The following is a 121896-nucleotide window of genomic DNA, read 5'->3' as shown; positions in this document are numbered from 1 at the left end:
AGCAGATCAAGGATCAAATGTTGCATAGTTTTATCAACCATGCCACCTTGGACAGATAATTTTTCAGGGTAGCTAAAATGAGCAATGGTAAAGCTCTACAAATGTAACTAAACCACCTGTTATACTAGAGCTGGTACAGCTGACCCCTTGAACAACGCGGGGGTTGGGTGCTGAACCCATGAGCAGTCCACATATAACTTTGGTCGGCTCTCCACATTCACAGATTCCTAATCTCAAATAGAAAATACTGTTTTGATCTAAGGTTGGTTGAATGCATGGATGCACAACCCGGGAATACAAAGAACCAACTGTATATTTATTGAAAAAAAAAATCTGCATGTAAGTGGATCCAGCCAGTTCTAACCCACGTTGTTCAAGGATTAACTGTATTTTTATTTGTAGAGTTTACAAATCAAAATGTAACAAATAATTATAAGCCAGTATTGGCAGGAATACCAAATATTATTTCACAACTGCCACTACGTGCTTCTTCTTCTCTGACACAATCGGCACAGATCCAGGCTTGCTATGCTTGAGACGATTCACTTCCCTGAAAATAAGACAAAATATATAAGCAAGTTTATGAGAAACTTAAGCAAATAGAACTTTCTCAGAAAAATCACAAAACATTTTCTTTCACTGGAAAATCACTTATTGAAAAAGAAAAGTTTTCACCATGGATTAGGTAAAAAAATAGCTAAAAAAATAAACTTTTGTTATCCTAATTACTTGCTAGTTCTCTTATTACAAATCAGTGTCCTTTATAAGTTAAAAAAATGTGCAGAATTGTTAAAATACTTAAACTTAATCCCAGTATTTACCCAAAAACAGAAAAATAATTTTTTGTTTAGTACAATTAAAAAAAAAAAAAAAAGCTCCATTTTAGAGTTTCTATAATACTTTGCATGAATTCAAGAACTGCAAAGAGAAGAATATTCCACGGGAAATAGTGATGAGTTCTGCGTTAGGGTAAAAAAGTTAGATTCCAGATGTTATGACAAGCATATTAGAAAAATTTTTATTTATGAAATGTGCACTATGAGTTCTTGGCATTCTTTATCTTTGAAAATACACAATATCTCTTAATTCTAGCTTCATTACAAATCATTCTTAAAGACATTGTCTCTTTATAACTGTCCTCTAGTATGAGCAGAATTTTCTTATTTTGATAAAAGTAATTTTCATTGTCTGCCCTTTAAACATATTCTCAAAAATAGGTATTAGAAATTCTCACAATCTTATATGATTGTTGCTCCCCCTTTTATTAGAAAAAAAAAATCAAAAATATTTCTAATGCACATGAACTAGTCCCTTGAAAGGCAGGTTTCTGTTTGTTTTTCACGATATTGGGGGTGGGGGGTGAATTAGAAAAAGTCAAATGCCCCAGAACATACTTCCGTCGGCGAGCTTCTTTCATGATGCGCTGTTCTTGAATCTGGCTGTAGATCGGTTTGGGTAGATGGCGGTGACGAGCGATACGTTTTATATGAGGATGATACCGAAATTTCTCCTTCAACTTCTGGTTATAATCTTTGGCTGCCTTTTCTCGTGATGTAAGCTGAAAAAAATGCATTTTGATATTTTAATAAATGGTGTGTTCTTTGTTTTGCTTCAGTATAACAAAGCTGGGGGGGGGGGGGAGAGTCATCTAAAAATTTCCCCCAAAACTACACTTTTATGATATGCAACCAAAACTGCCATTGTAAGGTTATGTTATAGTACCAGCTCCGCGAGCACTGAATTTCCTTTTAGGCTGCATGCCTACAATGTGGACAAATGCCACCAAATGAAAAACAGCAGTGCTGAGGGGTCAGGGTTATGTGGACCACTGAGCTAGACATACGAAGAACCACCTACATTAATCACGCGGGTGTTTTTTTCCTGTAGAAACAACTACTGAACAGAAAGGAGTAAGTGTTTGATTCTGTGATAACTAGTCTTTGTTTAACAATATTAAGGATGATAAGATTTAGAGGAACATTTAGTAATGAATTGAAACCTAGAGTGTAATACTTAGCAATCATTAAACCTAAAATAGAATTGTCTTTAATTATGGCTTATCATCTTGTGATTTTCCTACTAGGGCCAGGCAGAAAATAACTCACCCTTAACCTTTCCTTCTTAAACTTAATATGTTTCTGATATAAATACTCTGTATGTTTCTTAGATAAAACATGAGACATTTAGAAAAACATCAAAAACAAAACAAAAATAGCCATAACTCCATAAGCCAGAGGTAGCTAGCCAATGATATTTGTTGTATTTTCACTGAATCTTTTTTAAAGTCTAAAGCTTTCTGTATTTTTTTAAAGTTATGTGTTTCACTGTGTCTTTAATGTTAAAAGACCTCAAAGGGACCTGCAGCCTTTAACCTGCCAGGTATCTATCAGAAGAAATAGGTGTTCTAAGTTGTGAACTTCCAGTCCCTAAATCTTCTCTCCCTACCTCAAGGGAAGCACAAAGAATCAAGAAGGCTCAAACATTATCAAACACCTGAATTGACAAAGGCCTCAGAAGATGCTTTTAACATGAAAAAAAGTAAATCTCTATACAGCCTTGCCCGTTTTAGTGACAGCATTTCTTTTTATTACGATTATGCCAATTTGATCAAAATACCTACAGCATTTCAAATAAATTCTCTTTACAATATGGTATCCAATAAAATTAGAAATTAGCTTTACTTGACAATGAAAGAGAATGGGGTCTCTTACCACACCCAATTTTTCAGAAGCATTAGCTTTCCACAGACGAATGTTCATTTCATCAGATCCACACATAATGTACTTGCTGTCAGAAGTCCATTTTACACAGATAACATGTTGCATTCTCTTTGTGTGATATACTTCCCTACAGAAGAGGAATTAAGTTAAAACCCCTAGGAGTTTGGTACAGATTTTCTTGAACCACTGCCTAGTAAGTATCAGAATACCATATTTGAGTCCTAAGATAATACAAGAGAAATTCAAATTCATTTGAACCAAACAAGATTCTATGCTAAGTGCTGGGGAATTGAAAATTTTTCCTGTCTTCAAGAAGTTACAGTGCAATAAGAAAAATATAAACGAACTAAGTAAAACTAGATGCCCAGAAAAGTTCACAAAATAATGGAAGGCATATAACACAAATAAAATACGTTGAAGCTGAAAATTGTTTTAACAATAAGAAATGAATTGTTGTTTAAAAAGCCTCCACCCACCCTCCAAATAAATTCTGGTCAATCATCATACTTTTCTTTTTTTATTTTTCAGGAAAACAAAATAAATGCAATGGATTCAAAGAACACATCCTGCTATGTTGATCCTAATATCTGATTTATGTTTTGGTCAAATTGTTTAAAAAGCTTAATTAATTGAAGTGAGAGTTGGTTTGACATGTGTGAAAAGGGAGGGCTATAGAAGTGTCTGATGAGTTGAGGTAAGAATAATTCAATAAACTAAGCTGTCAAATATCATACCTATTTGGAAAGTCTGTGAAACATGCTAAGTGAATTCACAGAAGATACTATATTGGGAAGTGTGAAGAAGAGCATTAAAAAGCAAAAGACAAAGTCAGAAAAAATAAAAAGATGAGACTTCTGGAGAAATAAATTTTCCACATCTGGATTAAAAATTATTCAAAATGCAGACTACTTGAGTGGAAAGAAATAAGCTCAGCAAACTGCCCAGTAAGAGAAAACATATACATGATGACCAAATCAGAGTTCACATCTATAATGGTATCCCTGAAGTACACTCACAAAACTAGTCTTTTACACTGTTTTTAACAGATAGGTTTTGAGCTCTTGAATGAACATGTACATAAACCATAATAAATTTACTTCTAAAAATGGGGAAATGGTTAGAAAGAACATCCTATTAAAATGAAAATAGATTAGATTGCTTTTTCTTCTCCTCTCAATGCTCTGCTTTTACAAGATTCAATTCTTACAGCCTCTATATTTAAAGAAACAAGTTTTTATTGATCTTAGAGAGAGGAAGGAAGAGGGGGGAGAGAGAGAGAGAGAGAAACATCGATCAGCTGCCTACTGCACGCCCCTTACTGGAGATCGAGCCCGCAACATAGGAATGTGCCCTGACCTGAATCAAACCAGCAACCTTTGAGTGCATAGGTCAGCACTCAATCAACTGAGCCACATCAGCTAGGGATAATCTCTACATATTTAAGAGGCCGTTTCCCCACACGCTGCTCCCCACCCAGCCACATAATGAATGTAAATATTAGGAAATTCAATCACACTTTGGTAAACATTAAAAACAACCTGTCCACCCAACCAGCATAGCTCAGTGGTTGACCATCGACCTATGAACCAGGAGGTCATGGTTCAATTCCCAGTCAGGGCACATGCCCAACTGGCAGGCTCGATCCCCAGTGTGGGGGGCATGCAGGAGGCAGCTGATCAATGATTCTCTCTCATCATTGATGTTACTGTCTCTCCCTCTCTCTTCCTCTCTTTTAATTCAATAAAAACATCTTTAAAACATCCACAAAAACCTTAAAATGGCATCTAAGTTCTTATCTATCAAATATCTAAGTTCTTATCTAAAACTCAGAAGTTCTTTACTATTAAATTTTAAAAAATTTAGTTTAATATTTTGATATAATGATGGAGATATATCATTTTATACATTTGTTCAAACCCATACAATGTACAACACCAAGAGTAAACCCGAAGGTTAACTATAGATTTGAGGTGACTATGATGTGTCAAAGTAGGTTCACCTTGGTAACAAATGTAACATTCTGGTGAGTGATGTTGATAATGGGGGAGACCATGCATATATGGGGTAAGGGGTATATGGAATATCTCTGTACCACCCTCTCAATTTTGTTATAAACCTAAAATTGCTCTAAAAATAGTTTTTATTTGTAAAAGTTTACTATAAAACATTTAAAAATAATTCTAAAATTTTATATCAACAAATTATATAAGTAAATATCCTGTTTAATGAAAGAAACTGCCAGCAGGCTGTTTCGCCCATAGAGGATGCAGTGAAAGTTGGTACTTCAAGTGACAATACCAGGGTGTGAGCCCCATCATATAACACAACCAACCTTTCAACAAAGATAAACAATGACCAAGACAAGGAAAAAGAAAATAAAAATAGGTGGCTTATTGGTGGCAACATACCTGCTCTTACTTTTGTCCACAGGAAAGATTCGAATAGATTTATCAAAACTAGCGGACACAAACTCCTTCCCAGTGGGAGAATAATCCACGTCCAGCACCGCAGACACGTGATCCATGTGCACCATCACAGGAGTGTCCAGTGCACGCATATCAAAAGTATATAAGCTGTCAAAGGATTTTAATTATTTGGTACAAATTTCTATAAAGCAGCAGATGCAGTACTAAGAGACACTAGCGAAAGTAAGACTTCTAGCTAAATAATGCACATCTAAATAAACAGCTCAATTCTTCACACAGCAGGTAAGGCACAGGAAAAAATACCAGTTTTTATTATTCCTTAAGATTACACTTACATACTTTTATCCTTATAAACATAAATCTTGTAGAAAATGTGGAAATTTCAAAGAAGTACAGAGTACAAAACTCACCTTTAATTCTACCACCCGAGAAAGTCAGCACAGTATATTTCTAATCTTTTCACCATGCAAATTAATGTATACTTTTAATACAATTGAGATAATAATAATAAAGCTCTGTATTCTGATATTTCATGTAGCATTTATGAGCATTTATCCATTAAGCAATCTTTGAAAATATTTTAATGGTTGAAAATATTTGAATTTAAAATTAAAATAATTTATAATTTGTTTAAATTCATTTATTAATAATTCTTAAATGAAATTCTAATATTTGAATTTTGAGACTTAATCTTTGATTGAATAAGATTATTGCAATTAAATCTGGACTGATTCCTGCAAGTAGGATTATTAAGTCCAAAGGCATGAGCATTTTTAAGGCTTTTGAGATGACATATTTCTAACAAAGTTGCACCAATTTATTCTCCAATCAGTGATATATATGAGTGAGCACAGCTTTTCAAAGAGTGTACTAAAATTAGAAAACTATACTTTGTGCAAAACTGGTAAAAATAATAACTCCATGACTGTCAAAGTTTAAAAATTCTTAATGACTAGCTAAAAGAATAATGAGTACTTCAAATGAGCCAATATGTACAATGGACAATAGTCACACAGTATCACTGTGACCAAGTTCCTAGTATCAAAACACTTTAAGATGCTAAGATTGGTGAGCAAAAGTTTGAGGAGAAATAGGATATCTACATAATTATGTCTCCAAAGTTATCTCTCCAAAGATATATATTAATTACAAAATGAAAAAAGAATAACTTTATAGTGGAGAAATCTGGCAGATACCACTTTAAGTAAGTGATCAAGAATAACATCACCAGTACTAAGAAATACTGACATCATGTAACACTGATTCAATGCCCTAAGAATACCACAGTTTTGTATTCTGTACTCATCTTGCCAAAATAGCCAATTAGAACACACTTTAGAAACCTTAATAAAGTTGGGTCCACAGGGCATGCTTTCATTGCCTTTAACTAAAACCAGGCCATTTAATTTCAAAATGTCAATAAAGGCCAAAAGGGCTTCACTTAATTTGGTTTGGTATTGCTAGTTAATGAGAGTCCGAGTGAGCTTCTTTTTAGTACAGAAAGTCAAAATACATGTTTTTAGTTGGTACTAGTGAAACATCATGTAGTAATTCCTACTTCTGAGCTTTCACAACTAGTGGAAAGAACAAAGAATTTAAATGCAGAAGATCTAAAGTTCAGCCCAATGACGAGCTTGCACATTCACACACAAACACACACACACACACACACACACACACACACACACACGTATGAAGAATCTACCATATGCATAGCACTACATACATGTCCTACCCACTTTACAGAGATACTCCAAAGATATAATAAGAGAGCCAATGTGAAATGCTTCAAGTTTTAAAGCAATATACAAGGAATTATAAAATCCATCTAGATCAACCTTTACATGGAGTCACAGAATAATATATCTGCAAATACTAAGGTAAAGACTAAAACTGTATTTTTCCTTTTGTCTTACTGAAGCAACAGTGACAGCTGATAACATGACTATATGAGGACCAGCTATCTGAAGAACTACAAATTTTGTAGGCAGATAACTTTAGTTTCTATTAAGACATGTATGGTTCAGTCATTCAGAGATCAGCCAATTTTTTCTGTAAAGTGACAGATAAACATTTTCGGCTTTGTGGGCCACACAGTCTCTGTTGCAACTACTTGACTTAGGCATGATAGCACAAAAGCAGCCATATTCAGTACATAAAGGAGTGTGGCTATTTACATATATAAAAGCCTAAGCAACCATGAGGACCGAATGACTGGTCGCTATGATGACGCACTGACCACCAGGGGGCAGACGCTCAACGCAGGAGCTGCCCCCTGCTGGTCAGTGCGTTCCCACAGCCAACCTCCTGTAGTCTCTCCCTGCCTCCCGCCACCCCTCCCCCAGCTGGCTGGCCCTGATCGGCCCCATTGGCCCCATCACTGGCCAGGCCGAGGGACCCCACTCATGCACGAATTTGTGCACCGGGCCACTAGTATTCCTATAAAACTTTATACAAATAGGAAGCAGATAAAATTTGGTCCACAGGTCTTAGTTTACTATCCTTTTCTGCATCATTTTGAAAACTGAGAATACTTTCTATGAAGCTCTTCTCCGATTTGGGAAATATATAAATATAAATAAATAAATATATATATTAGCAAAACAAATGACAGTTTTCTAACATATATAGAGGAATACTATGTAGAAAACATATCTTATTAGTAAGACATACAAATGAGCCACTTCTGATAGAAATAAGTAAGTTTTTAAAAAAGGAAAACTTACTTGTAATCTTCATTTGCTGCAGTAAAAATGAAAGCTTCCATAGGGTTCCAACAAATTGTATTTGTTCTCATATCTAAGATGACCTGAGAAAGGAAGTATAACCTAACCTATTACTATGAAATCAATTCCCTCCAAAATGAAGACTAGTACATGTCCCAATTTCATCTCCTTCCCCTTTTTTCATTAATTTAAGCAAATATTTACATTAATTAGTAAATACCTATTATGTAGGTACTCAACTTGGTGCAACAGGAAAAGAAATCAACCAATAATTGCTTCCTGAACACACAGGCAGAGTTGTAAATATTGAAAAATATACAAACGTTTAATTAATAGTCTCTTGACCTCAAATAACTTACATTTTAATCACGAAAATGAGAAATGATTAAAGCTAACCTGTGAAGAAGAGTATATTATAGAGCTTGTCAACAGGAACATTTTGGGTAGGAAAGTCTTTTGCTGTGTATGACTGCCCACTGTAGGATGTTTACCCTCTCAGGCACCTGCCCACTAAATGCCACTAGCAGTCTCTAAAATGCCCCTCCCACATTTCCAAAAATACACCTGGGGGGGAGTACCATCTGATTGAAAACTATACATTTAGGAGAGAAAAGATGAAAGAAATACTGGGAGTCTAGTAGATAGAACAAAGAAACAATAGAAAATAGCATCTCTGCATCCATCAAGGTGACATGCATGTGACAAACCCTACTTATATGTCCTTACACTAACTGAAACGAATACATAAATGGAATACATACTGGGACCAGATTTTGGACAGTTTTGAAAGCTAGGCTACAGCTCTTGTCTTAAAGCTAAAAGTAATGGAACGCCATCCAAGCATTGAGCATACAAGGGCAGAAGGGGCAGAAACTACTACCTATTTAACTAGTACTTCAAGTTAGCCTTCTGCTAACTGCTTAAAGTATCGTGTTTTATTCTCACCAATGTGCTGTGTTGTTATCAGTATCACCATATTACAGAAGAAACACAGATGAAGTTACTGTTTAAAGTCTAAAACCCAAGTTCATGTAGGATCTTCCCACTACATGACACGAATAAGTGAAATGATTCAAGTGGTACTATGGAAAGGTTACCACACTTATCAAGTTCAAACGTCAATGAATATACTCTACTTTTTATATTTTGACATTTACTACATGTTATAAAAATGACTGAGGAACAAAAATATCAAAAGCATTTCTTCTACCTGTGGACTATGACAATGTACTCATGGTACATCAATGATGTCTATCCCTTCCTATATGCTCACAATTCTTATATTGGCACTCTTCTCTTTACTGACAGTATTTCTCTCCCTTTCGAGTTAGCCTGAGGTTCTATTAGCTTTCGTATCTAACTCCTGGAATGACTACTAGTACTTAGCACCGTTGGGAAATCTGTCACCTTGAACAGGATAATGTTTGCCTAAATAAAATGCCAAACTAGTACCTGTCAGCCTGCAACTAAACAAATAAAGCTGATTATGTAAATTCGTTATAAAACTTTCTGGAATAAAACACTGTATGTGTCATATGGTAATCATGGGGCCTGAAATAAAGAGATGCAATACTTTCAGTTAAAGAACTTTCAATTTAATAAGTATAACTAGATGCCTAAAGTTTATTGGTATTATGAGAGACACAAAGACAACTAGGTTTCAGTCCCTAGAGGAAATAAGGGTCTCTAAAAAGTAATAGGGAGCTGAGAGAATGACACTTTGGGTTCTAATAACATCTCAATGAAAAATAATTTTTTTAACACTGAAGAAACATTTGCCCCTTATTTTGTCACTCAATTTACCAAGGAACGCATTAACAAATGTGTAAAGCCGAAGACAAGCTGAAACTTACCTTTTTCAGAGGAGTAGCTTGCCTCATATCATATAGTACTATATTCCTGTCAGAAGCACAACTTCCCAAGAGAAATGTCTAAAAATAAGTACAACAATCACCAGTTAAAAGCCAGGCTTGGCAGCAAACCATGTCCATTCAGTGAACAAATCATTTAATTACACTTAATGTTTATGTTTGGGATACAAAGTTAAAACATTAAAGTCCATTTTAAGAGGATATGATGAATCACTCATAATCTCAGCAACCTAAATATTTTCATTGTAAAAATCCATGTATATATTTTAGATACTAGTGATAAATACAGATAATTCTGTATTCTGTTTTATAACAGAACATATTTTACTTATCCATGATTCAACTTAGACCTGTTTCTATTTTTCAGTATTATGACACTTCGCTAAACGCTTTCACACACTTAGCTTTTCTAAGGATAAAATTTCACTAGAGGTATTACTGAATCAAAAAGCATTAAAAAATTTATGGCTAATCGCTTTTCAGAGAGTTGTACCAATACACACTGCAATGTGGAAATATGTCAATGTTACTGTAACTGCAGCATTAGGCAGTGTCATTTAAGAGTTAATAGCTGCATGACACTATTTTCTAATTATATAAATTATTACTTTATTAGTAGTTAAACATGTCCTCAGGTATATTAGCTCTCTGTATAAATTAGGCCTATCCTTTGATTAATTGTTTCACGATGTTTCAAATATTCACTTGTAAGTCAGTTATAAATGTGCAAGGTACTTACACAACCCTTGGCATTTGGTGAAAATAAGCCCTTTAGCTACCGATGGAGCCGCGACCCCACCCTTTGTAGCACCATTCCTCCTCACTCAGGGTTCCTGACACTAAGAACTCTTGGCTTCTGCCTACTAATTGCTTCATAGAGCAAGTGTTAAGAAGAATAGGACTTATTTACTAAATGTCTGCCAGGCCAGCTCCTACTGCATGTGTGTACAAAGTTCAAATAAAACACATCATGACCTCCAAAACACTCCTTTTAAATCACTTCCTCTCTGAGACTTTCTCCTAGTTAGTGACTCCTCTCAACCTTTCTTCGTGTCTCATTATGTCATCTCAAGGTCTGACCAGGTTCCACTGGTAAATATAAAGACTTTGATCTGAGCAAAGCAGAAATTCTACCTGGACTGAAAACTGACTTTCACACTGTAAAATGGGGTAATGCTTAGTATAAACTTTTGGCTTTAGTAGAATTCTAGGCTTCAATATTTTAACTGAGAATTTATTAATAACTGGAGGAGACAAATACACTTCATTTGTTCACAGCAACATGCCCTTTCCATTAAGTTTAATACAGGATAAGAGGCATGCACATCATTTGCTTTTACCACTAGGTCAGTTCATGAGGTTAAAAAAAAACCTCCCACACACAGCTGAACAGACTGTTATAGAGACAAATTTGAAAAACATGGCTGTGGTCATAGGTCATGTCTAATAATTATAATTTTAGAAGTGCCCATCAGTTCTTCTGACACAGATGTTCACCAAAACACAGAAGCAAAAGATCTTCCCTCAGAGAATCAATACCTGTCTGTTCCTTTAAAAAAAAAAGTAGTAACATCACCATCTGAAACTTGGATAGCACCTCTTAAAAATATTCACATACATTATCACATTTTACATTGACAACAAATCTGTGAAGTACGCTGGAAGATATATAATTAATCTTATTTTAAAAATACACAATGTAGAGAAAAACTCTGGATGGTACAAGGTCAAAGGCAAGTGTAACGGCATGTTGGCAGTAGGTACGTCCTGGGGCAGGAAGAGGGTTTCTGGCTGACTTCTCAGCAGCACCACAAGGCCAAGCTCACATCACAGGGCAGCATCTCAAACAATTTCTATGCCTTGCTATTCTGACTTGGCCTTTCTACCCTCCTTTTGTCAACTGTGGGTCTCTGAGAGTGTAAAACTTGCATATCAGGATTTTCTCTTACACTATCTACTATGATACTCTCTTAATAACTTCAAAAATCAGCTTACAAAGAAAGCAATGTCCTTTTCCTTCTATAGGAAAAAGCATCTCTACCGATGCACCTATTGTTATATATTCAGAAAAGGCTCCGTGAAAGCTCTGGAGTCCAAGGGCTAGTTTAGCCTTCAGGGTAGTCTCCTTTCCTAAATTTGGACCTGACAGTAAGTGACAGCCAATCTCCAACCCTTCCCTTAGAACCTGGAAGGAATCAGGAATCACAATTCATATTTTTAGAAAAGAAAAATATAACTAATTATCATGCAGCACAATATCTAACATATTATTATGAAGCATTGGTGCTTAATTATTTAATTACAAATAATTAAAGAAAATAATGCTTAATTCTCCTCCTAACCGCTAAGAGAACTAATAAAAATTATCATCAACAAATCAACAAACGACAAGTGCTGGAGAGGATGCGGAGAAAAAGGAACCCTCGTGCACTGCTGGTGGGAATGCAGACTGGTGCAGCCACTGTGGAGAACAGTATGGAGTTTCCTCAAAAAATTAAAAATGGAACTCCCATTTGACCTAGTAATCCCACTTCTAGGAATATATCCCAAGAAATCAGAAACACCAATCAGAAAGGAGATATGCACCCCTATGTTCATAGCAGCACAATTTACAATAGCTAAGATTTGGAAACAGCCTAACTGCCCATCAGCAGACAAATGGATTAAAAAACTGTGGTACAGCTACACAATAGAATACTACGCTGCTGTAAAAAAAGAAGGAACTCTCACCATTTGCAACAGCATAGATGGACCTAGAGAGCATTATGTTAAGTGAAATAAGCCAGTCGGAGAAAGATAAATATCACATGATCTCACTCATTTGTGGAATACAGTGAACAACATAAACCGATGAACAAAAATAGATCCAGAGACAGAGAAGCATCGAACTGACTGTCAAACCTCAGAGGGAAGGCAGGGAGGGTGGGTGGGGAAAGACATCAACCAAAGGACTTGTATGCATGCACATAAGCATAACCAATGGACACAGACACTAGGAGGGGTGAGGGCATGTGCTGGGGGGGTGGGGTGGGAGTGGTTGGGGAGAGGTCAATGGAGGAAAAAAATATTTTGTAATAGCTATGTACGGGCTGGGGGGTACTTGAAATATCAGGGGGACCACTCTGTAAAATATATGATTGTCTAACCACAAAAAAATAATAAAAAATAAAATAAAATAATGAACATTTTCCTAAAGATACAATGATGTAATCTGTGGTAGATGAGTGTTGCAGGTCTAAGAAAACTGAATTGTCACAGTACAGCACTTGCTTGAATTCGAGCCCCATGGACACACACCCTCCTCTAACGGTGCTAAATACTGTTATCTGGGACTAAACTGCAGGCAAATATGTTGAGATCTGATCAAAGGTGTCAGAACTCAGATATAATCTGAAAAGTTGACCAAATGCCAAAAACACAATCAAAACTCAGAAAAATATTATAGCACATGTTTAAAAGTTTCCTACACAGAGCTGAAATTGTTAATAAGGAAACAATAAGCAAAAAATATTTCAAAAAAGAAACATTACCTCAATTGGGTTAAATTTAACACTACTTATACTGTCAAATCCCCAGGTCATTGAACATATAGGACTGGTTTTCTGTTCATCCCAAATGTCTACTTGCTGTCCACATGTGGCAAAAATTCCTTCTTTCCAGTGATGATCAATTCCTGTATACACTGTCTTTAAAAGCAAAGAGATTGTTACAGATAGGTCGTGTCTACAGAATAATTTTAAAAATATATTTATCGACCCTCTCATTTTTTTTTTTTTTTTTTGAGAAAAAATCCTGTTCACAAAGAAACTTCTTTGAAGCCCTTACTTAAAGGAGAAAACAGTACCATAAGGAGTGATGTGTCTTTATCACACATTCTGGGAATAAAGAAAAAAGTTAACATGAGATGCATTTAGTTAAGTCTGAATATATCACTGAGGCAATTTTAAAATCATCATTGGGTATTGAAGGATCTAATGAAATACAAAGGTAATTTCTAAAAATCTTCATTCCACATAAAGTACTGACCCATAGGACAGAAACACAGATACCAACAATCAGATTAAAATTTAGAGAGAAAAATGAAATCAGTGAGGGTGGGTACTAATATTATTAAAAGCAATACAATCTCATAAATTTGATATTATCCACTTAAAATATGTGATTAATCTACTCAGGTCCAGATTAAAGTGTGCCTTTGTACTTCATGGCAAAAAATGTTTGAAAGCAAATTAGAGGGAAATATTTAGCCAATACTTTAAGCTTTTAAGAACTCTTAGCAGCATCTGCAGATTTCTAATTATTTTCTATTCATGAAAGCAAGGCCTACAAACTTTCCCACAATTTTAGAATTAATTGCCCATACCACAGAGGTAGGAGTAAGACTAAATACTTAAAAAAATCTTTTGGAATTTGTAGAGGAAAAGCCTCTATTAAACCAATTTTGTTTCAGGCGTTATTAACAACTAGAGGCCCAGTGCAGTCCGGGACCCTTGGGGGATGTCCACCTGCCAGCTTAGGCCCACTCCCCTCTCAGTGTACTACAATGAACACTGAAGAACTGTTCATATTCTTTAACTGCAAAAGACCATCATTGCATTAGCTACTGCTTCAAATACGTTCCTTATTACAGCCTAAAGTCTTTGATTTCTTATTTACATCTTTTTTGTAAATTAAAAGTTATAAAATAATTTGAAAAAGGAAGAATTTTAATAGACAAAGTATGGGTCAACTTATTTTTGTACCTTTCCTAATATTGTATGCAATGGCTCTTCCTCTTCTCCAAAGCCTGGTCCATCCATTTTCCACTGCTTCACAGTTTTGTCATCACCAACCTAAAAATATTTATTATGGTGATGATAACGAACATTTATAACTTTTAAACTTGCCAACATATACATCAAACTATAAACATCTCCAGTTTTAAAAAGAACACATACGATATTCGGCCACTATTGTAATTACTGATGCATTTATATCTCACCTTGTTATACTAAATAAAGATTTGTAACAAACACAAATAGCACATAAAATAAAAATAAAATAGCATGAGTAGAACAAAATAAAATGAGTAGGAACAAAATTAGGTCAAATATAATTGCAAGAATGCACAATATTGCAATAGGATGGCATTGCCAATTAGAGAGAAAAATAGATTCTAATAAAATGAAATTAGATATCAGGGTGACCATTTAAAAATTTGAACTAATCTGATGCCTGATATACAAAGAAAATTCCACATCCTTTATTTATTACGTTTTTACTTTAAATTCTGTTTTTATTTATTTTTAGAGAGGGAAGAAGGGAGAGAGATAGAAACATCGATGAGAGAGAAACATGGATCGGCTGCCTCCAGCCCACAACCTGGGCCTGTGCCCTGACCAGGAATTGATCCGGTGACTTCCTGGTTCATGGGTCGACGCTCAACCGCTGAGCCACATTGCTGGGCAAATTCCACATACTTTTAAATGTGAAAAATGAAAACACATAAAAATCTTGAGAGAAGACATTTTTGTAATCTTGGCATGAATAAAGTCCTTCTATGCCTGACACAAAACTCCAGAAACTATTGTGTTGGTGGTTTTCAAACTGGACTACAGACCTCTGAAGGACCCTGCGAATTTTTCAGAGATCCATGAGGTCAAAACTATTTTCATAATGTTAGTTAAGTCATCATTTGCTTTATCACTGTGCTCATAGATGTACAGATGGTAAAGAAGTATTGATGGGTAGAAATGTTGGCACCTTAGCCTAAACCAAGACAAGAAACTATGGTAACTTAGACTTGGGTGTGTGGCAGGTAATGTTCAAGATATTAGGTGAAACAAGTTATAAAACTAAATGCATAATATGACCTGGTTTGGGTGAAAAAATTCTGGAAATGGATAGTGGTGATTATTGCACAGTGATGTGAGATACTTAAGTCTACTGAAATGTACACTTAAAATGGTTACAATGGTAAACTTTATGTTATGTATATCTTACCTCTCCTCATACACAATGATTTATTTCTTCAATGATTTTCGACTGACACAATACAACTTACTCATCCCTAGCACTGAAAATCCTCCAGAATAAAATAAACTACCTTTCTAGCCTCACCTTGCATTAATCCTACTTCTCAGTGTCCTATAGGATATTAGTTCACTATTATATGAAGTAATTTATTAAAAAATCAAAAAGCATTGGGAAGGTTGGATTACATAAAGAAACTAGTACTTTTCAAGGTTTTTAGTAAGTTATTTTGCATTGTGAAACTCCAAGAGACTTGGAAGAAATACATGAACTTAGAAAATACTCAATTAGATCAGTCTTATACATGTTGAAAAGAGTTAATAACGTAATTGTATTATACTTACAGTAAAAAAAGAACTCCCACAAAAACGAGTACATATTCCTCGTACAAAACCTTCATGTGCCTGTATTGTACGGATACAGTTTCGTTTGGTCAAGTTCCAAATTCTGACCTATGATAAAGTACACCAGGAAATTTCAATAAACTGTAATTTCAATAAAATGTTCAGGCACAGGACAATTTTCCAAGAAAAAAATAAATTAAATTCAACACTGAAAAAAGCTATGAATCACTCTACTAGATAGCTAAAAGCAAAATCCTCTGGATTATAATAATGCAGTAATTAATAATAAGTACATGGACAGGCTGAACATTCCATCTGTTAAATATTCTGTTGATTCTAGTTTAAAGTGTTTCAAAGCTTTCTTTACCAGAGTGGAAAATAAGTGTTGAGTCATTAATAACATCCTGCTATTAATAAAACTCACACTGAAATATCTTTACCATAAACATGTTTCATTATTTACTATGAAATTAAGCCTTAACCTACTATATTTTTAATTTCTTGGGTTTAGATAAAAAATGACTGAAATTACTAATTCATTCCTGAGAATTAAAAGAAAACAAAATATATAAAAATGAAATGAAAACCCACGGTAACTCAAAACTAAAGGAAGAAATTTATAACATTAATTATTTTTAGCTTAAAATATCAACGTGTAGAGTGACACTTGCCTCTCCATCACATGCCCCAGAAACGACAGTAGCCAGACTCTTTGGATACTTTGCCAAACAATTGACTCCATCTCGGTGACCATCCAGAGAAGCGAGGAATGGTTTTGCAAATACCCGTTCCAGTTTGGTAGCATTTAAAGCTCTTACGTATTCTCGTGGGACCTCAAAAGGATGTAAGGTAGGATCATAGTTTCTTGGAACTGAAATAAGAATGACTCCTCTTAATAAAACAAATCACATTTATTATTTCCGCGGTCCTCCGCAGCTAATCATTCCATTTGTTATGCAATAAGCCATTGTGAGGGACACTGTTCTATGCCTGGCACTGTGAAGAGTACAAAAGTGGAAGACCTTTTGTCCAGAAACCTTTCCAAAATTGCCAAAAAATCATGGAATGCATATATTTTGTAAAATAATCACACCCTATATATACGCATAGTTTTCCCTTTTATATGTCCTACTACACCTTCAGCCGGTTGTAAGCTTTCAGGGGCAGGGCTTCCACTACATCCTTCACTTGTACTCTTCACTTAGATGCACAAAACAAGTGCATGATAAATGTTTGCCCGACTGAACGCTAAGCAACTTGTGGGGCAGGGAACATTATTAACCTCCAGGGGTAATCACTGTAGTGTCAGGCATACACTGTTGTGATTACGATTATAGCGATTTATTGAGCACTTTCCATGTCTGTTTACCATGTGTCAGGCACTGTTGCAAATACCTTATATTAACTCATTTAATCTCCACAACACCCTATGGCTCAGGTTCTACTGCTATTTCCCACTTTATAGATAGATGGAGAAACTGAGGCGCAGAAAGATCAGCTGCCTATGAAGTGATGGAGTCAGGATTCAAACCAAGGAAGTCTGGCTCCAGAATCAATGTTCTTAACTATTATGCTATGCTGCCAAACAGGCTGTTTCAGTTAATAATTATGCTTAGGAAGTCATTTGAAGCCCACATGTCTAAAAAACCCTCAGTGTCTAAAAGTGAATGATTCTTTGGGAGGGGGGAGGGAGTGAGGGAGAGGGGGAGGGGATGAGGGAAAGGAGGAGAGGGAGACAGAGAGAAAGAGAGAGAGATGTGAGAAACATCAATCAGTTGCCTCCCACAGGCAGCCACACCAGGGATCAAACCTGCAATTTGATTATGTGCCCTGACCAGGAATTGAACCTTTTGGTGCTTGGGACAACGTTCCAACCTACTGCGCCACACTGGCCAAGGCTGCTGTCACTTCTTTTTGACTCCCTGATAATAATGGTCTGTGGATAAAAAAAAAAAATTCTACACAAGATAAACTCACAGGGTGACCTAGTCATAAATTCCCAAATGGACAGGTCATGGTGTGTAGACACACCCCACACATGACTTCTTTAGTAAAAGGTTCATCTTTGCCTTAAGCAAGCCCAGTCCATTGTTTCTGTGCATCTAGGTTAACAAACCTTTGAAATGGGCATAAACTACCATCAAGAGAGCACAAAATCTTGTTCAAACTCATAAAAGAAACTGCAAAACTGTCATTCTCCGGAGCATTTGAAATTTTGCTTCCTGGCAATTGTCAGTTTGGCTCAAATAAATTCTTATAAAAATTCTCTACAGGTGTGGAAGTTTCTTACATCACCAGTACTGTACCCAACATGCAATCAAGCTTAAAGATCAGTCATTCTTACGTATTCCACCTTCCACATTCGAAGATGAAGAGTGCCAAAACTTAAAGTGCTACTCAAACTCTCTCGGAAATACTTCTTATTCCATCTTCCCTCTCCTCTCCTACCTCTACTAACTTAGTTTTGGCCCTTATTACTTTATACTTGAACTACTGTAATTGTTGAACTACTGTAACCACTCTATTTGGGGGCAGTTTACACTATCGCCAGATTAATCATTTTAAAACACGGCCTTTTACATGTCGCTCCCATGCTCAAAACTTTCAAAGCTCCCTACAGAGGTAGTCTTCAAACTCATTAGTAACAGAGTTTTTAAGCAGATCTCTCCCCTTCAACCATATATGTGTATATGGTATTTACTTAGTGAGAGCATGTGATTAAAGATGTTGTTTTTTTAAAATCTTAATCGAATATTATTCAAAGGTTTTCATTACAATGTCTGGTTTTAATTGCTACCACAGTTGAGAGAGATACAGGCAGAACTTGCTAATCGATGGTACTGTGTTACTGGGACCACAGACATACCAGAACCAATTCCTCATTTTGCAGTTTTCTGGTTAACAGATGTGACTTGTGACACGTCACTGTGAGCAGGGCAAAGAGTGGGACTGGTAGAGTTAACATGGTACTGTGCAAAGTGAGGGTACCTGCACTTCACAAAGCAGTTCCAAAGAGAAGGCATCCATAGTTGGCTATATTTATTTAGTATATTTAATTATAGTCCCATTCACCAGTTTTATAAAGGTTATTTTTAAAATATGTCTAGAAAATTTCCACTTACTCTGATGTCTATAGCTGTTCCTACAACTATTTGGCATTTTAATAATTTTAAGTTAAAAAAAAAACTGAACAAGGTAGATCATGGTTTACCAATATTTACGTGTAGTAAAAAATGAATGTTTATAGAAGACACTTCAGCATTTTCAGGACCAATTTTTTTTAAATGATGGAAATAGTTCTAAATATTTTCAAAATGATCTTCCATAGCACAAGATGTTTTTGAAAAGTAATCACAACCACAAACAGAGACATGTGTAACAGTGTCAACAATAAAAATAAATTTAAAAAGAAAAAAAAAGGAATTCCTTACTCATCACTCATCATTAAAATGGATGTTGAAGTAGCAGGTTATGTGTGTGTGTGTTTTCAAGTAAAAACTCCTACCTAGTATTCATAGCTACAGAAAAGTTCAGGAAATTTAAAAATACTTAATTCATTGTTATGTTCCCCAACTCTCCTAAGAAGTTTGCCATATATTACCAAGGAACCTCTCCAGGAAAACAAGAGTTTCCTGCCTCCGCCCCCCCATCACTTTACAGATTATAAAGATTCCGTTATATAAAATAATGTCACCCCCAATAAATGTAAAGTGTAGTAATATGCTGCACTATTCCAAAGGTAGAAGCAAGCACGCTTTTGCCAACCCCCCCAGTCTTTTCTAGGGCTCCCTGAAGCACCACACACAACTTGTGGCTATTTAACACATAGCTGAAATGAGGATGTCAGTGTCAATGCAAATATTATCTAAATAAAGATTAATTTATTTTGTAAGATAAGAAATATGAATCGAAGTATTTTTTTTCCTACTCCACAATGGATAGCACGGTACATTCATTTTACAGACCTCTGACCAATGGAACTGAGTCCACACTCCTTTCTGGTCTTCCACAATGAGGTCCCAACCTACTTCTCCAGCTTCAAGTACTTTCTGAAACTCAGCTCCAGCCAAACGGGTTATTCACTGTCATCTAAAACTGCCTTGAACTTTCCCATTCTTGAGTACTTGTAGAAATCATTTCTACCCACCAAGAATGTACTCCAACTTACATCCTAACTATCTAAACCATATGTATCCTTTAAAAATATTCAGCTTAAATCTCATGTCTTCTATAAAATGTTTCAAACACTACAATCATTCCCACCTCTAAATTCATACATTCAGTCAACAATAAATAGTCAATAAATATATATGGAACATCTGTCCTATATTGTAAGCACCGAGGATATCATAACTAACAAACACATGACATATATTAACCTTTTGCACTCAGATGTCGAGTGTGACTCGACACGGTTGGCATTAGAATAAAGGAATCGAGAAAAAAGCAAGTGAGTGCAAAGGGTTAAGTTTTTCTCAGACATCTGTATTTTAACCAACTGTATCAGAATAACCATCGGAGTTTTAAAAATACTAAAATATCTGATGCCCACTCCAGGTCAATGAATAAAAATACTCAAATAAGGATATGGATACTGCACAAAATTTGCAAGGAAATAACAGTTAAACAAGAATGAAAGGATAAAGAGAGGTAACAAATGTCTTCCTTATGTTTTACAGAGCTCCAATACATTTATTTTTCCATTCTGCTGTTAACACTTCCATCATAAAGTATAAAAAAATTGGAAGATATAGTCTATATAATAAAAGCCCAATATGCTAAGTGTCCAGTCATCTGTTCAACCAATCAAAGCGTAATATGCTAATGATATGCTAAGGACACTCAACCACTAGCTATGTCAACCAGTCAACCAGTCGCTATGACGTGCACGGACCACCAGGGGGCAGATGCTCCGACCGCTAGGTTAGCTTGCTGCTGGGGTCTGGTCGATCGGGACTGAGTGAGATGGGCCGGACACACCCTGGAGCCCTCCTACAGTCCCTCCCTGACTGGCCAACCTCCTGTGTCCCTCCCCGGCCCTGATCGTGCAACAGTGGGGTCCCTCGGCCTGGCTGAGGGACCCCCCTCCCCCGCCCCTGAGTGCACGAATTTCATGCACCAGGCCTCTAGTAGAAAATAAGTAAGAACTTGAACAACAAGATCAGATAACTAATCACCTCCTAACACTGAGATTCCATGACCAGCCAGTCATTCATTCATTCCTGCATTAAGATGCCTAAAATGCACTCAGACTGGCAAGAGTAAATACTAGCATAAGCCACTTGTGAGAAAGGCAAAACTAGAGAGGAAGATGAAACCGGGTTCAAGAAACAGAGACAATGTCAAATCCAAGTGACATAACCTAATGCATACCAGAAACATCCCTGTCTTGTTCCTTAACCTGTAAGCATCTTGTGAACAGATATTTCCTTCTTAGCAATGCTCATATGTATACTGATAGCCTCTATTTCATTATTCAATCAAAATAATGAACTATTGTTCCAGTCTCACTTTCCATCCCTTCTCCCTTACTCAAACTCTGATGACATGACCCCCAAGTTCATTTCTGCCTTAAGGCCTTTGAACTTATTGTCTTCACTTATAACAGTCTGTTGACATTTGGTTGGTCCCTTGTCACTTAGCTATCATGAGCAATAATATAATTCATAAGCTGTCAGCATGTTAATGGGGTAAGAGCCCAGGACGGATAAACAAAACTCATTCATTTCATTAACCATTTCCAATTCCAGGAGTTGTTCCTGAGAGAAAACTGATGGCTTCGTTTTCACCTGTATCGCTTCCTACATCCAGACGCAGGTAATTTTAAGTAACAAAGTGGCCAGAAGTTAGAGCAGCAGTCAGGTTTGAAGAAGCCGGTTTAACTGTTAAATCCTTCCATCCACGACTGTGGCTCATTCCAAGTTGCACTTTTCAACCACTGGAACCTGAGAACAATCTTAGATGCAGCACCGGTGGGGAGGGGGGCGGGGGAGGGGAGGAGAGGAGCGGAAGCACTCTTCAGGTAGCTAACTTTCGCACAACCACAGACCAAGTTCTTTTATTTATTTTTTATTTTTTTAAATATATTTTATTGATTTTCTACAGAGAGGAAGGGAGAGAGATGGAGAGCTAGAAACATCGATGAGAGAGAAACATCGACCAGCTGCCTCCCGCACATCCCTCACTGGGGATGTGCCCGCAACCCAGGCACATGCCCCCCCGACCAGAATCGAACCTGGGACCTTTCAAGTCCACAGGCCGACGCTCTATCCACTGAGCCAAACCGGTCCTGGCAGACCAAGTTCTTTTAAGAAGGACTTCAAGAGAGTTATCTGCTACCCAGTCCCACCGCCCGATCTGTAAAAAGTTCACCTTGGCGAAAGCGGGGCGGGGGGGGGGCGGGGGGAGAAAGAGACCACCACAGCGCCGGGGTTCCCGCCCTCCCCCCCAGCCCTCCTCCGTGGAAGCGAGGCCAGACCCAGGCCGCGGGCTCCCCGCTAAGCGGCCTCACCTCTCTGTAAGTCCAGCTTGGTCTCGCGGACATAGTTGTCCGGGTTCCGGCTCAGCATCTTCACCTTCATCTTGGCGGCCAGGGCTCGCCCACTCCACGAGCCTTTTCCCTCCGGGTTCCGGGTACCGCCCCCTCCCCTAGCACATGCTACTTCCGCTTCTTCCAGACGACTTCCTGTCACGTGACTCTCGCGGCTCGGACAACGCTTCCTGGGCTGGGCCCTGCGGCGCTCCGTAGCTGCCAGCAGAGGTTGGGCAGGGGCGGGTCTGTGCGCTTCGCCCCGCGTCCTTCAGCCCCGACTGGCAGCAGCTGTGGGCGAGGCTGGGCGGGGACTCGCCCGAGGCGACGCCCCACCTCCCGCGCGCTCTCCCCCCCGGCGCGACTCGCGGCTGCGCCCCTGTCATGCCCCTTTTGCTGCCAGGTCCTCGGGCTTCGTGCGTCCGAGTCCGCGCGCCGGTCCCGGAAGTGGGCTAGCACCCCGCTGTTCCCGCTTCTGGGGCGGGGGTGTGGGCCCGTCGCCACGGTGGCGGCCACTGCATCTCGTCCCACCTCGGCGGCCCTCGGCGCCGTGGTACCTGCAGGCCCCGAGCCGATGACGGGCCAGGACCCGTCGGCGCCCGGGTCGTCGGTGTGGAGCACGGTGTTCCGCCACGTCCGGTACGAGAACCTGGTGGCGGGTGTGAGCGGCGGGGTCCTGTCCAACCTCGCGCTGCACCCGCTGGACCTGGTGAAGATACGCTTCGCCGGTAAGAACCCGCGCCGACTCCGGGCTCCTGAGCCTTGTCGTCACCGCCAACGGGATGAAGAAGGTGCAGGAAGGAGGCCTTGGTCTCCCCTGCTCCTTCCAGCCGTTGAAGTTGCTCTCAGTCCGGGCTCAACTGGGACTGGATGGGAAGAAGGGGGGCCTGGTAAAGAGAGCTGGCCGCCGTCGCCGGGGTTCCCCAAGAGGAAGGGATGGGGAGCATCGGTAGGAAAGTCAAGAGAAAAGTCCCCACTGGTGTACAGTGTGGGACTCAAAGCCTGATTTGTAAAATAAAGGGGTTGTCACATTACGGGCATAGCCCTCAACACGGGGCAAAACCTTCACGGTGGAAGGTACTTTGAAAGCACGGGGTAGCCACGTGTTTGGCGGCCCCGCGGAGAGGAAAATGCAAGTGCTTAGTGTGTAAGGTAATCTCCAGCAGGCGTGGTGCAAGGTCCACACTATTATAGGTAAGGAATAGGTAGGCAGAATCCAAGTGCTTTTTTCTTAATCCTCAGGGGAGGATGTGTTTCTTGATTTTGGATAGAGAGGAAGGGAGAGAAGGAGACATCAGTGTGAGAGAGGAACGGGGGGGGGGGGGGGGGTTTCTCCCACCTAACTGGGAGGAAAAGGGGAGGCCTCGTGGGAGTGCTGGAAGAGGTCATAGCCTTAATCCAGGAGTCATTAGATACAGGATAGTAGTGTTGTACTTTGAGGGGGTTTCTGGTTAGGATGGCATGCCCAGCATCCAGTCAGCCTTTCCCCCTACCACTGTGGTCCTGGAGGTGTTCACTGGGGAATCACCATCCCTTCTCCTGCCATGCAAGGAATTGACAGGAGGGGAGATGCTAATAGGAGGGGTTCAGAGCGAGTTTTCATCTTAAAAGAGGAGGTCTCTAGGTATAACTGGATTTCCTGGTATGTGCAATCCTGGACATCTCCTTGAAGACATTTGTCCCAAGCTAGGGTGCAGATGAGAGAGAGCTTGTTGTTTGGTTAAATTTTTGAGTGATTCTGGAGGGCAGGTTTGAAGGTCCTGTAACATAAGAGTCGTAAAACTCTCCTGCCCTGGTTTCCATAAGGCTTCAGGAGATTAGTTAGAAGGTAGTTCAGGGTCCCAGCAGGGGCAGAAAAGGGATCCCTGGGAATTATTTTAGGACTAGAGGCCCGATGCACGAAAATCATGCAAGGTTAGGCCTTCCTTCCCCAGCACCTGGCACCCTGGCTTCCCTTTGGCTGCTGGCCCCGCCCCCTGCCCGCACCTGCTTTGGCCTGGCGCTGCCCAAGTCGGAGGCCAGTGGCCTGAGCCTCCCTCTGTGGGGTGATCATGGGGCGATGGCAGGGCCCCCTCACCAATTGCATCCCACCCACCTTGGCTGGCCTGGCGCCAGTGCGTGTCATAGCGTGGTCGGTAGGTCGTTCTGCTGTTTGGCCATTCAGTCGATTTGCATATTACAATTTTATTATTATAGAAGATAGAATAAGAACTACTAGGAAGGTGAAGCGAATGATTTAAGCAGAGATACCAGAACGTATTAAGTACCCTCAGAGCCCTGAAACACTGTAGAACGACAGATGAGCTCCTCTGGTGAATTTTATCTGTTTTGTTGGCCGCCCTTGTTTCATCCGAGAGATGCTGATCATTGTCTCTCCTGTTCTTATGTGGGAGTATTCTTCGGTGGGGTCTGCTTTCTGGTTCGGGAGGGTGTGCTCTTTCAGGGTCGTGGTGGCCACTGGGGCTCAGTGGATAGAGTGTCGGCCTGTGGACTGAAGGGTCGGTCCCGGTTTGATTCCCATCAAGGGCACATGCCTGGATTGTAGGCTTGGTCCCCAGTAGGGGGCGTGCAGAAGGCAGCTGATCAGTGATTCTTTCTCATCATTGATGTTTCTCTCTCTCCCCCTTCCTCTCTGAAATTAATAAAAATATACTTTTAAAGATACAGAGATTGCTGATAGCCATATGTATCTGTATCTGCAAAGGTCCCGTTAGATCTTAAGGTTCCTCCAGAAGGACTAATATTTTGAGAGTTGGGCAGGAAGTAAGGAGCCATTCTATGAAGGAAAAATCAGTGAAAATTATGGAGTATTATCCTTTGGAGAAAACCCACAGAGGCATATAATTCCCACGGAGTATATGAGGCATGCACAAATAAATTATGACATAACATTCATTGAGCAATTTACTAGGAGCAAGACAGTGAACTGTGCCTTATCTCACTGACTGCTCTGAACAGCCCTGTGAATTTATTTTCCACATTATACAGACGAGGATAATAGAAGTTGACCAACTTGCCCAAGCCACAAGTTTGTAAAGATGGAGCTGGGATTTGAACCCAGGCAGTGTAATCTAAAACCCTGTGGCACTTAACCACTCACCATACTACTACATCTAGGAATCCCTGGTAGACAGTGGCTTGTACAGGAAGAAAATAATTTTGGATTTGGCTAAGGGCGCTGGCCTATCTGACTTGGTGTTTACTGCAAATTTGTTGTCTAGGAACAGAAGAGATGTCAGTGGAGATAATGATTGAGGAACAGTGTGGTTCGCCTAGTGAGTTTAAGAGTGTGTGATAAGCATTCCATGCCTGAGGAAAGGGAATTCTTGGTACCTGAGAAGATTGGTAATCTTGATGAAACGGGGAGAGTAATAGGAGACCAGTAGTGCTGGGGTGACAGATAAGGCCATTGAAATTGGGTGGAAGGACAAAATCAAAGATCTAGGAGACATAGCAGGGCTTTGTAATAATAAAGCCCACAGTATGGCTGTGAAATGGTGACAGAACAGAGGAAATTTTGGCAAAATGGATAAGTGAAATCAAAATAGTTGGTTGGCCATCAACATCAATACTGTAGTTTTTATGCTTTTGTAAAATTAAACCCTTATAATAAAATTATAGTATCTAGTGACCAGGGGTGTTAGTCTTGAATGTACCATTAAATCAAATCTGGACTATTTCCGTGAGTCAAATGCGAGTTAAAACTCAAAGATGTCCAGAGTAGTAGAAAAATTAGAAATTATTTCACATAAGAAATGACTAGAGGAACTAGTCTAGCTTGGTGGGAGGATGGGGGAGTGGGGGAGAGCCTGATGTATTTAGAAAACTGTCATGTGGGAAAGGGAGCTGCCTTATTATATGTTGATCTAAAGGGCAGATCAGAAGTTGGATAGAAATTACAGGGAAGCAGATTTTAGCCTGGCAAATTGGTGGTGCTCAGAAATGAAAGTGGTTCAGGGACTGGATGATAGAGGTTAGAAGATATTTTTGTATTGGGTGGGAGGCTGGGTAAGGTGATTGTTGAGACCTCTTCTAGCTTTATGATATACATTCGTCCCTCAGTATCTGCAGGGGATTAGCAGGGGATTGGTTCCAGAATCTCTCCCTCCCCCTCCCCCTCCCCCTACCTCATGAATACCAAAATCTCCAGATGCTCAAGTCCCTTATATAAAATGATGTAGTATTTGCATATAACTTAGGCACAGCCTCCCTAAGTCATCTCTAGGTTACTGATAATACTAGTTGTTAATACTGTATTGTTTAAGGAATAATGACAAGTTAAAAGTCTGTGCATCTTCAGTACAGATGCAACGCAACCATCATAGGCTTAATCACATAGGACATGTCAGCAACAACATAACTTTTTTTTCTTAAGTATTTTTTATCCTGGTCGGTTGAATCTATGGGTACAGAAGTTGGGATATAATTTTAAATCATCAGGAATGATGAGAGAGTCCCAACAAAGAAGAATGTAAATGAGGTATAAAAATAGTAATTTTCTAAAATATCCTGAAAACCTAATCAAGGAACCGAAGTGCAGAGTTCAATAACAGGAATAGTATACGGTTGAGTTTTGATATAGTATTACAAGAGCCAGTAGCATAAATAAACTAATACTTATTGAATGACTGCTATGTGCCAGGCAGGATTTTAAGGGCTTTATATGTAATCCTGTAATTTTTAGAGTTAGGTTCTATTATTTTTCTCATTTTATAGATGAGAAAATGCAGTTACAGAGTTATCAAGTAACTTAAGGTCACACAGTAAGTGTTAGAATTGGGATTCAAACCCAGTAAGCCTGATTCCATAGCATATGCTATTACTTAGAAACCATAAGTATGGTAATTTGGTATAGCTAAAGGGTAAAATGCTAAAGGTGGAAATGAAAATGATTTTGGAAAGTTAGGAAGCTGCCAGATTGACACATCTTTTATGCCATGAAAAATGGAAGCCAGGTCTGGGGTTAGGAATAGATCAGGACTAGAGATGTAGAAACTAGCACAGGGACAGCATTTGAAGATACTTAGTAGTTGAGAGACTATCCCTGTTGAGTGGAAAGGCTGCTGATAGAAATCAGCATTTGAAAGATGGGCAGAAGACAAGGAGGCAAAGGAAATTTAGTGGCCAAAAAAGAAATAAAGGAAATAAGAGGAAAAACAGGAGAGTGTAGTGTGAAACTAGACTAAAGAAGTATTGTAGGAGGTAAAACAATGACATGTGCGGCTGAATGGGTTAGTAAGTTTATTTTTTGAGTAATATTTTTGATCATTTGAATCCTTAATCTTGGATATCTGTACAAAGCTTGTGTTGAAACCTATTTACTTAAGACACTTCTTGATTATTTAAGAGCTGCTACTCCAACACTTCCTACAGTATTATTTGAATGCTCAATAAAAACATGAATAAATTCATGAATGTATTTTTTAAAATATTAAATAATCCTGGAAAATAATTTCCTCTACCTAAATACGTTTTTCTTCTGAATTTATCTCCTTTATATGAATGTGTGACATCTATGTTTATATGTGATTCAGAACTTGAACTTTGCTCTCACCTGACTTTGTGTATCTTTTATTGCAGTGAGTGATGGATTGGAACTGAGACCGAAATATAAAGGAATTGTGCATTGCTTGACTACCATTTGGAAAATTGATGGATTACGGGGACTTTACCAAGGAGTCACCCCAAATGTGTGGGGTGCAGGTTTATCCTGGGGACTCTACTTTTTCTTGTGAGTAGATCTCTATCAGTTAATAAAGCAAGATGAGTCATTTAATCAATTTTTCTGAATTAGAAGGGTCAGAAAGAACAGAATGGCTTGTTTGATTCTCTGTTAGCTCTAGCTAAGGAGGCATTTGGTCTGGAAGAAAGTTCTTAATAGGAAGAAGGCAAAGAGATGAAATGGAGAAACACTCTTACAGAAGCCATTTCTGTGAGAAGAATTCAGGAAAATGGCTTACCAAAATACATATGGTTCATAATGAAGTTGGAAGAGCAGAAGAGAACAGATCTTGGGACTCCTGTTAGAACATGTACCACAGGAAAATCCCTGCTGAAAACAGAAAGCAAAAGCCAGTGCTTAGCTGGAAGAGTTTGAGGCATGTTCCTTCTTACCTCTTATTTGACCTACTTCATCATCTTCCCAGCTCATTCATTTCCTTTATCCCTAACCTGTAAGATATCGTCACATTTGAAAGAACCGCTATTGCATGCTTCCTGAAGACGCCACAGGAAGCACCTGTGGCAGGCACAGCCAGCCTGTCGAGTGTACGAAAGCGTGGGCACAAGGCATCATCTCCCTGCAGTGGAGGAGCACGTGCTGCTTTGCTGAAAGCAAAATAAAATTCGGCGTTAGTGTTGTTGAATTTTTTTTTTTTTTTTTTTCAGTTCTAAGACATACTTCGAAGAGTGAAACTACATGTATAAAATTCATGCTATTAGGAATTTCGGAGTTGTATAGGTTCTCCAAAGAGAGTTTCTAAGAACAAGCCATATAAGGTTTATCTGTTGACACAGTATACTTGTTTCATGTTAGAATGGCATTGTTAACCCTTGGAGAGATTTATTTTGCTGAAATCTTTTTTTCAAGAGAAAGGGGAAATCGGAGTTAGAGAAAATAGGCTGACTTGACTCCCCTGCTCAGGAACACGTTAGTGGTTTATATTTTCTGCCAAATAAAGCCCAAATGTCAGCCTGCCACTCACGTGTGGCTCAGTTTTCCCTGTCTCCCCAGTCACCCTTATTATGACTTTTGCTCATGCTCATCTGTTTCCCTGTTGTGACTATAGCTGTCTCCATACTCAGCCAATGCCACTTTCTACACAAAGCTTTCTGTGATCTCAGTAATAGTTTCTCAATCTCTTAGGATACTGCCTGTGTTATCTTTTATTATGATTATTTATGTGCTGCCGCCTATGGTCCTTGTTAGTCTGGAAGGATCCATTAAGAGTTTATCTTTTTATCTACTAGACTTGACAACCTTAGTACCTGAACATGGATGTTTAGCACGTATTTGTTAGGTGCCTTTTGGCTTGTCTACCCAATCACTGTACCACCTCTGCACCTTCCCCCCTCATAGTTTTCCCTGTCATTTTTATTAATTGAAAAGTGTATCATTAAAATATTTTATATATATATTGCTACTCATATATATTTGGGGAAAGGAGAGGCATAGTCTTAACAGTAAACCATTCCAGTAAATTTATTCTTGAAAAAGGTCTCAATTTGTGGCTGCATTATACATTGACTTAGTTTTGAGGCGTTATTGTTAAGTTACATGCCATTTTATTTTATTATTTATTATTATGATTTTGTTTTTTGTTAATCCTCACCCGAGGATATTTTTTCTATTGATTTCTAGCAGAGTAGAAGGGAGGAGGAGAGACAGAAAGAGAGAAACATCAATATGAGAGAGACACATCAATTGGTTGCCTCTCACCAGTCCCCAGGATGGAGCCTGCAACTGAGGTACATACTTTTGACTGGAATTGAACCCAGGACCCTTCAGTTCATGGGCCAATGCTCCAACCACTGAGCAAACTGACTAGGGCCACAAAGCTTTAAAACAGACTTGACTGCTTTATGACACCTACTGAAATATTTATTAATGTTTTATGTTTTATTCTTTTAGTTACAATGCCATCAAATCATACAAGACAGAAGGAAGAGCTGAAAGGTTAGAGGCAACAGAATACCTTGTCTCAGCTGCCCAAGCTGGTAAGACAGTATGAAATTTAAAATGTCATATTTTCACTATTATTTTATTTGCCTTTTTACCTTGGAACACCAGAGTTTAAATGTGCTTGTCTAACTATACTAATCAGTGATCACATGAAATTTCTTAAAAAGCAGGTATTCTTACTGATTACTCTGGATAGATTTCAAAGGTTTTACCGGTTAGTAAAATTTAGAAAAAGTATAAATTTCTAGTAGTTTAAAATGATTCGGTATAGTGTTCCTTCAATTAAAGTATAATTTCAGTTTTCAAATTATATAATTTAGTAGCCTTGTTTAATTGCCTCATGTGTGTATAATACCTGTATGCTGAGTAATCATATTCTAATTTGCTTTTAGGAGCCATGACTCTCTGCATTACAAACCCATTATGGGTAGCAAAGACTCGCCTTATGTTACAGTATGAAAGTGTTGCTAATGCCCAACAGCGGCAATATCAAGGAATGTTCGATACACTTCTGAAAATATATAAGTATGAAGGTGTGCGTGGCTTGTATAAGGTAATGAGTTATTATCAATACATTGGTAATAATTGACCATTGCAATTTCCCTTGCCTCTGTTGTCCCCGTTCTGAATGAGCTGTAGTCAGTTCTAAAAAGAAGCCAAACTTAGGCACGAAACAATTTAATGGGAAGTGAAATATAGTTTACAGTATTGGAATTGTACTTTAAGCTGTGTGTCCCCATAAGATGTATTATCATAACATGGGTGGGTGTGAGAATGAGAACTGTCTAAAACTTTGTCGAGTAACCATTTCACATAAGTCACACATTGAGGTCACCATTCCTTACTGCCTTCCCTGGAAGCTGTGGTGTTATGGGAATTTGCTTAGTTTAGCTTTTTTTGATTGTTTTGTGGTGTGTTTTTTTTTTCATTTTAGGGGTTTGTTCCTGGGCTGTTTGGAACATCACATGGTGCCCTTCAGTTTATGGCATATGAATTGTTGAAGGTGAAATACAATCAGCATATCAATAGATTACCAGAAGCTCAGTTGGTAAGATGATTCCTGGAAAAATGTATTATTTACTTTTATGGGCATATAATAGATGGAAATGCTGTCATGTTTACTTTGGAAGTATTGTTGTGATGATGAGTACTGACTCTGCCACTAATTTAACTTTTAGTTAAATATTTTATAGGCTAATGACACACAAATGTTAAATATAGAAACCCTTAGCCCTAGCCGGTTTGGCTTAGTGGATAGAGTGTTAGCCGAGGACTGAAGGGTCCCAGGTTTGATTCAGGTCAAGGACACATGCCCAGTTGCGGGCTCGATTCCTAGTAGGGGACATGCAGGATGCAGTTGATCAATGATTCTCTTATCATTGATGTTTCTCTCTCTCTCTCTCCCTCTCCCTTCCTCTCTGAAACCAATAAAAAACAATATTTAAAAATAATAGAAACCCTTAATTGCTCAAAACTTGTGTTAAGAAGGGAAATAGTATTTTTCACTTCAGATCTATTTAAATGTTTGTTTTCCTATATAATTTGTATGTTTATATTTTTAAAGAAATCCTGTCTAAAGAAAGACATGTTTTGTGTTGTCACTTTAGAGCACAGTAGAATATATATCTGTTGCAGCACTATCCAAAATATTCGCTGTAGCAGCAACGTACCCATATCAAGTTGTGAGAGCTCGTCTTCAGGATCAGCACATGTCTTACAATGGTGTGTTGGATGTTATCACAAAGACGTGGAGGTGAGAGCATGTGGTATATCAAAATGGCTCTTAGGAGGTACCTTGCAAATCAGGCTGTCCAGTTGACATTAGTTTTATAGCAAAGGCCAGTGTGCTGTGGTGAGCACATGACTGGTGGCCCCTGCTTCCCCACTTCCCATTTACTGCATATGGGAGCATGAATTTAATCTCTCTAAGGCTTGATTTGTAAAATTAGAACATCTAGACTGACAAGGTGATTATAAAAATCAGACGAGATCTGTGAAAGTGCTTTGACAAATTAATAAAACAAAATTTAGATGTTATAAAATATTTGAATGGCCTATATCCAAGGAAGTCTTTAAAAACTTGGTTTAATACAATTAAGAAGGCCCCATACCTGCTATAGGCACCATAACTTTTGCAAATATAACAGGTCCTCGAATAACCTTGTTTCATTATAATATTGATGAGATGCCATAGGACCTTAATTCCTGTTTATATCAATTAGCCTATGGTAAAATTGGTTTTGTGATATGTCATTTCACTTAAAGTTGCAGAACCTATTGACTACATTAAATGAGGGCTTATTGCACTAGTCTCCATGTATGGAAGAAATGCTTGTTCTTTGGCATGGGAATAGTTAGACTGTTATAGATAGACATCCTCATATTCACCTTTACTTCTAAAAGGCCAGAGCAGAATATTTAACATGTTTAAGTTCAGTTTGGTAAATATTTATCAAGAATCTAAGTGACAAGATCCAAGGCTATATTCCTATTTTAGGCAATAAGGACATAAAGTTTTATTTTGTTATATGCTTTCTTTACTGTTGTCTTGCATTTATATAATATATGAGGTTTTTAATGCCTACATTAGATCAGTTAATACTCCTGCATGTTATACCTTTAAAGACATTTGAAAGATGGTTATCGTTAAAGCACTTTTCAGTTAAGTTTTGAGGTATCCCTGTCCTCTCTTCCTCAGTCAGCCCATAAAAGGAATGTAAGCCCCTACAAATGGCTCATAAACTACATTACTTCAGGGTGTTGAAAACATGGACTTATATCGCAGTGAGGTTTGATTGCTGGCTCCATGCCCCATGTCAGTTAAACTTTTGTGTCTGCAGCCTAGCTATATTAGAAATTAAGCATGTATCTATTTTTCCCTCTAAAGGAAAGAAGGCATCGGTGGATTTTACAAAGGAATTGCTCCCAATTTGATTAGAGTGACTCCAGCCTGCTGTATTACCTTTGTGGTGTATGAAAATGTGTCACATTTTTTATTTGACCTTAGAGAAGAGAAGAAGTGAGCAAAAAGAAGATAAGTCCAGGACATCTGCCCAGGGCAGCAACATGCTCCTTTGTGTTTGAAATGTAAAGCTCATAAACAAAATGGGTCTGTAATCATCAGAAGTCAAAAAAAAACACTAAATCTTCACAATGTTTTTCTGCTTTTGCCTTCCCCATGTATGTGGGACTTGGCTACCTCTGCCTGAACTGTCTGCCATTATCACAGCAATACAGCTGACATCAAGTGGAGGGTTTCACAGATTTCTCCACTGTTCAAGTAGAAGCTGTTTTTCAGCATTTGCTAAATGGATTAGATGAATGTCCTTTTTCTGAACTCATTTGCCTGGATTAGCTTTAAAATTGACCTCTGTGATAGGAAGAAAATGGCTTCTTATAAGAATGTCCATCACTGTTTCATGGGTAGATTAACCTTTAAGGATTTGATGGGAAAGATACTGCCCAAATCCAGACCATTTCAGAATTGGGAAATTTTGCTGAGAAAAACAAAATTGCTGTACATGTGCTTTAGTTTTAATTCAATTGGAATATATGAACTAGAGAAATTTGAGAAGTTACGCACTTCTCCCAATTTGAGAAATATCTGAATCTGTTGTCATTCCACCATTGATTTTATTTCCAGAGGTTCTTCTATAATTTAAAATGTAATCCTGGATCCACTATTTTTTGGCATGGGTACCTACTATATTTTAAATTTTATAAATCAACTGGAATCCAGATGTGTCAGCCCTTATTTAGCAAATAAATCACTTACTGGAGTTGCAAATAGATCAACTTATACAGATACTGGAATCACTGGGATGTGTTTGTTGACACATGGCATATAGCTGAGAAACTTTAATTTCCTACTTCAGTTTTTGTATAAATGGGTCCAGATCCCAAATAAATGACTAATCTACATTGGTTATTTAAATTCAGGTTCAAGTACAAATTACATTAATGGTCATTATTGGTTTTACTTTATGTGTCATTGTAAATATCTATAAATATAAAGTTCTGCCCCAAAATGATGCCAGAATAATGCTAATATTTTTATTTATCATAAACACCCATGATGGCTATTGCACTACCATCTATTTGTTGTAAATAAAACATTGTAGTTTTGAAAGCCATATTTAAATAGTTCTTTGAAAATAAGTCTATTTTTTTATATTTTGAAAATGGCATTGTTTTAAAAATAAAGGTAAAATGATAAGTACCTAGTTATATTTACTATAATTTCTTGTAACATGCCCAGGAATACTTTATAAATTAAATGTGATGTATTTTTTCATACTATGATTATATTATAATTCATATGAAATCCTGACATTAGTCACTATATGGAAAGACAAGCTGCAGTTGATATTTGGAGTTTTAGAGGTAGTGTCATTATTTGAATGCCTTCTATGTACCCCAAATTAATAAAACATAGTTTCTGTCCTTTAAGATCATATATGCTTGCAGAATAAATAAATAAACAGTAAATAACTATGTTCTTAGTTAAGAACATGCAAGAAGATTTTTACAAAGCCCTATAAGAGTCTGAGACAAGAATTCATTTCCCTTCAACAAATAGTTACTGCACTCCTGCTCTGTACCAGGTATGTTACCACGCATTGAGGATATAGCAATAAATAAGCCAGACAACTTTCCTGCCCTCAGGGAACTTGCATTTTATTGTTAGTGCTGAAAACACACAAATATAAGCATAATAAAATTTCAGGTATTAAATGCTATAATAAAACTAAAGCAGGGTTATAAATAGTGTTCCTTTGTTAGGTAAGATGGTTGAGGCCAGGAAAATTCTCTTTGAGGATATAATTGAAACATCCTATATAATAAAAGCGTAATATGCAAATCGACCAAACAGCAGAATGACCAGTCAGCAGAGCCAGCGAGCAGGCGGTGCCAGGCCAGCCAAGGTGCATGCCAGCAGGCAGAGGGAGAGGACGGCAATGGGGGAGGGGGGAGGGGGTACAGGGCCCTGCTGATCAGCCGCCCAGTCACCTTCTAAAAAGGGAGGCCAGCCGCCTCCCGCTCAGGGAGGCCAGCAGCAGCGGGGTGATGGGGGCAGCGCCATCCCCTAATTGGCCCACCTGGTCGTCTCCTGCAGAGGGAGGCCAAACTGCAGTAGGACATCCCCTGAGGGTTCCTGGACTGTGAGAAGGCGCAGACCGGGCTGAGGGACCGCTCCCCTCACCCAAGAGTTCACAAATTTTTGTGCATTGGGCCTCTATATATATAAAAAGCTAATATGCAAAGTGTCCCCTTGGGAGGGAGACCGGGAGTTCAATCGTTTGCTATGACGTGCACTGGCCACCATGAGGTGGCACAGAAGGAAGGAAGGCCCTGGCCAGCAGCCCGGGAAGGGAGGCTCCAGCCAGCAGCCAGAAGGCCCCGATCAGCCCTGATCACTCTCCAGGCCTAGGGACCGTACCCAAGCATGAATTTCATGCACTGGCCTCAAGTTTTACATAAGTAAGGAAGTAAGCCACAATGAGAGGAAACACACTAAGAGGAAATAGGAAGTTCAAAGGCTCTGAGGCAGGAATTAACTTGGGTAGAGGGAATGAGTGGCCAGAAGACAGTGGACAGGTGGCCATTACAGTGTGGTGAAAAAGTGCAGGTTCAGGAGCCAGGCTGGCTTCCAATTTCAGCTTTCCCTTAGGCCTGTGGTCAGCAAACTCATTCGTCAACAGAGCCAAATATCAGCAGTACAACGATTGAAATTTCTTTTGAGAGCCAAATTTTTGAAACTTAAACTTCTTCTAATGCCACTTCTTCAAAATAGACTCGCCCAGGCCGTGGTATTTTGTGGAAGAGCCACACTCAAGGGGCCAAAGAGCTGCATGTGGCTTGCGAGCCGCGGTTTGCCGACCACTGCCTTAGGCAAATAATTTTACTTCCGTTCGTCTCAAGTTTTCTCATCTGTAAAATGTGTCTTAGATCAGTTCCTTCATAGCAACACCTGAGCTAGGGATTCTTGGGCAGGTGACTTACTTATTGAGGGACTGCTCTTAGGGGAAATCTGTAGTGGAATAAAGAAAACGGGATCCGGTAGGGGAAGAAGAGGTTTCCGAATTCCAGCCACAGCCTGACCCCATAGTGTATTCTGCAGTATGGATTGGATCCCATAGGTTGTCCTGCCCAGAGCTGAGAGGCTGAGCTGTTATGTTCCCACATCAGGTAGTCATTACTACCTGCAGTGGGGAAGGAAGAGTGGGAGGGGTAGCTAGGTGCCTCTGCTCGGCTAAGGGCGATCCTCCAAATAAGGTGGAGGGAGGAGCTGTTAGCCAACACCTGCTGCCGCTGGGCTGTGGGTGCACCAGCCCCGTAAAAGGGGTCTGGGTGGGCCATCAACAGAATCTACTACAAATGAGGATATTAAAAATACATAGGCATAATTATGCTCAACTAATATTTGACAAAGGAGGCAAGAGCATACAATGGAGTAAAGACAGTCTCTTCAATAAATGGTGCTGGGAAAATTGGACAGATAAATGTAAAAAAAAAAAAGAAAGAAACTAGACCACCAACTTACACCATACACAAGAATAAACTCAAAATGGATCAACGACTTAAATGTAAGTCGTGAAACCATAAGAATCTTAGAGAAATCATAGGCACCAAAATCTCAGACATCTCTTCGTAGCAATGTTTACCAATACATCTTCTAGGCCTAGGAGGGCAAAGGAAATTAAGGAGAAAATAAATAAATGGGACTATATCAAAATTAAAAGTTTCTGCACAGCAAAAGAAACCCTTAACAAAATGAAAAGAGAGCCCATTGCATGGGAGGACATATTTCCAATGATATATCTGATAAGGGGTGAATTTCCAGAATATATAAGGAACTCATACAACTTAACAAAAGGAAGACAATCCAATTTAAAAATGGGCAAAGGACGTAAATAGACACCAAAGTGGATATACAGATGGCCAAGAGACATGAAAAAATGCTCAAAGTCACTAATCATCAGAGGGATGCAAATTAAAATGACAAGGAGGTATCACCTCACACCTGTCAGAATGGCTATCATCAACAAATAAACAAGTATTGGCAAGAATGTGGAGCAAAGGGAACCCTTGTGCACTGCTGGTGGGAATGCAGACTGGTGCAGCCACTGTGGAAAAGAGTATGGAGTTTCCTCAAAAAATTACAAATGGAACTGTCATTTGACCCAGTGATCCCACTTCTAGGAATATATCCTAAGAAACCCAAAACACCAATCAGCAATTTACAATAACTAAGATTTGGAAATAGCCCAAGTGCCCAACAGTAGATGACTGGATAAAAAGGCTGTGGTACATTTACCCAATGGAATACTCGAGGCAGAAAAAAAAAAGAGAAGGATCTCTTACCATTTGCAACAGCAGGGAGGAGAGTATTATGCTAAGTGAGATAAGCCAGTCAGAGAAAGACAAATATCACATGATCTCACTCATATGTGGAATCTAATGAACAAAATAAACTGTTGAACAAAATAGATTCGGAGACATAGAAGCACGGAACAGAAGCGTGACGAATTTCAAAAGGAAGGCGGGGTGGGTGGGGAGAGGTAACCAGGGAATTTATATGAATATGTACATAGCCCATGGACTCAGACAATAGCGTGTTGTTAAGGCCTCGGAGGGGCGGGTGCGGGGTAGAGAGGGTCAATGGAGGGAAAAACAATACTTTCAACAATAAAGATTAAAAAAACCGGGAAAAGTACCTGGGCTTAAGATTGCTGACAGGATTAAATGGATTTAATCCAGGTAAAGTGCTGGGATGGTAAACACTAGCAAGGGCCAGACCTTAAGGCCACGGTAAAGGGTTTAGGTTGCATGAGAGATCACTCTGGTGTCTGAGTGGAGAAACAATTAGGAGACTGGCAAGAAGCAGGATGCTAGTTAGGCTAGCTAGGAATCTGGTGGTAGTGTGGATCTGGTTGATGGTGTTAGAGGTAGTTTATAGCCTGGACCCCTGGAGGGACAAGAATAGGGTTTATGGAGGAGAAAATATTTAAGCTGGGCCTTGAGATATTTCAAAGGGAACCTTGGAACCATGGGGAAGAAGCACAGGTGACATGTCCTGAGCAGTTGAGTTGACACCGAGGTAACGAAATGAAAGACAAAGCTGAACGATTGGGACCCAAACATGAGAACTCTCAGGGCTTTATTAAACCTGCTTGGGTTTTTTTGATGGGTAAAGAAAAGCGAGAAAAATTAATGGAACAGAGAGATACGGCTACATCTTAGGGGTGACAAAGGAAGACCAATCAGGAGGAGCACACTCAGAAAGAAGGGGTTATCAACCATGTACATGTTTCGGTAAGATGAAGATTAATGCCACTGATAACCAAGTAGATTCAAATTATAGAGGCTGAAGACACTGATTGCAGGCAGCCTCACAGGTGCGGCAGGGAAGGAAGGGAAGGGGAGGGAAAGAAAAGAAAAACTCGGTCCTAAGTCACATTATATGAGATTCTGGGTCGGTTCTCACACCTAGCACATGTACCTCTGTAGTTTCAATTGGGCGAACCATTAAATTTCCCTTTACTTTGTAAACCAGACTCAGTTGGGTTTCCCATTACTTAACACAACTGAAAGCTTCCCATGTGACAGAGAATCTGGGCAGAGACCCTACAGTCGGCCACTTCCCCATCCATCCTGATGCCGGGGAGCTCTTGATTCTGTGGAAATTGATGTCACCTTCATTAAAAGTGAGCACTTTGGAATCCTTACATATGTTGTGTAGATTCCTTGGAATGTTTTTAGTTTTATAGGAAAACATTATGTTACATAATATTTATGAAAATTAAAAATTATTCAACTCACCACAAAAAGCATAAAAGAAGATTGACCAGTAGACTTAGAAAAATAACTGAAATCTGCTTATGGTAAAAAGGCCCAGCTGTACAAAAGTCAGGTGATTGGGAAGTTCTCCCTAGGTATTGTCTGAGATTGATATTACAGGACTGTACGTTTATATTAAATTTTAATGTATGTTCATTATGAGATGAGGCTTGTTCTACTAAAGGCTAGGAAATGATTAAACCCATTCACATTCAACAAGCTGCTCACATTAACCTCTTCCCCACCCAGGGTCTAAACTAATTCAGAAATAGACAAGAAGTAAGTGGAGCATGAAACATGATCTTTATTAGCGATAAAGCTGAAATCAGAGAAGGAGGCTTATGTCTGTATAAGAGGGGGTTTCCTTATACCAAGCCCCAGAATCACACCGACACACCCGTCCAGCCACAATCAATGGAGCACGATGATTTTATAGCCTGTCCTTGTAAAACAGGGCAAGGAGCGGGGTGGGGGGGGGGGGGGGGGATGCATGCTCTCTGTGAGCACCTTATTCCCAAGGAGAGAAGAAAAAGTGCTACTCACGCTCACTTCCTTGTCCCAAACTCACCAAGTAATCACAGCTCTAGGAATCTAGGTACAACCAGGAGCCAGAACACAGTAAGCTTAACAGGACAAGCTGAAACAACTGTTAAATTAGGATAGATAATAGGAATATGTTCAGAGAACTCTAACTGGTACCCCAGGGCTGAGGGAGAGGACCCAAGGGAGGGCAAGCATGGAAGAGGCCCCCCCCCTGGCATTCAGATGCCATTGAAGAAGGTGTGGTTGCAGGCCACTGGGTGGTGAGAACCTTTGCTGGTTTGCCTGGCCAGAGCCGGTTCAGAATCACCTGAGAAGCAGGAAACGAGCCTCTGGGACACAAGCAAGGCAAGGCTGGTGAGCAGGCTGCAGAGGAAGTCAGGACTTGCTGCAGGTGCAAAGCCAGGAGCAGACCTCCTCCACATTGGAAAGGCCTCGGAACAAGCCTGTGGGAGGCTGACAAGCTAAGGCGGGTGGAGGGGCATGCCGGGGAGTTTGAGGCACTGCTAACAGCAGGAGGCCCGCCTGCAGCAAGGTGATCACCAGGCCTCCCGGGCCGGGCTGTGAGGTAGTCGAGGGCCTGTGCCTTCTGGGTATGCAAACAGAGCAAAGCCATCAGATGTCCACACGCTGACACACACACACACACACACACACACACACACACACACACCACCGACAGTGTATGCAGCCAGAGCGAGAAGAAAATCATTTCAGGACACTGGAACCGGGAGGAGAAGCTTTTTCCTCCGGCAACACCCCTCCCGTATCCTCTACTGGATGTGCTCATTCCAAAGGAGAAACGCCGGAGAGCCAGGCCATTACCCCAGAGCACGATGAGTTTGAAGCTGATCGGAGGCTCAATCGACTCCTTTGACTACTCAGCTTCCACATGCACCCTTCTACAAGGTGTGAATTCCTGTACAACAACAAAGCAATGAACTATATTTTAGCCTCGCCAGATGCAACTATCCTTCTGACAGGTGAGGTTCTTGCCCTTCTCCCAAATAAGAAGACACAAGGCCCCAACAGCCATTGAATCCATTTTGCCGGCTACGTTGATTACCACTCAAATGCAGTCGTGAAGGTTCTGTTAACTAAACACTATGGTACTTTGTAAAGTTGACGTCCACCAACTTTAACACATAAACTACAAATGGGAAGGAGGGGAAAGAAGAAAAGAGTGAGCATATATAAATAAACATGTCATGTAACGAGAAAATAGGCAAAGCTACCACAGGCCTGGTCTTTTTAATTGGCCACAATGGAAGCTGATGTCTATCACCTTCACCGTCAACTCCCCCTTCCATATTTTCCTGGCCCGGAGCCAGAAACTCACAGCTCTTGGTGCTTTACCTGGTGGAGTGATCCAAAGCTTTCTTCTCCAGGGGTCTGAATCCTCAGTCATTCTGCCCTTTTCTGGTTCCTGCGAAACCACTAACCTTTGCTGTTGGCATGAAGTTTTAGGAGAAACCTTATAAAATTTCCAGAATTTAGAACCATTTGCTGGGGCAGGCAAACCAGCAAACTCCCCTGTCACCACTCAGTGGCCGGCAACTGCACCTTCCCAAACAGCATTTTCTAACATGGTCCTCGTTGCGTCCGCCATAGCAGCAACCAATTTCCCTTGGCAATTTGGATCAATCATTCCAACCAGTAGATTAACCTGCTTTTCACCTGTTGGTTCAGTGGTATAAGGAGTGCAAATGGCCAGGCGGCAGTCTGTGGTAGGCAGAAGTCTAAGATGGACCCCAGGATTCCTGCCCCCTGGTGTACACACCCTGTATAATTTCTCCTTGTGCATTGTTGGGGCCTGCAAAAATAATTGGATATCAGCTCCATGGTTATGTTATATGGCAAAAGGGATTTTGCAGGTGTAATTAAGGTCCCTAACCAGTTAAATAAAATCCAAGTGGAGATTATCCTGGGCGAGTCTGACTTACCTAGTCAGGCAAGTCTTGCAAGAGTTCGTTCCCTTGCCAGTTTAGAAGAAACGCAGCCCGGTTGTGAGAGGAGGGTCTACATGGCAAGGACCCGAGAGCAACCTCTAGGCGCTGAGAGTGAGAAAATAGGAACCTGAATCGCACGGCTGAAAGGAATCTAATTCTGCTAACAACCACATGAGCTGGGAAGAAGATCTGGGGCCTCAGATGAGATCACAGCCCCAGCCAACACTTTGATGTCAGCCTGGTGACACCCTGAGCAGAGGACTCAGCTAACCTTTACTCCTAGCCCCTCGACCCACAGAAATCATCAGATAAATAAGTTTGGGTTGTTTTCAGCTGCTACATCTGTGGTAATTTGTGATGCAGCCAATAGAAAACGAATATGCAGTCTCACCTTCCAATTTGGTGGAACCAATGTTGGTCCCTTGGTGGAAGCATTCTCCTTTTAAATACTAAGATCTCCAAACCATCAGAACTCAAAGCTGCCGGGTCGGGAAGCAAAAAGCCCGCAAATGGGTTATTAGGTGTACTAGTGAGAGAAGCCAGTCCCACTTCTACCACTTGTGTTCTGACTGTGGGAGAGAGAATACCATATATGGCTTTCCGATCCAAAGCCTGTTGCACCCTGTAAGGCAGATCCCCAGTTCAGGATGCTGTCTACCCCCTGGTACCATATGAGTCCTCAATAAGCCATTTCACCTTTCGTAGGCCAGCCACTTCCAGGTGATGGGGCATGTGGTAAGCCAGCTAATTCCACGGGTGAGCCCCATTGCCGCACTTCTTTGCCATGAACTGATGTTTCTTGATCAGCAGCAATGCTGTGCAGAATGCCGTGACAGTGGATTAGGCGTTCTGTGAGTCTGTGGATGGTAGTGCTGGTGGAAGCATTAGAGTCAGAAAAGGCAGATCTGCATCCAGAATATATGTCCATTTCCACGAGAATGAATCTCTGCCCCTCCATTCCAATGTCATCGCCTTCCACGAGATGGTTGGCTTGTCCCCCCACCCCCATCCCAGGGAATGGTGCCATATTGAGGATTCAAGTTGGTCTCTACTCAACAGTAGCACTAGTGAGGCTAACCTTAGTAATGGATGTTCCATGTTATTGAGTCCATACGTAGCCTCCATCCTTGACACCATGGCCTCTGTTCATGGGTCCATTGAACTAGCACTGGAGTGGCTTGGGAAGGAAGCCGACTGACATCCAGAGTATTATTTCTCCACCTCATTTGTAAGAGCCTCCTCTGCAATGGATGCTCTTTGGTAGGCATTCCCATGGGACACAAATAGTTTCACAGTCTACAACTACTCAAAGAGGACTTACCTAATATTCTTGTCCCCACCACAAATGTCCTTAATCCCAGTCTCTATTTGTCAAAAAATGGACCCATCTTGGTTAACTTCCACCTGTCTTCAACATTTTTTTTTTATCTAGATCCCCTCTCACCCATTTTTCATTTCCAGAATATTTTGAAGCAAATTCCAGACATCATATCACTTTATCTTAAATATTTTAGTATCTCTAAAAGATAAGCAGTATTTAAAAATAACCACAATACCATTATCACACCTAAAATCCATAATTATCTAATATTAAATATCTCATGTTTAAATATCATCAACTATCTTAAGTATCCAGATAAAATGCAAACATTGAAACGGGTTGATATATTAAATCTTTTACTCCATATATTTTTTCTCTTTCTCTTTTTTTGCAATTTGTTGAAGAAACCAAGTTGTCTTTCAAGTTTCCTAGTCTGGGTTTACTGATTATAACCCTGTCATGTCACTTAACATTTTCTCCTATGCCCTTATTTCCTAAAATTTAATGGTTATATCTGTAGGCTAAATCAGAACCAGGTTTGATTGTTTCTTGGCAAAACAACTTCTTTGGGTAGTACTTTCATTAGGAGGCATATAGTCTGGGCTTTCTTTTTGGAATGTTATCAGTCATTGATGATCACTGCTAGATACCTTAATTCATGAGGAGTTGCACGCTCATGTGCACACACCCAACCTACCCTCCCCCCCCCGCCACACACACACACACACACACACACACACACACACACTTCTATAAGGAAAAATTTCCTTTCACCAACAATTTGGTTACCCAGAAATACAGTTCATATAGAAAAAGCAGAATAAATGCTTGGTGTGTGTGTGTGTGTGTGTGTGTGTGTGTTTTAATGTATCTATTTTCAAAAATAACAATTTATTTTGTTGGTGCTCTCTAAGTTAATCAATGGATTTTATGTTAAGGACATTATATAAAATGAACTCATGCATCTAAACATATTTGATGTGTTTTCAAACCATTGTTATTATCTTTATTAATGCTTCAATCATGTGATCTTTGCCAATGGGAACCAACTCAAGTTGGCTCTTAGATCCTTGTGAGTTGTCTTTGTTTTCCAGTATGCCAAGCTGTTCCAGGCTCATATTGTACATTTCCTGCCCCAGAACTGAAATCCCCCCAAAGTCATGGAGCCTTAGTTCCTTTTAGTAGGAAATGGTATGTGGACATCACAATCTGGGCATTACTTAATTGGTCATTATTTCTAGGCTTTTTAGTAAACAAAGCGAGAGCTTGTTATGTTTGATAACTTTATTAAGATGAAGTACTTTATGAATTCATATTGATACTTAGAACAGGATTTACTTAACTTTATCACTCTTGTCACTGGGCTTCCTTCATCATAATTCTTTCTGAACACAACTGGAATTGGTAGATCTTCCTTTGAATTATACTGCCCCCTTCAACAACTTTTATGGCAATCAACATATAATCTTTCATTTATTGTTATTTTTTTTATATGTATCTTATCCTCCATACCAAATGGTAAGCAATTTGAGGCCAGAAGACATGTCTTTTTACTTTGTTCAATGAAGATAAAATTCCTAAAGTGCTAGTGTATTTCCTGACACATAAATTCCTTCTTCTTTACATCTCTCAAAATATGGAACAGTGCTATACATAACTTTGTTATGTTTTTATGGTGTGTTCCATTTTATTTTTTATATATTTGTTTGTTTATTTATTTTAATTTATATTTATTGTTGAAAATATTACAGATGTGCCCCATTGACCCCCTCCACTCCACTCCTGCCCCCTTAAAATGAATACATACAAAATTAGGTTTATACTCAACTTTTCAGATCTAAAGTACTAGACACTCTAATTTTAGTAGGAATTAGGTTAAAGACATTATAATTATTTGAAATAAGTTTTATTTCACAGATACAAAACAATTTTGAACATTTACAACTTGTACAAAGACTGGTAGCTTTTATATTTTAAAAAGTGCTATACTAAGAGAATAGGGAAAATTAAAGACCACAATGACATTCTAAATTATAGGTTCCAGGAATGGGGATATGAAGAAAGTACATATTCTATCCAACTACAAAATCCTCAAACCATCTGAGTGAAGGAAAATGAATAATACTGGACTTGTGTGAAATCACACTTTGGTCTGTAAACACATTTAGCTTTGTTTTCCATTCAGATGTCTACCTAAAAATCATATAAGATGTCACTAAAATTAGCCAGTCAAAGGTATACTAAAAAGAGGTAGGGAATGAAGATGAAAGAATTTATTTTGGTAGTTCTTCAATAATGATGCGAGACACTGAATTCCACCCAGTAGAGGCATCTCCTTTGGGGTAATCTGAACAAGTACCAACCCAGATAGCAATGTCCACTAACCCGGCACCGATTCCTTCACAGAGTCCTTCCACTGCAAAACAAAGGGGAGAGGAACATCTTGAGAGGACAAAACCTTTAGTGACATTTTCCTACGTTAGCAAGCTAGGTAATAAATCGAGTTAATGTACAGTGAACTAAAAATTCTAATACTTAATAAGTGTTTTCGTAAAAATAAATTCTGTTTTTCTTAGCACATAAATACTTTCAAAATACAAATATATATCCATTCTATGATATAAGATTAACAGGCATTTTTCTTACAGGCTTTAACCATAAAGCCAGAATTTGCTTAGTTTAGTTACAGAGATGACTTAAAACAAAAAAAGCAACTCATTTGATTAAACAAAGGAAGCCTATACTTTTAAAAGTCAATACTTTGGTTTGATTTACAAGTATTTTTTATTTTTAAAAAAATTTTATTGAATTTATTGTGGTGACATTGGTTAATAAAGTTATATAGGTTTCAAGTGTACAAATCTATAATACATCGTCTATATATTATACTGTGTGTTCACCATCCAAAGTCCAGTTTCTTTCCATCACCATTTATCCCCCTTTTACCCTCTTCTACCTCCCCCATCCTCCTTCCCCTCTTGTAATCACCATTCTGTTGTCCGTGTCTATGAGTTGTTGGGGTTTTTTTGCTTAATCCCTTCACCAACCAACCTTCCCTCTGACAGCTGTCAGTCTGTACTCTTATCTATGAGCCTGTTTCTATTTTGTTTGTTAGCCTATTTTGTCCATTAGATTCCACATGTAAGTGATATCAGACGGTACTTGCTTTCTCTGACTGGCTTATTTCACTTAGTATAATGCTCTCCAGGTCCATCCATGCTGTCTCAAAGGGGAAGATTTCCTTCTTTTTACAGCCGAGTAGTATTCCATTGTGTAAATGTACCACAGCTTTTTTATCCACCCATCTACTGATGGACTATTGGCTATTGTAAATAACACTGCAATGAACATAGGGGTGCGTGTATTCTTTCGCATCCGTGTTTCAGGTTTCTTTGGGTATATTCCCAGAAGTGGAATCACTGGATCTTAACAAGGCAGTTCCACTTTTAATTTTTTGAGGAAACTCCATGCTGTTTTCCACAGTGGCTGCACCAGCCCACATTCCCACCGCCAGGTCACCTTCAATTCATCTTAATGCAGAAACTTAGGAATAACAAATCCCTTCTGACATCCCACCCAACTGATCACAACTGATGAGGCTTCACACCAAGGTTGGGAAATGCATCATGGGCTAACAATGTGCTGTCCTAGTTGCCCGACATGACCGCGGACTCAAAACTAATCTCTGTCCCTAAAGACCTGAGACGCACTCTGTAGTGTCACTAGTCTACATACCAGAAGAGGTGCGATGGATGTTAATTGTTGAATTCAGTTCAGGGCTTCCTTGGTCCAAATAAATGATGGCTTCAATGGGAAGAGGCCCTGAACACTCAGCTCCGTTGAACGTGAAATACCAACGCTGACAGCACGCGCTTCTGCACTTTAACCGGAGCGAGCCGCTGAACAGAACTCGGAGAGCGCTGTTGGAGCGCATCTTAGTGAATGTGCACTCCTGCCACACACACAGACATGGGGCTCCGTTAGCATTCCCAAGTTCATTCAAAACGATGCTTTCAAACTGGACTGTGACTCTCAACTACCCTTTACCCCAAGCTCCATTTAAAAAGTTTAACCTTTACAGAGGGAAAAAGATTTTCTGCAAGACAGGGAAGAGACCCTGATATGAAGAACCCTTTACAAAATGAAGTTATGGCAGCCTTAGAATTATTCACCCCACTGAAGGTCTTTCAGTTTTACCAAAAACAGCTAGTCTTCAGAATTTAGACCAAAACAACCTCTATCTTTACTCTTTTTTTTTTCGTTCCAAAAATATTTCCTGAGCCCTATGTGCTGGATACTACAGATACAGCAGAACACAAAATAATTCTCTGCCCTCATGGAACTCACATTCTAGACTAGTACTGTGCATATATACTGAGTGGCCAGATTATTATGATCTCTGAATGCATAATAATCTGGCCACTCAGTGTATATCTTATAAAATAAAAGGCTAATATACAAGTTGTCCCCTTGACCAGGAGTTCGACCAGCAGGCAGGCCGGCCAACTGCCCATGTCCCCTCCCCCTGGCCAGGCTGGCCGGACCCCACCCATGCACAAATTCATGCACCGGGCCTCTAATATATATATATGGGGAGAGAGAGAGAGAGAGAGAGAGAGAGAGAGAGAGAGAGAGAGAGAGAGAAACCAGATTATTATGCATTCAGAGATCATAATAATCTGGCCACTCCGTGTATATTTATTCTTGACCTATTTCTATTTGATCAGCAGCATACAGTATCACGGGTTCAAGGCTAGGTGGGGTTTTTAGCCTTTAACTATGTGACACAATTATAAGGCTCACATTTTCCCCCCCTCTAACTGGTCTTTGCAAAATTCATCAGTCAATTGGTTCATGGCCCTATCTTTTACTTGCAGAAGGCTCCCAAACCATTCTGAGCACTGATAAATGGAACTTGAAAACACATTAATAATTCAGAGACCATAGGGATAGCTTTTGGAGAGAACTTAGCAACTTTCAATGAACTACAACTTAAGAACCGGTCTATCAATGTCAGGTGTTTAAAGAAGTAAGCAATATTTAAACAAAATGTTTTCTAAGAAATCACAAATGAAACTAAAAATGGTCACGGTCACCAAAACCATGGAAGAACTTTTATGGAAATTCTATCACATGAAAATCAAATCAAGACAGTGGCAAAGTTTTTTATAGACAATACTAGAGGCCTGGTGCACGAATTCGTGCACCAGTGGGGTCCCTTGGCCTGACCTGCGGGATCGGGCCAAAACTGGCTCTCCAACATCCCCCGAGGTCCCAGATTGCAAGGGGGCACAGGCCAGGCCGAGGGACCCCACCGGTGCACTATCAGGCTCGGGGAGAGACATGGGAGGTTGGCCAGCTGGAGAGGGACCGCGGGAGGGCTCCAGGGCGTGTCTGGCCTGTCTCACCCAGTCCTGATCAGCCGCACCCCAGCAGCAAGCTAACCTACCAGTTAGAGCGTCTGCCCCCTGGTGGTCAGTCAGTGCACATCATAGCGAGCAGTTGAGGGGCCTTAGCATATCATTAGCATATTACGCTTTGATTGGTTGAACGGCTGAACGGTTGCCCGGATGACCAGACACTTAGCATATTAGACTTTTATTATGTAGGATAGCAGACATTTAACAGCTGATATAAGGATCAGGGCTAAAACGTAAAGATTTAAACTTTAGAATTTTATGAAAATAAAGTATCTTCTATTAGCCTAGTGATAGCCGTGGTTAATATCATGAAGTAATATATTGTAGATATGGAACCGTGTACCGAGTTGGTGAACAAAGGGAGAAAGGCTTAGAAATAGCACCAACTTCTTCAACTCTATGAATCTCAGTGGACTTGCCAGTTACTTTGGAAGCAAACACTGATCAAAGTGACTAAGTCATCAATCAAAATGCATCGCCAGCCAGGCTCTTTTGAGTGACTTGGCCCCTAAGTGTTGCAGAATAATGTACAATGGTCACGGTAGTACCTCTCTGGTCCATTCCACTTCTCCCAGGCTGAGCAATTTAAGCTAGGCCAGCTACCCTGAATCAGGACAAATACCAAGGCCTTGCCACTTCCAGATAATTCCCATCGTGTGTAAACTTCTGAGAAATTCTTCCCACCTTGTGTCTGGAGCCACAGCAGAAATGTTCAGACTAACTTAAGTTGACTTCAGGATAGACTGGAAAGTTGCTTACTGTCCAATCTTGTGGACATAGACACGCATGCTCTCCCTTTCTGTTTGCATTTTTAAAAACAGAGTAATTTATTTGAAGTATTAGGGTTAAATGTCTTAGAAATATCTTTATAAAATTAACTCTGAGATGTTACCAATTTTTTCTCATTAATTTTAACTTAAAGTTACATGGTACCTCCTTAATTTAAAAAAAAAATATTTTGGTAAAAATAAATAACACAAAATCTCACCTAAAATTAACACTCAACTATGAAAACCCTTAATTTTTGTGTGTGTATGTGTTGTTGTTTTGTTAATCCTCATCTGAGGATATTTTTTTCCATTGAGTTTTTAAAATATATTTTTTATTGATTTCAGAGAGGAAAGGAGAGGGAGAGAGAGATAGAAACATCAACGATGAGAGGGAATCATTGATTGGCTGCCTCCTGCACACCCCCTCCTAGGGATCGAGTCCACAACCCGGGCATGTGCCCTAGGCTGGAATCGAACCCGGGAGCCTTCAGACCACAGGCTGACACTCTATCCACTGAGCTAAACCAGCTAGGGCTCATTGATATTTAGAGAGAATAGAATGGAGGGAGGTTAGAGGAGGAAGGGGGAGGGAGGGAAAGAGAGAGAGAGAGAAACACTGATGTGAGAGAGACACATCTATTGGTTGCTTCCTGCAGGCGCCTGGACTGTGGCTGGGGATCAACCCTTCAACCCAGGCACGTGCCCCGGACTGTGAATCGAACCTGCAACTCTTCGGCTGAAAACCTTTACATTTTGCTTCAACGTTAGAATAATTCTGATTTTACTTACCGCAATTTTTCCAAGATCTATGCCATAATTCAGCGAATTCCATGAGCACTGCTTGTAGTTAGGTGTCCAGGACTCCTCGAAGGTTTCCCTCAGGCATTCCCCCTTTTCTCCTTTGAATCCATCCCGACCTGGGATCCCAGGGGTACCAGGAATGCCATTGGCCCCAGGGCTCCCATCTCGACCAGGTACACCCGCAGGCCCTTGTAAGCACATTCCATTATACTAGATCGGTGGGAAAAAGAAAGGAAGAAAAACTCTCACTACTTAAGATTCAAAGACTCGATCTGATTAGAATTGCATTTGTTTTGAGTCCTTGGAGGCGAGAATCCTTTCATACCCCCTTGCTCATGTTCTAGATGAGTTATTAAAGAGAACTGACTTTAAAATTATTTCTAAAATACTGTGATTTCTTTACATTGCACAGACTTGACCCTTTTTTACGTGGAGGACGTGTCACGGGGTAACCCTTCTGAGTGCCCCTCCCCCCACTTCTCCTCCCTGACAGGGAGCAAGTGACCTTATTGAAGGTGACTACTAGCCTCCTACAGGGTGGCAGTGACCTCTCAAACATCTTAAGGATTCTCTGTTCTCCTTGGTGGGGAGGGCAGCGGCGTGTCATGCAGAAGTTAAGTGCATGGATTCTAGAGCCTGGTTCTCTGGATTTTAATCCTGACTCCACCACTACGACTAGCTCTGTGAGGTAGAGCAAGCTGCTCGATGTGCCGGTGCCTGCTTCCTTATCTGTAAAACTAGAGGCCCGGTGCACGAAAGTCATGCACTGGGGGCGGGTGTGTGTGTGTGTCCCTCAGCCCAGCCTGCACCCTCTGCAATCTGCGACCCCTTGGGATCGGGCCTAAACCTGCAGTCAGACATCCCTCTCACAATCTGGGACTGCTGGCTCCTAACCACTCGCCTGTCTGCCTGCCTGATTGCCCCCTAACCGCTTCTGCCTGCCAGCCTGATCACCCCCTAACCGCTCCCCTGCCGGCCTGATCACCCCTAACTGCCCTCCCCTGCAAGCCTGGTTCCCCCCAACTGCCCTCCCCTGTAGGCCTGGTTGCCCCCAACTGCCCTCCCCTGCAGGCCTGGTCGCGCCCAACTGCCCTTCCCTGCCAGCCATCTTGTGATGACATAGGGGTGGCCATCTTGTGACATGAGAGCGTGAGGGTCAACTTGCATGTTACCTCTTTATTATATAGGATGGGGGAAGTAACAAAGGTTCTTACCTTGTAGGGTTTGTATGAGATGTGAAATGATATACAAAGTGCTTAGAAGTGCCTGGTACCCAGTAAACACTGCATATGTCAGCCATGGTTACTCTCATTATTCCCCCAAGAGCATGTGAGGCAGTGACCTGGGCAAGTGTGACCACTCCCTTGGGTGGACCTTACCAGGGTCTAGATCTGGAGAGGAGAGCGTTAGCAAACCCTCCAGTTAACACCCAAAAGCCACACACACTAATGTAGCTACCTCAGTGGGAAAGGTGGTGTTTTGATCCCCATCTAATTCCTGAATGGGTCCACTTATTAGACCCTCCAAATCTAGACCCAATCCGCTTACATTTAACAGTTTCCCATTTGTGTAGATTGTCACAATCTACAATTCTATACAAATACACTATCATTCTATATAAACACATTGTCCAATCAGAACAAAACACCAGGTTCCTTATATATTAAAATAACTTCAAAGCTTATCTTTTACGGTCCCCCTCTGGGAATAGACACGGTCGTATTCTGAAATCCAATAAGGACACCTTATGCCTCTAATGTTTGCCAATCGATTTGCTTTTCACACCACCAATTTGATTTTTGTTTTGACAGATGACTTTTGTGACTATATTCTAAAACAGTGTAGTTAATTGTAGACAATTTTCATTCCGGAAATTTCATTCACTTACGCTACCAGACACATGTAATGTTTGGACACAGATTTCTAGTGAAAGAGGAGAAGCAATAAGACTCCTGGTATTCTTTGATTTCTTGCTTGCCACAACTTGGAAGGAGAGATTTCTCTTAGCATCTACAAGGAGTAGAGGCTAGGGATGATGCTAAAAAATGCTACAATGCCCAGGGCAGTCCCCACAACAAAGAATCATCTACCCCAAAATGTCTACACTGCCATGGTTGAGAATTTTTATTCACCTTTTAATCTAAAAATTGCATTTCCGAGACCCCATAATTTTATTGAATTTGGTTTCACAGATATCACATCAGTCTTCTTTCCCTTTAAAATGCTGACTCAGCCCACCTTTAGCACCTACCAGGGCAGGGTAAAAACATCTGAGGAATGAGCCCCTGTTTCTTACACGCGACTGGCCACCAGGGGGCAGAACTTGCTGGAAGCTTGAAAGCAATGCTTTGAAAGATCCTGTACAAAGAAGTTGCTTTCCAGAGTCTGTTGAAACTTTCTATGTGGACCTTTCTCCCCTCCCTGCCCCCTCTCCGGCCCCAGCGCCTTCCCCCCTCCCCCTCCCCGCCCCAACCAAGCAAAGCCAAATCCAAGCTACAGGATGCACCTGAGCCTGGCTGCGTAGTAAGCTTTTCCAAGTCGGGCTAGAGTTGTGGGAAACCGCAGGCACTGTAAATCTTTGGAGGGAAAGAAAAAAAATTGCTAGCTTGATGGGGAAAAAGGGCTATGTTGTATATCATAACTACAAATTCACAAAATGCAAACTTCACAGGAACCACATTCAGTTGGTACAGTTTAAAGCAATTTTAGGCATTTAAAATTGAACGGCAGCGCTGAACACAATTCTGCTTTGTGGAACAAAATTACACGGCACATCCCCAGAAAGTGCTGTGTGAAATGGCAGGGATTTTTTTTTCTTTTTCCCCCAGAGCTTTTGAATCTGGTTTACAGCTCCCTGCCACCAGGGAGCTTGGTTTATTAACTGAATTTACAAGGGCAGCTTAACATATACAAAACAGGTTGGTTTGGTTTTAAATAATAATTTTTAAAAAATGTCCCCTCTCGTGTCTTGCAATGCCTGTGCACCGTACTTGTTTGCAATTAAGGTTGATTTAAGGACTGAAGGTAAGAGGTGCCCAGGAATAGGGTAGCTGTGAAAGGATCACTCTTGCCCGCCCCCGGGTTTGTTGACTTTTAGAGGGAAAAAGCCTTAAGCAAACAAACTTTCCCACCGGTTGGCCCTTCAGAAGGCACGTGGGCTATTGGCTCTCTGGAAGCTGTCTTCTCCCTCCGCTCAACTGCGATGCTGGTACCGGGTGCCCACAGGGGAAGGCCCGGGGCGTCCGGAAGGGCTGGCCGCCCATCTGTCCAAACAGAACGAGGAAGCGGGTCCCTGGAGGGTTAGTGCTGGGCCCTTCGATTCCCCTTCCGGCCATGAACCCTCCGAACCGCCCCGGGCCGGGCTGTGGTCTCCAACCAAGTAAATTGCAGCCCATGCGCCCGGGGAGGGTGACCCAACATGACTCACGGTCTTCAAGTTTCAAAGCGCTGGAGGGAGGCTTTGCAGGGGTTTTCACTCTCCCTCTCCGGCGGGCAACGTGGCCACCGGTCCCAACAAAGGCCACGTCGCAGGTCCCGGCCCGGCCCACCCAGGGGATCCGTGGGTCCAGGGTCTCCAAGCAGCTCCCGGGCCCACGTGTTCACCTCCCCAAGCTCCTCGCCCTCCTCTCGGGGCTGCTCTAAGCCTGTCCATCCTCACGATGGGGGATGGGGTGAAGGCGTCGGGGGGCTCAGAGGCCAGACATCATTGGGCAAATCCCTGTCCTTTGGGGCATCCCACCCGTTGGACGTCGCATCTCCGCTCAAACATGGGCACCCCCCCCCCCCCCCCGATTCTGGTCTCCCCTGAGCGCCCAGGACACCAGCCACTACACGTAGCCACACACACACACACACACACACACACACACACACACACACACACACACCCTTTGCACAGACCGTCCCCTCCACGGGCGCAGCGCCGGCCCAGCCCCCGCACTCACCAGGTCCACCACCTCCCGCTGCCGCAGCAGCGCCTTCTGCTTCACCTTGGGGGTCTCGTTGGCGCTCGACGGCGCCGGCAGCTGCAGCAGCTGCAGGAGCAGCAGGAGCAGCAGGAGGCCGAGGCGTCCGGGCCTGGGGGCGGCGGCGGGGCCCTGGGGGCGCATGGCGCGCGGCGGGCCCGGACGGACACGCGGAGCGGGAGCGGGAGCTGGGGGAGCCCGGGAGCTCGGACGTGATCCGAGTCTGGCCCCGCGGCGCTCGGAGGCGGGCGCAGGCTGCATCAATGCGCCTTTCACCCGCGCGCCTCCCCCGCTCCCTCCTCCCCTCCCTCCCCACCCCTGGACACCCAGAGTTTCCATCCGGTCACAGGCCAGAGCCCCCACCCCGAGCCCCACGTGGGGCGGGCCAAGAGCCGGCCCGCCTTCTCCGGCGCCCGCGGCTCAGCCCGCTGGGACCCCCGCGGGGCTGGACAGATCGCGTGGGGGAAGCCTCCTGCAAAGTGGGGGGGAGGTGGCCGTCGCCCCGGGAGCCACGAGTGGAGACTTCGAGGACGGGCTTGGAGATATTACCGCCTAAATGGTCATTGGAGAGGCACGTACCTTCACGTGGGTGCAGGGGCCGCCTTCAAGGGTTGTCAAAGCTGGCATCTCCTCAAGATCTTTCTTGGGGGGGTGACTTTTTTTGGTGGGGGGGAGTATCATCAGGTTCTCCCCGGCCCCATGAGCCAAATGATTAAGAACGAAGAACCGCTGTTTAATAATAAATGCTAACACTTGCTAAGCTCCAGGAACTATGCAGTCTTTCACTATTCATACTCCCTGTCCATTGAGTCAATGTGTGTGTGGGTGGGGGGGGGGGCGGGGGGTACCTTCTCTGCTTGCCCCGTTCACAGATGAGGAAAATGATGATGCTCAGGGAAGTTAAGCAGCGTTCAGTGGTAGAAGTTCACTTTTCAGAAATCACTATTGATTTCTGATTGATAAATTTTTCTAACCTTCTCTGACCCCCTTTCATCTGTCCCTTATCCATTCTGGAAGAAAGCATTCTGGGGAACCCAGGCCCCCCACCAGGTAGGGTCAGGAGCTTCTTGATACACCACCGGCTGACCTCAGGCAGGACAGAAATCTTCCACACCTGTAGCCACGTGGAAGTTCCTGTTGGCAATGCTGCTGAGGTCAAATTCAACTCAGCAGGGTTCTCCTTGGAGACCCAGCCAGGTTTCTGGAAGGTATAGTGGGCTCCACAGATGGGTATTCAAGAGGAGGAACAGTTTGGCAGGGGACGGTTCTAGAAAAGCACGCTCCTGGGCCAGTATGCAACCACAGGTAAATTGCACTCCTGTTTATTAGAAGAGGCAACTATCCAAATGGGTGCTAGAGCCAGAGCTGGCTACGTAATTTGCCCAGCCCAATGCAGAATGAAAATGCCTGGTCCTTTGTTAAGGAATTTTTAAGAATTTCAAGACTTTGTCAACAGAGCAATACAGCAAGCGTGGGACCCTTCTAACTGCAGCTGCACAGGTCGCTCACGCATGAGACCAGCCACGTTAAAGCTGAACAACGTCCCCGCCGATACCCTCCCGCAGCCAAACCACTCTGGGGACAGCAGGCTACAGGCTGGAGAGGAGAGGGGCACCACCAGAGAGTCTGTAGTTCCTGCTTCTGCTCCTGCTCCTGCTCCTGCTCCTGCTCCTGCTCCATCACCAGTGACTTCTGATGGGCCCTCTCTGTGTAAATTTGGGAAACAGATTGGGTTTTCAGCAAAGAGCTATTTCCTGTATTAACATTCATGCATTTTTAAACTACACATTCACATAATCAATTCCTCTGCAGGGTAAGTAAATAAGATATCATTATCTACATTTCAAAGATAATATATAACAATGTATATATGCACACATTTATAGCTATACAGAGGGCTTGCACATACTCTATCTCCCAGGCCCTAAACATTATACAGAAGTACTCCCCCTGTGGGTTGGATTAACTTCGCTGTCTGTGCTTACTTCTCTCCCTCTGTGGTTTGCCAAGCCATTTATCCTACCACCTCTGGAATTTACCATCTCAGTCCAGCTGAGTTTGCTCCGTCTAAAACGTAGGCCCATTTTAGCATTATAGATTTTCGTTCTAGTTAGTGATTATGGATTAGTTTAGGGTCCTGGATCTTATTTCCAGAGTGTGCCCTGGCTGCCACTCCGGGCAGGACTGAGCTGGACCACTGCTTAGTGACTTTCTAAGCACTTTTACCTGATATGTGTAAATGCTCTCTCTCTATATATATATATGTTAGCTATTATTATAAAATTAATAAAAGTAGGGGCTTCTATATAAAGTTAAAGGAAGCCATGATTTAGTAGATGACAATTAACCTCTACATCAGCTGTGTCATTCAAGATCTGATTAGGAGACAGAAACCACTCTGAGTATTCCCAACAGAAGGAATTTAATGTAGGATATTGACTCGGAAGGCTAGCTCAGTAGGGGACAATGAAGCAACCCAAGATTGTCCATAGCTATAAGCTGCTACCATCTTTAAGCCAGAGAGAGAGAAGGTGACCCATCAAAGCGGGAATCATGTTGAGCTTATCCAATGGAAGCTGGAGCCATGAAAAGAGAGGAAGCCTCTGCCAGAGAAGGAAGATGAGGAATACCCCGGCTTCTTCTCCCCTCTTCCCACCCTCGAATCTCCAAAGGCAGCTAGAGGCACCTGAAACAAGAGCCTGGGAACAGCCCGTTAGTCAGTCCCGTGTGATGCCGAGCACAGCAGCAGAAGCCCAAAGAATGGATCTGAGGGCAAATAGTACTGATGAGTCCTGCTACTGGGGGCTTGAATTTCTCCCTCTACTAGCTCCTGTTCACACACAGTCAGCTCTAGAATCCGACAGTGCAGTGGTTTCGTCGGCATTCCTCAATGCCTAAATCATCAGACTGTTCACAGCAGTACTAACTGGTTAATCTCTCCACATCCTGCACGAATAAACAGTCAGTATACAGCACACTTGCCATCTCATGAGTGAGTGGGATTTTTACAGCTCTAAGGAAAAGAAAAGTGGATGGAAAATTATAGAACCTAAATATCCTTCATGAAAGATGAGTGAAAGTCCCTCGATGTGATCACGGTAAGTGCATTTTACATGCATCCCTTTAGAGTTGTGCTTATTATACAACTAGAAGCTGACTCTTTGCAGGGCTTGAGGATACGCCCTGGTCTGTGTTAGACCTGGAAGCGTTACTAGAACACTTCCTTTCTTCTGAATCATTGCAGCTACATGCTTGTTACTTGGGTCGTCTTTCATTTCCCCTAGAATTTTCTTCCTTTTTCTTAGGTTACTCAATGCTGTGCCCTCTCTTTCCCCCTTCATTATGCCCAGTGTACAGAGGTTTTGCAATCAGCATCCTCTGAACAGACTCTGCATTGTAAGAAGTCCTCAGAAAATTGTTCACCATGGCTGTCTATTTTGAAAATGGTCAAGATTAAAGACATTTCTGGGCGGTTCAGATGGCTTTTTGCAGTCTGCATGTCTCTTCCAAGGCACAAAGAATGGCCTGTTTTATGATAAAAGAAAGCCAAAGTAAGCAGGATATTTGGATTACATCTTAAAACATTTAGGTTTACGAAATATATCCAGCTCTCCTGTCTCCCTAAACCAGGGTTTCTGGTTATGTTTCCCCTGGCAGCTCCTCCTCAGTTTTAGATGTGATTATTTTGTTGATATAAAGTCAGGCCATTGCAATAGAAGTTGAAACAGACCAATGATATTAGTCTCCTCCCTCACCTATCAGAGTTTTTATTAAGTGACAAAGCAAGCTGAATGCAATTCCACCGCTCCCCAAACTGTCCAATAGAGAATGCTCAACAGTGACAAAATGGGACTTGACTGGTGACAGGAGGGAGAAAAAGATCAAGACGGTTGGATACAAAACAAGAAATGGGTAACTGTCCAAGAGCTAATGGAATAATTCATTGTAATTAGCTAGAGCTAATGGAATAATTCATTGTAATTATGGCATAAAACTAAAATTAAGTCTAGGCAAACTCCCTTCCCATGTTCCTTACCATGATTAGAAAATATCCCTTTGAGAATATTATTAGATACGTTGGCAGTCTTATCAGAAACACCCTCTCACCACCTTTACCTTCTAGCTCAGTGATGGCGAACCTATGACACGCGTGTCAGCACTGACACGCGTAGCCATTTCTGATGACACGTGGCCGCTGAGGCGGCCGCATGCCGAGGATGAAACATTTGCTGCTCCTGAGGATAAAACATTTGCGAAATAATGTTTTTTCCTCGAAGTGACACACTACCCGAGTTATGCTCAGTTTTCTGGCGAAGTTTGACACACCAAGCACAAAAGGTTGCCCATCACTGTTCTAGCTCTTGGCTAGATTAATTATTCCTATTTTTATGGACACTGTTGACCCCCTCATTTATTTATGGAGTCTATAGAATGCATGCTTTGCAATTTATAGATGACCCAAAGCTCAGAGGTATAGCTCAAGCTGTTTGCACCAAAGCCAGATGGGGAAGATCTACTTGGCGGCAATTTCTGAGAAACAGATCAGGGTGGATAGGTCTTGGGTGTGTGTGAGTGGTGGTGGGGGAGGTGGAAGGGAGGGAGAACAGGGGGAATACTGAATTAGTCACTTGGTAAATGAAAACAAAAATAAATTGTTTTCAGGACGCACAGAGGAAAGACCACGTGACACAGCAAGAAGGTGGCCATCTGCAAGCCAAGGAGAGAGACCTCAGAGAAAAACAAACCTGCCGACACCTCAACCTCGGGCGTCTCTCCTTGAGTACTGTGGGAAAATAAATGTCTGCTGTGTGAGCCACCCAGCCTGTGGTGTTTTCTTATGGCAGCCCAAGCAGACTAAGACAGGCCCACAACCCAGAACTGACGCCGCGGCCTCTTGAGACAGACTTGCACTCAGAGGGCTCGGGATGGTCACGTGTTTCCGCTCACCTTGGAGAAACGATGAGGGATGGCTCTCAGGCTTCTGTGAGCATGAGCATCACCTGAAGGGCATCTCCAATCCTGATTGCTGGCCCCACCTGCAGAGCTTCTCAGTCAATAGGTCCGGGGAGGGGCCTGAGCATCAGCATTTCTCACACGCTCTAGGGCTGCTGGTCCAGGCACCACATCTTGGAAGCTGAAATTGAGACATTTAAAAACTATTTTTAATTAATTCATTTTTAAAACAGCAACAACTAACCTCATCCTAAGTTAGAATAAAGAACCTATTTTAATGAAAATAGCTATATTTTGTAAAACAAAAAAAGTTAAGGAGAGTGGCATTGTTTTGCCTTTTTGCAGGTCTTTTTACAGCTTGAATCTCATATTTGCTTCTGTCTTCCATCTGCTGGCATCTCACCCATCAGGCAGCCTCTGGGAGACGGCACTGTGCACCTGTGGGAGAGTGAGAGTGAAATAGGCAAATGGCATCATTATCATTATGAACATAGCATTAGCGTCACCTTTTCCCTGAAAGTGTCTCAGGCACCCCTTAGAGTCCCTCGTCCACACTCTGAGAACAGATCATGTATGGGGTGGGCAGAAGAAGAGAGCCCCAAAGAAAGAGGCAGAGAAGGAGGAGGAAATCCAGAAAAACCTTGGTCGGTGCTACTAGCATCAGGATCCACCAGCTGGTTCACACTCAGTTTCTCTCACCACACGCACGTGAGCATGCACGTGCCAGTGCAGTGGAGACGTTAAAACCACAGCCAGGAGAGAGCAAACATCCATCCTTAGGACGAGATGAGACGTCTCACCCTGCTCAAGCGCGCGTTGGCTTTCCAGATTCTTAGACTCTTCGCTCTGCTCCTCAGCCTCGGAGTCTGGCACTCCATCCTCCTGTGAATCTTTGGTGACCTCCTGGGCTTTGCAGTTGGTGATTTTCTTGGAACCGGGGGCCGTTGTTCTTCCTCTCTCCATGCCTTTAACTTTTGTCCACAGCATGCATGTCCTCCTCCTGACCTCCCCACCGAACGAGGCCGTCAGAACTGTTCAGCTAGAGACCCAGTCTTGACTCCTGGTCTGCTATTTCCCTTAGATCCTCACTCTATTTTTAAAGTGTCAGACTTTATTAGAATGTGCCTTTGAAACCTACCTTTATGTTAAATCCATTCCTTTCCTGTTCAAGAATAAGTAGACTGTGGATTTCAGGACACTGCTGGGCAGTAAATATTTATTAAAGGAATAAATAAAATAAAAACTACCACTCTTCCGGAGGCAGGCACTTGCAGTGGCCCTGTGGTGTGTCCCCTTTCAGGACCGAGAAAATTCTTCCCAGCGTTCTCCCTGCACGCTTCCCTCCTGTCCGATGGGGCAGGATTGGAGCACATGCCTGTTGCCTAAAACAAATCACCTGGCAAGAGACGTTAGCCCCCTGGGGCCAGAAAGAAACTGTGCCTCCCCTGAAGGACAGGGCTCCTGGGAGAACCGTGAACAATAGCTGAGTTCTGTGCATAAGGAAGGATGAGCGGCAGGCAGAGTTGGGTAATTATTGGGTAGACAACCGAGAGTGTCTGCCACAAAATAAATAAAAATAAAATAAGTAAATAAAATAAAACCCTCAGAGTGCCAATTATACCATTTCCCCCTTCCTGGAAAGCCCTTGGTTTGTTTATCCAACCTACCATCAGTTGTTTTAGCTCTGGGTGTCTTTGGGAAATCAGAGACCTCCAGGAGGTAAAGCATCAGGGGAAGTAAACCCTAGGTTCAAAGGATGTATCCCCAAGTCCCATTCCTAGATATTAACCCATAAGACCTACTCTCTTCCTGTAGCAGCAGTTTTTCTAAGTACACAAAGGCTAGGCAGAGAACCCAGTCTGTTTTCAGGGAAGTATCCCCAGTGTGGCTACAATGGGGTGTTCCCGAGAAGACCCATTTTCACGAGTGTTTTATGCATAGCTTACACAAATTTCTCTGTTTCATCAGTCTCTTGTCTGTAATGTTTGCTTCCTGTCTTCCCAGGGATACTAATCTCCATGGAATGTGCTCCCCCTCCCCTGTTGGGTGATCATTTGTGGGGTTCCCCTTACTGAGGAGTCTTGTGTAAATCTGGGAAGTGTCACTGAGAAGCTGGGTTTTCTGGCCATTTTTCCACAGGCATTTTATCTCTGGATAATTCCTCAGGCAAAACTTAGGCTCTTTCATAAGGCTTATGTTCTTTCCCAGACTCAGAGCAGTCTTCAGGGTCCTGAAGGACTGGTCTGTTGGCAGGAACTCAAGTATTAGGCGTTTGTTTCCAAATTGCTATTAATGATTGCTACCATATCTCTCTTATAATAATCATTATTACACTTTAGCTCTCTGGTTGGATGTTTCTACACTGGTTAATACTTCATGAAGGCGGTCTTTATTTCTACATCAAAGGAAAAAGTATGAGTTCTCGAGATCATTTTTCTCCACTAACAGAATTCTCTACCAATTTCTCTGTTCGAAAGAGGTATGTTTGTTCCATTCCTTCGTCTTTGCCTTCTGTAGTTCAGTGCATCAGTAAAAATGAAACTCACATGAAGGCAAGGCTAGCATTTCAGTTCAATGCAACACACATTATTTAACATTTATTATGAACTCAACACCAAAAGCGAACCCTAATGTGTAGGCTTTGGGTGCTAATGACATGTCAACGTAGGTTCATCAATTGTAACAATGTAGGTTCATCAAATGTACCACTCTGGTGAGTGATGGTGATGATGGGCCAGGGGGTATATGGGAAATCTCTGTACTTTCCATTCATTTTTGCTGTGAATTTAAAACTGCTTTAAAAAATAAAGTCTGTGTTTTAAAAGAATCAAGTATGATTGGGTGAAATAGAACAGTGTTGACTAAGGTCCCCATGAAGTAATGATTTGGGTCATCGTTTGAACAAAGGCTTCCTAGAATTACCACTTTCCCCATTGCAAAAATCACTTCGGCTGTGGCAATATGCAAAAAAAAAAAAAAAGAAGAAGAAGAAGAAGAAGAAGAGGAAGAAGGAGGAGGAGGAGGAGGAGGAGGAGGAGGAGGAGGAGGAGGAGGAGGAGGAGGAGGAGGAGTTGGAGGAGGAGTTGGAGGAGGAGGAGGAAATGGGGGGGGAGAGAGAGAGAGAGAGAGAGAGAGAGAGAGAGAGAGAGAGAGAGAGAGAGAGAGAAACCCATACGGAGTGGCATTTCTCTCAGTGTGAAAGAGTACAGGAATCAGGTCATAACCAAAAGCTTTAAACCTTCTGTTCTGGAGGCTCAATATCTGTTTCATTTGTCATCACCCGGCCTCTGATTGGGAAACGCTGTCAGCTTATCACTTATTGTCCTGCTGTGCCATCATTCCTCCACGTTGATAGCAGCGTTTTCAAGGATTCCATACTGTAGGTTGAAGCCCCTGTAGGCATAAATCACATCCCCCAGCCAGATGGTCACTGCTGCATTCCCTGCTGACTTTCGACATCAGTGATTCCCAGATGTACTCACTCCCCACGAATCCTACCATGTCCTTTGACTTTTGCTACTCATTTTGCAGCATAAACAAGCTCAAATTCAGGTTTACTTGGATGGAATGATGCAACTCTATTTGAGGTCATCAGAGGGTCAGGGATATACATTCTTATAATATTTCAACAAACACTTATTGCGTTTTTTTAAAAGTCAGCTCAATGTGGCTAGACAACAAGGAAATTTCTTTTTTCTCTTAGCATGAAGTTCAGAGAGAGGTAGTGACCCAACCACATCATCAAGGATTCAACGTTTTTCTATCTTTATGTTCTGCCACTCTTAGAGTTTTGTCATTGTCCTCATGTCATCATCCCCCCAAGAGAGACAGCCGGTCCAGGTGTCCCTGCTGGATGCAACAATGTCTAGAAAAGACGAGGACTCTCTTGTGGTATCTTCATGTTAAAAGGAAGAGAATCTTTCCCAGCAGCCCCCTCTCCCCCGCCATTTCATATCTCATTGGCCAAAAGTGGGTCACATACTCAAGCCTAAAATAATCCTTAACCAGGGGAAGGAGATGACCACAATAGATTTAAGCAAATCCATAAGAAACTCCAAGCAGAATAGAATTGCTACTTTAATAAAGTGGGGTTCTGGAATGCAAAAGAATTGGAGAGTGAATGCTGAGTCGGTAACCACTTCTGGTTGAGGACACAGTTATGTATAGCAGGATGTTAAAAATAACTGTTTCTTTCTCCCAGAACTTTGGATGAACCCAGACCATATCCACACATTCTACAGAGACACGCTAGACATGCCCACACAATCTTTTGACCCCTCCCAGGTCTAGCCACCACTCACTCACTTAGGGTATGTACCCTTTGTGTACTCACTGATTTCTGGTTTCCTTTGCTGAGCATGTTTTTGAGATCCATTTATTATTGCCATTAGTTTGTTTCCTTTGATCACTGAGCACATTCCATAGTTTGTCTTATATTTATCTGAGAAGATCACACCCTTATTAACATTAGCAGTTTAGGGTGAGGGAGTGTATCAGCTCTTTTCTAGAGAGCAGGGTTTGACCTCAGAGGCTGGAGCTTCGGGATGACCCCCAAAGCCAGGAATGTGCTGAGAGAAGGCGCCAGTGAGCCCCCCTGATGTGTCCCCGGGTGGAGGAGGCCCAGGTTCACACAGAGTTTTCCTGGGGGCTCCTCGGGGATTCCCTAGGAAGCCGAGGAAGTGCAGATTTCCCACCCTTTATGACTTACGACCAGACTGCTTTTGTTCTGCATTTCTTGGACTTTGCCTCAGAAGCAAGAATCCAAGCTACACCACGGGCTGCGGCAAAGATATTTTCCCCTTCTACCAGACAGAGTCCCGGACATCAGAAGGCGGAGGAGACAGGGAGGTTCCCCTTCTGTTGAGCCCCACAGGGTGCATTGTTAGCAAACTCTTGGCCTTGAAGTTAGGAGTCCAGTCCAGTGTATCTAATGCAATTCCAATTTTCTGTTGGAATTATAGTAATCCTAGACCTCAGCCCATCCAGAACTATGAGCTAAACATTGAATTCCCCAGTATATTTAACTCATGTGGTTATGAGTCATTTTTAATATGTTCAACAGATATGCTGGCTTCCAAGCTGCATGTCCAAAGTAAGGGTTTTAATTGTTTTGCTTAGTGATTTGCTCATGTCTGCATACCAGCCGTCAGGCTTGGCTGACCAGAGCCATCTTGAAATATTTAACTTAGAATTCGGTATAGGACTAACATGGCAAATATTTCTAAGATCTCTCTCCAGAGACACAGATCACTCATCAACGTTAAGTCCCAAGCCAAGTTACAGTAGGAGGTAAAACCAACTATGTATTTTATACATTCATGTTATATATGGAATGAATGAAATTTTACATTCATTCATGTAGGGCATTTTTATGCATGCAGGAACAAGTATAGTGTGTCTTTTGCAAAAGTGAAAAAAAAACAACAACCTTATCTGGTGGGTAATGATTTTTAAAATTCTAGGATAACATTGAAGATACTGAGATTCATAAAGCTGCTTATCTTCATATTGATGTATACCTTAAACTGTAATATGCCTTCATTTACTTGAAATGTCAAATTAAGCAAGTAATAGAAGTTTGCAAAACACGCTGTTCTTTCTCACCACTTTGAGCAGCCCCCCTTTTCCCCCCCCACCCCCACACATACACACAAAGTTTTGGAAGCGGTTGGGAAATAACATATGCTCATTTTGAAATGAAACAATATAGAAATTCATAAAGCAGAAAGTGCAAGATTTCCCTGTTATTAAACCTGACTGCGTCTCACGCCTCTAAAATAATTATTGTCCATAGTTTTGTACATACGTTGTTAGCCATTAAACACACAAATAGCAGTAGTTGAATATACATTAAACAGGATTATTGTATGCATATGTGATGTTGTGACTTATAAGAAATATATACTTGGTCTTTGTCCCCATTTCTGGCACAGAGCTCCTAAAACGCTTTGAATTTCAAAAGTGAGCACAGCAGTAAAGTTGTCTTAGATATTTCTAGGTCCTTTCCATGACCCAAGGGTGAATCGGGCGAGGTGGCTACGTCTGACCCTCTTCCTGCCTCGTACCCTGGCTTAGCCACTTAGAACTTCTTCCGACCTAAGATGTGCCCTTTTGGGGATTCTGTTTCTCTAAAACCTGGAAACCTTCAAAATTTGGAACCAGTTTGGGTCTCAGGAATTCCACCCCCTCCCCAGCTTCTTTCCTCTTTGCAGCTTCTCTGGCTGCCTGGGGGGGTGGGGAACCAGGACACAGTCGGGCACTCACATCCCTTGACCCCTTTGCCCTTAGTAGAATCCGATGGCTGATTTGCCGTCTGTCTATCTTCCGTGGTGAGGTGGCTGTTAAGGTCTTTGTCTCGTTTTTTTCACTCAGGTTGTTTTCTTAGGGTTGTCTCTTAAGAGTTCTTCGTATATTTTGCATAACAATCCTATACCAGATGTGTCTTTTCAAAATATTTTCTCCAAGACTGTGGCTTGTCTTCTCATTCTTTTGATGTTGTCTTTCATAGTGCAGGAGTGTTTAACGAAGTATAGCTTATCGATTATTTCTTTCATGATTCGCGCCTTTGGTGTTGTATCTAGAAACACACCACCGAACTCAAGGACATCTAGGTTTTCTCCCCTGTTATCTCCTAGGAGTGTAACAGTTTTGTATTCTACATTCAGGTGTCTGATCAACTTTGAGTTAATTTTTGTGAAGGGTGTAATGTCTGTGTCTGCATTCCTTTTTTTGCATGTGAATGCCCAGTTGTTCCAGCACCACTTGTTGAAGTCTGAGAGTTTTTTCCATCTTTACTTTTACCCAGTCAACTGTGATTAGTAACACAGGGTTGAGAACAAAGCACAAGCTGTCCTTTTTCATCTGATTTATCAATAAATTTACCAAAAATCGCGGTGGCTTGCCTGAGTAAATTCCTTGTTTCGTTTTACCTCCCCTAATGGTTGAGACTGTATGCTAATTTTGTGTGTGTGTGTTTGAGAGTCTCTACTATCTGATACCTGTGTCTAAAAGCAATTGAGAGGTTGACAGAAGAGTCAGGTAGATGAAGATAAAACCCCCACATTTGTTTATGTTGAACCTGGTGCTGGAGAATGTGGCTTTATGGTGAGGGCCACATAGGCTTGCTTGTGCTCTGTTTCTCTGAATCCTCCCAAATTTAGACCTTAGATTCTAAGGTTTAGAACAAGTCACCCAAGGGCAAACTTGGTTTTGCTGAACAAAGCCAGTTACCTGAGTGTGCACGATGGAGGCTTCATGTGGGATTTTCTTAGAAGTTCTAAGTGAGGAAAACAAAGAAGTTTTAAGTGGTTCCCAAAAGAGCTCGCTCTCTCTCTCTCTCTCTCTCTCTCTCTCTCTCTCTCTCTTTCTCTCTTAAATAAAAACAATGTAGGATGCCAAGTACACTCTTCAGTTTGCCTTAGTAAATAGGCCTTTATAACTAGAAAATGGCGCTGTTTCCAAACAGGTTTGTATCTTGTTCTTGGTCTCTTCAGGGTGTCCGGAGTAGCCAGGCTCTGCCCTGCCTCCACAGGGCCCCAGCAGCCTCCTCCTTGCTCTGGGGGGCTTGTCCACCCCTTTCCTGGTCTTCGATTTCATCAAGAAAATGTCTGGACCCCTCTGTGGTCTTTGGGGCAAGCCTGGAAAGCCCTGCCGGGAGTCCCGACAGAGAGGCCGTGATGCCTATCAGTGGGGAAAACAGCCCTCCTGTTTTGTTTTACTGCACTTTTTCTCTTCCCGCAGCCTGCCAACAGGTCAGCTCTGGGAACACAGCGGGCCATTCTTCTTCCCTTGGAGTCCGTGTGAATGGAGGTGGCAGTTAAGACGCTGACAGGGCCAGAGCCAGGGTCTGCCAGTGGTCGAGTTTGTTTACAGGCTGCGGAGGTTTTTTTAAATGAGCTTTCAGGGGGCCAGTGGACTGGCCATTTGGAAAGACTAACACCACCAGGGGCTCATACTTTGCTGGTGAATTTTTCCAGATAAGGTCTGGAGGATACATATTCAGATTTATATCTTTCTTGATAGTGAAATTAATTAGATGCCAGCATAGGCCCTTAAGGAACTAAACCCACAAACTAGACAGTTTGAAATTAGCACTCTGGGAAATAAGAGGGAGAAGATATAAAAATTAAGATATTTTGAGTTTAGGAAAATATTTTTCTTTTTAGATTTATTTGTTGATTTTAGAGAGAGGGGAAGGGAAAAAGAAACACTGATTTGTTGTTTCACCCATTTATGCATGCATTGGTTGCTTCTTGTATGTGCCCTGACTGGAGATCAAACCCAAAACTTGGCATATCAGGACGACAGTCTAACCAACTGAGCTACCCCGGCCAGGGTAGGAAAATCATTTTAAAAATCTATATTGACTTGTGCTTCTCTCCTCAATATATTCCAAGTGTAATTATATATTTATAAACAGGTTGAGCAGAGTCTTTGCACTTAGGTATGTTAAAACCAGTATAAGTAAAACCAAATAAGTAGAAAATAAAGGTATAAAGAAAGATGAATGATATCATGCATTTGGAAATGATTTATTTGGAAAACTTTCTCTAAGATGTTTATATTGAAACTTAAGCAGGTTCACCCTCTCTCATCCCCTCCTTTTGTGGTGGAAAATTCGAAAACCCATTCTTAGAAGTTTTTCCTTCTGAAGCTGGAAAATAAAAGCCACAGATTTGTCTGCTGTAATTTGTTCATTTCAGCAATCATTTTCTCATTTATTTTCATCCCAGTTAGGATTTACTACTTCAGCCCCTCCTTCTTTTCATTTTCTACTTTATTTCCCAACTCGCTTTTGTTTCTGCTCCTTCAGTAATGCCCACAGCAAACTTGACTGTCACTTCGCACTGCTGTTTAGCTCTGGGTCCCGATGTCTTTGGATAATTTTGGATTAGCCTTTTCATATTTTCTTCTCTTTCCTCTTTGTTGACACACTGCCATTGTGAGTTAATGGAATTTGATTCTTTTGCACATGATGGATCACAGTGGCTTCTGCTAAAACCTTCAGCATCTGTAATTTTAAGTCTTTCATCTATGCTCTGGGCAGGGAGGTATTAACAATTATGCTCTCCATGCAGAAAAGGAACGGCAGGCCTTCTTGTGGTTATTAAGAATTATGTCTTTCATTTCCTGAGAGTAGCAGTGCCTGCCTTGGCAATGTTAAAACTTTCCAGCAGTGGTAACTGGAAACACACACCAGGGGTCCATTTCTGAGATGATGAGAGTTAAGAAAGCACTAAAACGGTGATTTTGATGATGGGTGGCACTTATAAGGTGTTTTTGGTCTAGTTTTTTGAGGCAAGTCTAGGGAAGATTTCTTCAGTACCATGAAGAGCATAGCAGTAATGGATCCCAATGGGTGTACTGAGTCCTTTTGAAAGATGGCATTTCATATAATTCTATTGAGGGTTTGTGGCCGCCTTCCAAGCTGAAATGGTGCTGTGTCACATCTTTACTGCTGCTGAGTGTAGCTGCACAATGCTGATGCCAGCCTTGGTATTATAAATGTAAATATGTTGCCCTGGCCAGTGTGGCTCAGTGGTTGAAGTGTCAGCTCGCACACCAAAGGGTCTCAGTTCGATTCCTGGTCAAGGGCATGTACATGGGTTGCAGGTTCACTCCTGCCCTCAGTAGGGTGCGGGCAGGAGGCCACCAGTCGATGTGTCTCTCTCACACCAATGTTTTTCTCTCTCTCTCTCTCCCTCCTTTCCACTCTCTCTGAAAAGCAAAGGGGAAAATATCCTCAGATGAGGATTAACAAAAATAAAAAATAAATAAATAAATAAATAAATAAATAAATGTAAATATATTGTGTAATTTAGGTCAAATTTCTTGGTTAAAAAAATGCTGTAAAATCCATATAAAAATTAATGTCACCATCTCTGAAATAGCCGATTCTTTTTGCATCAAAGATTCTGGTCCCATGCAAAAGAAAAACTGTTCTTTTCTTTTTAATTAAATGGTATTTTTGAAGTTTGCTACTAAAATTAAACACTTTTAAATCCAAGCTTACTGATTACAAATATTATGCCTATGGTTGAGAAATCATTTAGAATATAGGTGGGTATAGATGCAAATTTTTATTCTAAATAGACAACAAATCAAATCAAGCAATGTATTAAATGATACATCATGATCAATTTGAGTTATTCAAAGAATTAAAGAATGGCATTAGATTAAAACATTTACTTTAGTAGATTAAAACATTGCTGGCCAATTGCTCACTAAGCCCATTTCTCTTCCCTCCCAGGCACCCAGTAGGTGGCGGCTGGACTTGGTATCTCTGGGATATTTGCTGAGTGGCCTCAGACCCAGCACTGGCACTGAGCTTGAATCTTTATCAATCAGGTGAACACGACTTACCCCTACCTGGTGTCTCACTGAGAACCTACCTAACACCCTGTTGACCTCAATGGGTAGGTCTTCCAGATAGAAAATCAACAAGAAAATGACAGTGTTAAATGACACACTAGAGCAGATGGATTTAATTGATATCTTCAGAGCATTTCACCCCAAAGTAGCAGAATATACATTCTTTTCAAGTGCACATGAAACATTTTCTAGGATAGACCACATGTTAGGACACAAAACAAATCTCAATATATTTAAAGAGATTGAAATCATATCAGTTATCTTCTCTGCCTTAACGTTATGATACTAGAAACCAATCGCAAGAAAAAAAAATGAAAAAACACAAACACCTGGAGGGTAAACAACATGTTACTAAATAATAAATTGGTTAACAATGAGATCAAGGAAGAAATCAAAAGGAATATACAAATAAATGGAAGCATATCGCGTGTTCATGGATAGGAAGAAATAACATCATTAAAGATGTTCATACTACCCAACGGAAGCTATAGATGCAACACAATTCCTATCAAGAGACCAATGGAATATTTTGCAAAACTAGAACAAATATTCCAAAAGTTTATATGGAACCTCAAAAAGACCCCAAATAGCCACAGCAATCTTGAGAAAGAAGAATCAAGTTGGAGGAATCATGCTACCTGATATCAAACTATACTACAAGGCCATAGTAATCAAAACAGCTTGGTACTGGCATAAAAACAGATATATGAATCAATGGAACAGAATAGAGAGTCCAAAAAGAAACCCACGCATGTATGGTCAATTAATATTTGACAAAGGAGGCAAGAACATACAATGGGATAAAGATAATGTATTTAATAAATGGTGTTGGGGAAATTGGATGGATACATGCAAAAAAATGAATCACCTTTTTACACCATACACAAGAATAAACTCAATATGGATTAAAGACCTACATGTAAGACTCAAAACCATAGAAATCCTAGAAAAAAACTTGGGCAGTAAAATCTTGGATATTTCTTGTAACAATATTTTTTCTTCTATATCACCTTGGGCATAGGAAATAAAAGCAAAAATAAACAAATTGGACTACATCAAACCAAACCTTTGTACAGCAAAGGAAACTAAGAAAAGGAAAAGACGACTCACTGAATGGGAGAATATAGTCACCAATGATACGTCTGATAAGGGGTTGATATCCAACATTTATAAAGAACTTGTATAACTCAACACTGAAAAACAAACAATCCAATTAAAAAATGGGCAAAGGATCTGAATAGACACTTTGTCAAAGAGGATATACAGATGTCAAATAGACATATGAAAAGGTACTCAATGGCACTAATTATCAGATAAATGCAAATTAAAACCACAGTGAGATATCACTTCACACTTGTCAGAACGGCTGTCATCAATAAATCAACAAACAGCAAATGTTGGCAAGGATGTGGAAAGTGAGCCCTCATGCACTGTTAGTGGGAATGCAGATTGGTGCAGCCATTGTGGAAAACAGTATGGAGTTTCCTCAAAAAATTAAAAATGGAACTGCCTTATGGTATTTCAGGAAAATGGAAACAAATAAAGCTGGGTTAACAATACTTTGAATAAATAACCAGAAGTAGAATTGCTGGGTCCTTCTTTGTTTCTTGTTATAGCCTTTGTTTTAAAGTCTATGCTGCCTGGTATAAGTATTGCTAACCCTGCTTTTTTGTTTGTTTCCATTTTCCTGAAATATAATTTTCCATCCCTTTGTGTGCCTTTTGATCTGAAGTGAGTCTCTTGCAGACAGCATATGTAAGGGTCTTGTTTTCTTATCCTTTCAGCCACCAAATAGCTTTTGATTGAAACTTTTAATCCACTTACATGTAATGTGATTATTGATAGATATATATCCAAAGAAACCCAAAACACTAATTTGAAAAGGCATATGCATTCATATGTTCATTGCATTGTTATTTACAATAGCCAACGTATGGAAGCAAACTAAGTGTCCATCAAAAGAAATAGTGTATATATACAATGGAATATGACTCAGTCATAAGAAAAAGGAAATTTTGCCATCTGCAACAACATAGAAGATATTGTGCTGACTGAAATAAGTCAGACAGAAAAAGACAAATGTCACATGATTCCACTTATATATGTAAGCTATAAAACAAAATAAATGAACAAAGAAAACAAAAACAAACTCACAGATAGAACAAATTGATGGTTGCTAAAGTGGAGGAGGGCTTGGAGGGTGGGTGGAAAAGGTTAAGGTATTAAGATAGTTACAAAATAGTCATGGGGATGTAAAGTATAGCAGAAGGAATATAGTAAATAATAATGTAATAACTATGTGTGGTGTCAGATGGGTACCAGATTTACTGGAGTGATCACTTCATAAGATATATAAATGTCTGATCACTACACCTGAAACTAATATAATATTGTATGTGAGCTGTAATTGAAAAATAAAAAATTATTTCAAAATAAAATAATAAAATAAAAAGAAAGTCCTGGCTTATTAGTCATTGAGCCACTGATCTGAAAGATTATGCCACTTCCTGGGCCAGGACCACACTACATGGAACACTCCACAATCTCTTATATAAAGAAAATTTTATTACTGAAAAGATCACATAAACAAAGTTTTTGTATACAAAGTTAACAAACGTGATGAAGTTAATATTTACAACATTTTCCATACAGTACATGATAATTTTCTTTGTATGCTTTAACAGCATGGTAATAGAGAAAAAACCAAAAGCATCAGAAAACCTGTTTGAGGAATAATACTTAATTAGAAACAAAATTAATAATATTCTTTAGTATTTTATAGTATATTATATGAAATTTATTTTATCAGAACTACATTTTTTCCATTTGATTGGCACTAATATTGCTAACACACTTTTTCATGTTCAGCAAAATCCTATTTACGTAGCTGCAGAAATGAATTCTACATAATATCTGGAAAAGATACTGCACAAATACAAACCATCTGTAGTATTCTAAATGTTAAAAGACAAAAGTTAAAACAAAAGTATAAGCAACTGTAGTGGTCATAATAACAATCCTGGGTGGGCAAGAAACATTAAAAAAAATAAAATCGATTGCACTTGGCTTAATTTATAGAAGAGTAACAGTCCATCTACTAATCCTGCAGGACATTTTATTTTTAAAATGCAGAAGGATCAGCAAGCAACATAATATAAACAACATTAGACACTCTTCCAAAGAGCACCTTATTTCAGTTGTGTAATAGAGCTGTGAAACTTCTAAAACAATGAGACTTATAAAATTCACATACTGAAGACGGTAAGGTACAGTAAGTGGATTTTTTAGTTGAATTCCCATTATGACACCTCTGGTGTGCCAACTCTTTTTGTACTACAGAAGAATACTATTTTTCAATTTTCTTAGCAATTCAGTGTAAAAGCTACCAACGTAGTATGAAAATAAGATATCAGGTAACATAATAAAATATTTGAGTAGATTTTCCAGGATATCTAAAAAAACTTCAAATACATATAAACTTATTTTCAAATATATAAAAAAGATGTAAGGATAAGTTTTAAATACTTCAGCAAAGAAAAATCTTGATTTTATATCATAAAAGTAAAATAGCATTGTACACCTTAAAATACTTTTAACAAGAGCAGAATCTTCATAAATAGAAAAAGGAAGATTCCTCTAACTCCCTCTTCCCACACAATTTAAAAAATATTATTAACCTGCACATTTCTGTTTTTCGGGTATATTGTTGTCATTAACCTCTTGTGAAATGAATCATATTATTCTCAGCATTTCTTGTTTCCAGTGTAACAGCAGGCAGTGCACCTTTAAGTACAAAAGAAGAATAGTGGTTCTTATAAGACGGTGATGTCCGCCTCCAGTGTAACACAATTACACTTCTAAGTAATGAGATAACCTGGTTTTCAAGTATCTGAGTGACTGCCAGCGCCCTGCTCTTTTCTAACTCCCGAAGCCGAGTGACTGAGCAGTGATGTGGAGCCTTTCAGGCTGCTTGGTTCTGAAGGACAGGGGACCTGCAAGTTGTTGCTCTGCACCAGGCCAGTTTCAGTAACATCCGTCTTTGGAGCCACCCTAGGTAAGGAACAGAAAGACATACATACATACCAAGCACAAATGTGATGCCAGATGTCCTTATAACTGCTACTCACTTTCATGAGTTTTACTTCCAGCCAGTGTCCACTTTCTCATAAGATAATTTACTAAAACTGTATGTCTACTCTAACACCTGAAAACACAAATGCTTTATTTTCAAATAATTTTTGCTAACTTTGGAAACTGTCAAGCACCACCCATGCATGGGCTGAGCATGGTGTCTCCTGGGGAATACTATTAATAAAGACAGGCTTCCTGCCCTCAGATTAGCAAACATTTTATTGATTTTCCACCATGGATCAGACTATGTAAGCAGTTGGGAATACAACAGTAAGACCTCAGCTCTGCCTTTAAGGAGTTTACAAATCTAGTGGAGGATGAAAGCATGTATCTAATTACAATCCAGGGATGCAAAAGCTGTTACAGCAACACAGAGAAGGTGCTTTGGCCTAGCTTGGAAGGGTGAGGTAAGACAACCTTGAGACCTTCAAGTAGTTGTCAGCATTCTGGCTAACTTCATGTATAGCTGTGTTTGGATCACCTATGACTATATGGAACATTTCATTAAAGATAATGTCAATATCCTTTCATGCTCAGAAAATAAAAACATCTTATAATCATCTTTGCCTACCAGGGATGGGGAACATCCGGCCCGAGAGCCATATAAAGGACCGTAAAATCATTTGGTCTGGCCCTCCCAAGGCATTAGGGGTGAGTTAATGAAATGTTTGACCAAATATAGCAGGCTCATTTTTAAGTTGATAATTTTGTATGGCCCCTGAATGATGTTATAAATATACAAATGCCCTTGGCAGAAGAAAGGTTCCCCACCCCTGGCGACTCTAAACTGACAAGTACCTTTTAGACACTCCTGTAAAGCAGTACTAATTAAAACTTAGCCTGAAGATGGTATGACGGAGTACGTGGAAGTTACACTCACCTCTTCCCAAGACCAAACTGGAATTTCAACTAAAATATAGATCAACCTTAGTAAAATTTAGCCTATATTTCTGATAAATCTTAATCATTTACCTAAATATACATGTAACTCTTAACAATTACCAGAGAAATGAACATGACTGTTCTACTTGAACAACATTCATGAAGGGTCTTCTCCAAGCTAAGAATTAAACTACAAAACAGAATATTCATAGGCTGAACTGCAACTTCTTAAATCCAAACACTCTTGGATTAGTGTATGAACATGTCATCTCATAGAATGCTTTCTTTACAAACATGTTATGCTTTAATAAAAAATGTATAATGCAGTATTTAAAATAGTTGTGACTTAAGGTAACAGAAGCAAAGCTCACCTTCCTTCACTCTGTGCACTTTCAGATACACTGCTCTTATCGTTCACGTTGCCTGCCCGGCCTTTCCTGTCAGCCTGTTCCCCACAGAGTTTGGAGCTGGATACTGCTGGGGAGGCAGGTTCCTCACAGTCCTGTTCTCTGGGTTTGGGGGTGTTCACTCCGTCTTCTCTCACTTCCCTCACGGATGTTTCTGGAGAAGTTTGAATTTCTGTCAAAGTTTCTTGTCCTAAGTAATCGTGGTTAGCGATTGCTACTGCAGAAGTGCCATGATTTGCTGAAGTTCCTGTGCTGGTTCCCATGGATTTGGAAATGACCTTCAGCTTATGTGAACTTGGTTTGTAGTGCTTTTTGTGTTTAACTTTAGAATTGTGCTTTAAGAAAAACTCACATGACTCCTGTAGTACTCTTCGACTTTCACTGATTGGACTGTAAGAAAGGAGAGGATTTACTTAAAAATGGTAAGTGTTATAATAGAAGCCATAAAGCATATCACATAGCTGTGCTAAAAGACCTTATTCAGTGCAGTTAAAAATTATATAAGATTTATGTTACTTACAAAATATGGGATCATAACTACTATGAGATATAAGTGGATTGCCATGATGTGAAATCTTTTATGAATACACTGTTAGTTGTTTTTGTTAGTATAAATGGTAGACTGGTAAGGAATTAAATAGGCAACATCAAAGAATGAGGGCAAGGAAACACAAACCAGCCTAAAGTAGAGGCCTAACTGTATGTGATCATATGTAAGTATGTCAAATGTTAAAATAAACCAGAAGAGAGAGGACACAGAATAGGACTAGTGGTCTGCTTAAATTCAACTGTTTTCTTTCTAATATTAAAGTTAGCAAGTTATAATATTTCTTGGAGACCATTCTATACTGAAGTTAGTGTGGGTATATAAATATGGAAAAGACATATAATAATAGTGCAAAAAATTTAAAGTCCAGTTAAATGCAATTCTTCTGATTTCAAAAACTTATTTGTGAAAGTCTACAGTTCTTAAATTTTTACCACAAAAAAAGTTCATTAATCAAACCAAGAGGGAATGGTTTAAAAAACTCTCCTGTACACTACTGATAGTACATAGTATACAATGTACATAAATAACTGAAGTGAACTATTAACTCAGAAATATAAATCTATATTGTTATAGAATATTCCTTAAGTTTGAATTTTTACCATCTTAGGCAAGGTAAATAAGTGAAATTTTAAGTCAACACTATGTGTAATAAAGTTTAAAGGTAAATAATGACCATAACACATCACATCCGAATCATACTTTATAGATTTCCTTACAGATACTTGATCCCATTTAATATTTTATCATTGATAAAAAAGGATAAAATTATTAAAAGTGCTATCCCCAAAATAATGAATCCAATGAGAGCAGTAGTAATATATTATAAGCCATGGAAAGAAAATGCACATTTTATAAATCTTTCATTCATATTTCAATAGACTAGCACATGTCAGACTATTATAAAGAATGCCAGAGGAAAGAATCTCTCTCCATGAAGACTGCCAAGCTTGAAACAACCGATATAATAAAGTTCCAGTACAATGATGATTTAAATAGTTCCCTGGTATTTGAGCTATTTATTTTTAAGACAGTGTCAGATAATTCAATAGGTTCTTACTCTCTCTTGCGATTGCGTTTAAAAAACCCAGCCCATTCTGTGCATGTCTTTTTGCTTCCAACCCAGAAGACGGCAGAGATGCCAACAATTAATGTCATCAGATATTTTATCATAAATAAAGCCAACTCTGGTCGATTTTCTGCTTTTGCCTGTAAAAAAATGGTGAATAATAAAAATTTCAGTGATACATTTTAAGTGAAGTCTATGTAGTCAATGTAAAACGAACAAAAAATAAATCTTGTCTGTCTTTTATAAAATATTTAATATTTTATAAATAATTTACATAATAAATAGTGTTTTAAGTGTAATATATTCTTTACCTAAGTTCTGAACAAATAACCTTATATATATGTCAAAATATATAGCTAGAAAAGGAAAAATACTTAAATATATTTAGGAAGATGTCCTTCCTAATCTTGGCTTGATTTCCTGAACTTTTTCCTCTTAGAAGTATAACTGCCAAATATTTGCCTCTAAATATTTATAGTTTTCCTTTACTTTAATCTACCACAAAAACACACGCATTTAAACTCCTTATAACATATTATTTTAGAATCTTTACACGTTGTTGGTGTTTATGTTATAAAATCTTCATTTGTTAGAGCAAATATCATTAAAGTGAAAATTTCATAAAAACCCATACTTTTTTCTAAGTATAAACTTTAATATTATTTTTAAAATGTTACACAAGTATCAAAATACTATACATCCCATATTATATCTTGCTCTTTTCACTTACTAATATTTCTTGGAGACCATTCTATATCAGTAGAAATAGAGCTTCTCATTCATTTTTAAAGGCTGTTCCATTGTGTGAACATAATTTATTCAAGTACTCTTATTAATGGATATTTAGGTTATTTTCAACCTATTGCCATTGTAAATACTGTTGCAGTGACTATCTTTGTATGTAGGCACTCACTCACATTTGTGAGCAGGTTCATCAATAAATTCCCATAAGGGCATGATCAAAGAATATGTTCATTTTAAATGATTGATACTGTCAAATTGCTTTTCATAGAAGGTTGAACTGAGTAAATAACAAAGTCTGAGAATGTGCATTTTGCCAGTTTCACCAACATAGTGGCTAAAAAACCTTCAATGTTTGCCATGTCATAAGTAGGCACATAATGTCATTATAAGGGGGGGGGGGAGGGGGGAGAGAGAGAGAGAGAGAGAGAGAGAGAGAGAGAGAGAGAGAGAGAGAGAGAGAGAGAGAGAGAATATGAATGTGAGAGAGTCACATCAATTGGTTGTCTTTTGCATGCGCCCCAGCAGGCCAGAGATCGAACCTGTAACCTAGCTACAGCCCTTGACTGGGAATTGGACCAGCATCCCTTCAGTCCTTGGGCCAATGCTCTAACTATTGAGAAACACCGGCCAGGGTTTATTATAATTTTAATTTGCAATTCTCTTACAACATTTTGCACATGTCAGAGGATTCATTTTCTGTGAATCCTCTACTTCATTTTTATACCAGACTCTTGTTTTTTTCTTATTGATCTATAGGAACTCTTTATAAATTAAGGAAATTAGCCCTTCAACTGTGGTGTATTGTGTGAATCAATTTTCCCAGTTCATTTTCTGACTTTGATTATGGTGGGGATTTTTGCCATACACAAACATTTTTTTAATGTAGTCAAATTTAGCAATTGTTTCTTTTAAAGTTCCTGAATTTTATATCATATTTATTAAGTCCTCCACTTTAAGTTTAGAATTTTCTCATTGTATCTTCTAGTATTTTATGGTTTCTTTCCTTACATGAAACTTAACTTTTAAAAATTATAGATTTTAAACTTTTTTGGCAGTATTTAATAATTGTATTTTCCTCCTAGTTTGCCAAAAATTCTGAGAATATAGAAAACATATACTGTATCAGGATAACTTTAAGACATAGCTCCCTTATTAAATATATAGTAAAAACAGCCTACTGATAACAGGCTGTGGACAGTATGTAAGGTAAGTAAAACTATTATTCCTACCCGTCAGTATTTAAATAGGTTCCACTATGTTAAAATGTAGTAACTTTCTAGAATATAAATTATTATGTAAAATAATCATCGCACACATTGCTTGATTTAATACACTATGATGATAGTACTCATAATCAATATAACATATAATACCATATATAAATATTCAAGAAAAATGTATAAAATCTATTTAAAACAAAATTTTTTCATTAAAAATCTCAATTAAAATGATTTAAATTTTTTTTTCTATTTTCAGAAATTTACTTTAATCTTAACACCACCTTTATACTAATAAACATCAGGAGCATATGAAACACATTTTATTTCAACTGTACTTTTTTTCAGTTAAGAAATGACAGTATGGTTTAGGCAAAAATCAAGTTCTGTTTATGTAAGCAAATAGTCTACAAAAAAATTATAGGATAACCCAATCAAATTAAATATACCCAAATAAAATTTTCCCCTAATAACTGAAGAATTTAAAACAACTCTCAATTCAGAAGTTACTTCTCTTTTTTTTCTCAAGACCTGTTCTTCTGAGTCTTTTCTTCACTTCATTAATCTACCTTCACAACCCTATGTAATTTTTAGAAGAACAGTGAAAGGAGACATTTATTATCATAACAAACTGAAAAACCTTAAGACACTTATCCCAGTTTCAACCGATGTAGAGGAAATCAATCCTATGTCTGCTGGATTTCTCACCTGAAATTTTAATTTATGCTCATAATTAATTCAAGTATATTTCCAGGAAACATTTCTATGCTAAAATTAAATCATGAAACAATACAAATGATAGCTTTTACCTGATAAGGACATGGGATATGGTACTGACGACAATGGTCAGAGACCCAAGTTATCTCCCAGGTAATCCTGTTCACTTGCTCATAGACGTAACATCCAAGAAGTGTCACTAATGGCACGAGATACAGGCCACTGAAGACTCCAATTCGAATCATAAATTTCTTTAGTTTTTCTTGGTTACGGCCATCATGTTGTATCACTTGTCGAACGTGATTTAAGGAAATGATACCAGCTAAAAGAAGAGACAGCCCGACAAACACACAAAGGCACAGTGGCAAGAGTACAAAGTAGCGAGAAGCATCCAGGTCATAAAGGCCAACAAAGCAAACTCCACTAATGTTGTCTCCCTCAACCTTATTCATTGCAAGAAGCATAACAGTGAGAAAACCTGGTGTTCCCCAGGCAACAGCATGAAACCACACTGCTTTTTGTTCAATGGCTTCACAACTCCATTTTCTTCCTGCAGCTAAGAACCAAGTAATGGTAAGAATCACCCACCACACAGTGCCGGCCATTGTGAAAAAATACAAAAACATAAACAAAATGGTGCAAGCCTTATTTTGAGAGCCTAGAACTACCGTCTCACCAACTTCTAGCTTCTCGTCTGCTTTATTGCAGGCTGTGCTATTACCTAGCAAGAATCCAATAAAATACATAAGAGATACAATGCTGTAACAGACAGAGTAATATATAATTGGTCTCTCTGGGTATCTGAATCTTTTAACATCAATTAAAAAAGTAAGGAATGTGAACAGAGTTGCACACAGACAAAATATTGAAACTATTCCGATAAAGCTTTTTGCAAACTCCAGCTCATCGCTTTTAAAATACATGTTGGGGCACGGAGGTGCACACTGGTCAATTCCCAGGAATTTATAGCCTTGTCCCCCAGAAGTCTTAAGATGCCTTGGACACCATATTCCAATGTCTCTTTGGACTTGTTCTGTTTTCTTCTGAGGACCAAGAAACTCTGTGTGTGGATCAAGTGTTACAGGAAAAGTCTCATCACAATACTGTAATCTGTAAAAATTATAAAAATTAAATATATAGTCAAAATTTTTATTGAATCACTATTTTAATGCTATGCTTTCCAATTATAAAATAGTTCCTTATGCATTCATAATTGATGGGAAGACACACAAACCTATAGCATTACATGTTCGCTGGGTATAACGTTTTGAAGCTTACTAAAAATTTGTGTTGTTAATGAGGCCCTAACAAACTAACACATATTAAATACAAGGCAAATGAACATACAAATTCCCTTACCTGGAAAACAATCAATTAATAATTTAAAAATAATGTCTGCTCTCAAGACTAAATATTTAAGAAAAGATTATCTTGCTTGGTACTCTCCAGAAAAAATAAGAAGTAGAAGCTTGCCTGTTTATAAGCATATAAAATATAAGTCTTGGAAAAATGAATTTTTATTATCTAACTAGAGGCCTGATGCACAAAGATTCATGCAAAAATGGGCCTTCCTTCCCCTGGCTGCCAGCAGGGCCTTCGCTCTGGCCAGAGCCGCCTTTCTGCCTTCCCATGCTGCCCAGAGGCTCAGAGCGGCTGGGGTGGTGCGGAACACCTGCATCGTTGCCATGGCGACAATGCAAGCATCCTGCCCTGCCCCCAGCCACTCAGCGCCTGTGTATGCAAATTAACCTGCCATCTTTGTTGTTAATTTGCATACTCACTCCTGATTGGCTGGTGGGCGTCACGAAGGTATGGTCAATTAGCATGTTACTCTTTTATAAGGTAGATGCTCACAAGCAAAGTAAATAAACCACATAAGTAAGGTGATGGCTGAAATAAGATCCTTTCCTGGACCAGTGTTAAAGTTCAAGTGACCTTTAAGTTATTAAAGGAGGGCGAGAAGATCCCCAAGAAGCAGGCTGAGGACCAGCTTAACTCACGTTGCCACTTTTTTTTTGGTCTGGCTGTTTGCCTCCCTTGTACAGGCATACCTGAGTAACACAAGGAGGATTTGTTTTGTGTAGAACTTTATCACTGAGTTGAATTTCTATTCACGAGTTCTATTTTGAAAGATCTATATGGCTTGAAGATTAATGGGGGTTTTAATGAGAAAGCATTTTAAATATGCTTAAAATCCTTATTTTTAAGCATATTTAAAAATAATCTATACTAATAAAAGGGTAATACGCTAATTAGACTGAGACCTGGACTTCCTTCTGGACAAAGACATGGTGGCGGGGCTGAGGCAGAGGCAGTAAGGGGTGATCAGGCTGGCGGGGGGCGGGGGCAGTTGGGAGCAGGCTAGCAGGGGACCAGTTGGGGGTGAGCAGGCCAGGGGGGGGGGGGAGGGGGAAGTTGGGGACAAGCAGGCCAGCAGGGGGGGGCAGTTGGGGGCAAGCAGGCCAGCAGGGGGGGGCAGTTGGGGGCAAGCAGGCCAGCAGGGGGGTGGCAGTTGGGGGAGAGCAGGCTGGTTGGGGGGCAGTTGGGGGTGATCAGGCCAGCAGGGGGGGCAATTGGGGGCGAGCAGGCCGGCAGGCAGAGTGGTTAGGGGCCATCAAGTAGGCAGGCATGTGAGCGGTTAGGAACCAGCGGTCCTGGATTGCAAAGGGGTTGTCCAACGTTCCCCAAGGGGTCCCAGATTGGAGAGGGTGCAGGCTGGGCTGAGGGACACCTCCCCCCGCCCCGTGCCACTAGTAAAATTATAAGAGAATAATAAAAGTCATGCCCATAAAACAAACAGTATCTACCAGCTTTTTCAAAACTCATTATTATGTCAGTTTTGCTTTATATCTTTTAAAATAAAGCAATATAACATTACAGATAAAGTTGGGACCCTTTTCTGGTTCTATTCTCCTTTCTCTCCCCAGAAATATTTATTACCACAAGTTCAGTTTTTATTATCCTCATGTATCTTTTAGTATTTTACCATGCTATTTTCTAACTATAATGTTATACAGTTGTTACACAGGTTTTGAACTTTATATAAATGACACCATGTTGTATATCTCACACTGTAACTTCCTTTTTTCACTTAACACTATAATTTTTAGGTCTATCCATATTGACAGGTGTGATCAGCTGCACTTATTTCATCTATTGTGTGGTAGTAGTTTAGCATGTAAATATATCACAATTTACTAATCATTTTTACAAGACTTTTTTCTCATTTAAAAATTAGAAATAGCCCTGCCAGTGTGCGTGGCTCAGTGGTTGAGCACTGCCCTATGAACTAGGAGATCACAATTTGATTCCCAGTAAGGGCATATGCCTGGGTTGCAGGCTCGGTCCCCAGTGTGGGGCTTGCAGGCAGCAGCTGATCAAGGATACTCTCTCATCACTGATGTTTCTATCTTTCTCTCCCTCTCCCTTCCTCTCTGAAATCAATAAAAATATATTTTAAAAAATTTTTTTAATTAGGAATAATGCAGTTGGATCACACCTGTTAATATGGATAGACCTAAAAATTATAGTGTTAACTGAAAAAAGGAAGTTATAGTGTGATATGTACAGCATGGTGTCATTTATATAAAGTTCAAAACCTGTGTAACAATTGTATAACATTATAGTTAGAAAATAGCATGGTAAAATACTAAAAGATACATGAGGATAATAATAACTTTTTTTGGTTTGGCTGTTTGCCTCCCTTGTACAGGCATACCTGAGTGACACACGGGAGTATTTGTGTGTCACAATCGGTATTTTTGTACATGATTCCTTGTTGGTGTAAAAGTCTCTGTGAAAGGAGATTTCCTAGATGTAGGGTATGATCATCTTCAACTTTACTATATACAGTTGACCCTTGAACAATATGGGTTTGAACTGCATGGATCCACTTATATGCAGGGTTTTTTTCCAATAAATAGTTTAAGTGTATTTTCTCTTCCTTATGATTTTCTTAACATCTTTTGTCTAGCTTGCTTTATTGTAAGAATATAGTATATAATACATATAACATACAAAACCTCTGTTAACTGTTTATGTTATTGGTAAGTCTTCTATCAACAGTAGGCTATTAGAAGTTTTGGGGGAGTCAAAAGTTATACACGAATTTTCGACTGCGTGGGAGATCAGCAATCCTAATCCCTGAGTTGTTCAAGGGCAACTGTATTACTCAATTGTTCTTGAAAATAATTATGAATTTAGCAGAAATGTATGAGTTCCATAAAGTTTCTTCAGTTCCCAGATGAACAAAAAGGTAGCTAGCTTCCTTCCCAGATTTATTATATGAGTTCTCATTGTATCAGTACAATATTTCAAATTACAAGCTACCATTGTCCAGAGAAAAGGAAACAAAAATAATTAATAAAGACTAATGTGCAAAAAGGTCAGTGACTTGATAATAAGGTTCATTTCCCCCAGGTAAGGTCAAAGGCACTATTACATGTTCTCATAGAACTATGTACCTCGCCTTTGTTATATCTAAGCATAGTTATAAATTTGCATTTCTTGTATAATTATTTGATTACTCTCCATTCCTTCCACCCCATTGTAAGTTCCCTGAGAATAAGAACCAAGTCTGTTTTTTCTCACCATTGTGTCCATGACACTTATCACCACAGTGCCCAGCATATGTTAAGGTATAATAAACATTTGTTGAATCAAATAACGAAAACCTGTCACTAACATTCTGGAAAGCTAACACCAATATTAAAATATCATTATCATTAGTAGTTTTCGGCTGAAAACATAATTTACCTGTCACATTTAAGTTCCTCAGGCCACTGGATCCCAAAAGTGTCAATTAAGTTTTTGCAATCAGAATATACTTTTTCACAAAATTTACGACAAGGTGGATCCACATGAATTTGCTCTGTGCAGGTTGGTACAAAAGCTTTGCAAAGGAAAGTTTCAACATTTGGTGAACAATTCAGATTTGCAAGAGGAAGAAAGTGCTATTAAGAAAAACAGCAAGATAAGGTTAGAAAACTTTTTAATAACAAATGGAGAAATTAGTTTATTTACTGTTTAAAGTATATACATTTTTACTTATACTCCCAAAGAATATTTAATTATCACTCTCAATACAATCAAGTTTTGAGATCATTTTGTTTAGTCTCTTAGACTAAGGAACCTCCAGACACAATGCAATATTATTTTATTCAATTAATACATTTTTAAGATGTGCTAAATCAAAGCAAATCAAAAGCTTGTATTGATTGTTAGGTGAAATAAATTATACAAATGTACAATTTATAAGTATACACAGAAATACCCTAACACTGACTGAGTATTCTGGAGAATAAAGCAATTTGGGGACAGAGGGATCAGCATGAAAAAGATGTGAGGATCACGAGAAGATAGTACATTCCGGGCAAGAAGTTCAGGGTGACTAACAGAAGAAGGTCAAAGAGGTGGAATCAAGGGCAGACTAAAGAGAGAGATGAGATTGGAGAAGTATGCTATCATAGGGAGCACGAATGACATGCTAAGTTGTTTGGATTTCAAAATAAAGGGATGAAATATTATTGGAGAATTTTAAGCAGGAAGTAACTCTGGAGTCTCACAGCTGAGTGTGAATCCTAGGTCCACACTTACTGGCTGTATATCTTTGGCAAGACTTGACTTCTGTGTTTTAGTTTCTTCATTTGTAAAATGGCAATAATAATAGTAACTGACTCATAAGATTGTTGTGACTACTACATTAATAAACATAGGCACTCAACAAATGTTAGTTATTGTGATGATTACACTTTAGAGCATAGGGACGGGTCCTGGATAAACATGGTACATTGACCACACGTGTTTATCTTTCTTCCCTTGTTCCCTCAGTAAAATGACAATAAAGAAAATAAAGATACTAATCCATTATTAAGTGAACAGGAGATACTACATTAGTGTATTTGAATTTTCCAAAGAACAGAAACATCTAAAAAGAAAATCCCAAAACTTTGAGTGACAGAAAGCTATTAGAGTGTGAGGTGACTTAATCAGACATGGGGTGGATTACAAAGTACGAGTGGAAGGACTCACATGAAAATGAACTGATTTTGCCCATAAGAAACCGAGGGTCTCAGTTCTTCCAGGCACCAAGTAGCATAAAAGGTAAAAACTGAGGGCTGTTTACAAATCAGTTCCTCTCTCTGTTAGCCCCCCACACCCACCCCAACAGTCAGATGCCCACTAAAATCTATCAGGGTTATTTCCAGGAGAAATGGAGCTACAGATGTTCTTACACTTGAGCTACCTGGCACAGATCTGGGCAGAGGTACAGCACAGGGTGAGAAGAGGTTGAACTGACTAAAAGACTAGGGAAACATGAAGCCCTCATCCTTTTCCTCCCCTGTTTCCAAAGGGTTGGCAGAAAGCATATACTACCATCCCCGATCTTTGAAAAAAACTCAACAGTCTTGGACAAGAGGAAAAAACCTCTAGATATTGACCATGAAAAAGCTTGACCTCACCTTAGTATGAAGCCAGTAACAAGCCCCATTATTGCACATGCAGTTTTCAATGCACACAAATTTAAATGGGCAGCCAAGAATCATCAGGCATTTGAATAAAGCCTTATGAGAGACAGAGACCAAAACAAGCAAGCAGATAAAGGGAAATTTGGAGGGAACAGATTATGCGGGGGACAGAAGAAAACAAAACAAAATAAACAAAAAATGTTAATGTTAAATGGGAAGCTATTGCATTCATTAAAAAGAATAGGATACTACAGAAAATTAAAATAATAAGATAGCTGAAATAAAGAATCCTATGGAAGGATTAGAAGACAAAACTGAGGAAAGAGATGGACAATTAGAAAATCCTCCCAATCAGAGCATCAGTCTAAGTGCCTAACATCTGACTAAATGGGCTTCAGAAAGAAATGGCAGAAAATCAAAGAATATAAGAACAGTTCTCAAAATAGGGGCTGATAATCAAAGAACATAAGAACAGTTCTCAAAATAGAAGGATACTACTCTTCAAAATGAAAATGCTGGCATCACACTTTGCAATCCTACACTAAAACATGTCTGGGCTAAAATTTCAGTCAATTAACTGTTTTTAAAAGATCTCTCTCACATTCTCCTCTCTTTTCAAACCCCCAGTTCCACACCCCATGCTCTCAGTTGATGATTTTGTTCCTAGTTCACTGAGAAGACAGAAACAACCAGGCAATTTCCTCATCTTCTAAATAAATGTACCAACATATCTGCAGCTTATCCACACTCTCTGCCTTCTGTATTGCAATGGATGAACAACTTGAACCCTTAATCAACCACAACCTTCATTTGTACACTGGATTCTCCCCACTTGACTAGCCAAGGATTTTGTTTCTGCTATTGTTTCCTGTTCTGGCAATAATTCCTGCCATCTATGCTACAAGGATTCCTACATCAGACAAATTTGCTTTATCTCCCACCATAAAAAAAAAAAAAAAAAGCACTACAAAACAATATCTTCCCATGATTCCATATCCTAAACCCTATCCATTTGTTCCATTTTCCTACTCCCCTTTATAGAAAATTCCTCAAAATAGTTGTGTATGCTCACTTTCTCCAATTCCACTCTTCCGATTCCTTTGTAAGCCCCCTCTCCAATCAGGTTTTATCCCCCATACTCCAGAGAAAACTACTTTCAAAGTCACCATAACCTCCTCATTGTCAGATTCAGTGGTCAACCTGAGTCTTCATCCTACTCAAATCTTAACAACGTTTGACATAATGGACTGCCCTCCTTCTGAGATACCTTTTTTTTAACTTGGCTTCTAGGACACCAGTTCTCCTGGATTTGTACCTATTTCGAAGGCTGTTTCTTTTCTGATCCTTTTCCATTTCCCAATATTAAATAATGAAGTGCCCCAGAGGTCAATCCTCAGACCTCTTCCCAATTTATGCTCACTGCTTAGGAAAAACTCATCCAGAACCATGGCATTAAATACCAACTATACATAAAAGATTCCCACACTTATCTCTGGCCCCCAACTCTCCTGTGAAGCCTAGACTTGAAAGACCATCCACCTCCAGGACAGTTCCACTTGCTGACACCAGGCATCTCAACCCACGTCCAAAACACAGAGCCTGATGTATTAAACCAATAAAAGCACAGCTGCTGGCTGAAGAGGAAGCCCTCGCTTTAAGATACCTCCCACTGCTCTTCTTCCCTACCAGTGACCTCAAAGCACCCCCAGAAATCAGTTTGAAACCAATGACCTCGCTAAACCCTCAAATTACAGTGAGAAAAAGGTAATCCAATCTCTTACTGAAATCCTCAAATCTTATCTGTTAGAATTTAAGTGCCCTGATCTAATGCTGCTTTTAACAATACTATACAACTACTGATAATAAATCAGAGCTTTGATGTAGTCAACACTTACCATAAGGTAGGCACTATGCTTTTTCATATACCAGTGGTCAGCAAACTGCGGCTCTCGAGCCACTCTGTTGACTAATGAGTTTGCCACACTCAAGGGGCCAAAGAGCCGCATGTGGCTCGCGAGCCGCAGTTTGCCGACCACTGTCATATACCAATCCTTTTTACAACAACGTAAAATATCAACAATGCTCTTGAGATTCTACATTCAATAATAGCTAAAATAGTCCTGTTGATTATAGTTTTAATGCTTAGAGAAATAAATTATAGGCTCCGTTAAGGAAATGCTGAGTCCCTGGAAGAAATCCTGTGGTAGTTAACTATTAGTACCAACAGGGACAAAGAAGAGGGCAATTAAGAAGGCCACTAATACCTCCACTCTGAAAAATAGCCAGAGCCAAACTATGATAGACGAGAACCAAAATAAGTGGAGCATTTTATATAACCCTTGACTAGAAATAATGCCAGCATTGTCATTCTGGTTACAGCTCTGCCATTAATTTCCAGTGCCACCTTTGGAAGATAATTTTCTGTCTTTGAGTCTCTGAGCATCCATTAGTGATATGAGAGCGATGAACCACTAGATGATCTCTAAGGACACTTTGTGGCTCAAAAAGTTTATGAAGAGAGTAACAAAGCATAGAGTAACAGGGCTGGACTTAAATTTCAAAACAACTGTACTACAAAGAAATTTTCTCCTTGGTAGGTAACTCTGTCTTGTACTGAGCTCTAGAGTGAACATCTATCACTTCTGCCTGCCCAGCAGTCCTGTTTTTGGGAATTCCAAAGTAGGTGGGATGCTACGGAAGCTTAAGGAGGGTTGATGTAGGGAGCAATCTGATAACAGAAACAGCTTGGCCATTTGGATGCTCCCAGTATTGTGATATTTTGGGAGAGGGTTGTACAAAAGAACAGATTATTTGTGGGGAGGCAATAATGCCCAAAATGTCAAAATAACGGCATTGACATTGGGACAGACTGGTCCTGGGACATGATCCTAGCTGTGTCCTGGTTCCCTTTGCTCCTCCCTATATTCTGAACCTAGTTCTTCAGCCTCCCCATTGATTTGACAAGCTATCCAATATTCGTTCATTTTCTGCTTATGTTAGTCAAAGTTGGTTTCTATTGTTTGCAACCAAGACAGACTGGTACAGCAATTATATATGTGATCTCAGTAAGAGGAATTCTGGAAGTGGTTTTCTAGACTTAAACTGAGACTAAAAGCAGTGAATATTCAGTCAGTATTTAGAGATGGAAATCTGACAGCCCATGGTATATAGTAGAAAAACAGGTGATTGAGGTATCCTTGTAATCCTATAGATTCCAACAACGTCTAAGAATGCTGTGCCCAGGGAAGGCAAGGCTGAGTGAAGAGCATGAGCTTTCAGGGACTATGGCCTGAGGTGGTGCTCTGCCTGGCTGAGGAAGAGTGACAAACTGGCGATCCGAAATCTTGGCTGGAGGTGTGGAGTGAAACACAAGGATTAAAACGACTTAATGCTTAAGAAGTTGAAAAACAAATGGAGTTTGATCCTACAGATTGCCAAATTGTATCAGTTAAATTTATTTCCTTTTCACATAAATCTAGTGATTCTGTGATAAGGAAACAGAATGACTACCTCTGCCATACTACCACCTTTTCCTTAAAACACACCAACTAGTTCCCCATCCTGTGATAACATGATAACGAAGGAACCATAATATGGGCCTGGGGTTTGTGGCGATGTAAGATCCTGAAAGAAAATCTGGGTTAGAATTCTAGTAGAGATTAAAAAAAAAAAAAAGGAAGATATTTTGATGTTTTAAAAATATATAAAGCTAAGCCTAAACAGAGTGGTTCTGCAGCGGTGTCTTGGCTGTGCCTTGCCTCCGTTAGTGCTAAAGACACAAGACATGTAAACATTCCTCACTTTTCAGAAGCATGAATGAGAACCTCACTGGTACACGGAAGCAGCCACTTTACCAGTGAACAAGGCCAACCTATTACAAGCATCTGATTCTCACTTCAGGATTCAAGCTTTCTACTCATGGTGACATACACAGTAACTCTCAAGAAATATTAAAAGCAGTCCCGGGTCCGGGTGAGGCCGTGCGCCCCTGGATCCGGGTGAGGCTGGGTCCCGGGTCCGGGTGAGACCGCGCCCCTGGGTCCGGGAGACCACGCACCCCTGGGTCTGGGTGAGGCCACGCACCCCTGGGTCCGGGTGAGGCCAAACCAGAGGGAGTCGGACCTGCATACCACCATTTGTCCACCATCCAGAGCTGAAAAGTCAGTGCTGACATGTACACATAAGGAACTGGTGGACATTGAAATTGGGTCTCAAAAGAACTGTTGGTCCAGAAAGAAACTTACTACAGACTGATTCATTTGCCTGTCAGCATAACTATTATTGCTCGTCTCACATTCGGTTCTTATAAGTATATTTCTAGTAACACGTGATCTCACTCATCTAGGGGAAATGATGAACAACATAGACTGATGAACAAGAACAGACCCAGAAACAAGGAGGCATCGATTGGACTGTCGGGCCTCAGAGGGAGGGTAGGGGGGAGAGATTAACCAAGGGACTTGTGTGCATGCATACGAGCCTAACCAATGGTTAAGGACAACAGGGGGGTGGGGGCATCCGTGGGGAGGGGTGGGGGATGGGAATTGGGGGATGAGGACAAATATGTGACACCTTAATCAATAAAGAAATTTTAAAAAAAGAAATATTAAAAGCTTAATTCTTACTTTAAAATGGCACCAAAAGGAAAGATAATTTCTAGTGATGGAAATAAAATAGAGAGAAAGTGACTGGGGAAAAAGTAATTGGTTTGCCTTAGCTAGACAACAGACTCATTAAGGATCTAAAGGGGTCCTTAAAGGTTTACGCCTCACAGAACAAATACTGTTGAAGTGGTTACAAGGATAGTAAATTCTTTGAGAATATTAATGGGCTACTGTATAATAAAATGGTAAAAACTCTGCCACTTATTTTCATGAATGTGACCAATCTCAGGCAAGTCAGCTTCTTTAACGAATGCAAAGGGGAGCCTGCAATACAAGAGAATAAAAAACAAAAATTTGCATTATTTCCATATTGGAAAAGTTCCTATTTTTAAAATATTTCTTAGCAGAGAGCATTACAAATTTTTAATTATTTATCCAAAAGAGCTGTAATTTTCTTTGGAAATTAGACAAATATACACAGTAACTGGTTGGCACTACAAAAAAAAATATCTGTCCACTAAAGTGTCAATTTTTTTCATTTAAAACTTGTATCTAGCAAAACTAATCCTGGGGAAGCTACACAGTCAGGTACACAATCAGTAAGCATTAATGAATGAATACATGAAAAATATACAAACTAGAGTGATACAGCTTCATTATGTACATGCCACAACTCAAGAAAAGGAAAAAGTCACAACTCAACAGCTGCCCCGTGGTCTGAAAGGACCACGTCCCTTTGTGGCCAGGTTCTCCTGAGGGTGTAACTAATAATGTCCTAGACCCAGAATATCAGGGATGGCTCTGTAGGAACCTGGTGCCTATCAGCAGAGCCTTCCAGAAGAAATTCTGTCCTCTGTTTACATGCAGACCAACCCTGATTCTGCAGACTCAGAAATAGTCAATGTGCTTTCCCTACTACTGCAACACAGTATCACAGAGGAGAGTACGCTTGTGGTTTCTACACTTAAAACACAACAGTAGCCACTACACACACAACTGACTTTTCAATACCTATTTCATTTTAAAGAACTCAATAGCTTACTTTCAGAACAGTTACAGCTATTTTCAGAAAGCCTTCCCTGAGAAATAAATAGGTTAGTCACACTAAACATTTTCTTGCCTGTGTACGGGGATATAAAAGTAGAGAAGGAGGAAAGGAACGGGTCCCCTAGACTCTTCTACAAGCAGAAAAATGAAAATGCTTAAAAACCACTGCCCATGGAAATAGATGTTTTCGTAAGTTTGTGTACACAGTTTTTCTCCCTTTATTTTTAACCAGAGGCCCTGTTCATGAAATTCATGCGGGGGTGGGGGTGGGGGTCCCCTCAGCCCAGCCTGCACCCTCTTGCAGTCGGTACGTTGTGTCTGCCCCCTGGTGGTCAGTGCACATCATAGCAACTGGTCATTCTGGTCGTTCCACCATAATGGTCACTTATGCTTTTATTACATAGATTGAAAGAGACATTTTAGTAGTGCATATTAACAGGTGATAAGGAAAGGGGTTGTTTTTTTTACCCCCTTTGGCTCACTTCCCTTTAGTCTTTTCAAAAGTGGAATGACCACATGCTGTTCCAAACATAATACATGACTTTGCTTTTGCCTAGACCTCAATGAAGGCAATTCAAAATGAAAAATAAATGTTCCTGTTTCCATTTTCCCTAGCTCAGCCTCAGCTCTCTTCGGATGAAATCAGTCTCTCAAGGGACATCAACCTCACAATGTCAGAAACAATGCTCTAGATATGAAACAAAGAGGAACACAATGCAAAACCAGCAGCCATTTGTTATTCCACCTGGGAGAATTAGACTGTACACATCCTTTTTAAGAAGCCAAGTTACTATTCAGAATTATAAATTAACTCTTTGTAATACAAATGAATTTAGCTTCAGTAAACAAAATAAGGGGGGAAAAACGAAGTCCTTGATTTCAAGCAATCTCTGAAATAAAACTAAAAAACCAGGATATCCCAGTCAGATCCTTTCGTTTATGATAAATTTGACTTAAAATTTCTGTGTAAAGTAAATAACACATAACTCAGGTAACATATTAACAAAAATGCATAATAATGTTTATTTATACATGCTATACATGTATAATCCTTATAGTACTTTAATCCTTATGGTACTTTATACTACTTTTAAGTACTTTAAAACAGGGTTCAGCAAACCACAGCCTGTGGGCCAAAAAAAAAAAAAACTGCCTGTTTTTGTAAATAAAATTTTACTGAAACACATCTACACTCATTTGTTTACATATTGTCTATGGCTGCTTTCTACTACAGTAGTGCAGAGTTGAATAGCTGTGACAGAGACTGTATGGTTTGCAAAGCCAAAATATTTATTATTTGGGTCTTTATGGAAAAAGTTTGCATTTCCTGCTCCAAAACAATAGATCTCAAAATTTAACATCCATAAGAAACACCTGCACAGCTTGTTAAAATACAGTTTCTTGGGCTCTATCTTCATAGATCATGATTCAGTAGGTTGGGATGGGGTCTGTGAACTTGCATTTCTATCAAGTTCACAAGTTGCTGGTCTATGAACTAAACTTTGAGAACCACTGTTCTAAACCATCTCATATACAGAGTGGCCAGATTTTTATAATCTCTGAACGCATAATAATCTGGCCAGTGTATATCCTATATAATAAAAGGCTAATATGCAAATTGTCCCCTCGACCAGGAGTTCGATTAGCAGCCAACCACCCATGTCCCTCCCCCTGGCCAGGCTGGCCGGACCCCACCCATGCACGAATTCATGCACCGGGCCTCTAATATATATATACTGTATATACACTGAGTGGCCAGGTTATTATGCATTCAGAGATCATAATAATCTGGCCACTCAGTGTAATTACAGACTTGCAATGACCATAACTACTATAAGGTCTATAAAACAGGATAGCCATCATACAAAATGAAAACTAAGGCATAAAAGAGGAGTGAGATAGATCTCTAGAATTACATGAAATTCTTGAAAGCTAAGAAAGCCCAACATCAGATATTTCTTTAGCCCCTCATCCTAATATTGATTCCTAGTGAACATTGGAAATGCAGCAGGAACCAGGAGCAACCAAAGGCAGTTGGGCTGGAGGTGTAAAACCCAGCTATTCTTTAGAAAAGCTATAAAACACTTTAAAAGTCAAGATACATGCAGTTAATAATTTAGTACTGTCTGGACTACAAATAAGTATTAAAATACAATGTTTAGGGAAAAATATGACACATAGTTTATAATACAATGATCCAATCAAAAGATGAACTTATTCACTCCATATAAATGCAAATGGTTAAAAATAGAATTAAAATAAATTATAACATATACATGTCAAGCTAATATGGGAAAGAATACAGAAGATGTCAACTGATATGTTTTATTAGAACTAGGCTCAGGCTGAAAGTGGATGATACATAAACCACTTAAAACTATTAGAATGTGTTTTACTTAGACACTGCAGAAGATAAAGGTGGAAGGTAAAGATTTGGGGGGAAATTCTCTTTGCTGATTTATTAGGACAGGAAGCACCACCTTTTTCTTTATTCAGGCTTTATTGAGCACCTATCATGGCTCTCTAGTGAGAGAGCCATTTAAATAATTGCCCCACAGCATGGTATGAGAACAGTCGTATATATGGGGTGGGGCAAAATTAGGTTTACAGTTGTGAATATGCAAAACAGTTTATTCTTGTATTATTATTTATTAATTATTGTATTATTTTCCCTATGAACAACTGTAACCTTACCTTTCCCAACCTGTATTAAACACGATTAGAGTGTGAAGAGTGAGCTGATTAAATAAGCTTGGGAGAAAGGTGAAAGAAGGCTTCACTAAGCACAGCTATTGCTTTAATTCAGATCTGAGGAAACTGAGCAGGTGAAGAGAGGCAGTGGATACAACACTATGTACAAAGGCACAGAAGTGAACGAGAATAATATGGATTTGAGTTCTATAAATAGGATGGCTTGGCTGAAGTAGAGGACAAGATAGGAGAGAAGAAGAGCCACACTAGAGTCAGGTCTGTATTTCTCCAGCTTCAGGAAAATAGTGAGGAATTTAACCCCAAAGTAGATTGCATGAATTTACATTTTAGTAAAATCACCTTAATACCACAGAGAGGAGTGACTGAAGGCTAAAGATTTTATTTTTGATCTAAAAATTCTAACGAGCCCTGATCGGTGTGACTCAGTTGATTGGAGCATCATCCCATACACCAAGAGGTGGTGGGTTCAGTTTCCAATCAGGCCATACGCCCAGGTTGTGGGTTGGATCCCCGATAGGGGCTCATGCAGGAGGCAACTAACTGATGTTTCTCTCTCTCTCTCTCTCTCTCTCTCTCTCTCTCTATCTCTCTCTCTCTCCCTCTCTCTAAAATCAATTTTTAAAAATTGGTTTACAGGTAAAAATTCTAATAAGACTTTGTATGTAACACACAGATGAGAAGGGGGAAAATGGTAGAGCCAAACAAAGGTTTAAAAAAAATGCCTCCCAGTTTAACGTTTATTTAAATGAAATTTGCAAAGCAGCAGCAAAGAATAATTAACATATCATATTCTGAATCTTAGAAAATACTTTCTTTTTTATTATGATCAAGGGTTAAAAAAAAGTTAAAGATGCCATTATGGCCCATGTTGACAGAGAAGACAGTGTCCTATAGTGCTCAGACCTTGAACACTATAACTTCTTTGGGTTTCAGTTTCTTCACCTACACAATGAAGGATTCAGGCGTTCTTAACCTGGCCTATAACTAAAAGTATATTTCAACATAATTGGTTGCCTTTGTAATCCTACTCATTTTATCTAAATTTTAAAACATTATCTTATTCTGAGAGGGGTCAATGGCACAAAAGAGGTTAAGAAGCTCTGCATGATATTTATGGTAACTTACACCTATCAAATTATAGAATTTTGGAAATTCAATACAGGAACTGAAAGAGAATGCCACTGGCTGAGGACAAATAAGGATGGGCAATAAGAAAGGTACAGAACCATGGACTGAAAAAATCATATGTAGGGATTTAAAGTCAGACTCAGGCTGATAGTTTGCCTTCCCATTCCCTTTCTTCTTTGTAGGTTTAAGTTAATGCTGTATGGTTTTCTTCTTTTATATCCTAAACCTACTGAAGTATGATTTGTGTAATAAAATTTAATAGCAAAGACTATAAGGAAGCTTAGTGCACGAGGAAGACTTTATAATGAAGATATCCTCAAATGAAGGAGTCTGTAACAAAAAAAATGCCTTCTTGATAATGTCCTGACACAAAATTACCTGGAAAACAAGCTAGGTAAGTAAAAAAAACCACAAAACACTTTTTTTTTCTTACCGCAAAAATAATTGATTTTAAAAGGATGTGTAGAACAGAAGCTAATTCTTATTATCTTAGAACTAGAGGCCCGATGCGCGACCTCACAGCTGCAGTCATCCAGAAGGTCATCGGGATGGTCGTTCCCGCTGTTCGGCCCATTCGGTCGATTTGCATTTTACGCTTTTATTATTATAGATTACAGGCATTTATTGGCAGGATGCTTCTCTCCCCTAGGAATTCTAAGTGGTCTATATTTATAAGGCTGATTGTTAGCATTCAAACTTAAAATATATGTAGCTACTACACAGAAAGAGAACCATAGTTTTAAAAATTTTAAGAACTTTGTAAGACATGAGTTATAAAACATGTACTAGTACTATCATCAGAGAAATGAATGACATAACTATTCCCCACTATATACTTTACTTTAATCAGATTAAACCATCAAAATAGTTCTGATTAATCAATGAAAGTCTCACTGCATCATTTGTTCAGTGTTTAAAATCACATCTCGCACTGGTTTGAAAGACCACTGAAAGGTTGCAATAATACAATGTGTAATGCCCATTTAAAGTACATCGACTTTAGTATTTAAAAGCCCTCCTATTTTAGACACGAGTCTACAATGAGGTAGTCCAACAACTATTCCACTAACCAGCAATGAAAGACTGTTGAAGCTGTAAAATCAAGTTTGGTCAGTTTTTTAAGCAGTGTCTCCATTAAAATTACAGGGGTTCCATCCCTTAGCAACAACGTGAGGGGAAAAGAAGCGCTTACCATCCTTGGAAAGTTTTTTTCTGGAGAAAAACTACAGGAACATTTGTCGTCTTTCCTTCATGAGACTAATCAACCTAACACATCTGTACAGGAGGGCAGGTCCCTGTCTTGATAGGTAACTCTTTCTTCCCACACCTCCGCAGCAATCTGCATATCTCTAAGCCACCGAAGGCACCTAAGGCAATCTTTAGTATCACTCTGCTCTGCCCCTGACATGTGGTTTCTTTTAAAAAGTATCAAAGAATATTCCAGTGCCTTAAAAAAGCCACTTTTTTTTTAGCAAAACACTATCTACAGCCCCAAAATCTTCCAATTATCTATCTGCTTCAGAAAACGGTGCCAAGTGAACATTGCAACTACTTATGAAAATATATGCACTCTAAGCCCTGATACGCCAAGGGTGCAGTCAGGGCACATACAAGAATCAACCAATGAATGCATAAGGAAGTAGAACAACAAATCCACCTCTCCCTCTCCCCGTTTCTCTCTCTTTCTAAAGTCAATAAATTAAAAATAACAAAGAATTTTTTTTAAAAAAGAAAATACATGTAGTCCAGACAATATAGATTGTATGTTCAATGAATTAGGAAAAATTCAAAATTCACATTACTAGAGGAACTAGCATCATTGGTTCAGAAAAGCGAAATATTTGCCGGGTGCAAGACATTTCTAAATCATTCATAACTCTACTTTATATAAAACGAACCCCATGTTAAGCAAGTCCCCAAAACAGGGCCACACATGTACACAAAATATACATTTGTAGCGTAATTTAATCTCCAAAAGGATTTCTTTCAAATAGGATTTGTACACAACTGAAAGAATCCCTTATTGTCTTAAAAAAAAAAAAATCACCATCATAGTTTATTCCAGGACAGAGCAATAAATTACTTTTCTAGGAAGGGATTCTAGAACGACTCACCTCCATTTTCACAGCAGCAGTACTCTGATCATAGTGACCCATCAGGTTGGGGAAAAAGGTCATGTTGTAGGCCATTTTCGTACATCTGGGGACCGTAATGGGCTCGCAGGTGAAAAGACTGTGCCCTCTGACGAGGGGCAGAAAAACACCCATCCACAGCACTGCCCACATTTCCATCCTCTTCAAACTCCTGCTTTCACCGCCTGGCCTGCGCGGATCGCTCTTCTCATTCTCAGATTTCCGTCCAGAGAGAGAGCGTTCAAATGTCTCACTTCATTATTTGACCATGTTGAAAGCGCAGCTCTTCTCCTGAAAATGAATTCCGAGCCAATTACTATTAATAATAATAATAATAATAATAATAAGAACAACAACAACAACAACCACCACCAAGAGGGAGTATCGGGGACATTTGTCATAAACTCCAAGGCCGACGACGTCCAAGCGCGGAGCTAAGGTTCTCCCCGAGGGTGGGAAGGCAGCTCACCGCTGGGAAAACGACGGAAAATTCCACCCTTTCCAGACACTGTCCCACCTGCCCCGGCCTGTGCGGAGGAAACGGCGTCTCCAGGGAACCGCGACGCCGGGAGGTTTGTGCGGCGGGGAGCACGGGGTGCACCGGGGGCGGGGGGCGAGTGAGGCGGAGAAGAAGGGGACGCGGGGCGTCCGGGGCAGGTTACAAAGGATGAACAGAGGAAGGACAAAACCCAAGGGGCCTGCCGGACATCTGACCACAGGAACACTGGGCCCCAGGGACGTGCCCGAAGACCTCAGGAGGGTTTCCATGCTTCCGAGGCCCCGAAGAGCCCGTTTGGGGGGCAGTCCTTTGGGGCGCTGACCCTCCCCTGTGTGTGAAAGGGGAGCCCTCCGGAGTTCCCACCTGCGGAGCCGCCAGACTAGTTTTCCGGAGCGGGGGTGGAGGGGGAGCGGGGGGAGCCGGGTTCCCACCGCCAGGGAAGTAGGCCGATCGGTCCCCGGAGGGCGGCTCTGGGCCCTGAATCACCCCCCATGGCCGCGCCCCCACCCCGAACACACGCCCGGCCCGGGCTTCCAGCGCGGGCGGGGTCCCGCCCCGCACCCGGCACCTGCCCGGGCCTGCCGCCGCGGGCCACAGCGTCCCGGCCCGCGGGGTCCCCGCACCGCCTTCCAGGAGCCGGCCCAGCTTCCGCGGGAACTTCGGCCGGGGCGGCCCCCCCGCGGCCCCCCCCGCCGGCCCCGCACCTGCGGCTCCGCGCGCCCCAGCCCGCCCCGCACCCTCGAGGCCGCCCGACCGTCGGGAGCCCGCGGCGCCTCACCTCGGGCAACGATCAGAGGCGGCTCTCCCTCCCGCCCCCGTGCAGCCCGCCGTCCAGCCGCGACCTGAGGCGGCCCCGGGGTGTCGGCGACTCCAGCCGCCCGGGAGCCGCACGGGGAGCGAGAGCTGAGCGATCCCGCGAGACTGCGCCGCCGGGTCCGCGGGCAGGTCCGGGCTCGCGGCGGCGGCGGCGGGGTGCGGGCTGGCCCTCCGCCCGCGCTCCGCCCAGGAGGCGCCCGCCGGGCCGGGCCGGGCCGGGCCGGGCTCGGGGCGGGCCAGGCTGGGCGGGGGTGGACGGTGTCGGGGTGGCGTCGGGGAGCTGGGAGGCCGGTGGGGCTCAGGCGCAGGGAAGTCCCCTCCACCTTGCGGTCTGTGATGCTGTCACAGGGCTGTGCTTACCTCGCTGCCCTGTCCAGGGGGGTTCTGCCTAAGAAGGGTTTGTTGACACTCTGGGTGATCCCCCAAATAAAGCTTCCTTTCAAAAGAACCCACTTCGTTTGGATTTCTTTTTTATTTATTTTAATTTTTCAATTACAGTTGACATTCAATATTATTTTAGATTAATTTCAGATGTACAACGTAGTGGGTAGGCAATCATATACTTTACAAAGGGATTCCCCCAATACTTCCAGAATCCACCTGGCATTATACATAGTTATTACAATATTATTGACTGTATTCCCTATGCTGTACTTCACATCCCCGTGACTATTTTGTAATTACTAATTTGTACATCTTAACCCCTCCACTTTGTTCACCCAGTCAGTCCCCCAGCCCTCCTCCCCTCTGGCAAACCATCTGTTTGTTCTCTGTGTCTGTTTCTGTTTAGTTTGTTAGTTTAGTTTGTTCTTTAGATTCCACATATAAATGAAATCATGTGGTATCTGATTTTGACAGACGTATTAACCACTTAGCACAACACCCTTTAGGTCCATCCATGCTGTCACAAAGAGTGAGATTTCATTCCTTTATATGGCCGAGTAATATTCCATTCTGTATACATACCATCACTTTTTTATCCACTCTTCTAATTGATGGGCACTTGGGTTGCTTTTATATCTCAGGAGCCAAGATTTTTAAACAGGGCCAATTTGCCCTATAAAGTCAATTGCCCAAGTGAGATTACTTGGAAACTGAGTTATTTCCTGGATATCGATACTGGGGGAAAAAAAAAAAAAAAGCAGCTTTCATTAGTTCAGGGAGTCTGGGCATCAACTTGAGGCACAGGTGCCAATGGGATTCCAACCCTGGCAGGTCCTACAGTTTTATTGATTCAAAATCGTAATAGAAAGATGAACTGCTTTAGAGGTTAACCTAGTGTTTGGTACCAACTATCAGACACACAATCTCATGTGCTCAACCTAGTCACCCCTCCTTCCCTGACACCCAGGACTCTTTACTATTCCCGTAGCTCTGTCTTTTCCGGAATGTCACATAGTCGGAATCATACAGATGTGGCCAACCACATAGACCGGTCTTTTTCCACTTAGTAATATTCTTCCATGTCTTCTCATGGCTTGACAGCTCATCTCTCTTTAGTGCTGAAAACCATTCCGTTGTCTGGATGTACCACGGTTTATTTATCCATTCACCCACTGAAGGACATCTTGGTTGATTCCAAGTTTTGGCAATTAGGAATAAGACTCCTCTAAACATCTGTGTGCAGGTTTCATGTGGACATACGTTTTCAACTCTTTTGCAGTAAATACCAAGGAGCACAATGGCTGGGTCCTATGGTAACAGTATGTTTAGTTCTATACGAAACTGCCAAACTGTCATCCGAAGTGGCTATATACCATTTTGCATTCCCACCAGCCACGCTGGAGAGTTCTGGCTGCTTCAGTCCTCGCCAGCATTTAGTGTTGGCAGTGTTCCAGATTTTGGCCATTCGAATAGGCATGTAGTGGTATCTCGTTGTTTTAATTTGCATTGCCCTGATGACATATGATGTGAGCATCCTTTCATGTGCTTATTTACCATCTGTATGTCTTCTTTGATGAGGTGCCTGTTAAGGTCTTTGGCTTATTTGTTAGTCACATTGTTTGTTTTCTTATGGTTGACTTTTAAGAGTCCTTTGTATATTTTGAATAGCAATCTTTTATCAGATATATCTTTTGCAAATATTTTTTCCTCTCAGTCTGTGGTTTATCTCCTAATTTTCTTGACATTATCTTTTGCAGAGCAGAAGTTTTACATTTTAATGAAGTCCAGCTTATCAATTATTTCTTTGGTTGATTGTACCTTAGGTACTGTATCTAAAAAGTCATCACCAAACCCCAAAATTCTAGATTTTCTCCTATTTTACCTCCTAAGAGTTTCATGTTTTACATTCATGTCTATGATCAATTTTGAGTTAGTTTTTATTTGAGTTAATGAGTAAGATTTGTAACCAGATTCATTTTTTTTGCGTGGGGTGTCCAGTTGTTCTAGCACTGTTTGTTGAAAAGACAATATTCCCTTTGCTCCTTTGTCAAAGATGAGTTGACTTTATTTATATGGGTCTATTTCTGGGCTCTCTATTCTGTTCCATTGATCTGTCTGTCTATTCTTTTGCCAATAATAGAGTGACTTAATTACTGCAGTTTTATAGTGAGTTTGAAATCAGGTAGTATCAGTCTCTAACTTTGTTTTTCAATAGTGTGTTGGCTATTCTGGGTTTTTTAATTCTCTAGATAAACATCAGACTCAATTTGTCGATATCCACAAAATAACTGGGATTTTGATTGAGTTTATACATCAAGTTGGAAAGCACTGACATCTTGACAATATTGAGATGTCAAATTGTATCTATCTACAAAAAATGAATATCTCACCATTTATTTAGCTCCTCTTTGATTTCTTTCTTAGTTTTCTTCATGTAGATCTTATATACATTTTGTTAGATTTATTCTTAAGTATTTCATTTTGGAGGGTGTTAATGTAAATGGTACTGTGTGTGGGGAGTTGTTTGGTGTTTTTTTCCCCCCAATTGGTATTACGTTTTTAATTTCAAATTTCACTTGTTCATTACTGGTACATAGGAAAGTGATCGACTTTTATGTTAACCTTGTATTCTGCAACCTTGCTATAATCACATAAGTTCCAGGAGTTTTTTTAGTTCATTCTTTCAGATTTTCTACATAAATAATCATGTCATCTGCAAACAAATAATTTTATTGCTTCCTTCCCAAGCTGTATACCTTTAATTTCCTTTTCTTGTCTTATTGCATTAGCTAGGACTTCCTGCCTGGTCTTTCAAAAGTGTGGGGGTCCCTGAAGACTGAGTTCCCATGGCGTTTTTAACTGTCATATTTGTCCACACAGCCCCGGCAATTCAGATTTTCTTACCCCCTATTGGTTCCTCTGGAGATTTCTACTCATGGGTTTCTGTTCCAGCAAGTTGTAATTCTTTGTATCTTCCTGTCTGTATCTCCAGTTTTGGGAGCAGTAATTTGCTACTTAAATCTCTGACAGATCTAAGAATTTTTACTTTTCAGTTTATTCCACTTTTTACTTGTTAGGATAGAATGATGGCTTCTAAGCTCTGTCAGACCAGAATTCCAGTTCTCCGTTTTCTAAAATAAATGTTACCCTAAGAATGTGATTGACAATTCCAGTTGCTATTGTCTTAGCAGAACAAAGTTTCTCCAAGCTAAAATTAAGTTGAAAAATTTTAATAACTCAGGAAAGTTATATAATTTGGCATTATTCTTAATAAAACACTGATTGCATTCAAACCTTGATTATAACAACATCTTATGGGGTAAATATATAATTTTTAAATTGTGTAAGTTTTTATGTTATTGCTTATCCAAAAATCTCCAGCTTATCAACAGGCTAATTAATTTAAAATAATTATTTTTTTTCATCTTTGATAGTTGGCCCATAAATCACTAAAATATAACCTTATGCATTTAAAAATTTTATCTTAGAATAAAGGTAGGAGGACAGAACATATTTTACTTAACAGTTTATTAGCTTGATTTATTACTTTTAACTATGTAGACAAATGGTATGGGGTCCTCCTTCGTATGCTTGCCTGGAGTCTGCAGATATACGTGGGTAGTAGACCTTGTGAGCATTGACCTGAGGGCCAGGCATCAGTGGCTGGGGGAGCACACAGCGGGAGGAAGCTGAGCTGAGCTGAGGCACAGGAAAGAACAGAGGAAGAGAGAGCCACTTGGGGTGTATGAGCTTCTCCCCTCCTGACATTCTCTCCCAAACTCTTCTTTGCCTAGCCCTTGAAAGCTCTACCCACAATTCCAGTCCCTCCAAGTGACATGTGTGAATTTTATGGCTTATTTACTTAATTTAGGGGAGTCTCTGAACGCAACCTAGAGGATATCCTTTATTTAAAAACTTTCACTGGGAAGTACATTACCTGTCGCTCCGAAGCCTGCTCTGAATGCTAATTGCTGCTGTGTTAGTAGCATAGCCATTAAACTTTGGCTGTGGTTGTATCCATTATAGTTGGCCAAAAATAATACACCTTCTAATTACTACCTCCAGCATTACTAGAAAATAAAAGTTTCATTAGGAACATGACCCTGCAGGAAAGAGCCACATATTTTAATGACAGCTTGATGTATAAGATGGCCTCTTTGGAGCTCTGGTATTGTCATCTGCAAATAGATTCATAATGCTAAAAGAAACCCCAACAGGTCCATCTTTACTAATGCTTTCAGTTACATTTTATGCTTATGAGTTTACCCTTCTTGGTTTTGTTTTTAGTGGCTTCAGTATCTACCATCTGGTCATCTTTAATATTTAATGCCTTTTCCTTTTTTTCTAGCAGAGCAGCCCTATTAACTCAGACATCAGAAATGTATTTTCCCTAATGCTCCCCCAGCACCCTAAAGCTTTTAGCAACTAGAAAAAGGCTTCTGGCCTCAAATTTAGTGGTTTTTATAATAACTCAATTAGGTTGATCAGTTGTAACAAATAAAACCGCACTGGAATGGGATGGCTATCGTGAGGAAGGCTGTGGGTCTTTCACTCAATTTTGCTGTGAATCAAAAACCGCTATGAAATATAAAGTCCACTTAAAAAAGAAAAGAAAGAGCTCCATCAAAACTTCCCAGAACAAGACTGACATTTTGCCTTTGAGAGCCTGATGGTTAATTAAAGAAGTGGGAGAAGTTAGGGGTCCCTATCAGGACCCTTGAAAACCTATAGGTAAAAAGGAGTTGAGATTGCTATAAAATAGACAAATGGGTGAAATAAAAGGAAGGTCTGTAAGCAAGTACACAGGTATTTATACTACTCTGCCTAGAGTCAGTAGTCAAGTCCTGAGCAGTGAGATAGGGTTTGGGCAATAGGGGTACCCACTAATTCCTACTATGCTGGGGGTGGGGTTGGGGGGGGGGGAGTGAGGAGTGCTTTGCCAGGGCCCCAAGAGGTGTCAGGGGAAAAACCACAACAGTAGAGAAATAAATGATGCTGCCTGCTCTGTGGAGAAATTAGGCAAGGCAGACTAAATTCTAGAAAAGCGTGTCCGACTTGGTCATGTTTAATCCAGGTTGGCATTTGGAGTTCCCATTTCAGAGCTCTTTTAGCAGAGAGCTATACTATACTCGCACAGAGTGGGACAAAAGTAGATTTGCAGTGGTTGGTATGGAAAATAATACAATAATGAATAAAAATGCAAGAATACATTCTGTTTCACATGCTTAAAATTGCAAACTTCTTTTCGCCCCACCCTGTATACTGCCAGACTGCAGAAAATGTTGGAATGGATACCTCTCTTGGCCTTTTTCCTGTTGGACTGGTTTAACTATGGTTGGCAGGTCATTGTCCTCAACAAGAAAAACAGCAGGGAAACTGTATCAGGCAGGAAAGAAACCAACACATCCCAGACATTAGGCATGATGATCAGATCTGCTTTTATAATCTTATCAGCATTTGATTCCCTGCTTAACCCTTTTGCGTAAGCCCGTCTCATCTATTTTTCTAAACCTAATTTAAGTACATTTTTTTTCTCTAGATAGGATAGAAACTCTCATCCTGGAAAAATGGATTCTCTTTTGGAAGTGTTTTTTTTTTTCATTGCTTCCATGATTTTTGGTAATGAGCCTTTTTTAAAAAATATACTTTATTGATTTTTTTACAGAGAGGAAGGGAGAGGGATAGAGTGTTAGAAACATCAATGAGAGAGAAACATCGATCAGCTGCCTCCTGCACACCTCCTACTGGGGATGTGCCCACAACCAAGGTACATGCCCTTGACCGGAATCGAACCTGGGACCTTTTAGTCCCCAGGCCAACGCTCTATCCACTGAGCCAAACCAGTTAGGGAGGTAATGATCCTTTCAAAACATTTCTATTGATCATGGCTTTAAGCTTCAAGTACAATAGTGAAATTCCTTAGAAACAGGAGGTAGGAAAGCCTACTCTGAAGTGAGAGAAGGCTGGAAAATGAATGCGTTATCTGGTATCTGGTGACATCCCGGGCCTTTGTGAAGAGAGCCTGGTGAAAGGCATTGTGGGAAAACTTACAACTACCAGGTTTTGTGAAGATAAGTATAGTCTCTGCAGACAATCTTCTCCATTATGTCAGACAGCAAGAGGCAGTGTAGTATGACAAACAAGGGCTGTGGCTTTAGACTTCCTGTGTTCAAAATCTGGGCTGGACATGTATTAAACTCTGTACCTTGGGTACGTTCCTTCAGTTCTCTACCAGGGTTTCTCTGGTTGTCAAATCAGTTCAATAATAATAATAACGCATTTCTCACAGGTTGCTGTGAGGCTTAAGAATTAATTTACATAAACATTAAAACTATTGCCTGGCAAGTAGTAAGATGCCAAATTCATGTTGGCTACTAAGCTCTGAGAAAGTCCCTGGAGGCCTTCTGGAATACAGGGTTGGGGACCTGATTGGACATCAGACGCTCCCTATGTCTTCCCTTCATCTCAGGCAGTGTTTTTGAGATTCACACAGCAACAACCATTTACTATTGCCCCTGAATTTACAGGTTAACTGGGTGCTTTTTCTGGTCTCAGCCATGTGTTTTCTTCTGCATCTGTGGTCAGCTGCAGGTCAGCCAGGTGGCCGTGCTTCCAGAGGTTGGCTGGCTGTGGGGTGTGGTGCTTCTCTTCTCCATATTGTCGGGCATTCTCCAGCAGGCGAGTCTAGCTAGGGTTTCTTCACAAGGGTCTCAGTGTTTCTAGAAGAAGGGTGAAACTACGCAAGGCATTTTCAGACCTAGACTCAGCACCGGCATAATATGGCTTCTGTTGCATTATTTTGGATAAAGGAGTCACAAGGCTAACCCAGATTCAAGGAGAGGGAAAATGTTCGCTCTCAATGGGAGGAGCTTCAAGGTCATCTTACAAAGGGAAATAAAGGGAAGGGAAGAACTGCAGCCATTTTTGTAAACAATCTTCTACACTACCCAATTTAATAGTTTCTCTGACAGCATTTCCCGCAGGGGGTCCTGGAGCTGGAACCCCTTCGGAGACGGACAGGTCACTGTTGTATAAGACAGCTCTCACGGTTGGCGTGTTCTTTATGGTCATGGCTCCAAAAGACACTGACTCTCATAGAACCTTTGATTCGTAGAATTGAAAGTCATCCAGCCAATAAACTTTTTGAAGCCAGATTCCTGTACAGGAAGCCACAGGAAGTCTGCAGTTTCCACCGATTTGTCCCAGTTCTACCTTTTGGAGCAAAACAACACATTATGCTTTTAAGAGATTCTAACCAAGGCCTACTTGGGCATTACATAATAGGTACATACTCCATTCTAGCCCCCATTTATTAATTTTTCCCTTTGTTTATTCATGCATTCTATATCCATTAAGTAGATTCCATGGGCCAAACACTCATCTAAGATGAGGAAGAACATGGTGTTTCAAGTCACTTAGATTTAACTCTAAGTTTCATTTTTACCATCTGCCAACTGTGTGCGTTTGGAAAGTTATGTAACTTCTCTAATTCTCAGTGTCCGCATCTGAAAAATGGGTATAAAACTATCCCCATTATATAACCAGACCAAAAATGGGTGTATAATTACTTCACAGCGTGGTTGTGATAATTAAATGAAATAACAAATGTAAAGTGTCTGGCCTTTAGCAGGCACTCAGTTCATGGTAGCTGTGACTATTATTAATATTATCAAGGGACAATTCCCGCCCTGGATATGTTTCCTGGAATCTCACAATCCCTTGGGGTCTTAAATTACTCTTCATGTCTTGGCAATGCTTCCTTCTTTAGAATGAGTAATATTCTACATACACTGAGTGGCCGGATTATTATGATCTCTGAATGCATAATAATCTGGCTACTCAGTGTGTGTGTGTGTGTATAATATATATAATATATATTATATATATATATATATATTAGAGGCCTGGTGCATGAATTTGTGCATGGGTGGGGTCCGGCCAGCCTGGCCAGGGGGAGGGGACATGGGCGGTTGGCCAGCCTGCCTGCTGGTTGAACTCCTGGTTGAGGGGACAATTTGCATATTAGCCTTTTATTATATAGGATATACACTGAGTGGCCAGATTATTATGCATTCAGAGATCATAATAATCTGTCCACTCAGTGTAGACTATAAAGTGTAGTGTAACAGTTTGAATAACTGGCCTTTGCAGTCAGACATATCTGGGTTTGAATCCTGGCTCAGCCATTTACTAACTCTGTGACTTAAAGTCTCAGTTCAAAAATCTGCAACATGAGAATAATAATAATTCATAGGTTTGGTATGAGGATTATATGAGAGAATGTACATAAAACCCTAAGTGGAGGGCTTAGTAAGTCCCTCCACTGCCCACTCTCAACCAAATGGAAGCTGCGAATATTATTTAACACCTTTCGTGATATGTAGCATGGCGTCATGGAAAGAATCGGAAGAAAACCTGGGTCAAGTCACTCCAGTTCTTCCAGTCTTCACTCGGTGTGGAAGAGCAGGGTGGATTCTATGGTCCCCCGGATAGCTCCATAGCCCATGATTCTTGTACTCCTTTTACCAGAAGTAGAACTTTGTAGGAGTATTGGAGTGACTGTCGAGAGTGCAAGAAAAAGGAAATTCAAAGCCCTTCCCAGATTAAATGATCCTCTATTGTGAGAGTCTCCGGTCCCCAAGAATGTGCCAGGCCACCCTCTCCCTGACAATCAAGGACGATGGCATAGAAAGCCAAAGTTAGAGAGAAACGGCCCTCTTTTGTCCAGGCATCATGCCAGCAGCTCGTTATGGTGCTTAGAATAAGGGCGTCACAGCAGCTGTAACTCGGGGGGCCGGCCACCAGGTAGAGTCTGTTTTGGAAAGCAGTACTAGCACTGTCAGATGTTACAGGGAAATACGTAACAAGCTTCCCTGCTTTTCTTCCATTTCCCTTTCTGTGTCCTCAGGAAAACAGTTTGACGACCTCTTCATCTGCATCTTCTCATGGGCTTTCTTGTGATTTCCTTCTTTCCAGTCTCATAGGTATAGCCAGTGTGACATCACTTAAAGTTGAAAGACAGCACTAATGACTAATCCCTGGCTTAAACATAGTGCAGAGGTAGAAAGAAGACTGTAACACATTACTTACTTCCATTGAATAGTACCTTCGAATGCATTAAAAATATTAATCTTAGTCTTGGCAAATGATGTCCTTCAAGATAACCCTCCCAGGACACAAGGTCTAACTCTAACATGAAAGGGAGAGGATGGCAGAACCACGGTGGGCCTGTGATTTTTTTTTTAACTTCATGTAAAGAGCTCCCACTAGTGTTAATAGCACACCCACAGGGAAAGTCCACAGCAGCGCATGACATTAGCAGTCAGGGGTCCTCAAACTTTTTAAATTTTTTAAATATATTTTATTGATTTTTTTACAGAGAGGAAGGGAGAGGGATAGAGAGCTAGAAACATCGATGAGAGAGAAACATCGACCAGCTGCCTCCTGCACACCCCCCACCGGGGATGTGCCCGCAACCAATGTACATGCCCTTGACCGGAATCGAACCTGGGACCCTTCAGTCCGCAGACCGACGCTCTATCCACTGAGCCAAACCGGTTTCGGCGGGGTCCTCAAACTTTTTAAACAGGGGCCAGTTCACTCTCCCTCAGACCGTTGGAGGGCCGGACTATAGTTTAAAAAAAACTATGAACAAATTCCTATGCACACTGCACATATCTTATTTCGAAGTAAAAAAACAAAACGGCAAAAACACCCGCGTGTGGCCCGCGGGCCGTAGTTTGAGGACGCTTGCAGCTGAGGACATGCCATCCTGTAATGCTAACAGCAGCTACTGCAGCAGGTTCGCTTAGTCATTGTCGGGTGAGGTTCCATGAAGGGCTCAACATTCCTTTTATATTTACCCTTTCCTCAAAAGGCTCCCTTGTACGTTATCTAAGAAATGTACCGTATTTAACAATGTAGTGGAGCAATGAAAAAGAGTTTTGCCCTCATGATAGAATTACGCTACTCCCAGGTGTGTCTCATGAGCAGTTTCGGACTTGGACCAAGCTACGATGCTCCTTCAACGCCATTGCAAGGATAGTTCTGTCTTGTGCAAGTCTTGTCATCCTCAAATGGAATGTTGTTCTCTAAGCAGCGGACAATATTAGGCCACATCAGTGTTATTTGTGTAAAGAAGTGAGTATCCAGATGCTAGTCTGCCGCCCTAACACACCTGAAGAGCAGAAGAGATTGTGAGACAGAGAGCTAGTTTGTGCACAAAATATTTCATAATTTTGCAATAACCCTTGCAATGTATTAGAACTATTGTAAAATATTTTTAAAACTTTCTTACCTTTAAGAATATGATAAGGAACAGTCAGGCATACACATACAGTGCAATTTGTTATGGTTGAAGCCTCTGGCATGTCATAATGGTATCAGAAAAATCACCCCTGGGAACAAAACAGGAGATGGCAAGTTCTTAACCGCTAAGCTATGGTGGAAAGGAAATTAAAAAGAGTTAGAATTTAACCAAAAGTAGAGTGATTATTACCTAGGCCAAAATTAGAGTGGTTATTAACTAGAACTAGTGCCTAAACAAAATAATTTGAGAACAAAATATATAGCTTTTCCAATGATAGGCATTATTACTCACATAATTTTAAAAATTACAAACTTCTGCCCTAACCGGTTTGGCTCAGTGGATAGAGCGTCGGCCTGTGGACTGAAAGGTCCCAGGTTCGATTCCGGTCAAGGGCATGTACCTTGGTTGTGGGCACATCCCCAGTAGGAGGTGTGCAGGAGGCAGCTGATTAATGTTTCTCTCTCATCGATGTTTCTAACTATCCCTCTCCCTTCCTCTCTGTAAAAAAAAATCAATAAAATATATATTTTTTAAAAATTACAAACTTCTGAAGTTACAGATCTGCCCTTGAACTTGCCTCTCACTCTAAATTTTAGTTTACCTACCTAAAACCAGATTTCTTAGAAAGGCCAAAACAAGTTATTCGGTGAAGTCTATGATTAATCAGTTGATCTTAGTCCAAATAACAATGATAACAGACACCTACTCTACTAAACACATTCAAAGTTAATACTATTCACTAACGGTTAAAGGAACTTGAGATACAGAGGAGGGGAGGATCCTAGAGCGTGAACTCTCCTATTACTTGCTCAAGAGAACCTTTCCAAAGAGGAATAAATTTGACCACTGATTGCCTACCTATTCATACTCCTCCCACCAACTGTGGGTCAGGAAAGGAAAAGTGAAGGAGGATAAGACAGGACTTCCAAAATAATGGGGTAGTGAGCTCAGGGAGCCCTTACCCCAGCAAACCAGCAATATGATCAGTGATTGGATCCTTAGTTGCTCATAGCAATAACCCAATTATTAATATACCCTGTATTTGCTAATTTTTAAATTTATGAAAAATGGTCACAAGAGAAAACATCAGATACAATATTCTATATACAGAATGATTTCCAATATATGCACATGTGTGCATACACATACATTTCAAAAGAAATATGGAAGGAAAGATAACAATTGTACAGTGCTTATTTCTCAGTTTGAGATTTTAGGTGACCTATTTTTTCTTCTTTATAATTATCTCTATTTTCCATTTGTCAGTGTGCCCTGCACTGCTTTTTAAATTAAAACAGACATTGTAAGTTATTTTGAAATGCCTATAAAAACTAACAGATGCTGTTAGTACTTTTACGTTTGTTAGCGTAGTCTAAAGTAGTGGTCCCTGGACCAGCACCATCAGCATCACCTGGGAACCTGTTAGAATGACCAGACCCAGCCGAGGACCCTCTGAGTCAGGAACTCTAAGGGCGGGACCCAGCAAATCTAGGTGTTAAGAAGCCCTCAATATTTTATGAAGTTTGAGAACCACTGGTCTAAAAGCAACTTTCATTAACCTTACCTGTAAATTCCCCTAAAGTTCCATAAGTGGGGTTCAAAATTTCAGTCATGTAAAATGCAGGTTTGCATAATGGTGGGATTAATGAAATGATAGGGGTGAGCCTGCTGAGGAGAATGAAAACTTATCACAGTTCTGCTATGTCTGAGTTCACTGTGGGGCAAGTGATGCTGGTTTTGTTTTTTTTTTTAATATATTTTATTGATTTTTTACAGAGAGGAAGGGGGAGAGAGAGAGAGAGAGAGAGAGAGAGAGAGAGAGAGAGAAACATCAATGGAGAGAAACATTACTAATCAGCTGCCTCTTGCACACCACCTACTGGGGATGTCCCCGCAACCAAGGTACATGCCCTTGACGGTAATCGAACCTGGGACCCTTGAGTCCGCAGGCTGACGCTCTATCCACTGAGCCAAACCGGTCAGGGCGATGCTGGGGTTTTATGATACATATATTGATCTGCAGAATATATACCCTCTATATTGAAATCCCTGGTGCGTTTAATGGATGGGAGGCTAGATTAGTTTAGCTCTAACTCGATGTTCATGGAGACCACTTGACACCTGTGATTTTCACAGGATGGGAGGAAGCCTGCCTTTTATTATTATTATTATTATTATTATTATTATTATTCCTACTTATACTTGCCTGATGGCTTCTAGTAGAGTTCAAGTTCGATTTTCCTTCCGTAATTCTTCCTTCTCTCCTTCACTCCTGTAAAGATGGTGGATTTCAATATTTTATGGAAAAAACTATCACCTTCTGGATGGGGAGGTCTCTTTCTTAGTTTTCCCCAGGCAGCCCCCACTAATGGAGAACCCCAACCTTTTGTGAGCAGGGACAGTTACTTAGACCTCTTTCCATCCCTAGTTCTTATCACAAGGCCTGGCAGACGGCAAGAGCTCAGGACATACTGGTTGAATGAATGAAGGAAAGAATGACTATTATAACTCATGAAACGCATTTATTTATTCAGCATCAAAATGTTTTACACAGCAAATTTTAATATAAGATACGCATCCCTGAAACTTTGCCTGCATTAATTTTAATATGTAAGAAATACATGTACTTAAAATACAATGTGGTGTGCTGCTTATCATTTTGTTCATCTTAACCTCATCAATTTTTCAGGAACTTCCAGCAGATGGCACCAATAAATACTGTCATGGGACTGAATTGGGAATTGGTTGATATTTTTCAACATGAACTTTTAAAAAAAGTGAATAAAACTTTCTTAGTTTAACTGGTAATAACTTGGCATTTATTCAGTATTTCACAGTTAACAAAATGCTTTTATATCTTTGCCTCAATTCTGTCTCAAGCACCATCAGTGTATTGAGCAAGTTTATAATGTACTTTAGATGTTTGTTGACATATTATTTAGTCACAGTAGCAGGAGCCAAAGAGCCTTTACTCTCTGAGTAATCACTGTTATAACTTGAGGTGTGTATTAATCATCTCAGGTTACCATACTAAACTCCATAGCCTGGGTGGCTTAAACAACACAAATTTATTTCTCACAGTTCTGGAGATTGATAAGTCCAAGATCAAGGTGCTGGCTGACCTGGTTTCTGGTAAGAGCTCTCTTCCTGGCTTGCAGTCACATTCTTGCTGTGTGGCTTTTTCTCAGTGTGTATGTATGGAGAAAGTGGGGGAGGGCGGGGGAGAGAGAGAGAGGAAGCTCCCTCATGTTTCCTTTTATAAGGGCACTAATCCCATCATGAGGGCCCCACCATCATGTTACTAGAGGCAACTTGGTGTGGGAGGAAGAGCAAATGATTTGGAGCCAGACAGACCTCAGTTCAAATCTAAATCTTAGTACCTGTGTGGCTTTTACAAACTCTTAGAATCCCACTTTATGCACATAGAAAATAGAGATAATTATCTACCTCATGGATATTTGAAAGATCAGATGAGCTAATGCGTGCCAAGCAGAATACCTAGCCACATAGCAAACATTCAATAAATATTTGAAGTTTTTTAAAATTATCTTTTATTTTCTCTCTTAATATTTATTGTTGCCTCAGTGTACCAAACACAGTGCTATATGCTAAGTATAAGTAGTGAACAAAACAGATATCTCCTTCCTTAAGAGCATGCAAAGGCTAATGGGAAAGAGAGACACTAACTATGTAAAATAAGTAAGTATCAGTTACAAATTGCGATTGGGAGGCTAAAAAGAAAGAGCCTGGTGGCTGACAGCTAAGAGTGAGGCAAGGGAAAGATCACGGAGAACCTTGTCATATAATAGTGAGGAGGAGGAACAGGGAGAAGAGGGAAGGGAAAGAGTAGCTAAGATTTACCGAGCACGTGCTATGTGCTGGCACCGTTCTAAGAGTTTTACGTTTATTAACTTACACACAACTCTAGCCCAGAGGCCCGTCATTGTGAGCCATGTAAAGGAGTTTGTGCTTGTTCTGAGCACAATGGGAAACGATGAGGGATTTTAATCAGGGAGAGACATGACTGAGTTTACATTTTACCAAGGCCCTGCTGCTGTGTTGAGGAGGGACCAGAGACAGACAAGAGCTCGAAGAAGTCATTACATTCTCAACCACCCGTTTGCTCTCACCCCACAACCTGAAGAGCTGTTGTGTATAAAGTACCTTCCAGTAAGTAGGTGAAATTATTATAGTGAGTGTCATTACACACGCAGCAGGAGAGAAAAACAGAAGGAAAAATGTAAAAAACTGCCACTTATGATGATTTCATACCTTGTATATAGTAGCTCTATGGGTGAAAAAGTTTCTATTGGGATAAGAAGTCAAGTTTTGAGACGGGGAAAGGATTATATTGATTCTTTGGTCTTATAAGAAAGGGATCTTAGAGAATAGTGATCAAGCTTACATAAAGAGGACCAGCTGAACTATTCTGCAAATCAGAAAAGGATGGCTTAAGTCAGTGAACTATGGCAGTGTAAGGTGCCCACAATGACCTAAGACAGTGGTCGGCAAACTCATTAGTCAACAGAGCCAAATATCAATAGTACAGCGATTGAAATTTCTTTTGAGAGCCAAATTTTTTAAACTTAAACTTCTTCTAATGCCACTTCTTCAAAATAGACTCGCCCAGGCCGTGGTATTTTGTGGAAGAGCCACACTCAAGGGGCCAAAGAGCCGCATGTGGCTTGCGAGCCGCGGTTTGCCGACCACGAAGAGCAGCAGGCTCATGCAATGTGCAGGACTCCTGGGATCTAACATACAGCATGATGCCTGCAGTGAACAATACGGTATTATAAACTTGAAAGTTGCTAAGAGAGTAAATCTTAATTATTCTCACCACACATACCAAAAAATGGTAATCATGTAAGGTGATGGAGGTGCTAAGTAACGTGGTTGTGGTAATCATTTCACAATATATATATATATATATATATATATATATATATGCGTATCAAAGCATCACATTGCACACCTTAAACTTGCACAATGTTATCTTTCAATTACATAGCAATAAGTCTGGGAAATTAAAATAAACAAAATACATAAAGTAAAATAAATAAATACAATGAAATAAAGTGGAAATGTGCGGAACTTGCCTGAGTGTGTCACTGCCGCCGCCGAGCGGCTCTCCGGGTTCCAGCGAACTGGCTGCCTCCCTGGAGGAAACAGCACCTTTAACATCTAACGCTGGGCCCTTACACGTGCACGGCCCAGCTGCAAGAACGGGACTGGCAGGGCTGGGTTAGTATCCACACTGAAAGTTCATGGTTCCCTTCTCCCCTTCCGTGCTTGGTTTAGTAACTAGTGACCTCGCGGCCGAGTGTATGTCTGCCATCTCTTTTTCCCTTCTACCTTACATGATGAAATACTTTTTAAAAAAAATATATTTTATTGATTCTTTACAGAGAGGAAGGGAGAGGAGAGGGATAGAGAGTTAGAAACATCGATGAGAGAGAAACATCGACCAGCTGCCTCCTGCACACCCCCTACCGGGGATGTGCCCGCAACCAAGGAACATGCCCTTGACCGGAATCGAACCTGGGACCCTCCAGTCCGCAGACCAACGCTCTATCTACTGAGCCAAACCGGTTTCGGCGAAATACTTTTTTTTAAATCCTCACCTGAGGACATGCTTAGGGAGAAGAAGCGGGGGGGGGGGGGGGGGGGGGGGGGGGGGAGATGAGAGAGAAACATTGATTGGTTGCCTCTGTATGTGCCATGATCTGGGGATAGAATCCACAACCCAGGCACGTGCCCTGACCAGGAATCCAACTGGCAACTTTTCGGTGCACAGAACGACGCTCAACCAGTTGAGCCACTCTGGCAGGGCATGAGTTATTTTTTAAAGGTTTAAATAAAAGTTCAAAAGGAACGGCTTTATAGTTGATTTCTTTGGAGATATGTGAGAACTTAGGGGTGTCTCTTCTGATTATGTTTGATAGATCCTCCCTCCCCACAACTGATGGACGGAGAATGACGTAAACGCCACCTGCAGCCCGAACATTCCTGAACACCTAACCGGGCACCTTCTATGGACTGTACATTGAACCACCAATCAGCACCTGCCAAATACCCTAAGCCCCCGATTCCTAAGTCCCTAATTATGTGCCTTATATGAAACCACCAATCAGCGTGTGCCGAGTACCCTAAGCCCCATCCCTTCCCTTTCCTCCCCTCAAAAGGCGCCTTCACCCCTGCACGTGTGCTCTTTCTCCCTTTGGAAGGTAGCCCGGCAGGGTCCCTGCTCCTCCAATAAAGCCTGTGTCCTGGTCTCCGGCCCTCTGTCTCATCTTTCAATGTTTAAACCTCTTAGTATGGCAGACCCAGGTGCCTGGTTCTAGCCACCTTCACGGGGCTCAGGGGACTTCACTGTGTCCAGTGTTCAGATTTCTACTCTTCTGAGGTAAGACATTGTACTGGGGGCGGCTAGTCAGACAACAGGAAGATCACCATGAGGCCAAACCTGTTTATTTCCACCTGTTAGAGAAATGCTTTTCTTGTACACAGAGTCAGAGACAGGCTCATTGTTCTGATTGAGAGGAAGGATGATGTCATTTCTCTGCTGACTGGAGTAATTGTTCAGGAGCGCATTGATATGGTTTTCTATAACTGGCTTTATGTGTGCTTTGCTCGTAAATGGCTGAGGTGCACAGGGGTATCTTTGCCTAGACAGGCTTTGCACTTAGGAAATCTCTGCTTTTCCTTCTCCCCATGGTCCCTGAAACATACACAAACTCCTTTCCTCTCTCTTTTACTGTTTCTCAAACCCTATGTTCAAGGAGCCCATGATTTATCAGTCAGGAGTCAGTTATATATAACAATACTTTTTCACTGATTTTAGCAGAAAGGGATTTAATATAAAACATGGAGTGCTTGAAGAACTTCTGGAAGGGCTAGGCTTAGCTCCCAGAAATGAGCTCCAGTTCAGCTGCACAGAGCTGGCCAGGTTGGGGAATTTCTGTAAAAGAAGAAGGAGGAGAAGGAGGAGGAGAAGGAGGAGGAGGAGGAGGAGGAGGTGGAGGAGGAGGAGGAGGAGGAGGAGGAGGAGAAGGAGGAGAAGGAGGGGGAGGAGGGGAGAGACGTAAGATCTTGCTCAAAGCTTTTGCCATGAATTTGTCATTGATTAAATATATAGATTGATAGAATTGCTCTATTATGTTACTGTTGGGGAGGCGGCGGGGGATTGTGACCTTAGGCCAGTACAATCTGGTTCTAGACCGACAGCATTAGATTCTCTGGAAGCTTGTTACGACTGCACAATCTCGGGCCTCCTCTACTGAGTTAGAAGCTCCGGGGTAGAGCCCAGGGTGATTCTGACTCAAGAGGGATGACCAACCACCCACCCTGGTGTGCTCAGGACCGTTGAAAGGGTTTCTGTTGAAAAGCCCCCCTGGGCAAGACAGAACACATTGTTTTCCTTAGAGGCAGCTCCAGTTTGGGGAGTCCATCCTAGGCCATCTGAGGAGGCCTTGCTGGCGGGGAGTGGGGAGGGAGTTTGTGAGTCATAGATCTGAGCTACAGTGTTCTTAAAGCACCGTGACCGTGAAGTTCTGCTCACTCAAAATAGCTTTAGTTGAAACAGCAAAACGCTCATTTGTCACTACCTTTCAGACACCATTAAAGAAAGGAGGTGCCAAAGTTCTGGGCTGAATGACTTTCCAGAATGAGATATGACAAACTGAGAAAGCCTGTGTTGCAGATGAATTTTTGCAAGTCACCCATTCAGTGATACAAAAAAACCCCACAATTTTTCTTTGGTATAAATAAATTTTAATTTCAAGTCCTCAATCTGCTTGGTAGCATACCTTAATCCTAGCCATTTTTGAGAAAACTCAGTCAAATCAGAGTTTTCTCATTCAAATTGGGATTCCTTTTTCAGCCAATTCAGGATTTTCACCCCCATGCTCTGGGTTATGCCTAAATTCCAGGGAGCTTTCACAGTTGGATGAGGAGATGGTATGTGGAGATATGCATCATCCCTACAGGAAATTTCGAGGACACCTGGGATTTCCATCTGGTTCCTGGTAATTGGTCTAGGAAGGTCACCCCACATCCCTCTCATCTCATCTCAAGGCATCTTCAGGCCTGCTGGCCTCCCTCAGCTACTGTTGAGCCCTTCATAATAGAGTGGGGAGGGCTTGGAATATACATTTGGATGCTCTTCCACACGACTCTAAGGTCAGAGGCCATCTCACCCAGTTGTGTCAGGCTGCCACTAGTGTTACGGATATCTCACCACACAGGTCTGGGGAGATTCCTGAGGCTGTCACCTCCGGGTCTTCACCAAGGAGCAAAGCATGGAACCTCTGCTTGTGGATCCCCCAATCTATCTTGGGTTTCCCTGGAGGATCTCGTGGTAAGTCTTAGGGCACGGGAACCTGCTTAGGGACCTACAATAACCATTTGCTCCTCACTTCCTTTCTCTTCCTGCCCTCATCGCCCAGTCCAAAGGATGTTTATCTCATCTGAAATTTAAAAAAAAAAAATTGCTCTTGCATAATCCAGGACTATGCTCAATTAATATTTATGATATCAACGTTATACCCTGAGTTCTTTAGGGATGGTGACAGAGATTGCTGTTTATAGCCCTATATCGATTCACCCTTTCCACTTTAATAACAGAGTGTGCTCTACAAAAGATTGTATTTCCTGAGCTCCCTTGCTGCTAAGCATGTCCCATGTGACTAAATACTGGCAAATCCTCTATAATAAAAGCCTAATATGCTAAATGTCCGACCATTCAACCGTTTGACCAGTTGCTATGACATGCACTGACCACCAGGGGATAGATGCTCTGACCAGTAGGTTAGCTTGCTGCTGGGGCCCGCTGATCAGGACTGAGAGAGATGGGCCGGACATGCCTTGGAGTCCTCCTGGGCCCCTCCCCAGCCCCGATGGTGCACCGGTGGGGTTCCTCAGCCTGGCCTGCACCCTCTCGCAATCCGATGTTGCAGGGGATGTTGAAGAGCAGATTTTGGCCCCATCCCCACAGGCCAGGCCAAGGGACCTCACCGGTGCATGAATCCGTGCACAGGGCCTCTAGTGACATATAAGCATAAGTGTTTTGTGGGACTTCTGTGATGGCTGTGTGATCTGACTTAGCAGGAAGGGATAATCTGTCTTTTCCTAGTTCCTATTGCTTCAGATGTGGAGATGATGGTTACAGCTCTAGCAACCATCTTGTACCAGGAGGTAATTTTGTGGCTGCAAGCTAGTACTAGGAGGGAACAGAAATGCAGATGCAGTTTGAGTATCTGAGGACAATACCAGCTCTACCCTACCAGCCTTCCTTTATAGGAAAGAGAAATAAATTTCTGTATGTAAGCCTTTTTATGTTCTGTTTTATGAAGCCTAACTAATCTAACAAGGTTAACAAAGGTGTTTTTGAAAATCCTTTTCTCACAAGCTATTTTCTCTGCCATGCATTTCCAAGATCTACATTGAAACCCAAAAGCTAAAATCAGACTCCTTTTGTTTCTTTGCAATTATATTGCAACAACCCTTTTCTAAGAGCCATGAGGAGGACATCTTCCTGTTGCCTGAAAGAGTAGAGAGGAAAGGGCCAATATTAGCAGTTCAAAATGTTATCTTTACACATGAAATTTACCCAAGCAATTCACCACCATGCCTTGGAGAAAAGCCTGGAGTTCAGAGCTTTAAAGATCTAAGAGAAGCCCTACCGAGAAATGAAACATGACCAATACATTTGACGGTATCTGAAAGCATATCGTCAGGAGTTTGTTTGAAAACAGTGGCTGTGCAGCCAGAGAAAGATAAATATCACATGATCTCACTCATATGTGGGATATAATGATCAACGTAATTTGATGAACAAGAACAGATCGATCTAGAGACAAAGGGTAGGGGAAGGAGGGGTTAGAGAGCAACCAAAGGACTTGTATGCATGCATATTAGCATAACCAATGGACACAGACACTGGGACGGTGGGGGTTTGCCCAGGGTGGGAATGGCTGGGGGGCGGGGACTGTCAGTTAGGGAAAAAGGAGACCTATGTGAAATTTTAGACAGTAAAAATAAATAAATAAATGAAAAGAAAACAGTGGCTGTGGATCACATATTCCGAACTGCCTCTCCCAGCTGTTACTCAACACCTGAGTGTTCTCCCCTCAACATCTGTATCATATTTCTTTGTATCGCCTACTGAATTTCACAGTGTGCCATTAGTTACCTTTTGCTCACTGATCTGGAGCTTGTCAGGATGCCCCTTTAATGAGTGGCACAAGTCATCAACTTCATGAATAACTAACTGCTCCTCTGTGTTGACAATGATAGCAAATTCTTCCATCGTAGGAACTGATGGCTATTCAACCCTGGTTAACTGAGTTAACTTTCTGAAATAGGTATATATCAGAGGCATGCATGTCTTTCTTAATTTTATTTTTTTCTGCAAGGTTGTGATTAATTTGGTTACCTAATTTGGTGGTTTAAAGTATTGAGTTAGCTCAGTAATCTAGATAATTCCAATAAAAGTTTAATTTACATTAGACTACATTCAAATAAGAGTAAAGGTATTTATGTTTCATCTTCAAGAATATAGCCTCTTGCCCAACCAGCGTGGCTCATTGGTTGAGCACTGAACCAGGAAATCACAGTTCAATTCCCGGTCAGGGCAAATACCTGGGTTGAAGGCTCAATCTCCCATGGGGGGTACAGGAGGCAGCCGATCAAGGATTCTTCTCTCATCATTGATGTTTCTCTCTTCTCTCTCTCTCTCTCTCCCTCTTCCTTCTTCTCTGAAATCAATAAAAAAATATATTTTAAGAAAAGGAATATATCCTCCTTTTGAAAAATTACTTCTTTTTATTAAACATTCATGAGACATAATTTCAAGCTTTACAGTAAATAAATTGATTTGGTTCTTTGATCAGACATCATGGGCACAACCATGCTGTCCAGGAGGCCATGTGACATATCTTTTCAGGATAGTCTTGATTTTTCGGTTGAATCAGTATGTTTATACTCCACCTATTCCACAATGAATATAATTTCGCTCACAAGAACATACACAATAATAACAATAAAATTAAATCACAGAATCAGGATAAAAAAAAATAAAGAGGAAAATCAAGGTCAGATCAAAGAAAATATAAGAACATAAACCCCAGGAACCTGAGCCAGTGACTGTGGTTTCCCATTTGTCTCTGAGCTTCCGGAAAGCCAAAGCAAAAGAGAAAGCACCGTGTCACATAATTCTCACCATTAAGGAAAGGAAGCGGACAGCTTCCTCAGGAGATGCATGCTTTGTCCTGGCCCCAGCTTCTCAAAGAAATGTATCATCTGGGACTCTATGGGGACCTGAGCTGCATAGTGGGAAAAAAAAAAATCCTCTAAGTAATTCACAAAGGAGCAAGTTGCTGTGACTCACTTTGTTTTACTTTAAACCAAAGCTGAGGAAATAACTCTTCATCAAAATGCAGCGAACGGCCTCCCACACTGGTGTTCCAAGGAACAATGTTCTGAAGGAAATGACTAGGAATGTCATTAAAAAAAAAAAAAAAAAGTCATGTTCAAAGGAGTTTGGGAACCACTGAGTTAATCAAAGGCCAGCAGTTTTTTGTTGTTGTAGGATTTCTTGGAAACTTGGATATATTGTTGTGCATGTGGGGGTGGGGGGAGGGCGGGATTATTCGATGCAGTGTTGATTTTACCACAGAAGTTTTTTCTTCTGAGGTTCACCTATGAATAATCCCAGAATTCTCTGACACATAGTTTGGAAAGGATGAGCCACGGTAAACTGCTGGAAATACAATAATGAGAGAGCAGTGCAGGTGTTTTTTTGTTGTTTTTTTTAAAATTTCTTTATTGATTAAGGTATCACATATTTGTCCTCATCCCCCCATTCCCATCCCACACCCCTCCCCACGCATGCCCCCACCCCCCTGTTGTCCTTAACCACTGGTTAGGCTCATATGCTTGCACACAAGTCCTTTGGTTGATCTCTCCCCTTTACCCCCACCCTCCCCTACCCTCCCTCTGAGGCCCGACAGTCTGATCCATGCCTCCTTGTTTCTGGGTCTGTTCTTGTTCATCAGTCTATGTTGTTCATCATTTCCCCTAGATGAGTGAGATCATGTGCTATTAGAAATACACTTATAAGAACCGAAAATGAGAAAAGCAATAATAGTTATGCTGACAGGCAAATGAATCAGTCTGTAGTGAGTTTCTTTCTGGGCCAACAGTTCTTTTGAGACCCAATTTCAATGTCAAACAGTTCCTTATGTGTACATGTCAGCAATGACATTTCAGTTCTGGATGGTGGACAAATGGTGGTAATGCAGGTCCGACCCTCTCTGGTTTGGTCCTGGGCAACCTGCAGTGACGCACAGCTGCTAACAGTGCAGGTGCTTTTGTGGTTAAAAGCATATGCATTGGTGTTGGGCAGATTCGGGTACAAATCCTGCCTCTGAAATTTACCAGCCGCATCACACAAACTCACTGAGCTCTCATTTCCTGTTCCCTACAACGCTGCCTCGGTCCAGGCTCTCTCTGTCTTCCTGCTTTGGCGTTCTTCACGCAGAGGCCTCTGGCTCCATGCTGGTTGCCTCATGGTTGCAAAATGGCTGCTGCACCATCATCCTCACATGAGCATTTCAGTCATGAAAAAGGAGGAAAGGGATGTAAATTCCTTTGGCATAGCCAACCCACAGTGTCAGCCATAAGGGGATAATAAGAGTCTCTCCCTCAAATAATTATTTTGAGAATTAAGCGAGATAATGAATGTAGAGTATTTACCTGGTGTCTGGTTCTAGCTAGTGATCAATAAGTATCAGTCATTAATATTCATGGGTTAGCCTTGGACTCAATGTGATACAACTGTACCATG

The 121896-nt window shown here is 40.6% G+C and overlaps 4 protein-coding genes across 11 annotated transcripts; 1 reads left to right on the top strand and 3 right to left on the bottom strand.

The window, feature by feature from the left end:
- Positions 1-368: 368 nt before the first annotated feature.
- On the bottom strand, positions 369-22858 carry DCAF13 (DDB1 and CUL4 associated factor 13). Of its 3 annotated transcripts, XM_008148481.3 has the most exons (11): positions 22611-22858; positions 16771-16970; positions 16100-16207; positions 14486-14575; positions 13274-13429; positions 9726-9803; positions 7873-7955; positions 5129-5293; positions 2712-2847; positions 1395-1558; positions 369-550 (listed from the first exon to the last, which is right to left on the bottom strand). In XM_008148481.3, the coding sequence occupies exons 1-11, from the start codon at positions 22678-22680 to the stop codon at positions 463-465; spliced, it is 1338 nt and encodes a 445-aa protein (XP_008146703.2). In that variant the 5' UTR covers positions 22681-22858; the 3' UTR covers positions 369-462. The 3 variants fall into 3 exon arrangements, with proteins under 3 accessions (XP_008146703.2, XP_054564639.1, XP_054564640.1); XM_054708664.1 differs by lacking the exon at positions 13274-13429 and having other exon boundaries at positions 22611-22857; XM_054708665.1 differs by lacking the exons at positions 16100-16207; positions 16771-16970 and having other exon boundaries at positions 22611-22854.
- SLC25A32 (solute carrier family 25 member 32) lies at positions 22859-34765 on the top strand. Its single transcript, XM_008148482.3, has 7 exons — positions 22859-23356; positions 28209-28359; positions 30259-30344; positions 30702-30862; positions 31244-31357; positions 31917-32062; positions 33197-34765. The coding sequence occupies exons 1-7, from the start codon at positions 23203-23205 to the stop codon at positions 33330-33332; spliced, it is 948 nt and encodes a 315-aa protein (XP_008146704.1). The 5' UTR covers positions 22859-23202; the 3' UTR covers positions 33333-34765.
- Positions 34766-44865: 10100 nt separating this feature from the next.
- On the bottom strand, positions 44866-54180 carry CTHRC1 (collagen triple helix repeat containing 1). The gene is made up of 4 exons (XM_054708666.1): positions 53896-54180; positions 49940-50161; positions 46696-46912; positions 44866-45376 (listed from the first exon to the last, which is right to left on the bottom strand). The coding sequence occupies exons 1-4, from the start codon at positions 54175-54177 to the stop codon at positions 45234-45236; spliced, it is 864 nt and encodes a 287-aa protein (XP_054564641.1). The 5' UTR covers positions 54178-54180; the 3' UTR covers positions 44866-45233.
- A 15433-nt stretch (positions 54181-69613) lies between these two features.
- Positions 69614-98500, bottom strand: FZD6 (frizzled class receptor 6). Of its 6 annotated transcripts, none has more exons than XM_054708661.1 (8): positions 98322-98500; positions 97027-97335; positions 83710-83906; positions 79047-80064; positions 76268-76416; positions 75013-75050; positions 72918-73023; positions 69614-70433 (listed from the first exon to the last, which is right to left on the bottom strand). In XM_054708661.1, the coding sequence occupies exons 2-7, from the start codon at positions 97201-97203 to the stop codon at positions 72953-72955; spliced, it is 1650 nt and encodes a 549-aa protein (XP_054564636.1). In that variant the 5' UTR covers positions 97204-97335; positions 98322-98500; the 3' UTR covers positions 69614-70433; positions 72918-72952. The 6 variants fall into 6 exon arrangements, with proteins under 6 accessions (XP_054564636.1, XP_054564635.1, XP_054564634.1 ...); XM_054708660.1 differs by lacking the exon at positions 69614-70433 and adding an exon at positions 71786-71961; XM_054708658.1 differs by lacking the exon at positions 69614-70433 and adding an exon at positions 73115-73290 and having other exon boundaries at positions 72939-73023; positions 74625-75050; positions 98322-98499.
- Between the last annotated feature and the right edge of the window lie 23396 nt (positions 98501-121896).

This window comes from Eptesicus fuscus, chromosome 19, assembly GCF_027574615.1.
Source record: "Eptesicus fuscus isolate TK198812 chromosome 19, DD_ASM_mEF_20220401, whole genome shotgun sequence".
NCBI classification, from domain to species: Eukaryota; Metazoa; Chordata; class Mammalia; order Chiroptera; family Vespertilionidae; genus Eptesicus; species Eptesicus fuscus.
This window is presented reverse-complemented; position numbering and strand designations above follow the sequence as displayed.

Bases quoted from the DNA above. Each gene is read 5' to 3' on its own strand.
- FZD6 (XM_054708658.1), bottom strand. From the start codon at position 97,203: ATGGAAATGTGGGCAGTGCTGTGGATGGGTGTTTTTCTGCCCCTCGTC. The intron at 83,907-97,026 runs GTGAGTCGTTCT...TTTTCTTAATAG, and splicing joins CTGCTGCTGTGAAAATGGAG to CACTTTCTTCCTCTTGCAAA. The intron at 73,291-74,624 runs GTGAGCTTTGCT...TTCCTTACCTAG, and splicing joins AGTGCACAGAGTGAAGGAAG to GGTGGCTCCAAAGACGGATG.
- CTHRC1 (XM_054708666.1), bottom strand. From the start codon at position 54,177: ATGCAGCCTGCGCCCGCCTCCGAGCGCCGCGGGGCCAGACTCGGATCA. The intron at 46,913-49,939 runs GTAAGTAAAATC...TGTGTGTGGCAG, and splicing joins TAGATCTTGGAAAAATTGCG to GAGTGCACATTCACTAAGAT. The intron at 45,377-46,695 runs GTATGTAGACTA...TTTGTTTTGCAG, and splicing joins CATCCATCGCACCTCTTCTG to TGGAAGGACTCTGTGAAGGA.
- DCAF13 (XM_008148481.3), bottom strand. From the start codon at position 22,680: ATGAAGGTGAAGATGCTGAGCCGGAACCCGGACAACTATGTCCGCGAG. The intron at 16,208-16,770 runs GCAAGTGTCACT...ACTTTATCATAG, and splicing joins CTGGGGCATGTGATGGAGAG to GTCAGAATTTGGAACTTGAC. The intron at 2,848-5,128 runs GTATGTTGCCAC...CCTCTTCTGTAG, and splicing joins GTGGACAAAAGTAAGAGCAG to GGAAGTATATCACACAAAGA.
- SLC25A32 (XM_008148482.3), top strand. From the start codon at position 23,203: ATGACGGGCCAGGACCCGTCGGCGCCCGGGTCGTCGGTGTGGAGCACG. The intron at 30,863-31,243 runs GTAATGAGTTAT...TTTTCATTTTAG, and splicing joins GTGTGCGTGGCTTGTATAAG to GGGTTTGTTCCTGGGCTGTT. The intron at 32,063-33,196 runs GTGAGAGCATGT...TTCCCTCTAAAG, and splicing joins GTTATCACAAAGACGTGGAG to GAAAGAAGGCATCGGTGGAT.